The sequence below is a fragment of the Notolabrus celidotus genome, chromosome 20 (assembly GCF_009762535.1).
Source record: "Notolabrus celidotus isolate fNotCel1 chromosome 20, fNotCel1.pri, whole genome shotgun sequence".
Lineage (NCBI taxonomy): Eukaryota > Metazoa > Chordata > Actinopteri > Labriformes > Labridae > Notolabrus > Notolabrus celidotus.
The window spans coordinates 17371647-17503019 of NC_048291.1; the positions used below are offsets into that span (position 1 = coordinate 17371647).

Sequence of the window (131373 nt, forward strand, 5' to 3'; positions counted from 1 at the left end):
ATTGAAACTCCTATACACACTGAATTTATGCCATTCCTGTAAAATGAAAAGACAAAGGTCAGTCCCCAGGAAAGTCAACTATTTGTAGTATTTATGTAAAATGATGCTGATTATTAAGCCTACCATAAGGACAACAGCCAAAATGTATTTTTTATTATATATTTATTTCTAGAATAATGGCGAGTTGAGAGGTTAAACACATAAGTAAGTTGTGATAACTATTCAACTCAACTTCTTTATATAGCACCTTTCATACATAAAAACATGTTGCCCAAAGTGCTTCACAGAGTAACAGACAGTTAGAAAACAACAGCAATGGTAAAATTAAAGAAGGCATTATTAAAAAAAAATAAAAGAAATACTTACAAAAGAATAGAAAATCAACACAGTAAAATTAATAAAATAAGTAAGGGTGGAAATAAAAGTTAAAAATAAGCTAGGGTTAACAAGATCAGATGAACACAATAAATACATAAGATAAATAAATACATGTTAAAACAATGGTTTAGATAATAATGATAAAAATAATAATAAAGAATAAAATAATAATAAATAATAATAAAATAATAATAAATAATAATAATAATAATGCAGTCCAGGGCTAATATAAACTACTCCAAATTAAAAGCTAGATTAAAAAGATAAGTCTTAAGTTTACTTTTAAAAACACCCAGAGAGCTCGCTGTTCTGATGTTCAGAGGCAAAGAGTTCTACAGCCTAGGGGCATAAAAACAGAAAAATCTCTGGCTCGTGCCTGTGTGAGGCACACAAGGAACATTTAAAAGCACTACTTAGACAGCATCAAGCAGGCCTTTTTGACTTTTCTGGATCAAACTTTCAAGAAGGAAAAATGGTGGTTGTATACAGATAATCTCTTTACTCAGATAATCACTTTTACGGAGTAACTTAAAGTTAGCAGTGCTCATGTCTTGGATTACATAACTTTAAAGTGCTCTAAGAATCATCTCCCTTTTTGAGCTATGTCTATGTTATAGAAAGTTTTTGTGTTTGATCTAAAACTAAAGTGAGCAGAGATGCAACTTTCAGTTTCATTTCACAGAGCAGCTCTTGTCCTCTCACGGTAAATCACAACTCATAAACTTCCCCTACCTACTTTGCACAGTGACTCATTTATGAAGTCATCACTAAGTTTTTATGGGTCACTGATAAACTCGTTTAGAAATGGGTGTGGATGCTTATTGCTTTAAGTCATCTTAAGCTCAATTTAAGCTTGTATACAAGTTTAAGTTAAATGTTGTAACAGCTCCTTTTTCTGCACAAAGGAAATGTTAAAAAGACATGTTGTCCCAGTGGCTGATGGACTTATCTGCTAAGCTTATTTAGACAGGGATTCTCTGAATTCTTTTAATTTGAATGTATGATCATTTTTTTCTTCCATTGCAGTTTAATGATGCGATAACTATATGGGTTGCCGGTCATCAGTTATAACCAAAAGTGTAACTACAAAAGATACAATGTCCTTCCCTTTTTGTCTTGTGAGTTCCTGTCTGCAATTAAAACCCACCTAGTTTAAATTAACTTGCTTGTTGCACAGCTAGTTACTTAGGAAATCAATCATGTACACCAAAGATTTGGAGATAGTATATTTTTTTATTTCTCTATTAAAAAAATTGTCTGTTACACTCACAGTCTGAGCTGCATTTATTGTGACCATTATTTCTAATTTCTTATTTCTTCTTAAAATAAGCTAACGTAGCTTTTATTACTCACCTTAAACTGAATATTTCCGCTGATGGTGAAGTAAAACAAGATGAACATAACCACAAAAACCAGGGAAGTACCTGATTGAGTTGTCCGGCCTTGTCAGTGTCAAGACATTTATACTGGAATTGCTTACACTCTATCCCTATTTCCAACCCAAACTTGGTTAAGGGAGATGGCTGTCTAACATGAGTCTGGTTCTGCTCAAGATTTCTGCCTGTAAAAAGGAGTTTGTCCTTGCCGCTGTAACTAGCTAAATACTGCAAAGTGCTCTGCTCCTGGTGGATTAAGATGAGATTAGTCATCTTACATGTCATCTTCATCTTAATGTTGTGTCTTTGTTAATAACGTAACATAGTGTATGGTCTAGACCAGGGGTCAGCAACCTTTAACCCTCAAAGAGCCAATTGGACCTGGTTTCCACAATAAAGAAAACACCGGGAGCTGCAAATCCTTTTTGACATCTAAATAGAAGATAACAGTGCATATATTGTTTTTCTACCTTTATGCTATGTACAAAAAACGATAGTGTGCTGCTTATGAAATCAATTAAGGGAAAATTAAATTTCATTTTTGTATGCAAAGAAAAAAATGTATCATATTAAACTCTGGGGGGAAAAAAAACATGCTGGGAAGGTTTATGTCATAAAAAGCCAAACTTAAATTATCCATATGCAAAACAAAAATCCTGTGTGCTGTCGTCCTTCGTGTACCAGAGCATGTAACAGAGTGTTGACCTAAATTGAATTTTTCATTTTTAAAAGCGCACTATTTCACTGAACAATATAAAATACATATTTGCAAAGTATAAGTGCCGATGTGTGAGACCCACCAGCGGGAATTTTGAACATTGTGATGCATATTTTGAGCGACAAAAAATTTAAAAGATAAAGCTGCTTTTTATTTTAATGTTATAAGTTCACAATAATCTTCAAATTTAGAATTAAATGAAAAAAGAAATTACGAATAAATTATAGAATACACTTAAATTGATTACTCATCATTTATTTTCCAAAGCCACAGGGAGGCACAGCATAAGGATAAAAGAGCCGCATGCGGCTCCAGAGCCGCAGGTTGCTGACCCTTGGTCTAGACTTGCTCTGTTTGTAAGAGCACCTTGAGATACCGTTTGTTGTGATTTGACGCTTTACAAATAAAGATTGATTAGATGACTGGTGCATAGTCAAAGATTGTTTTCAGACAAAAAATGATCAATTCTGAATATCAACATGCTAACAAACCAAGGTTGATAGCTTAATGCTAGCTAACCTTTCACCCGTGATCCTCATAACCAAATTCAGTCACCTCTCGCTCTAAAAACCAAGATGGTATTTGCCAACTTATTTCTTTTATACAATGGTCGGCAGACCAATGGGAGAATCTGTTTACAACTGGACATTACTTCAAATGTCATGTCTTGCCACTGTATTTGGTTATCGACAAGGATTAATAATGCTCGTTTCTGTTCCAGAGTCATAGAGGAGGAACTGAAAGATGTGCCCTCGGAAGAAGTCCCGCCTCTCACCCCACTAGCTGCAAGTGGGAAGACTGTGCAGGAGCAGAAGATGGTCACCCAGCTGGGCAAAATGATCCGCATCATTGGCGACAAGGTCAAAGATGACAAGGATTTCCAAGAGTGAGTCTCTCTGCTGTTCGATCTCAAAGATTGTATAATGTGTGGTCTAAGGGCCCATGAGTTTTTTTAGAAATTTCATTTTCATCAAGCTCTTTTGTGTTTCTGTTGCAGTGCGATAGATGGGGTGGCATTTTGCTCCGGCTCCAAGTGGGAGAGATTTAAGGAAGTGGGGGACAAAGTGTTCCAACATGGTATCACTTGGGAAAGGATTGCAGTGCTCTTTTATGTTGCAGGGAAGCTCGCTGTCAAGGTGGGTTGTTGGGATGTGTATTTAACTCCTTTGTGTATAAATCTTTGTTTATGTTGTTCATCTGTATGTTTGTGTGCCCATCAGATGGTTGAGGCTCATCTCCCTCAGTCGGTGAGAGAGATCCTTAGATGGACCGTGGATTTTTTCAGAAACAATCTGCTGGGGTGGATCCGGGAACATGGAGGATGGGTATGTTGGGCTTCCATTTCATTCATCTTTTCTTTTTCACAATGACTTGCTTCTCAGCTAGGAGCACATAACTTTAGTGCAACTGTAACACAATAAAGGGCTGTTTCGATCAAAGTTATGTTACTCAACTTTTGGGGAGAGAAATAGTGTTCTAAAGTATGTAAATTGCAATTTGACAACATAACTGTTGAGCTCGAGTTAAGCCTGGTACTTCTGCGTCCACCCTACCCAGCATGGTCTCTCTGATAGTCGGGTTGTCTTTTTCCGGCCCGCTACGTTCTCCGTTTACTTTTTCACAGCGATTCAAAACGGGTTATGATAATTCACAGCTGATACAAGTTGCTGTTTATCACACAGCAATGATTACGGGGAAGAATAGAGAGGACACGTCAGAGGAAATAAAATACACGGCCGATATGCGATCGATGTGCAGGGATCCCGGAAGAGCTGTAAATGCAGGAAATACAATGCCTCCAAGTGAACCAATCACAGGGCTTGCGGACAAAGTGTAGTTACATTTTGGAAGAGGTGTGCGATGGCTACATGCGTTTTCCTCTGCGTAGGTATATGAGCTACAGCATAGTATCAATCAGGCTTTAGCTAAAGAGCTAATTTACATCCGTGGTCCCTGGGCTGGAAAATCTGAGAACACACAATACAAACAATCTAGAAAGACAATATTCAAACAACTAAAAACAATACAAGACTTCACAACAGTATGTCACAGTAACATATATCTATAAGACTGATGTATATAAAGGTTAAATCAATGATCACATGACTGGTTTGACTTGAGCCATAAGAACAGGCTGGTAACACATGGTAGCCAATGGGGAATGATTGTGAATGTTTTCAGTTTGAGCTTGGGGTGGAGGGGACTGTTATAATATATGAGCCATTTTGAATTAGGAAAAAAGTCTCTGTTGAATGTTGGTTTTATCTTTTTATTCATCAAAAGATTCATACAATAGAAGTACTGTTTTTAAAAAAAACACAACCGTGATCCTTATGTGTGAAAAATGTTAACCCCATCCAAAACGGACCCATCTAATACCTACTCAAACCTTCTAGACCTTTCTTATTATTTTATTCAATCAATCAATCAATCAATCAATCAATCAATCAATCAATCAATCAATCTTTATTTGTACAGCGCCAAATCACAACAAACGTTTTCTCGAGGCTTTTACAAACAGAGCAGGTCTAGACCATACTCTGTTAAATTATTAACAAAGACCCAACATCAAGACAGTTTATGATCCAGTCCCCTCTTACTAACAGAACTCCATCTTATCTTAATCCACCATGAGCATTACACCACACAGTATTTAGCTAGTTACAGCTGCAAGGAAAAACTTCCTTTTAACAGGCAGAAACCTCGAGCAGAATCAGACTCATGTTAGACAGCCATCTGCCTTGACCGAGTTGAGGTTGGAAAGAGGGAGAGAGGAGAATATAAGAGAGTAGTAGTAGTAGTAGTAGTAGTAGTAGTAGTAGTAGTAGTAGTAGTAGTAGTAGTAGTAGTAGTAGTAGCAGCTGTTGCCACTGGAGTCCAGAACATGCGTTAAAGTTTATTGAATGTTTCTGAAAAAAAAGAAAAGTAATTTCCATTGGGAAGCATAAAAATATTCAACAAAGAGCAGTAATATTTTAAAATACTTTTTTCCTGTAGGTAAAGATGATATAATTCATATTAAAAGTACATTATTTTATTGTTGGCAAACAAGGAAGTTGGACTCACATTTATTCAATTGCTACAATGATTTATTATCAATTACGTAACATTGACATTCATCTAATTATTATCATGCTGAATAAAGCTGATTGAATGAGCTTCATAAAGAAAGAGGTATAACAATTCAAATCATTAGCAAGGTGCATTGACAGGATAGGAAACAAGAACAGATAGCAAAATGTAGCAGAAGAAGAGACATGTAGCTAGCTGTTTCTACTGCACAATTTGACAATACCTTTCTCTCCACAGATAAACAGTTTCTCAGAGTTGGCAGTTGTGTCCATGCAAAGTGTGTCATCCATGAGCTCCAACAGCTGCGGTCTGGTCGTGATCTTTACTGCGGGACTGGTTATTGGAAGTCTCATCACATGGAAACTGACTAGACAGCTCTGAGGCAGACAAAAACTAACATACTCCAGATTTGGGTCACCATTGTGCCATATACATATAGATAGTATTTGACCTGACTGTAAAATGTTTACCAGAGAAGGCCTGAGTCACGACAGGATTGCGTGAATTTTGTACCCGTTAAACCTGTACAAGTGAGACAAAAAAAAATTCTTCTAACTCAGAAGTGCACAAAGGGTTTAATGCTACACAAACTGAGCCGCACAACAAATATAGAAGGAATAGGCATTTCAAGCAAAAATATTGTTAAAGAGAAAAAGTAAAAGTTCCTCCCAGAATTCTTGGTGATGTAGCAGTCTCTGAACTTTCTCCAGTTCTGAATCTCACACAACTGCACCCATTTTACCAGCAACTGGTACTTAACCAGATCCATGTCCGGTCCGTCTCCAATCCACTGTGGTCTGGCTCTGTGCTCTCTGGTCCGTCAACACCCACCGTTTCAGAACGCAGCATGGAGCAAGACCGCCGGACAGCCGGAGTCATGTTACAAAGGTTTTCCTGCATTAATGAATATCCAACTCCTCTCCTCGTCCATGCTGTCTTTTCTGGGACCCCCTCTAAAACAAGATGGCACATCTCAAGGGGTTTATCCCAATAAATACAATTTCTTACAATTGGCCCCTGAAAACCTCTGACCTGATGACTCCAAGCCTGGCTTCGCTAATCATGACAGGACATGGATCCGGTGGAATTTGGTGGTTAAGCTTTCTTATGTTACTTATTGAATTATTTTTTTTATTTAATGGCAAAAAGCGAAGAGCTTTCAGAGGCCCTAAAAACACTCTCAGGCAGTTGTAAAGCATTACAATCAGAGGCTAGTAAAAATAAACAGAAACAATACATTTTAAAGATGAGATAATAGTAACATGGCCTCTTCGATTTTTGAATATTCAACGATTATTCAAATACACAAAAATCATGACTCCTCCCTAGTTCTGTGCTCACAGCCAGAGAAAGTTACATTTTTACTGTCTGCCGAAAGTTAGTGCAGTAATATTTATAAGGGATGTCGCATTCAAACTTTCTATTGATCAAGACAACAACTCTACTTCTGAACGCTCTAAAAGTTTACGTATCTTGTAGTCCAAAGTCATAAAGTCTGTATATATTACATTGACATCACTATTGTCATAATAGTGAGGGGGGAAACGTGTGCAAATGGACTGGAATTTCAGCTGTGTTTTGCTGCCTCACTCCAGGAAGGAAGATTTGTCACGAACGGTTTCATCATTTATGCCAAATCTTGTCCTATGTCATGTCATGTCTTTCCTGTCATGAATTGTGTATTGGCTCATCATCTGTGTTTGGACAGATTTGAGGTCTGTCAGGATGGTACTGCGTAGCTCTGTGCAGCAGAATGTGGAGATGCGTATTATTCATCTCTGCGTTCAGAGGCATCATAAAGGCAAACTGCACAGAGCTGCAAAACTTTAAGGCATGTTTGGGCATGAATACTGTTTGTGCACTATGCTTTGTGAATTGGTCTGTGAGATGGTGCAGAGTGGGGACAAATGAAGCGCAATTCTTGGTGCTGTTAGTGTTGCAATCCACTCTGTCTGAATTAGCCCCACAGTTTTTTATTCATAATTGTCATGTGATGACACATCTATTTTTTCATACAGATTACATTTTGCCATTAGATGGTCTCATTTTAAAATGTGTCGAAGATAACCTTATATTTTCTTCTTTTCTACAATAGCCCAAACAGTCTTCTTTATGCAAACTCTTACACCCATTTTTAAAGGGATATTTTTAGAGATTAACAACAACAAATGTTCCATGGATTGATTATGCTTGAGGAACCCATTAACTTGCCTACCTGAAGAAATTACTTGAATAATATTTAATGTTATCTTCCAGAATGGGATTTTCCAGATTTTAATTAAGATTATTAAATGATTTAAAACAAATTAATGGCCAAAGTGCCTAAATATTTTTTTCCTGTTAAAGTTATGAAGCCCTTTTTGGTAATGTAACACGGAATTATTTTAACTTGTGGCCACATCAAGGGCATGATCATGTTTTTTAGTGCTTACTGGTCATTTTAAGAGCATTTTTCTCAAAATGAAGTCAAATTTTAGGTACGAATGCCAGGCCCCACAGAATTATAATTTCAAAATGGATACCAAATTTCAATTTCGATATCCAAAAGTTAAAGTATCATCCCGTCATTATTTTCTGTATGCCTGGCCCCAGTACTCTCGAACACAGTTACAATATCATAGTGTGTTAAAAAGTTTACTGTCTACTCTGTACCTTACAAACAAAGGACAGTTTTCCCAGTGCATGGGATAAACTCTGGTTCCATGTGTGATTTATGTTTACATTTTTCTATAAATAACATGATTGTCATTGCAACATGTCATTTGGAATGGTTATAAGTAAAATATGCACATAATTGGTATGTTTTACCTAACATTTGGTGAATCCAGTTTTTCCTGTTTTTTTTCTGCTCATTTTAAAAGTTATTTTTTATTTTTCCTTAAAAATGGTAAAATGGTGAAATTGATTAAAGTAACCTAATTTGGTTCAATCTGAATCTGCATTGTAAATGTGAATTTCCAATAAATGTTAAAGCTGTAATCAAAGGAATATTAAAGCCATGTTATTTTAAATGTGCATTTGTCTTTTTGTCTGTTAGATTGCATTATTATAATGTGTTTTCTTTTTTATATAGATATAGATATACAGTGCTGCTTGAAAGTTTGTGAACCCTCCAGACATGGTCACTGTTTCTGTAAAAAACATTAAAATAACCTTATTACAAATACATCCAAATCCCAATTTTTAAAGCACACCTTCCAAATAATGTACACACTCGAAAAAAAAAAAATTCACCAATAATTTCATGTCAACTTCCTCATTTGAGGTATATTCACCTTATTTCAGTTGTATTATAGCAGCACTTCGCTAGGTTTAAGACCCTCTTGTACTTGAAATAACATTACAAAGTTTAATTTTGAGATAACATGTCTTCTTATAGTTAGCTGGATATACTAATATTCAGTCATGCTGTTTTTTAGGATAAGCCAGCTATGCTCAAAAGTAGGTATTTCATTGTGTGCATGTAGTTTGAGGATGTATATTTTTATCGGATTTAGAAGAAACAGTGCCTGAAAACTGTAACCCAGCCTTAAAAACAAATTTTCTTTCTTTCTTTCTTTTATCAATGGAGCTGTTTTCTGATAGATTCTCCAATAAAATGCATTTGCTTAAGTCAAGTAAAGTGTTTGTCTTAAATCAAGATTGTCCATCTTCTAAAAATAAGATCTCAGCTTGACAAAAGTATGAATGTAAAATAAACCTTGTTTCTTCTAAATTACAACTCAAAACAGGATAATTTCAAGATAGTTTGACTTAACAAGAAATTTAAGATGCATTGTCTTAAAAAAAGTCCCTCTATCTTGCTCAAATGTTACTTGTTAAGTACATTTATCTTAAATCAAGTAGGATAGGACATTTTGACTGAAAATTTGAAAATTTCATTTGGTAAGATTTTGGGTTTTTGCAGTGAACCATGAATTCTGCTCTCTACTGGAGAGTTGCAGTAGTCTAACCTAGAGGTAACAAATACATGGACAAGTTTTTCTGTGTCGCTCTGAGATAGGATGTGTCTAATTTTAGAAATATTGTGCAAGTGAAAATCATCTGACCTTGAGATTTGCTGAATTTGGGAGTTGAAGGATAAATCTTGATAAAATAGGACTCCTAGATTCCTAGTGTGACGTGAGGTACTGGGCTTGTATGTGAATCGACAACGCCACCCGGGGGAATTTCACCCCTGGGAAATATTAACTATTAATTTAACTTGTACTCTATTTATTTTAAGACATGGTTCTTTTTGTTAAAATACACAATATAATACACAACCGAATCAAAGCAACGCAATTATAAGGTAACTAAACTAACTCAAGTAAATCCAAACAAATCAATCAAGAAAACAAACAAAACAATGAAAAGAAACACTCATGCAAATCAAAATACTGAATCAAATAACGGAATGTAATATAACCAAATGAAAATAATCACACTCGTGCAAATCAAGAGAAGTAAACAAAATACCCACAAACAACAGATTAACACAAAAGACCTAAATTAAGGAAAGGGAAAATTAATGACTCAAAACCAATATAAAGAAACAAACAACCAAACCCATCATAAAGCAATGCACTATTAGAAATAATAAAAGAGACCTGCACGCAGCCGTTTGATGACCGGGCTGCAGAGTCCGCAGAGCACTGAGACGCCCCTGCTGCTGACGCGCAAATGCGTCTCCGGCAGATCGAGGAGTGACAGCGCAAACAATATCCTCACGTGCAGGAGGAGTAACAGTTCATCCAAAGGATCAGAGTCACTACGTCCCCTCTGTCTGATCCTTAATCTGTCAGGAAGTTGTAGTCAGAAACAGACAGCGCCAGCTGAATCCAAGGTTGGAGGAAGAGCCGAGTGAGGGCCTGCTGCTCCAATTAACTGAATTAAACAAAAACCAAGTGTGAAAAATTTGCAAAATATAAGAAATCAGGAAGGGGGCAAATACTTTTTCACAGCACTGTATATGTATTTATTTATACAGTGGGTACGGAAAGTATTCAGACCCCTTCCCTTGTTCTACATTTTGTTACGTTACAGCCTTATTCCAAAATTGATTGAATTCATTTTTTTCCCTCAACATTCTCCACAAAATACCCCATAATGACAAGGTAAAAAAAATGTGTATAAATGTTTGCAAATTAATTAAAAATAAAACACTCAAATATCGCATGTGCATAAGTATTCAGACCTTTTGCTTTGAAACTCAAAATTGAGCTCAGGTGCATCCTGTTTCCTCTGACCATCCTTGAAATGTTTCTACAACTTGATTGGAGTCCACCTGTGGTAAATTCAATTGATTGGACTTGATTTGGAAAGGCACACACCTGTCTATATAAGATCATACAGTTGACAGTGCATGTCAGAGCACAAACCAAGCCATAAAGTCAAATGAATTGTCTGTAGACCTCTGAGACAGGATTATATCAAGGCACAGATCTGGAGAAAGGCACAGACAAAATTTCTGCTGCATTGAAGGTCCCAAAGAGCACAGTGGTGTCTATCATATGTAAATGAAAGAAGTTGAAATCCCCAGGACTCTCCCTAGAGCTGGCCGCCTGGCCAAAAAGAACGATTGGGGGAGAAGGGCCTTGTTCAGGGAGGTGACCAAGAACCCAACGGTCACTCTGACAGAGTTCCAGCGTTCCTCTGTGGAGATGGGAGAACCTTCCAGAAGGCCAACCATCTCTGCAGCACTCCACAGATCAGGTCTTTACGGTAGAGTGGCCAGACGGAAGCCCCTCCTCAGCACAAAGCAATGAAAGCCCGCTTGGACTATTAGACCATGAGAAACAACATTCTCTGGTCTGATAAAACCAAAATTGAACTCTTTGGCTTGAATGTCAAGTGTCATGTCTGGAGGAAACCAGGCACTGCTCATCATCTGGACAATACCGTCCCTACAGTGATCCATGGGGGTGGCAGCATCATGCTGTAGGGATGTTTTTCAGCGGCAGGAACTGGGAGACTAGTCAAGCTTGAGGGAAAGATGAACGCAGCAAAGTACAGAGAGAAAACCTGCTCCAGAGCACTCTGGACCTCAAACTGCAGAAAAGGTTCACCTTCCAACAGGACACCAATCCTCAGCACACAGCCAAGATAACAAAGGAGTGGCTTCAGGACAAGTCTCTGAATGTCCTTGAGTGGCCCAGCCAGAGTCCGGACTAAAACCAGATTGAACATCTCCGGAAAGACCTGAAAATAGCTGTGCACCGAGGTCCCCATCCAACCTCATCAAGCTTGAGAGGATGTGCAAAGAAGAATGGGAGAAACTCCCTAAATCCAGGTGTGTTAAGCTTGTAGCATCATACCTGAGAAGACTGGAGGCTCTAACCCTTCCAAAGGTGCTTCAACATAGTATTTGTTACGGATTGTCACCAGGACTGGACCCAAAAGCAGAACTCAGGCAAAGATGGATAGTGAAAATACAAGTGTTTTATTTGGAGTTCACCCTGATGTAATGGCACCGTGAGTACAGAGCGGAGCAGTCCCTCTCTTCGGCGTACTCACACAGAGGGTAACTGGAGCTCAGGCAAAGGCAGGCAGGTTCAGCAGCAGACAGGGAAGTGACCAGCACGAGAGAGGGAAGCATGCACAGCAATCTCTGAAGCAAGATGGAAACACACAAGGACGTTAGCTAAACACACACAAAGACAAGCAAACATAAATGCTTGAGGAGCCACGGACTCAGAATACTACTGAAAACTGAAGTACGATCTGGCAATGAGTAGGAGGAAATCCAGAGGCTTTATAGTAGAGGGTTGATTAGTGAATGGCTTCACCTGGTGCTGCCTGTTGATTGGAAACCCTGCCCAGAAGAAACAAACAAGGGGAAGAGACACAGGAGGAGGAGTTATCTAGACTCAAATTTAATTCTTTATGAACACCAGTATGGTTTTAGGAAAAAACACTCCACTTATATGGCCCTGCTTCACCTCACTAACCAAATAACCTCTGTTCTTGATAATCACAAATATGCTTGCAGTATTTTTTTAGACTTTTCAAAGGCATTTGATTCAGTCAATCATCATATTTTATTGCAAAAGTTGTTTAAATATGGTTTTCATGATATAACGTATAAATGGTTAGACAGTTATCTTTCCAATAGAAGCCAGTTTGTTTGTGTTGAGGGTTCCTACTCTGACAAAGCCAGACTACCATGTGGTGTCCCACAAGGGTCCATTTTGGGACCTTTATCATTTTTAATCTATATAAATGATTTGTTCAATGCCAATGTTGTTTCACCAATAATGTTTGCAGATGACACAACTCTAGTTCTCTCCAACACACATTTTAATTTGTTGATGAGGGATGCTAATATTGGTTTATCTGCCTATATAAACTGGTTCAGGTTAAATAAAATATCTTTGAATATTAAAAAATCTAATTTTATAATTGTTACTGGTAAAAAAAAATACTCTAAGAATTTGTCTAAAATTCATATTGACTCTGTTGAGATGCCTCAGGTATCAGCTACTAGATTCCTTGGAGTTTTTGTTGATGAGAATCTGAGTTGGAAAGAACAAATCGATTGGGTTAGCAGAAAAACTAATAAATCTCTAGGTATTATAAGAAGGATTAGTCATCTTGTTACCACAAACTGTCTCCTTACTCTTTAGTACAGCCTAATTTATCCATATTTTTCATATTGTAATATAGTTTGGGGTAGTACTTTTCCTACGACTCTCCATAAAATTTTGCTCCTTCAGAAACGTTTTGTTAGAATGGCAACTCGATCGTTGCCGCAGTCTCATCTGCTCCTTTTTTTCAGAAACTCCAGCTTCTTAATATCTATAACATCAATATCTCTCAAATATGTGTTTTTTGTATAAAATACAACATCAAGGGAATATCCCTGATCACTTCAAGTCTTACTTCAAATTAAATTCACAGGTCCACTCTTATTCAACTCGTCAAAGTTTATTTCTTCATCCTCCTAAATGTTTTACTTGTAGAGGTCAATTCTCGATACGTTTCAGGGGCAGCAAATTCTGGAATATTTATTCCAATGTAGCGAAAAACTGTTTATCTTTAAAATGTTATAAACGATGTTTGAAAAAACTTTTAACTACTGTTACTTAATATACTCATCATGCTCAACCAAATACTCATAGAGTAGGTGTCCGTGCACATCATATTCTGATTTTGTACTTTTGAATTCTGTTGATGTAATAACTGTAATTATATTTATTGTTAATTTTGTATATTCTTATGTTGTTTTATTTTTAGTATCAACTATTGTCTTTATATGTGTCAATTTAGTATTTTTTAATTCATTTTTGATATTAGAACACTATTTGGGTAGAGGCTTCAAATAAGCTCTCTGAGTTTTCTGCCTCTCCCTGCACATTATATTATTTATCTTTACTATTTTTTGTATGTATTTTCTTTTAATTGTGCAAATAAATAAACATAAACATTAACATTAACATAAACAGGGAAATGACAAAACACACACACAAAGAGGCAGAGGGGAGGGCTGCCATGATGAGGATCGTGACAGTATTGAGTAAAGGGTCTGAATACTTATGTACATATGATATTTGAGTGTTTTATTTTTAATTCATTTGCAAACATTTCTACAAATCATTTTTCACTTTGTCATTATGGAGTATTGTGTGGAGAATGTTGAGGGAAAAAATTGATTTAATCAATTTTGGAATAAGGTTGTAACAAAACAAAGTGTAGAAAAAGTGAAGGGGTCTAAATACTTTCCGCACCCACTGTATATATGTATGTATGCATGTATGTATGTATATATTATAAAACATGCCACATTATTACTCATGACTGAACCAGCCACTGATGTAATATATCGTTGTTTTTTCCTGTTTTCTACCACAATACAATCACAATACTGGAAACAAAATGCACAAAAGATTCTTGCTGTACCAGACCAGGATTTCCAGGAATTGCAGGGCACAAAGAGGAGGAGACTGAGGTATGTTATGTATTCATATTACTCTTATTTATCCAATCATTAAAATGCATTTTTTTTTGTTTGTTTTTTACTTAAACGTATCTTTATCTTTCTTAATATTACATGATTAAATACAACTTTTTTTCACTTTAAAATCAGCACTAATTGCGTATCCCCTGGCCATTACTTCTGTGTATACAGTGGCTTTTATGTTTGGGACAAAAATCCATATTATTATTATTACTTTGGTAAGCCATGAGGGCACAAGCTCCCAGTAACAAGTAACATTCTTACTTTACTTGTCTTGTTTAAAATTAATTTCATAACAAATGGCCCTGACTTGGCCAAGCTACATTCATAAACAAAAATGTTTGCTTTTGTTGTTTAGTTGTTTTCAACCTTTCTAATCATTCGAACAACAAGTTGGACTATCATTACAAACCTTTGAAGTACCAGTACCTATCTATTATGCCTTTTCTGTTAACAGCCGGAAAGATGAAGACGCTGTAGGCATTGGAGAGGTCACTGAAAAAATGGAAGAGCTCATACTGGCATCATAAAGCCTACCCAATGTCACTGCAGCAATCAGAGAGCTCACCAATGTGACTGCCACTCAAAGAGTCACCCTGACTCGTTCCCAGCTACAGACCATCGAGCAAGGCTTCAGCTGTGTTGTTTGTTTGAGTACGTATGCAATGGATAATTAAATAATTATCACACACATGTAAAATAATTCTGAGTCTATTTTACTTGGTGTGTGCCAGAATTGAGATTATCAAATACATGCTCCAACATCCTCTAATCAAGGTCATTTTTGTCTCATATACTACCATTAATTGCATGTACTAATGGGGACCCTTGTGTAACAGGCAATAGTATTATGTAAAAACAGACATTTTTAAAAGCATTACAGTTGAGTAAAAAGAAAACACTGTCACCTAGTACACTTCAAACGTTTTAATGGGGACACTATTAAAGAGACTGACAAGTTTTTCTCATTTTGTATTTTACAGTTCATTGAGGAATCAGTCTTCATGTAGTGTTGCAAAAGCATCATTGGCTGCAAGACATGTGTGGAACAGTGGCAGGAGACCTCTGACTACTGTGCAAAATGTAGGGGGAACTTCAGACACAGCAATGTATCTGAGGTTAATGGTCTGTCTGAGACATTGTCTGTTCTGAAATCTCTTTTGGAAGAGTAGTAACATTTTGCACTTTCATACTCACAGAAAGCCATGGTGTATTTGAGTTTATTTTGTTGACTGAAAATATGAGTTAGAGCTGTTGTTCAGAGTTGATTTAGCATAAAGAAGGAAGTTGAAAAATTTGACCACAGTTCTTATTGACATCACTATTTCATTGACCTTAACATTTGCATTAACCTTTTTTCTTTACCAAACACATACTGTCACCAGTTACCTGTTCCTGTTACTAATTTCCATTCTGTAAGTGCAAATGGAGCAAATGGCATTTAACACATTGGGCTGAGTTGTAGTTATGAGATGGAGCAAGGCCTCTTTGTATGGAGCAAAGTCATTGTTCACTGCTCTGGAGAGCAAGTCTGATATGTCTGAATATTTCTCTGCAAACTGATTCTCAACTCCAAGTTTGTTCTGTACGGCTGAAAATGGATCAACTCCAAAAGTAGAATATGTGGTTAGTTCGGATCCCAGTTGTTGGCTGTACACATCTGCTGCTTCAACTGAATGAGGCAGCAGCTCCTGTGGGATTTTTCTGGGACAACCACTGCCAGCCAAGTGGTTTGGTATGCCTTTACCTGGAAAATAAAAAAACATATGGTTGATCATGAAACTTATGAATGCCTGTTGTAATTATTTAAATCTTCACTACACTGGTTTATTTCACCTGGTATTCGGTGAGCGTTCCACGACTCCACCACCCTGGTAAGACCAATCTGACATAACTTCCTGCATCGTCCCGGTGCCAAAGAAAGGACGACCCAGCGCTCTCAATGACTGCAGACCTGTGGCACTCACGTCACATGTGATGAAGACATTCGAGAGACTGGTTCTTCAGCACCTGAGGACACTGCTGACTGCTTTCCTGGACCCGCTGCAGTTCGCATATAGGCCGCACATCGGTGTGGAGGATGCCATCATCTTCCTCACCCACAAGTCTCTCTCCCACCTAGAGAAGCAGGGAAGCACTGTGAGAGTCATGTTTTTTGACTTCTCCAGTGCTTTCAACACCATTCAGCCCTGCCTTCTGAGAGACAAAATGCTGGCCATGCAGCTTCACCCGGACACCACAGACTGGATCGTGAACTACCTCACTGGACGGCCGCAGTACATCAGAGTGGATGGCTGTACCTCTGAGGTGGTCATGAGCAGCACTGGCGCCCCCCAGGGGACTGTTCTGGCGCCATTCCTCTTCACCCTCTACACCTCCGACTTCCGCTTCAACTCCGGTTCCTGCCACCTCCAGAAGTTTTCCGACGACTCCTCCATCGTTGGACGCATCAGTGAAGATGACGAGGAGGAGTACAGAGGACTGATAGAGAGCTTCATCACGTGGTGCGTCAGCAATCATCTGAAGCTCAACATCAGCAAGACTAAGGAGCTGGTGGTGAACTACCGGAGGAACAGGAGGCCCCCAGCCCCAGTCCTCATCCAGGGGGAGGAAGTGGAGAGGGTGGACTCATACAAGTACCTTGGGGTCCAAATAAACAATAAACTGGACTGGTCCACCAACACTGATGCCATCTACAGGAAGGGACAGAGCAGACTATTCTTCCTGAGGAGACTCAGGTCCTTCAGTGTCTGCAGCAGGCTCCTGAAGACCTTCTATCAGTCTGTGGTGGCCAGTGCTCTCTTCTTTGCTGTGGCGTGCTGGGGTGGAGGTATCAAGACGGCCAGCAAGCTCAACAAGCTGGTAAAGAAGGCCCACTCTGTGGTTGGCCTAGAACTGGACAGTCTGGAGTCAGTGGCTGAGAGGAGGTTGATGGACAAACTGCGAGCCATCCTGGACAACCCCTCTCACCCTCTCCATGATGAGCTGTGGCTGATGGGGAGCTCGTTCAGTCAGCTCATCATTCCACCACGGTGCAAGACTAAACACGCTTCAGGCGCTCCTTTGTGTCCACTGCCATCAGACTGTTGAACAGTAATGGAGGCCACAGACTGCACCATGCTGACCACTGACCCCCCCCCCCCACCAATTGCAGAAGGGTTGTCTTCAGGGGACAGTTGACACGATTATTGACCTCAGGCCAGATTTGTTCAACTGTATGATTCTGAAATCAGAAACACAGATTTGTCATTTATTCTGATGGTTGATTTGGGAAAATTGCCACTGTAACTTTATATACTCGGAAGTCATAACTTAGTTAAAAATAAACTGTTCTTGGCCGAGGTTATTGTTATGTTTGATGGCATTTTTACCCACAAAGTTGGAAGACATGAATTGTAAAGAAAATGTATGTAATGTATGCAAGTAGAGAGTGCTGCTGAAGAAAAATCAACAAAAATAATAATATACATGAGCATACATAGAGCGTTGCTAACAGTCATACAAACTATTGAACTGTACCCTTGTGGATGAAGTCTGTAGGTAAGGTCTTCTCCTGATTATGTTACAACAATGTCATTTAGCAGACGCTTTTATCCAAAGCGACGTACATACGAGAACAAGAACACAAGCAAAGATTATGGCGATAGGATGACAGCAGCTCCTGCATTAAGAGAGCCAAATAAAATTCCTTGCCATGATCTACTTGCACCTGATCCCACATTCCAAAGGCAAGTACTGCAGGCCTGATGGATGAAAAAAAAAGTTTTTATAAGTGCATAACTTTTAAATTCCTTTAGTGTCCACAGCAATACATGGGCTATTACCTGAAAACATATTCATAGACGGCTAGGTTGTTTTTAATGAGCATTGTAGAATGAGCAACAACCTTTTTACTGAAGCCATCAATGGCTAAAACATGGGTTGACCCCAAACATAGACAGCTTTTCATTTTGGTCCATATAAACCTTTTGACCCATATAGTCTGCTTGATATGGTGTGGGGTTGAGATTGCGGGCACCCTAAAAGATAGGAAAATTATGAAGTACAAATACAAAAAAACATTACTTTTACTCTGCAATGATTGCAGGCTTTATACATGTAAACCAGTCTATTTGTAAATGTAATTAAATTATATTGTCACTGTCAAATAAATGAGTGAAATAAACAGAAAACAAAACTTAGAGCATTTAATATCAAAACTCTTAGTTTGTTATCTTATATAAGCTATTATACATAATCTGGTTTGATGATGTAAGATATTAAGGCTGAGAGCATAGACTGTAAAAAATATGGACGTAGTATCCGTGAGGTCACCCATCTGTTTCTGAACGCTGTTTTGAAGCCAATCGGCTGCGGCAGCCATATTGCTTCTGTCGAGCCAGTGTGACGTAAAGAGGCGGGCTTTGAGCCTCCTAGCCAACAGCTGCAGTGTTCCCACAGGCAGCTGTGCCTCTGATTGGAGGACTAGTAATCTCAATATCTTCGAAATTGCTGAATTAGAAAAAAATTCACCCCCCTCACGCTGAGAGGACATCGAGAAATTAGCTATTCAGACTACACTCATCTTTTGTACCAGGCTGTAAACATGTTTATTAATGCTGCAAAGATCGTCTTTTTCCCATTCATGTGTTTGTGACTTCCGGTACTTCCGGAGGCAGCCTCAAGCGGATCCTCGATGAACTGCAGCTTTTAACACTTCCGCATTGACTCATATTATTAGACCGGCGGTTGCCGCTTGGCTGAGAGACAGTGACAGACCTGACGTCTTGCTTCATGGTAAGGCTGATGCAAAGTCCTGAGCACTGATCCAATTTGTGTCTCTGCAACATGCACTCCTTTCATGGCGAGATACCCCTTCATCATCCTTCTTCCGTATGTAGGTCCCGTCTAGAAAATAACAAACATGACTTCGACATTCCACAGTCATATCCATGTCATATGTTAATCATGAAATCAGACAATGCAAAGTGCGTGCATGTAGGTGTTCGTATTATGGGGTTTGTCTGTGTTGTTGCCCACACAAACAAACACACACACGCACGCACGCACGCACGCACGCACGCACGCACACACATAAACACAAACGCACACACATAAACACACACAAGCAGGTTTGTACCTCGGTGGCTTTTGCTACCTCTAACTCCAAATGTGCGTCGGGGAGTCCCATCAAACTTCAGCCATTTCCAGCGCAAAATTTCCTCACATTTCTTGCAGAAAAACCTCTTCCACCTCCACTTTGGTGTGATATGCGTGCAGAGATTTCTTTAGATGACAAGCCTTGTTTTGCCATGTCAAAAATCACGTCAGAGTAAGGTTCCAAAGACATTTTAGCCAGAGCTAGGGAAACCACAGGTAGAAGTCATATATTTTTACTTTTTTTGGTGCTCTTGCCAGAAACACAGCAGTGTCATCATATGCGCTCTTACTTTGAAAACGGCAACTTCCAGTCGCACAATATGACGATTTTTGTTTTGTTTTTAGAAAACAAAAAAGAAAATCAACCGTTTTTTAAAGTTTTGTACATGTAACAACATCTCTCATATTCTTCATATGTTTCAGCTATGGGTAGCTTGCAAGATGGGAGCCTTTTCTTATGAAGAAAAACATCCAAGCCTGACAAATGTTACAAAAACATACATGAAGTCTCCCAAAAGCATGTGGCAAATGTTTTATGGTCTGATGAAACCAAGGTTGAACTTTTTGGCCATAATTCCAAAAGGTATGTTTGGCATAAAAACAACACTGCACATCACATAAAGAACACCATTACAGAGAGCTCACGTCCCTCAGAGATCTCCTCTCTCTGATATTATCTGACAGAAGTTTGATCCCTGGATACAAGTTTTGCGCTCTGTGCTCTGTACAGAAGTCTTCATTAAAGGTATAATTACACATAGTGACTTTGCACAGGGTTAGAAACATTGAAAACATGACTGTCACTTTGCTCCGTGTAATATTAGCTTGTTTCATAGCCACTTAACACTCCTCACAGTGGCTTTAAGGATATTTGTCTGAACCCATTACTGTCATGACCTAAACAGACTTTTCATATTGTGGTGTTGATATGATTTATGCTTGATGGACAAGGTAAATGTTCAGAGGAAGTGGTCCTTACTCTAAATGTAGAAATCCACCACTGTGTCAGCATCAAAACTATACTGTAGAGCAGGGGTGGGCAATTAATTTTCCCAAGGGGCCACATGAGAGACAGGAACTGTTTAGAAACTGAACTCAACTCTGCTCAACATAGATTATAGCTTTTTATTAAAAGCAGCACATTTATTGTTTTTTACTAGAAACTCAAAACACTTGAGGTATCATGAAAACAGGCATTGTGAAAATACCAATATTGTAACACTCTTCCATAAATATTTACAGATTTGAAAATGTGCACATATTTACAATATTTTAATCGTAACATCACCTAAAACTAAATACTAAATACAAAAAGTAAACAGTGCTATTGGTATTTGAATTGTGGTCTGATGACTCCAGTTCTTTTATTTTTTTCAGTGAGAGAAATCTAGTCTGTGTTGTGCTTGAACAAGCACACTGAAGTCAGGCTGAATGTCTGAGGTGGATATGCGAAGGACAGCTGACAGGTGATCATCAGTGAGAGAGGATCTGTATCTGGATTTGTTAAAGTTCATCACTGAGAATGTTTGTTCACATATGTAGGTAGATCCAAAGAGAACCAACATCTTCTGAGCATGCCTCCTCATGAGTGGAAAGTTCTCAGCTTTGAGAGAAGAATAGAAATGTAACAGTGAGACAGACTTGAAGCGCTCTGACAGCAGTGAATCAGACTGCAGGTCAATTAGTTCGAGTTGAGCATCACTTGGTGCATTATCCACATTGCAAGTGAAGGGGGAGGAAATCATATGCATTTCACTCTCAATTGTTTTGAAGTCTTCAAATCTTCTTGAAAACTCCCCACGCAGTGTCTCTAACATGGATGAGTAAGTCTGGAGGTGATCTGCAGATGGTGTGGCTTCCCTCAGTGTCGGCAGGTGGGTGAGAATTTTGCACTCCAGTTGGCTTGAAAGAAGCTGCAACTTTCTCATGAAAGCCTTCACCAGGCTGTACATGTCATGTGCAAAGAGACCTTTGCCTTGCAGTTTGGTATTTAGTTCATTCATTAGTGCAGTCACATCAACACTAAATGCAAGATCTGCTATCCAGTCTGCATCTGAGAGCTGTGGGACATCCTTGCCTTTCGTCTCACAAAACTCCTGAATCTCTGCTCTCAGGTCCCATACTCTTTTAAGCACTTTTCCAAGGCTAAGCCACCTAACAGCTGTGTGGTAGCCTATGTCCCCATGTTCAGACTCATGCTCCTCCGACAGTGTAACAAACTGTCTGTGATTAAGTGCTCTTGCCCTGATGAAGTTCACTATTTTAGTTACGTCAGTTACATGGTTAATTTTTAACACTGATTTACACAACACCTCCTGATGTATAATACAATGCAAAAATACCAATTTCTGCCCTGGGTTCAATTCAGTCACTGTCTCTTGCATTCGCTTCAAAAGTCAGACATTTTTCCCCATAAGATTTGGACAGCCATCAGATGTAACACCTGCCAGTTTGTCCCATTTCAGTCCCAGTTCATCTAAGCATGTGAACAGATCACAGTCGTTGTCCCTTTCATTGACCGCATTGCTGCCACCTCCTCTGTAATCTCAAAGTCTTTGATTATCCCGCATACAAAGGCGAGCAACTGGGCTGTGTTCGGTATCTGTCAAGTTCTTAAATTTCTTAGCGTGTTTTGCCTCGTAGTGGCAGTTTAAATTGTAATCCTTAAACACAGAGATCTGTTCTCCACAAACTAAGCACACAACTTTACCTTTGACTTGAAAATAAATAGCTGTCCATGTCTTGTTAAAAACTCTACATTCGGTGTCAATCTTTCTTTTTCTAACGGGAGCGGACATCTTTGAGGACTAGCAGTTCGCCTGCTTAGCCAATCACGGACTGTATGCCTTGCGGCAAACGTTCACACGCTGCCACTTGCGACGCACGGGTCAGGCATGCAGCCGCAAAAAGAGTCGCCTTCAAAATAAAAGCATTTCACCAGCATTGGATGCATGGTGTATGCTTGTGTACTGTACATTTTATTTCTGAATCTGATCACCCATTAACCTCATGCGGCCGGTAAGGGAGAGCCAAAGGGCCGTAAAAATGCCCAGGTCTGCTGTAGAGCAAGGGTTCCCAAACTTTTCAGCCCGCGACCCCCGAAATAAAGGTGCCAAAGACTCGCAACCCCCACTGTCCCTCCAGGTGATTAAATGTTGCTTCATTCTTCATTTAGCTGGTCTGCAGAAAATTAACTTACCTACATGCACATGTGTCTGTGTTAACTGTACTGTTATGAATTTACCTGCTGCTACAGATGCTTTTGTTAATTAACTGTGTATTTATTATTTATTTATTTTTCATTTACAAGGACTATGCATATTAATGAACATTTCTGTAAATATGACAGAGTTAGCCAAAAGGCTAGTTTCTTTAAGTTAAAATAGGCACCCTAAAAAGCACAAGATTAAACAAAAAAGCTGGGAGGAGAAAACTGTTGGCCCTAAATCTAAAAAAAACGAATGACATTTTTTATTTCAAATTTAACTATTATTTCTCTTTATATTTGTTTTAACAATAATGGGATAAATGTTCAATTTTAGATTCCTAAAAAAAAAACATTCTGGAAGAACCCCCCAGGGGATTCTGACCCACACTTGAGGAACCCCTGAGGTAGATCGAGCAGCTATATAAACAAAAAAGACACATGACACAAAAAGGAAATTTTGGCATAGGCTTTTAATATTTTTATTGAGTTTTTGAGGTCTCTTTTTCAACTGAATTATTTTGCTTTTTACCAGTAGTTTTTGTTTTTATTATTATTATTATTCATTTGTTTTTTTTTTAATTTATCCTATCAGTAAAGGAGAAGAGTTGCTCAGGTAAATCAGCATTCACAGTCAAACCTTCATACGTTTTAACAATATAACTGTTTTTTTTTTTATAAGTCTCTTTTTCACAAATGCTGTTGATTTGTTACATTTTCACCTCTTTTGTTCTTTACATGTTTCAAAAATAGAAAAGGTAAATAATAAACATTCCATTGAAATATATTTTATACAGATCTTGATTCTTTTTATTCAATCTTTCTCTCTCCAGTGTAGTGACAATAAAATTATATCCAGCATTAGTCTTTTCAGCACAGATCCAGTTCAGTAATGGAGGGAAGCCTCTCATCTTTCTGTCTCTGTCATCCTTCTTTCTTATCTGCCTCTTTTTGATGGACATAGAGCAACCCATGACTGGTCCTTAACCAATCAATTGATCAAATGACAATAAAATCAATGAGTTTACAGTGATATGAGTATCTTTCATCATCAAACAAGATGATGCATCTTCACTACCAGCATATGTTCTTTTTTTAAGCACATGTTGCAGCATGAAGAAATCAAATGAGATAAGGCACAGAAAACTGAGCACAAGGTGGAAACAAAGAAACAAAAACATTTATGATTTAAGTGAAATTAAATGATCAAAACGTATGATTCAATTACAAGTTGTAAAAGAAGAGTCAAAATTAAAGCAAGAGATTACCCAAAATTTTTAAAGACATGCTCTGAAATGACTTATAAATGGAGACTGCTTGACTTTCCAAACAAGCACTGAACCCATGACACTGCTGCATTAGACTCATGAAACAGCGCATTTGAACTCAAGAGAGTTTACACATCCCACTGCGCTGCACTGCAAGAAGTGTATATTGAAGTTTCTCATGCCCATGTCTGTATCGTAGAAAGAAAAGGCATAAAAGAGTGAATTAATAATTAGTTCTTATGTCCTACCCCTGGCTGAGAAAGGAAGAGTGGATGATGAGAACTTTAGCTTTTTTTTTCGACAGAGGACAGGCTTCCCTTCACATGGCCTTTCACAATCAGCTCAAAAGTCATCATTTTAAAGATTCCCATGCATGCATTTATAATTCATCTCAAAAAATAGGATATAAAACACTGGAACAAGGGATGCAAAAAGAAGCTTCTTCCTCAAAAGAACTGAAGGAGGAGGGGGTGGAAGAAGAGGAGTGGGCGAAGGAGTGGAGGAGAGGTAAGGAACATGGATGGGGGAGATGTTGCCACAAACAAAGCAGACTGGAGTTTTAGAGCAAAGCTTGCTAGCTATGAACTGAACCAAACATTTACCATATTGGACTGAGCATTAAAGTCCATTCTTCACCTTTGTAATGCAAAGTCAAGTGTTTTCACTTGAGGTCTTATTACTTGCTTTACAAGCGAGATTCTATTTAGGAGTTAGGTTAGCTAACTCCTTTAGGTTAGCTAACTTAGGCCTGGAAACACTCACCGAAGTTGGCTGGCATTGATACATTTCATTTAAGATCCACTTAAAGCTTTCCAAAGACTGGAGTTACTGTTGATTTTTTTAAGTTTGTAGCTAGTTTTTCCAGCGAACACAAGCTAAAAGAGCTAAAAATGATAGAATTGGTACACTTTTACTTAAAACATATCTAAACATCGTTATATCTCAGCTAGCTGATTTTCAGACAGTGATGTAGAGGTAGGCGAAAACTAGTCAAGTAGATCTTGCTGAATGTCTACAAATCTATTTAGCTTAACATTTATGATATCAGACTAGCTAGCTAATTTATACAGACAATGCAGGCAAGAAGACCAACCAATCAGATGCCTCAGGATATTTCTATTTGTGTACTGAACTTTAAAACTCCAATCGGCGTTAAAGACAGGTAGGTGGGGGATGGGAGGTGACAGTGGGCAGAGCAGCTTCTCTGCATCTTGTCCTGATATGTAAAGTTTCGTTTGGTTTCCAAGTTCAGTTGCACTATTGGTTAACTCAGCTGTTAAGTCATTTCAAAGGGGCGTGACTTACTTTAGGCTGCGCAGCATGCTTCCTGTCTAAACAGGACAAACACACAGATATATCTACACACACTCACATACACATAACAAAAAAACAGAGTCCCTACAAAAAGCATATACCATCATTGCTTTGTCTCTACTTCACTGCAGTGTAATGATCAGGATTTGTTTTGTCTGTCTGCAACTCTGCAGCCATCACTTGTTCTACTGCCCGGTATTCTCATGTTAAGGTTGGTTTCACAAGCATCACACATTGGGGGTTGGTTGGTTGGTTGGTTGGTTGGGTATTGTGGATTCCATTTGGATTCATGCAAAGATTTTTTTTTCTTTTTGTACATTCCTAGTAACAGACACTTCAGTCTCAACTATAGCTCATATAATCCTGTGATTGCAGCATGTGATGTTTAATGAGGAGTAATGAATTTGGATGGGGAAAGAACAAAGTCTTGCTGGATCATCATCTTCTGTAAGGTCTTAATCAACCAAGATTTACTTTAAGATGTTAAATTTTAACTCCTCTTTGCTTCAAACCACATTTATTTTTTACAATAGCTGCTTGATAAAAGAACAATTATTCACCAGGGCTCTAATGACAATTACTATCACACTGGATGTTAAGTGTTGTAGGAACCCACTTGATGGAGTATACCAGATAATAAAGGTTAGAGTATATTGGATTCAGAGAGGAGATTTGGACAGATTTTAAAAAAAAAAGTGTCTCACATTTTACAGTTAATACATTAGCGGAGTTAACATTATTGTTTGAACTTGTAACTTTAGGTAATCCATCACAGAAAAACTTTTTAGGAAATGTGGATCATTCATATTTCTACAAATCTTATTGGCTCAATAATAAACAGCTTTATTGCTACACTGAGACATTTAATCACATCTATTGTTGGCAAGTTGGGCAGCTGTAGGTGTTCCCTCATTCTGTGTGTACAACCAAGTTGGGTCCGTAACAAAGAGCTTTTTCAGATTTTTCCTGGCCAAATTTGCCCCCTTGGTAACCCACCAATCCCCGTCCAACCACCATCCATTGTATAACATGGCAATGACTCTTGGTGCCAAACTCTTTCAACACAAAAGCATGAATCAATGCATTCTCATTATCCTCACAATCATATTTCAGACACATTGCATGTTTAAAAAAACCCACTAATGTGAAACCTTAACAAAAAGTTAAGTAAAGGGAAGAAATGCTGAAAACAATATACAGTAATTCAGCAAACTCTATGACAGGTAACACAGTTGCATTAGAATGGTATAGCTACAGTACAATGCATGATAGGCAATTATTTTTGACATTTCTGAAGGTGTTCTTGAACCTTTAGGAAGACAAGTGATAAAAAAGTCATGTATCACAAACATGTACCACATTTAAAGAGAATTCCCTGGTAGCAGTTAAGCTTCTTTAAATGTAGAATGATAATTGGAAACAAAAACTCAATTGAGGTGTTAATTAGCTTTGTAGGGATCCAACTCTATCATTAACATGATAAATATGACCAATGAAAAATACTTTAACAACCTTCCTGAAAACACATACTGCAGCATTGTTAAATCCTGACAATCTACCTTGAAATTTATGATACTTTCAATTCCTGAGTTCGGCCCTGTTCCTTGAATGTAGTTTTGGCTGTCTATTTGTTATGACTCTTCAAAATGATGTACAAAAACAAAAAAAGACAAGTTAACTTAAAACAGTCAACTTATACAGGGGTGTTATTTTCTTTACAGGGTGGCCCTTCAAGTTGTCAGATTCAGTTAAAATAGCTGCATATGCTTTTAATGCTACAATTTACAGTCTGATGCACTGAACTACCTTAAATACCCAGCAGACTGCAGTTTGACTTCAAAATATGATGGGTGGAGGAGTCTGGATCCATTTCCAGTCAGACCTTGGCTGAATCCAGATTTCTTGACTGAGTATGTAGTAAGAGGCCCTTCACAATACTTTGCCAGCTTAAAAGGAACTCATTGGACACATTCTTAAGACATCTGAGTGTGCATATAGGACTGCCTCAATCTGCAGTCCAGCAACTACACAGATGACCTTTCATGTGGGCCTCAGAAAGTGCATGAATAATTCAAAAGTAATCAAACATAAGTTTGGGAGATGTTGCCATATAGTCTCACAAACCAAACACCAATGAATGCATAGCAATTGAAAATACATTCTAAAAAAAACGCCCAGATGATATTCACAAGGCATAAAAAGACAAATATGAGACATAATGGTCAATCCCAATCCAAATTTCACAGATTTCTTGATTTTTTTCCCCCCATTACATCTGCCCAGTACCTGCAAAAGTGGCCCTGACACCTTTCAAGGCATTATCATCCCTCTGCTATAATATATTCATATGTAGCTGTTAATAGTTTGTGGATGTTTTTCTTTTCTTTTTCCAACAGCCCAGCATTACATCATTTTCCCTCTGCCATTGGGCCAATACTGTTTGCACATATAGAACAAGATGGCTGCCTCCTCTCCATTGGTACTGAAAATGTATGCCCATGTTCTCTGTCTTCTCAACAAAAAAAATCACTAGCTTGTAGTAGCAGAATAAACCTGGTCTGGTGTAAATGCACCCTGTTTGACTGTGTTGGAATACACCTTCTTTGGATTTATTACCTCCCCAAACAACTATTCATTTTTGATTAAAAGTTGTACCTTTCCCCATCTCTATCAGTTTCTTCTTTTATAAACTGGCAAACAGCATAGTTGTCACATTTTTAAGCTCTGTGTGTAAAATGTAAGGGTAATACAAACTGTTGATATTTCATTCATCTTAGCACAGTTTTGTGGTTTTCAAAATTTTTATATGGTTCAGCTCTGATCCTTGCTTGGCTTAACCTTTTTCAAAAAATGTTTATCGCATAGCAAGTCTTGGATACAACTCACACAAAAGGAAGTTACCTAAGCTGTGTTTTGTAACATCTGGTTGTTATGAATCAACATTCCATTAATAAGGCTCATCAAATTGCTCTCACTCTCATCAGTGTGATTTTAGTATTGCAATTTCTTATTTCAGAACTTCAGTCAGAACATAAACATCCTTCAAATGCAGCAACAATAAGTTCTGACTGAGTGATTTTGTGGCTACATTCCAGCTATTTCAAGTAAGGTAATCAATCAACATGCCCTTTAGAACACAAGTTACAGGGGAAAATTCAAGATATAGACAAAAAACCCACCCAGTTTTCATCCAGGAAACCTAACAGGGATTGTCATTGATTACCAGGTTGTGTGAATGTCTCAAATAGTCAAAGGGCAGATTGGGAAAAGCTACACCATTAAAAGGCTACTGGAGCAAACAGACATGGAGTGCTTTCATGAAGCCTTGAACGTGCTTTTTACATACTGTACATCAGACCATAACATAGGGGAGAACTTTTAGAAATCAAGTTATAAGTAGATACACAGAATGTTTAATTAATGTCTTAAAATATTATAGTTATTGATTCATTTCAGCCAGGTTAAAACTGTATTTGTTTTACTTCTGCTTGTCTTTAAATTATAACGTATTTTTCCTAACCATGGTCTCCCACAGCAAGAATTGATTTAAAGACATTTAACCCTCATTGCTGTAAAGACCTGTTGAAATATAACCCCAAAAAGTAATATTCATCTGACAGAAATCCAAGCTAGTGGAAAAACAGCCATGGATGAAGAGGCAGCTATCCTTTTTTCAGAGGAATCACTCTAATCTTGAATGTGGTGTAGCCACCGATATAAGGGTGAAGAAAAAGTTCCAAGGTCAACAAAGAAAATCAAAAAAAACCTGGACAACTGAGAGTTGACCGCACAGCTTAGTTCAAAAGGATCTTGAAAGTTCTGAATTCAGATTATGACAGAGACATACACAGCTGCCATTGGAGAGAGATACATACAAGGGTTCTGGTAAAAAGGCTTCAAGAGGAAGAAGAGAGAAGAAGAGGAGGAAGAAGCAGAGTATCAGCCAGGTGAGAAGTAGCAGTAGTAGTAGATGAACTTGTAGCAGAATAAATACTTGCAGTAGTTGGGATAAGTCTTCTTGGATTTAGTGGGTTTGGGGATCTTCTAAGGATTCTCAAAGAAAAAAAACAGGGTAGATGTTGCACCCTTTTTTCTTCATTGTTTGGGTTTTGTCATTAAAAAATTTTTTTTAGAACACTATGTTACATATCTTTTATTTATTGCATATAACATAATTTTTTGTTAAATTTTTATGCTGAAAATCTCAATTTCTAGCCCTGTTATTCATGGTGGGGATCAGAATGGCTTGCAGAAGTCATGCAAAATATTCATGCTGGTAAACAATGTCGTAAGAATGCATTTCTAATTTGAAATCATTGCCATTTTTGTCCCTGGTGCAGTTTCTCAAAGATATTCTCCCACTCATGCTGAATTCCAGCTTTCTTTAAAAAGCCTTTTTCTTCTTGCTACACATACCCAGAAGTTAGCGAGTTTGGTGGTCCGTAGAACATCCTCCCCCATCCCTTTTTTCTTTTGGGGAGTATAGAACTTCTCCTCATCCATTATGACCTCTGTGAGAGCAGTTTTTTGCAGGATATGCTTTTTCACACATATAAGCAGACAGTTGGGGGGGGGGGGGGGGGGGGGGAGTAGCTTGAATGATGATGAACACTTTGCATTTGAAATTGCTTGGGGGGGGAAAGTGCGGGTCTTTCTCCCGCTTTCTCATGGACTCCTTCCCTTCTCTCTTCCTTCTCCTTCCAATCATTGTGGCTTTGACTGTCTTTCTTCTGGTTCTAATTGGTTTCATTCATGCCATGCAGTTTGCTAAAGAGGAGGAGCAGCAGCAATGCTGAGATGCAGGAAAGGATAGGCCAAGATACTATAAAGACCCAAGAGAGAAGGTGGGAGTGAGAAAGAGAGAAAGCCATCTTCGTTTTCAACTTTTTTTTTTTTTAGCAGATGTCAGTGCTTTTTTTTTGTTGTCTCTGAGGTGTTTTGTTCAACCTAACAGTTATGCCCATCCGTGTGTCTGTCTTTGAGTTTATTTCCAAAACAGAGTGCATTCATCTGATTGTTTGACTTTTGTCTCCACAGTTGAAATAATCAGTTAAACTTGATGTCCCAAGCCGTCAATTGTCTCCTGGGAGATCCAGATGGTACCGAATAGACAGAGTCATGTCAAACATGTGATATGGCTAATGTGTTCTGATATGTATGAGTAGATTTCAGCCTGCAGTTAGAGGTCCTGTAGCTCAGCAGAGACTACCAGGCTAATCCCGCCTGCATAGCCTTATGGCATCACTGGCTCACACTCTGCTGGAGTCGTAAGACATCACGATGGACCACTCCTCATCTTGCATAGTGCTTTGAGTGCTGAAATAATGGATTATACACTGGAAATCCACGTTGTAAATGCAGCTTCTTCAAAATAATGATAAAAAAAAGCATAACTACTGGGTTATTGCAGACATAGAGGGATTTCTGTCATATGGTTTCCAAATCCAAGTCAGTCATAGGCCCACTGGCTGCTACAATGGGAGCATCCATGCTGTTATTTGCTCTGGAAATCAGCCCACAAGAAGCCTTTTCCTCGCCGAGATCATCAGAGAGGTTGCATATGAATGTGTCACGCAGATGATGAAATGTCCAGGTCAGAGCGTCAGCAACGGTGATAATTTCTATCATATTCTTTCTCTCTCTTTTCTCTCTATCTCCCTCCCGTTTTGTACAGTGAATCCCGTCAGGGGAGATGGAGGAGCAGTGGCTTAAGGTTTATTGTTTCCCTCTTCTTGTAAGGAAAGGGGAGATTAGAAACTAAGCACTGCAAGGGAAAAAGAGAAGAGAGTTTAGTGAGGATCTGAAGTAATGTAATGACTCTTGGCCCTTCAGACACCAGACCATGGCATAAGTAATGAGGTTGTCCAACCTTCATCCTTTAACAGAAGAATACTTTGTATTGGCTTGTTAAAGCTGTGGATTGGGATGACCGGATTGGAATTTCGTAATTATTCAATTGAGCTTCACTTTTCAGAAGTGGTGTAATAACAGTAATAACAGGGTAATAACAGCTAGGTCTGGTGCATATCAAGGCCAATTTAGTTTAATTAAACTGGTGGGTAAAGTACTGTTTTCTTTGACTTCATGTTAACCACATTTGTTTTTTGAGGATATCACTCCAAGATCTGGAGCCCCTAATGCTAAAATATTTTTTCTCTCAATTTGTATGTCTTCTTCATTAAATTCCATTCTAGTATGAAGCATACATAACAATTTCAAGCAGATTAACAGCCACTATGAAGTTAGAACACTTATCAAAAGTAATTGCCTGTGAGAAGCCCTCTAGAATTGAGTTTGTGGGCACTGCCAACGCCATAAAAATAAAAGACATTAATGAACACAGGGCCTAACACATTAGTAACACATTGCCATTCTATATATTTCTGAAGTTTTATTGGTCCAAGTGGCAGAGCTCAGAAAGGATTCTAATTTTAAACTTTGTAGAATCTGGAATGGCTGGTTTTGGCATGGCTTTGTAAGGGTTTTACATGTAATTGAGGAAGGAGCTATTATTATAACAGCACCACAAGGCGCCATCCATGGTAGATTCCATGGTACAAATCGAGCAAAGCTAACATGATTACTTTACCCACCATAACATACAAAATAAAACTTTCATCAAGCTGTTTTGATCTTAGTTTCCACATTTGACCTGAAATGTGTGAAAGTCTCAGGTCCAGTGTGGAACTGCATTATATTTATTTGCCTGTTTCCCAAAAGCATCAGAACATGTAAGATCACTTGTTTGTTTGTGCGCCTCTCACATTTTGAAAATCTTCTTTGTGAGGTGTGAGACAAACAATTTAAATACTATGTGGTATCTTTACTGGGGCTTTAAACCACACAGGTCATGGGATTATCACGCATACAGAAACAGAACCACTGAGAGCGGCTGGCTATCTTTCTGTTATTACTGACCATTTAAGCACACTGAATTTATGATACTATTTTTTTTAATTATTATGTTTTTTGTTTCAATAAATGCAAGTAGCTAGCTTGAAAAGATTTCAACTTCTTCATGGAACTTAAAATTTACTGTTGGTTTCAAATGAGACAAACATTTTTAATCCCACAGATGCTGATGGAAAAGAGGCTGGTTCTAAATGAAAGTGTGAGCCATTGTAGAAACCCTCATTTCTTAATTAATATACTGTATAAATACATTTCTAAGGCCTTATCCAAGAAGTATTTTTTTCTGCAGTTTGGCCTTATATATATATATATATATATATATATATATATATATATATATATATATATATATATATATATATATATATATATGTATGTATGTATAAATATATATATATCCACACATAAACTGAATTTCAGGTCGCTGAACCCAGTTTTAACATTTTCGTGTGGACAGCAAAAACAAAGGTTTTGGGAAACACTGACGTATTTAAACCTGGCAACTATTGTTTATGTGGTTTGCCCATGCCCAAACTTGGCGGGCTACTGGTTTGTTTATGTCTGCTTGGTTAAAACCTTGCTGTTTTTTTATCATTGTACAGCTGCTCTTTGGTGAATAAATACATCACGCTCAATAGTTGCTAATTCATTTTAAAGAGCTCCGTTAACAATTACCCCTCACTCAATTTTCATCAATGGTGTTTGATGTGACCTACTGATAAAACATCCTCACCACCTACTGGCCTGGCTTTTTAACTGTTTGTCTGTTGCCATGCGGACATATGAATATTCTGTGTGGATGGGATTTTATTTATAAACAGAGAGATAAAAAAATCTGTTTAAAAAAAAATCTTTATACGTATAGACGTCGCCTAAAACTTTCAAAACCAGCAGTACAGTTTGTAAGACTTCTACAATGGCAGACTGAGCACTTCATTGTATCAGTAGGCCTTGAATTTTGCTCAGTGTTTGACAGTAAAACTCCACAGAGGCAAGGAAATGATAGGCCAAACACATCACTGAAGCAAAAAAAATAGCACATCACTTTAAACCTCAGCCGGCACAGCTGACATGCAAGGACATCAAGAGCACAAAGCTTTAAGTGGTACACTAACATTTCTGTTAACACACACATGTATACACACACACACACACACACACACACACACACACACACACACACACACACACACACACACACACACAAATACATTCTGCAGAAGTCCTTGGAGGGCTACTCGGTCCCCTGATCTAACAAATCTCTGGGTGTTAATAACAAAGCTGATGAGACCAAGAGACATAAAGGTCACAAATATACTGTAATCAACAGTCAAGGGTTAAACAAAGAACTGCAGCCAACAAGGACATGGCTGAAATCCAGACCAAGAGATGAGAGTGCTACATCTCAGCTGGAACGTCCAGCACATTTACAGACCAGACCTTGGCCAAATATCATCAATTTATACTTTTTTGTTTCATCCCACTTCCCTCAGTCAGGAGGGGTTTTCTGCATTATTCATTTCTTTATTTCTAGAATATTTCACTCTGGTGCTGTTTGTGCTTGCCTAAATGACAAACTACAATTCTTCTGCAACTGTGTGGGATTAAACAAGCAGGAGTGTTGGTGAAGGATGTTTGACCCAGGTGTGGTGCACGCAAAGGAAAGAAAAAAGTAAGAAAACAGAGTGCAACAAAAAAACACGAAACATAAAACAAAATGTCACACAGACACAGAACCACACATAGGTGAGGGAACACAACACAAGGAGCAAAAACGGTGCATAGGGAACAACAGTGAGGTACACATTCTTACATGGAGAAGTGATTTCGCTTCCTTCTTTCCTCCTTCACATCATCACCACACTTTTCTGTCTTCCCCAAACTTCTCCTCCAATTCCTCCCTCTGATGCAGTTCAGTTGACAGTCCACTCAGAACACTCATTTCATACCACATTTCAGTCCCCCCATCCCCAACCCCCAAGCTACAGTCTTTTAATTCAATAAAAGTTCATTCCTGTCTTCCTCCTTGGTGAAATCCAGTGTTTTGCAATTCAGTGAAGGTGCTCCACACTCACTCAATTCCCCCCTTTTTTTCTGTGAGAGTCATCAGGGTGGGGGATGGATGATGTGTTGGGGGTATAAATTTTCACAGAAAGCTGATTATTGGGCAAAGAGTGAAAAGACGGGGACTGCACAAGGAGAAGACAGAAAGCACATTTGGACAAGGAAAACGAAATAGCATTTGGAAGAACAAAGCAATGGTACAAACAGTACAGAAGTAAGGAAAGGCTCTTTTTTTTCTTTCCCTGCCTCTTGCAGACATACAGTACATCTTTGAGGAAACATGGGTGAATTGGACAGATTGAAAAAGAGATACCTGAGTTGTGAATGATGAACAGGAAGATGAAAAGGAAAAAATAAACTTTGGCAACACGTGGCAGAAGCTCAAGAGGCTGCGGTAATTTGGATTAAAAGCTTTTTTTTTTGAAGTGATGCCTTAGACGTGTTAAATTTCACAAAGAAGTCAATGCAACTTCCTAGTTATTATAAACCTATGCTTTGATGTATTTCCAATTTGTGTGGTATAATGCACCACTAAAGCAAAATCATTAATTTAAAGCCAGACAAGAATACTCATCATCAAGGATTCTGCAAAACCTTTGGAAGCATTCATTGACAATGATGTTTGTTTTACTGTCACTTCTTTTCAATGTAAACTTTCATTACATTTTGCTGTCCACAATACAACAAAAGTTAAGCTTAAAGAAAAATATTTTATGGCAACTAACTGCAAACTTTATAAGTACTGTAATTTGGTTATAAACTTAAATAGGATTGTGGTTTTGTTTAATACAAACTTAACTACTGATTGGAGTTGCGACAGGAGGAATTAATGTCAAAGAGGAGCACATCCTGATTCCTTCACCCTGAACCCTGATTTTAAGATTGAGTTGAATCTAGACAGAGCCTTAAACAAGTGTTCTGCATCCCTTAAAATAAGGCTGCAGAACACTACTTTTCTCTTCAGTATGGGAGTAAAGCCACCAAGCTGACTACTCACAGCTGCACGTAGTTATATTTCTTAGAAAGTGCACTTCAGGCCCACTGCTATTCTGCACCTTTGGTTTTCACACACCTTAGATTCAGCACAAAAGTATAAATCAGGCTATATTTTGACCCTTGCAACAAAAAGACACAAACTACTTACAGAGAAAATGAGCTTGGAACATTTTAAACAACACTTTGAAGGTTGGTTGCTTTAGATGCATTATGTTGCATTATGAGTTTGTTTGTAGAATGAATGTCATAATGTCTTAAAATCCACTGAAAGACTGTCTAAAGTTAGCACTAAAAATATCTAAGGCCCAGATACACCATGTGTTAATTTTTTTGACACAGCAGGGTAATGGTAGGCTCTGGCTTTTACTGTGTCTACTTTCATGGTGATTAATGCCTAGTGAAGGTTTGATCGTACTGACATGGTCAGCCAGGTTAAGACGGGTTCAGTTCTGCCAAAGGTCCCCTATCCAGGGTCTTGAAACTCAACCTCTGTCGGAAGTTGCATTGAATGATTGCACTTTCACACTAAGGACTCACCCTTTATCTGAACTTTTAAAAGCAAGAGTAGAGAATAGGATAAAACATGAGGAAATGGAACATGGCATGGACAAAGTTAAGATACAAAGAGATGAAAAAGCAGACGAATGAAATGATGGGTAGGAAAATTTTGGTAAGGAGGTATCTTGGGAGAAGAAGGGTCTCTCTTCTCTCTTGAAGAAGAGGAGTTGAAACAATGATGGAAGCAGCTGGATTTTTTTAAACATTAGTTCACAGTTACTGCTTCTTTTTGCATATATCTGATAAGCGCAGGGCTTTCAGAACAATTCTCTGTGAAAAGAGAAGCAAAACAAAGAAGAAAATATCATAAGCTACGATTGTTATAAGTTTCTCTTATCATAAGTCTCTCAAGATCGATAAGAAAGCAGCTTTACAAGACCTACTAAAACTAAGCCCCTACCCATCCTGCAAAAATAAACTTTCCCAACCCCACCCATCCCCGTTACAGTACCTAACTTGGTCTCTTTTGACCAATAGCATCATAGCATTGTGGCATGCATAATGTCAGCCCATCCCACCTCTTGCATTCACAGAGGTTAAGCTCTTTTGTCCTGCATGCTTTGTTAGTGCATATGTATGCATCTTAAAACACATTCATACACACTCTTAGTAACCTAAATGTTATGTACATATTCGTTAAGCTCAAGACTAAAATCCTATCAAATCTCCTCACATTATTAGTCATATCAGTATCATTATTGCTTGCAATGGAATCCCCATGCAGATTCTTCTAAAACACAAACTTTACATATTTACATTATCACGACACAGGACACCAAGCCAGTGGCTTTAAGGAAAGTGACACAACACTCAAAACAAGTGGACGCGGTGGAGTGAGGAGAGGAAAGGCAGAGGGTGAAATGGTAAGAAACAACAGACAGGTTCAGAAGAGAGACTGGATTTGTGTTAACATCTTTGTGAGTGTGAGTGCGTCTATCTGTTTGTCTACTGGTGTCTATGTGTCTATGTGTGTGTCTTGTGTACATTTGGGATACTAAATAGACACATTTTGGAACCTCAAAATCCTTGACTTGTACGTGAATTGGACTTGTGATGCCCAACTCGATGAATAGGTGCAAAAGAAACCCTGCATGACCATTATTTTTCTCACATGAGGTGAAAGATAAGCTCAACATTGCAGACAAAGAGTGTATTTGCATCCTACTTGAGAGTAAGATGAGGCATCAGTATACATCACAAGCCTGTGCAGTGCAGAGCCAGAGTTTAGAGACAAGTATGATAGCGTAGCATAAAGATTGGACACAAAAGTAAATGGTACATCACCGCCCCTAAATGGTGGAATGAATTGGCCAACTCCATACGATCTGCAGAGTCCCTCTTTACTTTCAAAAGACAGCTAAAGACCCAGCTCTTTAAGAAGCACTATGCACTTAGCTAGACTGTTCTCCACTGTTGTCCCCAGTGGCAGATCATGTCTTCCAGCTACAATTGACTCGCACTGTCCTTCTCTACTCTGGGAATCTGTGTTCAGCTCTTGAGTGACCCAGCACTTGGTACTTTGGTCATTATTGTGGTGATGTCAATTGGCGATGATGATAATGGAAGCTTTTAAATTGTTTGGTTGCTTCATTGTAGATGTTCCTTATTTTGAAAAAAAAATAAAAAAAATCCTTATTTACTTTTGTGCATTGCCTTTACACTGCTTGGCAGTACCTGCACCCAAATTGACTTGAAGCACTTTGTTACTCGTACTGATCTTGTTTCCTCTTGTCTAGATCTTTGCTTGTGTTGTTCTTGTTCTCGTATGTACATCGCCATGGATAAAAGCGTCTGCTAAATGACATTGTAACCTCTAAAATGTATTAATTATGATACTCTCTGGGAGTCGATTGGAAAACGAGCCCACTTCTCACTCAATCATTATTACACCTAATGTATTTATAGACTTGTTCTTCTCTTGCAATGGAGCATGAGGATCATTTTGTGACATTCAGTTCTATCTAGAGTAAAATAGACAACAAAGCAAAGTTTGTTAAAGGGCTTAGGTGCTTTGTGATTGATAAGTTGCAACCATTGCAAACCGGAAAAATCCCTAAAAGACACTGAGGAGTTCTGTTTTGAATTTTATAGAAAACAAATCTTTTAAAACCCTGCTTCTTTTAGATGATATTAGCATCCCATTAACATTATTTGTTTCAAGTTCTGGTAGTCACTGTTCATATATTCATATTCAAAATTGAATTGTAAGAGACGTTTAAAAGTGGAAATTAGCTAATTTCAGAGGTGTTGGTGTAGTACCTCTTTATTTGGGAAGAGTCTGGCAGGCTGCACTCCCTGTTTCCAGGCTTTAGGTATTTGCTATCTGGCTTTAGGTCGAAATACAGGCCCAGACAATACATGATACATAACTGATGCATTTCTCATCTTACTCTCTACAAATAAGTGACTGCGTTTTTTTTTCCCAAGTCCTGATAAATATACATATCTGGTGCTCTCACCTTCCAATTTTACAGAAAGAGTAACAAACAGAATATGCTTTCAGAGCTCTGAAACACTAATCTAAGAAAGGGATATTCAGTTTTTTCCCCAACAACTGCCATATATGTTTGAGGCCCAAGAAACAAACAATACATTATAATCTGACTCTACAGCATTAAGAATATTCTTCTATACTAACACTGTGTTCCCTAAATTGGAAGTCTATCACAAATCAAGGGGAATGACTTCAAGCCTGTTGAAAGCACTGTCTGTGACTTTCACTCTCTGGTGGTGGGTAAAGGAAGGTGAGAGTGGGATAAACAGATACAAAACTTAACCAACAGACAAATCATTATTGTTTAAGTAAAATGACTAGTGCAGCAATGTCAAGCAACATTGCTGCAACAGCAGAAAAAATTAATTTCACAACAGAGAAAACAACATTTGTATTATGAAAATAAATTAGCAAAGTACACTCACTAACCAAAGGATGACATCATTATCATGTGATAACACATTTTGTTAATAGGTAACCAAACTGAAATAATTGTACATTTTTTGAGAAGCAAAAGAAAAATATATTTTTTTCCCAAATTAGATTTGTGCATCGGAGTTCAAAGGTAGATGCAGGTCCAGGTACACACACACATACACACACAAATATCTGGGTGCACACTTGTCATGTGTGCTGCAGATAAATCACATCTGAACAGAAACTAGCAGATCCAAATCCTCTGATGTCCCATTTATCTACATTGCATATTTCTAGCTTTTGTATGCTGTCTGGTGCATGTTCTCTCGCTCTCCTCTTCCCTTTGGGTGTTTGTTGTCCACTCTTCTTCTACCATGGGCTGTCACTCCAGTAGCCGTTCATGGGACCTCCTACTGCACAGCCGCAGCCGAAACAAAGAAGAGATGGACGGACAGAAGAGGAGGGGGATGGTGGGGGAGTTCAAGAGGGGCAAAAAGAAGGGAAAGAAAGAGAAGCCAAAAAGGGAGAGAACTAAAAATATTGCCATTGGCCGCTGAGTCACACTGGATTCAGTGCAAGTAGTAACGCTGTTGTTGGTGGTGGTGATGACGGTGATGATGGTGATGATGGTGGATGAGATTAGACTTGAAGAAAAACCACGCTTTCACACTCAGGCTGAGCTATGGGGTGAACTTTTGAAGATAAATAGAGTCCATTACTCTTAAAGGAAGCAACAACTTAAAGGAAGAGTTCAGCATTTTCACAAAGATATTAGTCTTTCTTAGAATAATGTTTGAAAATGACTGTAAGTCTCCTATTAATGTAATAAGCACAGTGCTGTAGTCAAGGTGTGGTTAGCCTACCTTAGCCTAAGGACTGAAAGTAAAAAAGAGTGCAAGATGTTCTCAATCCCAACTAGTCAAATACACTTGGAGGGCTCCAAATTAAACTTTGCAATAATGACTACACAACATCCATTAAGACTTTCAAAATGGGGTGAACAAATGTTAGGGCACCAAAACTTGTTTTCATTAAAAAAATATCTAAAAGTTTTGGTCAAATGTAGTTGTTTATAATTCATGGAAACATGTAAAATCAGATAACTGAGTTACACAAAAAAATGTAGGTGATGTTTGTCTCTTATATTCAGTAATGTTGCATAACTTGAAAAGGGTTCAACCTCCTACAACTAGTCAAATTGAATAACAGGGTAAAAGCGTGGTGTTCAACTTTTCCCCTCAATCCTGACCATCCTAAATGCAATTTATTTCATTGGGCTAGACGACAGTGCCAAGACTTTTTGCCTCATATTTAGAGCATTGAGCCACTTTCAATTTTTCTGTATTTGGTGAGTTAGGAGAGACAACTAGCTGGTCAGTGTGTAACAATACACTACAAAAATAGCCAATCTCTACAAATTAGCTGTTTCAGTTTTATTTTGGTCAAAACCCTCTTCTTCTAGTCTTCATGTCAAGCTTGGCTAACCTTGCCTGATTCTTGCCTGGCACTTAGCGCACAAGCAAGAGAGTGACATCTATCTTCTCATCTTGCTCTAAAAAGTAAGTCATCTCATTTAAGCCATTCCTTTACTGTAATTTGATGATGGAAAAATGCACAATAAAGGAAATAGGACTTATCATCCCTGTCTTTTAGCTTTGCAGCTCAGCCTTTTGCTGACAGCCATGATGGGAGAGCAGATAAGAAGCAGTATTCATAGACTGATAAGGTGTGGTAAAAGTAAGGAAGTACTCCTTCAGTTTTGATGAGGACATCTAGAGGATTTGGGGGGGAAAGGTCACTATTAGTGTTCACCTATATTACATTTATTTTCTCTTTCATATAGATAATTGTATACATTTATTTAACAGAACCTTTTTCATATAGCAGCTGTGTAAGTTCAGTGACAGCTCAGCCATCACCACTTTTATTAATTAGCTTCCTTCCCCAGAACCCCACAATCTTGTTTGACAGTGATTCCCTGCCTATATAGCTTAGCCACCCTTTGAACCATTAAAGTATACTCTAACTAAAAAATGACAACAATGAGGACCCTATCCTATCTAGCACTTGGGCTTTTTATCTGACCTAAGGTAATTAAACCATTGTAGAATCTATGCAAAAAAAAATCAGCATGTTGGACAGTTCCATTTTCTGGTGATACAATTTGATTAACAACTTCGTAAAAAAATCACGATAATTTTAGTTGTTTTGTCAAAACTCGTAATAAGTGGAAGTGTGACTTCAACTAAGGACCTCAAAATTTCAACTATCCCAACAATTGCAGCTCATTATAAAAAGGCTGATTCCTCATTATATATGTTATGTATAACTTAACACTTATTTCCATTATACTGAATGTTTTAAAGGAACATTTTGAAATTTAAATTTCAAATTATAAGTATTTTGTATCGTATTGGTAATCACAGTTCTTTATTTTCTTAATATTGGACATCATGTAGCAGATTTTTCTAGGAACCACTGTCAAATGTCTTCCATCTCAGACTGACAGAGACTTTATGGCTTTTTTTTTAAATTTATTCTTTTACACTGCTTCTCCAGCTGTCCAGGGTTTGAAAAATACATTTATATCTATCCTCTGCATTTCATGATGTGAATGTTATTCGCATTAGCATTTATTTGAAGTCTGAGGAGAGGAAGGGGGGATGCTACTGTTTTTCAAAAATTCTGATGAAGATATAAGGTAGAATCTTATGGAACTTGTCCTATTAAAGGGATTCGCAGTGAACCGGCTATGTGTATATGTGTGTTGACGCATACGCAGTTTGCACGCATTTAAATTTGTATTAACTTAATATAACACAAAAAACACAACATCTATATACTACTTAGCTCTTTTGAAAGGTGCAAAGGTGCTATGCTTTGGGTTATTTTCTTTTCAGAGATATGACTTTAAGTGTACAAAAATGTCTGCTTTTTTTCTTTTGGAAAGGTTTCATGTATGATATTATTCTGGAGATTCTCCTGTTAAAAACATGCACGCTGCAGCATTATGTTAGTGTCATAATGAAAGTGTGCATTCTGAGTCTTGATATAAGAAAAAGTCTCCTATTTATTGCTACTCTTAAGTGTCTTAAAGCGGGGAAGTGCAAGTGCAGTTGAGATACAGGCAAGAAGTAGCACAGATAAAGCTAGGGGTAATCTAACCCAACTATTATATCAGTCTAAACTAATGTAGACTCTATCCCTGCTAGCATGGCAAGTTTTTAAGTGTGTGTTTGTGTATTTGTAAAATACATTTGCTTAAGCATCTTTCTCAGCTTCATAGGTAAGGTTTGGATATTAAGTGATTTTAAAATAGGAGGCTTTTGTTGTGTCTTTGAATAACGATGGTGTAAGAGCAGCTAGGGTGAATCAGATGTCCATGAGACCCTCCTTTTCTATTTAAGCTTTTTTTTATATTGCATGGTCCCCAGAAAAAAAAGGGAAAAAAAGTATATATATTTTGTTGTTGCTGATGTTGATGTTTGTTGTGTTTCCCTGTCAGCTATGCTACAAGATGGAGGGAATAGGGGAGTGACATCTCCTAAGTCCTGGTGGCTCAAAGGGTTCAAAGGTGGAGTTGGTAATTGGGGTGAGGCGCAATGGGGCTCCTGTCAACCCGGAGATGTTATTGAGGCTGCGCGACTTCTCATAACCCGTGGCTACATGAAGATGACGAGCACAGGTAAGCAAAGGTTAGAGAGGGATTGTGAAGGGTCATTTATAAAAGCATATGAAACAGTCAGAAACAATGGTTTTGCACATGGTAAAAAGTTGGAAAGGAGGAAATGTATGTCAATGAATGGAGATGATATTTCATTTATGTTATGTTATGATAGCATTGCACATCAGAAATAGCAAATAGAAACCATTTGTTACAGTTACAAGCATTTGTAAATGAAACAAAGTTGAAAAAGATAAGTAACTCAAAACAAAACCAGCCCAAAGTAAAATATTTTAGACCAAAGGAGGTAGTCAGAAAAAAACAGACAGACAGATGGACAGACGGAGGGACAAACGGATAGACAGACAGACAAACAGAGACAGGACAAAACAGGAATATTGGTTATGAAAATAAGCTATTAGTTGCCACAGTAATCCCTAGACACCTAGGGATGGCGCTGTTCAGCACTAACATGAACTGTGTAAGGGAGGGAGGATGCACTCGTCCAGTGAATGTACACAAACCCTGTTGATCTGAATATATCCTGCTAGGTTTTTAACTGTACATCCACTGGACTTCCTGCTCTGAGATTCCCAAAAGTAGATCAGAGGTGGTTTGTCAAAGGAGCACCAAGCCACACTTGGTGGTTTAATGATTTTTGGGATACTCAGAGAAGAACTCATATGGATAAATCATCTGGAGCTGAGCACAGTTAAAAAGACATGCTTCCATTTTAACCTTGTAATGAACTATCCATTGAAGACATTTTGGTCTCAGAGTCCAGGTGTTTTACCCAGTAGGGACCACAGGCTGCTGTTAAAAGAGAAACAGTCAGTTCGACTGACAGAAAGACTGACAGACAGACAAACTGACAGAAGACAAAACCCCTCCCAAAAAGTCAGGCTCCGGTATGTGTTTCTCTTCATTCAGAGTATAAAATTTAATTTGAAGAAGTTGAACTTAAGGCTACAGCCATGCTAGCAGCTCTATGAAGCTATATTTTTGGCCATAGCAGCACTTCACACTGTATGCTTTAACCAGCATGCTAACCATGCTGATGCCTAGCCATGACAAATTTCACCAACTGAGTTCAGCACTTGAGCATGCGTGTGTTTGCAAATAAAGCCTAAATGTTGTATTTATTTCTTTGTTTATGCTTCTTCCTTTTCATTGACAGGAAGGTTATTCTTCAAGAATATGGCTACAAAACATTATTCATTATTTTTTCCTGGCTGACGTCATCACGGCAGGGCAGGATAAAAGCCATTTGACAAACTGGAATGTGTTTACCTATATGACTGCTTAACTACCATCCACATAATGTTTTGTAAAAGCCTGATTCCACCCCTGTCTGTCAAGACTGGATTTTGTAGGCCAATCTGATATTGACATTTGAGAATATGTTTAAAATAATGATGTTGCCTTATACTAAATACAGATAATTCACCTTTAGATAAACAAATTATTTATAGTTTCAATATTATTTATTGAGAACAGTTTACCATTGATATAGAATATCTTATTCATTAGAAAAAATAAATTCCCTTTTTTGTTTTGCAGTGCAATTCAGTTGTCATATTTGATTTGGGTTGATAGACCAGCTTTGCATTTCACAAAAACACTGCAGAGAGCATTGTCTGCATTCCAGTTTTTAAAAATCTAACTGTCCTTGAGACTGCTAAGGCAGCACCATTACCCAGACTATGTCCACTCCATAAAAGTGCAATGCTTGACCCAGTATGCAAAGGGCTTGGAAAACAGTTGAGATGGAATGTTATACATCAACCAGCAACAGCAACCTCCAAACTGTGAGATGCCGAAGCAACTTTCAGGGTCAAACTTAGTGTTCAACATTAAATATTATGAAATACAGGTGGGAAGTGATACCCTAGTTTAGGTGTTCTCAATCCTTTCCCTCTATTCTTGCTGCTGCAAACCCAACGCGCACCAAATACTTTTTTACAGATTTACAGATGTTGGGACTAGTGGAAATTCCTAGCCCAGTGTAACCATGGTATCAGTAAATAATGTACACATTTGTTGGACCATAGCAAGAAATGCATGTGGTGCTAGCTTTAGCTGAATTGACCAATGAGAATTTCTGCCTTAGGAGGCATGGATACTGGAAACCACAGTGACAGAATGAGGTCATTATGTTGTAAGAACCTGTCTATTTATTGTACTGTAAATGAGCTTGTGTGTGTGTGCCGATGGCGTGTGTGTATGTGTATGAAATCTGTGTACATGCTGCACATAAACATCCCAGTGTTGTTATTCTAGAATATCACTGTATAATGAATAACCCATAATATATTCAGCACTATGTATGCCTTGCGTGGTATGTGTGCGCATTCTATTCTGCACGTTTACTGTATGACAGCATACCTTCTTCTCAACTTAAATAGATGCGTTTTCAACAACAAGTCCTCTATCTACAGGAAGAAATCAGCAGCATTGCAGCTCTTAGTTGATTAGGACACACAAATACACACAGTCACTCTCTCATACAGACACACAGACACTCTCTGTCTTACACACACATACACACAAACCTACACAGTCACTCTCTCATACAGACACACACATAAGTACACAAACGGAGAGAGAGAGAGAGAGAGAGAGAGAGAGAGAGAGAGAGAGAGAGAGAGAGAGAGAGAGAGAGAGAGAGAGAGAGAGAGAGGGAGAGAGAGAGAGAGGGGGGGGGGGGGGGGGGGGGAGCAGCAGCTTTAGATTAAGATTGATTGGGATCAATAACCCACAGTTTCCAACCTACAGCAGAATTTACAGTGACTTGTACTCCCTGATCTGACCACCATCATCAAAGATCTTATGAATATAATTCAGTGTATCTGCACAGATCTGTCTTGTCAACATTTACAACCGATGTAAGGCAAAAGCCATTTTTTATTAGCATTTAAGTCAGACAACTCTCATTTGTTTTGTGTTTTGTTTGTCTCATTGTTTGTGTTTGGTGTCATAGACTCCTACCTCATCCTCCTCTACATCTTGAAAATCTAAGTGATCAGATAATATTTTAAATCCCCCCTCAGAGCTTGCAGGTGGATGCTGGGGTGGTTGGGCTAAGGTAGGAAGTATATTGATGTATACCTTTTTTTTTTGAATCTGTAGGACTCATACAGTAGAGTACGCACATTTTCTGTAACTGCCTCAAAAGGTTGCTTTCACCAGAAGTTAAATTGGCTCAAGTGGCTATGCATAACCACTGGGAGCAAATGCACATGATCAATGTACATCCACTTGAGTGCTTGTTTTTGCCATTTGTGTTGTTTTATTAATGCTGTCAAACATTATGGATTAGATCCCTTCAGAGATTAATATACTGTTAAGATGTTTATTTTCATAGGCAAGAAACACTGCCACTGACCCCCAAAAATTAGTTCAAATCAGTCAGTTCCGTTGTATTATTTTCTTACTTCTGTATTTTTAATGGTTTGCTCCGATAAAAAAAGCACAGCAACACCCCCCAAAATTAGCTGGCAATGGCAGTAGGGCCTAAGCAACGTTGCTGTTATCTAAGGTAAAGCAACTTGTCTAATTCTAAATTACTTTCATGTCTTTCGAAAGAGTGATAAGGTTAAAGGCTGATTTTGGTTTACATTTTCAATATCATTATGTTGGCATAAGATGTCTGCTCTGAAACTAAAGCTCATTTAATTTAACATAATTTATGGTGAATAATGAGTAAAAGTAAGTATTTCTTAAAGAAAAACCACTATGAAAAGTAATACATTTGTCAGCAAATCCTTATGTGGACAACCTAAATACAATCCTTACTCCCTATACAATTAACATAACAAAAATAGAATGGAATATAAAGGGGTAATGTATTGCGCTCTGATACCAAAATAAATTGCACACAACTTGCCACTGCAATCAACCCTGTCTAAAGTTCTGTTTCACAAACTGTAGTGAGCTAATAATATTCCAGAGCAAACATGCCCATATTTGCAATTCAGTGCAATTTGCTCCTGCTTTGTATCTAACTGTAAAGAGAGGCTTGAAAGCACCTCAACTCTCAGCTTTGAGAGCTGTGCTCTCACGCTGACAGTGAAAATCTGTCTACATTTAGATGTTGACCCAAGAGGGGAGCAGGCAGCTTTTTAAAATGTATTGTGAAGCCTGGACTTAATACATGTGATACCATCTTGGCTGTCTATCATTTAACCTTCCCCTTAGAGGGCCAAAAAGAGAAGATTGTTCATAAAAAATAACCCTCTTATCCCTGTACTGTGTAATGACTCCAAAAGATCTATACATATCTTGAAGAATAGTGCCCATATGTCCCTGGGTTCAGCGCACAGTGGCCCACACCAATTTAAATGCTAATTCTAACAATGATAATGTTAAAATATTATCTACAGTTTCTATTAAAAAAAAGTAGCTATAGGTCACACAAAGTTGGCGCTGTTGTCATGATCACAGGGCAAATCTGAGAGTAACAACTCATTCACTTTCTGGAGACAAATATTGCTTGTGTTATGTGAAAGGAGATTCAGTTTGTGGTGCATTTAATCCTTTGCATGTGCTTTGAGAATTTTTTTATTTCTTAACATGTCATTGAAACATGTTGAGTGGTCGCAAAGGTTGCTAAATCCTTTTGTGATCCTGCCTCGCACGGTATACACTTGAGGTCAAAATTATTAGCCCCCCAGGAATTCTGGAGCATTTTCCTTAAATTCTGCCCAATGTTTGAATCATTGATAAAACTTGATATTAGCAAACATTCACCAGTGTTCTTTAGTAGCTTTGGTACATTTTGGAATGTAAAATACATTTTTAGGATAACTTTATATCAAATATAGTGAAAAATGGGGTGGTCAAAATTATTAGCCCCCCTGTGAATTTTTACTTTTAAAACAAACCTGAGCAGTCAGTTTGTTTCCTAACAACACCTGTTGGTCAATTGGCTTCCTAATAACACCTGAGCATTCAAACAGCATTGAGATTTACTTAAGGGACTCCAAACAGGGCACTTGAACATGTTATTGAGAGAGACTACTCTTACTCACCATGCCAAAGACAATGGAAATCAGTCTTCAGCTCAGAAAGAAGATAATGGAGGCTCATAATAAGGGGGAAGGCTATACTGTCATTTCCAGGCGTTTTACAGTGTCTAGAACAGATGTACATTGCATCATTGCAAAGTACAAGGAGACAAACTCTGTTGGAAACAAACCTGGACGTGGTAGAAAACGCAAGATTTCAAGAACTCTGGAGAGGAAAGTAGTCGAAGATGTCAGCAAGAAGCCACGAACATCTGCCAAGATGATTGTTGCTGACCTGACCTCCATTGGAGTTGATGTTTGAAGGAACACAGTTGTGAGGGATCTTCATCATAGCGGGCTTCAGGACCATCGTCCCAGAAGAACCCCTTTACTCAAAGAGCGGCACATCAGAGCCAGACTGAGCTTTGCCCGAGAACATTTGAAAGGTAAAGATAAGTTTTTGAAGTCAATCCTTTGGTCTTATGGAACTTTTTGGGCATATGGATGTTGTTCATGTTTGGCCAAGAAAGGGAGAGTCCTTCAACCCTTAGAACACGGTCCTCAGAATTAAACATGGTGGAGGGAGCATCGCACTGTGGGGCTGTTTTGCAGCCTCAGGCACAGGGAGCCTTGTTCGGGTGCATGGCATCATAAAAAAAGAAAGTTATGTTGACATTTTGAGGGATAATGTGAAGAACTCTGCTCTTAGTCTAGGCTTTGGTCGGCGCTGGGTCTTCCAGCAAGACAATGATCCAAAACTTACGTCAAAATTGGTCAAACAGTTCTTAAAGGACACCAAAACCAAGGTCCTGGAGTGGCCCGTACAGAGCCCAGATCTAAATCCTGTGAAGAATCTGTGGTGGGTGCTCAAAGTGAATGTCCATGCTCAGAAACCATGTATTTTGGACCAGCTGGAACAATTTGCATTGGAAAAATGGGCTAAAATCCCTCCAGAGACATGTGCCAACCTTGTAAAGAACTATTTGAAGAGGTTGTTGTCAGGTATGGCTCAGAACGGGCGCACTATTGACTACTAATGGCCAGGGGGCTAATAATTTTGGACATACCATTTTTACCTTTTCTTGTTTCAATTCATTGCATCAATAAAATATCCAAATCAAACATAGTGAATATATATATTGTCTTTGTTATTTTGGAAACACATAAACTATAAACACTTGATTTTAATGGTCATTTTCATGGAGAAATCAAGGGTTTTATCTGATTTCACAAGGGGGGCTAATAATTTTGACCTCAACTGTATATCCACCGGGGTCAATTGACCAGTCTTCCATAGTATTCAAGGGAGCCACTAAGCCAGAATATCTAATGTTAAAAAATGACTTTGCCCATCTGAAAATCATCATCCCATTCACTTTGTGTTAATGGAGTGACGCCTGCAAGGTAGTTCATGCATACAAGTTGAGCTGCACTGATTTCACACTTGACATGCATCACAAGCGTGAAATCAAGTTCTCACCTTCACCTGATAAATGCACCCTCCCAGTTTGGAGGTTCATTTAAACAACAATTTCCCAGTCTCTCCCTTTACCCATTTTTGCCCCTGCTACCCTTCATCAAACTTTCAGCCCAGCCATCATACCACCACCATAACCTGCATGCTCAGGCTGGAGGGTTTAAGATATATCCTCAGTACTCCTTAAGTTTCTGCATGTAAAATAAGTTGACGCAGTGATGAGGTCTGAGCCTAGATGGCTAGGAAAAACATACTCTGCTGCAATAAATATGTCAAACCATTACATCATGAATTGTCTGACAGAAATTATGTTTGCCTTTTAATCTGTTTAGGATGAGACTTTGTATTTTGCTTTACATCTAAGTTCGTTTTCCAGACCTAAAGCTTCAGATTTTGAGAATCAAATGTTTGTATATCACCTTAAAGGGTTAAGCCTTACGCTCAACCTGCATATGCCAATACAATTTTCCCTCTGAAAGGATGTTTTTCTAATAAAAAACTTTAACTTTGAAATTCTGGTAGACACTAACATCTTGTTAAAAAGTCCCACACTTCTGCTGGATTCACTGTTTTGTAGAAATCTAAACATTGTCTGCAATTATATATGATTTACAAAGCATCAAGGCATTTTTCAAACAAATGGTTGATATGTAACTATCATTGTGCTGTCCTGTCAGGTGTTAAACATTGTGTTGACACTGCTTTCCAGTCAATATTAATGTTTTTTTATTGCCTGTGACATATCGGTTGATGTTATGATTTGCTGGAAGTTACGCATGTAGATTACCCACTAAAAGAGTCATGCTCCTGGCTAAACAACATTGTGTCCAACATTTGTCTTTGTATGATTTCATTAAGTGTAGCCCACTCTGAGTCATTATTGAACTACCCTCTACTTTTGGCTATTTTGACCATTTTGACCATTTATTAAGTTAGTGTCTCTTAATTAAGCAAATTACGAATGCACTTTAGAAAGCCAATGCCCAATTAAGTAACCAATTGAGCTGAGAGAGGTTGATTGAGTCTATCAACCATATAAAATCTCTGTATTTAAGAATAAAATGTGGATTTCTGATTGAATCTCTACGAAGCCAAAGAAAGAAGCTAAGTGAGTGTTTACAGTGTAGCGGTGAATCTGTTAGCTGTGCTGTGATGGTGGCTTGTTGTACATACCTGCTCTCAGTCAGACTTTAGTTACACAACGAAGGGGGAGAGACTGAGGCGGATAGCCTACGGATGGAATGGATACACCAGTGTTAAAAAATGAAATGTAAAAACAAGAGGGTAGGAAAGGGAAAGGAGGGAAGATCAAAATTGGTGGGAACGGAGGAATAGGTAGCAAGAGGAGGGAAACAGATGGATGGGGAGAGCTAATGCAGTTGGTTGCTATCAGAGTGAATTTGAAGGAATGAGGTAATGACAAAACATGATAATTTAGAAACCTCTATTTCATTTTTTTTTTCTTTTCATGAAGTTTAAATTATGTCAAATGTTTAGAATTAAAAGTGTAAATTTATATTTTATGTTAACTGAATATTATTATTTTTTGGTTTGATGTTCATGTATTTCTGCCATAAACAGTTTGTCAAACTTAATAAAGTAATACAATAAGCATAGCTTTTGCTGGGTTTTCAGCAACCAGTAATATACCTTTTAAAGCATCTCTTTACTCTAGGCATTATGTCATCCCTAGAGTTGCCTTTACCTTTATTCTTAACACTAACCATTATATAGACTGAAGCAGTCTGAGAAGTTATCAAAACAAAACTGCAAATTCATGAAAAATATGCTAGCTGTTCCTCTGTTAGCAGACAAAACTTTCCTTTAGCTAGATAACAAAAGTTGGGCTATGACAAATAAGCTTAATAGTACACACACTGTCCCACCCCAGGTGAAGAAGATCTTTTCATTTAATGATATATCTTTGTACACAAGGTGGGTTTTCATTATACATTTCTTCAAGATAACTGAAAGAGATGGATTGATCTACTTTTGCTCCTCTAGTGAGTTTTAGGAGTAGCAAGACTGCATGGAGTTGAAATGAAATACAGTGTATGTGTTTAATAATTCAACAGTGTGCCCCCTTAGTTTTGTTATATAGATTTTATAAAACAAAAAAGCTCTTTGAAAGACAAAAATGTGATAAAATCAAGCAGTGATACGCTTGCGACCAAATTCCACCAGAATTTGTCCGTCTCCAATTTGTCACGACACCAGAGTTGATAGATTTCTACTCTAGTCAATGTGTTAACTCCCACTGGATTTGCTCCAGACTTCTATTTTTGTCGGAGCACGACGCATAAATCTCAGCAGAGAAGATCTTGCGGGACAGGAAGTCAGGCACCAAAACAAAATCAAAACACCCGGTTAATTTTCAGAATGAAACACTCTGTTATCACCAGATTGTTTTTCACGTAACTACAACAACAAACTGTCATAATAAGCAAAGCCAGGCCTGGAGTCATCAGGTCAGAGGTTTTCAGAGGCCAATAAAGACAACATGGATAAGGAGAGGAGTCGGATATTCATTAATACAGTAATTACCGCGGGAATATCGGACGAGAGAGAGCATGGAGCCGGACCAAAGCAGATCAGAGACGGACCGGACAAGCCCCGGGTTACAATAATTTTCAATTGAAAAATGTTGTGTTGTATTCTTTGGAGTCTTGTTATTACAAACTCAAATGAAAATAATGCTCAACGTCCTTTGTGATTGAGAAGATTTATTTTTAAAATCTAAAATAGACTGATTGATTGTTCACAGTTTTGTGCAAGTTATGCACTGCAGTCACTGTGATGGATTCATGAAATTATACAGGGAAGGAGGAAAGTGAAAATAGAGAGGGAGGTGGGATGACAAGGATGGAGGTGGGAAGGCAGAGGGATAGAAAGGGGATGGGAATGGCTTGGGGTGAGGAAGAGTATAAAGTATTGAATAACAAGGGCAAATATTATTCTATTGTAAATCTGCATGCAAAGGAATATATCAACATGTGTTTCAGGTAACAGCAAAATGGCCATTATCATTAAGGCATAAAAGAGTGATTGCAAAAGCTGACTTTATCAATGTGATCGCACTCACATAAACATCTGAAATTTCATTGTACCACTAGAAACCACATGTGGATTTGAGATTGTCAAGAAATAATATTTGCAATGAATACAGGCACATACATACAGTATAAACATGCAATTTCACCACCACATTGAATATCAGGTTAAAAATTAAACACATACATTCAAACAATATGTATGTATGTGATATGTGTCATTGTTAGGAGAAAGAAGAGAACAGAGAGACAAAGAGGACACACAAAGAAATCACAGGTGAATACCTAAAGAAAAATGTGGAGAGAGATGAACATGCAGAGTAGTTAAAGGAGCAAGATGGAGCAAGCACACAAGACAACAGTAACACAAATGATACAATTATTACGATTCCATATACTCAAACAAACAAATATTTGCTTGCAGTAATGTCTTACTGAAAACCCCCCAGAAAAGTTAAGATATTAGTACAGTGGGTATGTATGTTTGGATGTGTGTTTACAATATAAGTTTAAAGGTACAGTGCACATAAATCGAAATATCTACTCCTACTACAATATAAAAGCGACATTGGCTGTCGAGGAATGGAAGCTCCTGTGCTGCATGATAATAATGATCCTCCATTTGTTTTTACAATTAAAAATGTCAGCACAAAGTCTTTCACGCACAACAACCACTTTCCTCTTCTTTCCCTTACTCTTACAACTGACGCAATTTCAGCTAAATAGAATAACGTATAGTTTGTCCGTTCTGTGCAACTGTAGAAACATGACAGTGCAAGATGGCAGCCTCCATGGAGGGGAATCCGCTCCTAATGTCAATAATAAAGGCTCATAACAAAAACTAAAATATTTAGGTAAGGTAAGTGTACACCCCAAGTTTGATCTGCTCAACGCATAGACTGTATATAAAATAGACAGCGTTGCTCCGCCTCCCCCGGTGTACGGTTTTTGAAGCCAAAAATCCCTGTTCCAATGCGCAGCCATTGTACAGCCAGTCTGCGCTGTAGAGAATTTCTGTGGTTGCCACAGTAATTTCTGTGTTGCCACGATAACAAGCTCCGCCCTACAGCGGAGTGTCACAAGACCCAGAAGTAAAACCCAGTTTTTTAAACTCTAATAACTAAGTAGAAATAAACTTTTCAGAAAAAAGGGGCCTAGAACACAAAACAGTCAAATAATAACTACATATCACCACAGCATATGGATGTGAGAAACATTCGTATGATGTGTATTTATTTTTTAAAGTTTGACTGCAGCCCCATTCAAAGTTTTTGACCTATACTGCAGCCAGCCACCAGGGGGAAGAGTTTTGGTGGAAGCTTCACCTCCAGCCGAGCGAGCTGCACCCCTTGCTAAACTTTGTAAATTTCAACACACTGCACCTTAAAAAAAGTGTTTTAAGCCCCGTTGACTGCTGGTTAATCCATAGTTTAAAGTTTCCTGGAAGCTAAATCTGGTTAAAATCCAAGAGGAGAAGATAGTGCTGTGCTGCTGCTTTATATTTACTCTGTTTTGGTTAAAGTTTGCAGATGTGACTGTAAAATGATTTGGTGACAAGAGGGAAATAAAAAAATTCACATTGATCTTTAGATGATATTCCTCTCTCCTATTTGAAAAAGCCATATATGAAATTTTGATTAACATGCTGCAATAGCAACACCTGCAGAGAGAAGAAAGGCAGTCTGGATAAGCCAGGAAATACTCATTTTTAAATACGAATTAATACAAAGTCAGTTAATTTTACTGAATTATATTGTTAACTATGAATAAAGAAGAAGAGTATTGTATAAATAAATGCTCTGCTTAAGCAAGACCACACACACACAAATGTGTACACGCATACACGGTTTAATATCCACATGGACTGCTCTATAAACATAATCCACATAATCGAACAGTTTACATTTTCTCTGCAACATGATTCCACTCTTGACACCACAGCAGCTAAGCTGTTGTGGACACACCAAGGAAATAAAATAGTGTGGGTGCAATACAGTAGGCCTCAGGGGATTCTGACAACTGATAGTGATTAAACCCTGGCCTTAGGCCATTGATCATTGGTTGGAGAAAAGGAAAGTGAAAGAAAAACAGCTGAGCATATTTGAAGTAGTTTGAAATGTGGTGGAACTCAAGGGAGATGTAGTGAAAGACTGAAAGAGACACGAGAGCTCACTCTGCTATGGTGCAGCATATCTCATTACACCAATGAGCGTCAAAGCAAGACTCAAGAGTCAGTTCATGCCAGTGGTGTCTGTCTGTCAATGAAAAAAATCAATACTATTTCTACAGAGACCAGGAAGGAGGAGAACAGGGAGAAAAAGACAGGAAGAGAAAATTATAGAAGGAAAAAAATATGGGAAGGCAGTCAGAGAGGGCATGAAGTACAAAGCAAGTCAGTGATTAATGCAACATTTCATTCCTTTACTCGACCTCCACCCACTTACTGATTAGGTTTCTCAACCAAAGGGGAGATAGACGTGTGCAGTATCTTACTGCAGAGTGTGTCTGCCGTCTTCGAAAGTAATGCAGTTAGGATGGTGTAATGTGCAGTCTTGGCCTTTGGAGGCACTAGCAGCACTGCACCAACATTCACTTCAGACTTACTGTACCTCTCTGCAGTTTTTTTTTCTTTTCTGAGGGAGAGCAGGCAGTGTTCTCCTCTCTGCATTCTAGCCAGCACCATCCATTTATCCTGTTTTGCACAGAGACAAACCTTGGCAAGAGTCATAGAAACAGAATATTAGTGGGGTTTGTTCATGTAAGCTAAGGACAGTGGTGTGATTAAACCTTTCAGACTAACCATGTCCACAGACAAAAGGGTTTCTACTTGTTTTTAAGACCGTTTCTACTGACAAACAACATAGGTAATATGTAATTCAGCAAATACATTACATCTGATGAGAGTTTATACCAAAAAAATAAGGCTTTTACATTTCTCATCTGAGGTAGTAGATCAACTGAAATTCAGCTTTTGACTATAAAAAAAAAATGCAGCTTTAAGGCACTGCAGCATTTGGCTTCTCTTTGAGCCAAAGGGCTACATCCACTTTTGACCAATGCTAAATTTTTCATACAAACAACCTTTTTTATCATATAATAATTATCTAATGATGTAAAAGCCTCCCAGAAGTAGTTGATGTTGGTTTGCATAGTATTGAGGGAACCTTTAGAGTACAATTGCCAGAAATTGAATAATTCTGATTCTCTGAAAACAAGACTTTTTGTATTTTCAATATCTTGCATTAAGCTCTTTTCTCCTACAGTGTAATTGTTCATATTCCAAAAGTCTGCCACATTTTTCAAATGTCCTTTAATAAAGCAAATACTGGCTTATCTTAATATACATAATTTTAGCAAAAAATATTGGTTATTTCTGGCAACTTGATGGTGCACAAGGGCTATAGTGTTCACAATACCACCCTAATTCCAAAAAAAGTTGGGACAATGTACATTTGGAAAAAATGTAGATGTTTTTTATATTTTTAATAATTTAAACAATAACTGAAAATAGTGCAAAGAAATTTTTTCAAATGCTGATATAAAACTGTAACTGTTTTAAGAAAAAGTATATGCTGATAAATTTGATGCAAGCATCCCTTTTAAAAGAAAATGGAACAGAGACATTAAAAGGGGGGCAGATTCACAAAAGGAATGTGTAGCTTTTGTACAAGCTAATCCAATGCAAATGTATTTGCTCCATTAACCTGTCATACCCCTTTGTATGCATATAAACCTCAAAGCAAATCACACTGGTGCCAACAGCCTTGAGCAGTTCGATTGAGATTTTTGCAATCTGATGAAAGTTGGTGGTAATAACACCTCTGGATGACTTCGGAATAATACATTTGTACATTCAGGGCCTGATCTACTAAGATCCCAAATAACGAGCGCTACTTTGCGTGTGCAAATAATAATTTTGCACGTGCTATTTCTGGGCGTGTTGCGGGTGATCTACTATGACTGCGTGCGCAAATGACGAGTGCAAAGGTGGTGTGGACCGCCCTATTTTACGAGGATTTTGCGTGTGCTATCGGCTGTCCCCATGGAGAGTTTGAGAGAGCAGAGTGGTCTTAAGCGATAAATAAAGTTTGAAGCCATGGAGTTGGAGGTCTTTGTGGAGGAGGGAAATAAACACATTGGTGAACTCCAGCAGAGACATCTAAGCGTTAGAAACACGATTTGGGAGGCCATCTGTGAAAATGTGAATGATGTGAGAAAAAGCAATCAGTGTTTTGATGGAGTTTAGAGAGCGATTTGATGAGGCTAAGTCTGCCACTTTTGCTCAAGAAAAGTTATGCGTTACTTGGATGAAGACAGTCGCCTCACTGTCCCAGGGAGCAACTTTCGGGTGAACGTTTTTAATGCCTGATATCATCATCCAGCAACTGTCCCAAAGATTCACCAGCTTAAATGGAACTGTGAACATGTTTAAGGCAATTCACCCCAACACACTGCTGCAAGCACGAGATGAGGAGCTACGCAGAGCTGCCTGGCGCAGCTCAGTGAGCGCTCATTCTCCAAGTTAAAACTAACTAAAAACCCCTTGATGAGCACAATGGGACAGAATAGACTGAGTGGACATGTCATGTTATCTATTGACAATGACAGATCAAAGAAAATGGACATACAGTGCATCGTGGACAAGTCCACGGAGCTTAAGGCTCGTCCAAACAGTGGTGAGTAGGCCTAGTTCATATTGATTTTTTGTTTGTATGTGAAGATGTGGGCAGCTGTGCCAATTTTACTAAACTTTATAGCTGTTGATACAGTGACCTCATGTGCTCTCATATGAAAAAGTTAAAGTGGGTGTCAGAATGATGCGGTCGCTATCGGTGGTGCTGAACTGCTTTGAATTTGTGTAGTTTTATTATTATTATTTTTGTGTTCTCTTGGTTTGATTGACTAAAACATTTAGTAATGCTTGTAAGCCCATGTTGTAAAGCAATGTTATGATGAGCTTTACAGTGACCGCAGCCATGTGTGCGTAATGCTGTGCCAGTTTGCACCTGCCTTTCAAACGTGCTAAATATAGACGCAAATACGGCGCGCGCTATCTGCTTCAGGTTTGATAGATCACATTGCGTGTGCTAAATGATTACATTTGCATCTCCTCCTCCCAGTATTTTGCACGTTCTGATGATCTACATGTGTTCTGCATATTCATGAAGGCAAACACGCTAAATGTTTTGCGAGTGCTATTTTGCTCATTTGAAAGACGCAATCCTTGGTGCGCCCGGTTAGTACGTCAGCTTTGCGTGCGCTATCAAGTTTGCACGTGTTTTTATACACGCAAACCTTTAGTAGATCGGGCCCTCAGTCCCTTTATAATACTTCGACACTACTTTTATTATAATGATCAGTCTGGGGCTGTCTGTGGCTCAACCCGAGCAAATTCATGCTGGGCCATTTGCTAGCTGCGTTTTGCTAGCTTGCAAAGCATCTGTCATGAGTTGAGCAACCAATGAAGTGGGAAGGAGTTTCCCTCTCCATTTAGCCCACCATATGTGGATAGAATTTAGCCATGTAAGAATAAGACAGCACAGTGCAGCTCTGCGCAGCAGAGAGTAGAGATTCTGACAGCTCGTCTTAATCACAATCATACACCAAAGTGGAGCACTGCACAGAACTTTGAGGGTATTTTGTGAACAAGGCCTTGTGACAGAGCAGATAGCAGGGAGAATTCATACTCTACACACTACACCTTTGGAAGTTTCAGAGAATCTTTAGAAACGTCTGTACAAAAGGGACAGGGCCAAAAACCAGTGCTGGGTGGCCATGATCTCTGGACCTTGGTCAGGTGGCACAGCATTAACAAACATACATGACTCTGTAGTAGAAGTCAAGCATGGGCTCAAAATCATTTCCAAAAAACACTGTCTGGGTACAGAGTTTGTCGCTGCACCAACAAATGCAGGGGAAATCTGTATAGGGATGCACAAGTGGCCATGGCATGTAGCTTACACATCTGGGAGGCCCCATTAATGCTGAACAATACAGGTTTTAAGCAAAACGTTGCCATCCAGACAATGATTTTTCAAGGTAACCTTGTGTATTTCACCAAGACAATGCCAAAACAGATTTTACACACATTACAACAGCATATCAAGGTGTTAAACTGGCCTGCCTGCAGTCCCAAATTGTCATCCATTTAAAACATTTGCCGCATCATGAAACAAAAAATATGAACAATGAGACCCCAAACTGCATCTGAGACCTTTTATCAGGCATGAATGTGACAACAGTGTTGTTAAAAGAAGAGGTGGTGCAACACGTTGGTAATTATTTCCCTGTAACAATTAATTTTTAAACATGTTGCTGACGTCAAATTTTAAAAGATTGATATTTTTGAAAAAAAAATTCCGATTCAACATTTGATATGTTGTCTTCACACTATTAACAATTACATTTAGACTTAAAATCATTAGAAAACCATCAAAAGCTGTTTGTAATAACAATTTAAATGGTTTCCCTACTTTTTGGGGAATATAATACTTTAATACTAATTTTGGTGCAAAATGTGGTATTAATAAATAAAACAACAAAATTAAGTGTTAAACATTAACTCTTGGCTAGGTCAGTGTTAAGTGCCTTAAACCCGCATTACCTCCAATGGCAAGTAGTGAGCAACTGTAAAAAAAATAAAATAAAATGCAGGTTTACAAGAAAATGGATGTACTTATCAACAGATGTATTATTTCAGTTAACATATTCATGAATCAAGTACCCATTGTATGGTTAAAGTCTTCTTCAGTGTAACTTCATGCTATTTTTACCAAAGTTACTACAAAAGACTTATTAACTGAGATTCAGACTGCCCAATCACAAGTGAAAGGGCTTTCTTATACTTCATAATGGTTTAATGTAGTTTCTGTATTTGAGATGTTTTCAAACATCACCTGCAGTTCTTTTTCTTAGGTTGGACTGCTAGTATCAAGTAATTTTCCCAAAACCAACAAATTGGGTTTTCGTTGTATTTTTACTTCCTTTTTGGTTCAGATCATGTCTTCTTTTTGTCATCATTAACGTAACACTAAAAGGTTTTCATTTTTCTTGCTCTTTCTGCCTCACTTGATGCTTGGTGAAATGCAGCCCACAGTATCAATATGAATCAATAATGCAATCAAAACTAAGCCTTGACCCAAAATGCTTGGTTGCACCAAGTCCAAGCATTCCTCTGTTCACTGTTTCTGTAGCAACAGTGAGGAGAAAAGGATGAAGTCAAGCAGTGAGAAAAAATAGAGAGAGAATGTGGAAGGGCAATATAAAGAGTGGGGTTGGGATCAAAGGATTGGAGAGTCAGCATGATTAGGACTGAGAAAAAAATAAAGATAACATACAATCATATAAAAAACAAACGAAGAAATCTAAAACAGATAGATAGATAGATAGATAGATAGATAGATAGATAGATAGATAGATAGATAGATAGATAGATAGATAGATAGATAGATAGAAAGAAAGAAAGAAAGAAAGAAAGAAAGAAAGAAAGAAAGAAAGAAAGAAAGAAAGAAAGAAAGAAAGAAAGAAAGAAAGACATACTGACTAAAGTAAAAAGTGATTAAAGTGAATGGTCAAACAATTTCATGATACAGAACCAAGACCAAGCTACAAGCCAACAGGAATCCCCTGGGCTGGGAAAATGCAAAAGTGAATGTTGGAGAGTTTAACATTGATACAGATTTTTTGCTACAGCCCTTCTCTCTTTCGGCTAGTTCAGTCTCTTTCAACCAGCAGTGGTAGCTTGCATGCGCCCCTGCCCTTGAGCTTGCGCATACAAAGGCATGAGAGCCAGGAAAAAGCAGAAGAAAAAAGAGCGCTACAATGTGATGCTGCCCTTTCTGAATGCCTCTGAAAAGCTCAAGGTTTCGTTCTTTCCACCCATTACAACGACATCCACAGACCTGATGGTGGTTGATTTCGGTTACAGTTGTAACTATAAGATTCTATCCAAGTGCAATCTGTGATTATGCCAGTGTGAGGGGAGGGAGGAAGGAAAGAGGGGTGTCTTATGATTGGGAGAGAGCCGTGGTGGCACGTCTACAGTAAAGCTATGGCCTTGTGTCTATGTTGAAATTCTTGTTATATCTTCTCTTATCCAGTCAAAAATGTATTGAAGTAACTTAAAGGAAACATAGAGCGAACATTTTCCCATGAGCTGGTCATGGAATAGTATTTTGAGTGGATTTGGAGCTTTAGGTGTGAAGAGAGAAAAGCCTGAGAGCCCATCATAGCACAGTTAACGGTGCCACCACTATGCTTATCACCACAGCCCTTCGAAGTAGTTCTCATACTTACCTGGATGTATTTGCATGTTTGTCTTTTTGGGATTAGGGTTTTGTCTTTCTCTCTTTCTCCCTTTCTGTTCATCTAACTTTTGGATCTTGTTTGTCTATGAACTTTAACAATAACATTAGCCATCAAACCTTCGAAGCACTACAGTAGTCAGTGTTCCAGTGCAGCCCGACAGAGAGTCAGACATAGCTCTGCCACAAAAGAAAGGTTCTTTTCACATTGGAATCAGACCTTTTAAAACGTTTTTTAATAACGTATATAAAATTGTTGCCCGAATGAGCTGAGCCTATAATACAATGATTGGAGCCGAGTCTGTTATAAAACACAACAGTTCTCTCTGTGGACTGCATTGTAAAAACTGACCTGAGCTCAGTTCCAGAGGAAAGGACAGAGGACAGAGGAAACCCTCCGACTAACCAATAAGCAACCAGCTCTCACTCTCAGTGGCAGGGCAGTGAGCCAGCCAATGCATAGCAGCCCTTTCCACTCTGGCATTGGTCCCAAAAGAATGTTTCATTGGACCCTTTCTTATTCACGTTTTATCCCTTTGAGAAACTTACTCAATATTTTGGTGCAAAATAACTATTTTTGGAGCCCCAACATTTATCAGAATGATGCACCTTAAAATCAGTATTTCAAAACAATTAGATCATCAAATTATGAAAGGACCAGACACCATCGCCCCAAAAAGCAGTCTGGCATTTGGACCCCCAACAGCAGTGGGGGGCCGTAGGTTGGGGAGGGGTAAGCATTTAATTTGTAGTGCCCCCTATCTGTAAGTACCAGAGTGAGAAGAGACTGGGTGAGAGGAAGAGAAGGAGGAGGAAGAGGAGGAGCAGGAGGAGGGGAAGACAGCTACACACACAAATACAGACACACACAGACAAAGGACGGACATACAGACAGAAACAAAGAAAAGTAGAGAAAAAGACAGACAGACAAACAGACAGATGGACAGTGTGACACAGACAAAAAAAGAGCCAACATACAAACGTATGACCTGACAAACCTGGAGAAAGAGACAGTAAAACAACAAAATAACAACAACAACAACAGCACACATCCAGACATAAACCCGCATTTTAACCGTTAACCTTTCGGCCCATTCTGTTCACCCGTGTTGTTACAATGTGTCAGATACAACGATGGCATTTTTCTCTCTTTTTCACACTATGGGGCTTATAAGCAGTGCTAAACATGCATTTAGTCACACACACTCGTCTCAAACTCTCAGACTCACACGGTGTGTTCATGTAAGTACAGCTACAATGTGTGTGTGTGTGTGTGTGTGTGAATGTGTGTGTGTGTGTGTGTGTGTGTGTGTGTGTTTGTGATTCTAAATACAGATTCTTCTAGCAGGTATTTGGCAGGTATATGTTCCGGACAAGTAAGATATGGTGGGTAACTAAAAGTGTCATATTCTGCAATTCTGACCATTTATAAGAGAGCGACAGATTTTTTTTGCAATAAACAACATTTATCATTCAAATACAATTTATTTGGGGAAAATAATACTCCTTTTGTGTAAACATTTTATGTGATTTAAGCAATTATCAACATCTAGATAAGTGTCCAAAAATAAATATATAAATAAATATTTTAATATACAATATCATATAACCATATAATGTTATAAGATATATTATATTTCATTATATCATATTATAATATATTATCTATATATAAGATCTTTAAATCAATTAATAAACACCATAATAAAGTTATCAAAATTGGGTCACAATTACAATGAATACTGAGCCAAGAGATGGCTATACTGCAACACATCCACCGGAGCTATCCTACTTTTTTATCATATGTCCTTATACCTTACATATGATACATACCTTATTTTAAGTATATGCCTAAATAATTCATTTCTAAAAAGACACTTAGAGTAATGTTATATAGCTTGAAAAGCACCATGAATAAAAACAAATGGCCAACATGCAATCCTGTAAGTTATCTTAACTTAGTATGACCTACATGGTTGTGTGGTTGGAACGAATTCCTTTGAGACACAGATTAAATTGAAGTGTATGGGCAACACACACAAACACCCATGCACGCACAAATCATGCATGCATTTGCCCCCCCCAACACATCCTACACACAGTTATTGTTTTCTGTATGATGCTGGAACCACACTTACAAGCTTTACAACAAGCACCCTGCATGCACCTGAACGCATTCAAAAAGTGTACGTGATTTTATGCATGGTGTGTTTTTTTTTTGTGCTATGAGGCCCCATATCAGGAGACTGTGACTCAGGAGTAACAGCAGATCATCTAATAATTGAGACATTGAAGGTCTATCCCAGACTCCTCCAGTTCAAGTCAGAGTGTTGTGAACCCAAAACTGAATAAACATGTTTGAGAGAATATGAATTCACTGTAAAAGAAAGGGGAGATTATAATGCAGAGGTACCAATGCATGTACAAACCTGTATGTGTAATCTGATCATGTTGAAGTTTTTACAGAAGTCTTATCTTCTAATGATGGCTTTGCTTTCTACTATGAGGGCATATTCTGAGCATTTACTGTTTACTCCATTCACTCCTGTCAAATAAAGCATGTATTTTTCAAATGTTTCTCTTTTTGCTGAATAATGTTCTCACATTTGTATTTTTTAGTAGATTCAGCGCAAGAGGCTAAGATAAAATGATCTAACTAAATCAAGTTCTGCCTGGTACAATGTTATTGAGTCTTGTTTACTACTTCAACTTATTTGGTACTGACTTATATAATTATTTTTATATCTAATCTAATCTAATCTAATCTAACTCTGCCTAATCTAGTAAGATTTAATCTAGTCTGGTCCACCATGGGGGAAGGTAGTCTGTTTTAGCCTTTTTTTATCTTACCCACTCTGGTTAAACCATTTTAAAATCTTATCTTGTTCTATAAGATATATTACGTTGAAAACTCTCACCAGGCTGTTCTAGTATCATCTTATAAGGCTAACTCTGATCTAATATTAACCTTGGGTCATTTTGTTCACTGTGAAAATGTTTAACAGTATTGTTAAACAGTAGTTTAACAGGGGGGGATAGATAGGGTCCCAGTGTGTCAGTTCTCCCAGCAGTCTAAGCCAATAGCAGTGTACAGTAACTGAGAGCTGGTCCAAGCCTAAGCCAGCTCTAACTATAGGCTTTATCATAAAGGAAAATTGGAAAGCTACTCTTAAAAGTAGAGATGGTGTCTGCTTCCCAGACCCTGACTGGTAGATGATTCCAAAGGAGACGAGCCCGATAACTGAAGGCTCTACCTCCCATACTACTTTAAGAGATTTTAGGTATGACAAGCAGGCCTGCATGCTGGAAGTGTGGTGTTCTAAATCAAAAGTTTAGTCCTAAAAGTTTTACCTCTGTGTTTCTAGGATTGGATCTGGCAGGAGGTGGAGTTAACACTGATTCCCTGCTGTAGCAGAGGCCCTTTCGGCCTAAACCACTCCTCTCCCAGGAAGGAAGTCACACTGCTGGAACTTGAGCCATCTGCTGGGGTGTGTATTTTGGAGTGCGTTGGTATGTGTGAGTCAGAGGAAATAGCATGGGGAGAGTGTATAGATGTGTGTGTAGAGTGTTACAGGTGAAAAGACAGGGTGTATATTTGTAAACAAAATAAATTGTTTCAGTGTTAGTGGGTCATAGTGGCAGTTAGCAGGATGGTGGAAAATAAAGTTAAATGGAAAGTAAACAGGACAGTTTTATATATGATAATATGGCATGGAATACATGGAAAGCAAATTGCAGAAGAGGATACAAGCAACATGTAGAAATCAAATTACAAAAAGTGTTTTGAGGGAAGATGGGGAATGAGAAAGGAGAGTAAATAAATTAGAGAATGAAAAAGTAAACCTGAGGCCACAGCGGGACAAAGTGACTCTCATATCATTGTTTTCTTTAGCCAATTTGGAAGTTAGAAGCTGTAAATCCATATACTTCAGGTTTCATTTCAAAACAGGACATCCATAAACATTCTTTTTAACATATGGTAGTGAAAAGTTTAACATTATGCTAGTACACTGTGCGATGTGGCAGGTAATATACTATTATTTCCATATTGATCAATCAAATCCCAAGGAAAGACCAACACTGCCTTTTCATTATAACTGATAGGGTTCCCGAAACCAAAAGAACTGGGTCAACAAGTATCCACATATTTGTGGACCCCAACTCAGTCTGTCTGACGTGAGTCTGATTCTGCTCGAGGTTTCTGCAAGTTTTTCCTTGCCACTGTAACTAGCTTATGTGTATGCCCCGCCCCCTCTCATCAGGTCAGGTCTAGAACAGCCCTGACCTGATGAGACAAGGACTCAACTGGACCTGTGAAGGTGTGCTGTGGTCCTGTGAGGTGGGGCCTCAATGGATAGGACTTGGTTGTCCACGGATGCTTGACTGGATTGAGATCTGGGGAATTTGGGGACCAAGTCAACACAGTTATGCTCCTCCAGATAACCTTCTTCCATTGCTCTGTGGTCCAGTTCTGATACTCCCATGCACATTGTAGGCCCTTCCAGCTGTGGACAGGGATCAGCATGGCACCCTGAAAATATGCAGCTGAAAACGATACAAACTGTAACGCGCTGTGTGTTTTGACATGTATCTCTCAGAACCAGCCATCGCTTTTTCAGCAGTAGCTCTTCTGTTGGACCGGACCATATGTGCCAGCCATCACTCCACACATGCACAGCAGCAAGCCTTGGTTGCTCATGTCCCTGGCACCTGTTCTCCAGTTTTCCTTTCTTTGACCACTTTTGGTAGGCCTCATAATTTGGCCCTTGTCAGAGTCACCAACATGCTTACCTTCACCCATTTTCCCTGCTTCCAACACATCAGCTTCAAGGACAAAAAGTTCACCCCCCACTGACAGGTGCCATTGTAAAGAGATGATCGATGATGTATACTTCACCTGTCATTATGTTATGGCTGATCGGTGTATACCACATTCACAAAGAGACTCATGACTCATGTGACTACACGATGTTGTTGCCAGGCAACTTAATTTAATCAAAATCATTGTAATAAATAATTGAGGCTAAAGGTCTGTCTTTCCATGGGATTTGTTGAAACTAGAAAATAATAAAACAATACCAATATCCTCTGTATCCTAATAACACTGCATTCAAAATGACAAACAGCACTGTAATCACAATCTGAAATGAAACTACATGTACACAGGTTTAAACAAATGATGAACACAACACAATAAAGCACAGACAGAAGACAAATGCTATCCTGCATTAAATTTTGATGACCTTAATAGAGAATGATCTGGATTTTGTAAATAAAGAATCCTTTGACCACAGTTTATAAATAAGTCAGTAATGAATACTTCTTTTTTTCACAGGAGTAAACCCAGTTGCTTTAACATTAGCCCAGATGGCAGTGCTGCTGCAGCAGCAGCCTCTGCAGTACCTCTGCAGCAAAGATGCAGGATAGATGCGTGAAGGAGACCTCCTCTACTACAGCCGTAGTTTGAAGGTGCAAATGAAAAAAAAATCATTCAATTATACATCAATGCCAGTGAGTAGACATTGATATGTTGTTTATGCTGCTGGAGAGAGCTGGACATGTTTAACATTGGTGACATACACTGAGTCGTAGAAATGGAGGGGAGTGAGAAAGAAATGTATTATATAGTGTGTCTGGGGTGCTTCTGAGTCTTACTTAAACTTGTTAGAGTATCCAAAAGTCCTCTTGGGTTCTTTTATTATAGATAAAACACAACACTTCTATATATATATTTTTTTATTGATGTTGTCTTCATGGTGTTCAGTCTTTTAAATCATGCTTTTGCTGTGTCTGTGTGCCTGTTGTAAGAGGGTATCATGAGCACATGTAGAATCCCTTTTTATAAGGTTGAGTATGTTTCTCTTGTCGACCACTGTATGTATGTGTAAAACTGGATATGGTTGTGTTTGGAACATGTAAGTCTGACTGCTTTATGATGTTTTTGCACACAACACACCATGTCAGCACATATCAATCAGGACCATGCATTGAGCGACAGCCCACTGCTGTCACTCAAGTACTGCCCTCCCCCCACTCCTCCTCTTCCTCCTCCTTCAATCCTCCGCCTCCCCCCCTCCACCCTCCTACCTTTCCGAACGTTTCCGTCCGTCGTGCGCTGGAACTCCCCGGTGCTCAGCAGGAAGCAGGCCCGGTCGTGTGGGTAGCGCTCACGGCTGGTGGTGGAGCCGAGACCCCCAGTTGCTGGGCTTCGCTCATCCCCAAGGACCTGGTCAATGGTGGGGCAGTCTTCATTGGCCAAGGCTGCCGCGTTGGCTGCTGCGTCCCCATTCTGCTTGGAGTCTGATGGAGGAAGTCAGAAAGACAGGGGGTGGATTTGGTGTGGCAAGTTACAGGTGAGAGGAAAAAGGTGAAGGAAAAGAGAAAAAGAAAGGAGACAAAAGGTTGTAGGGTATGGAGATGGGAGAAGATGAAGACAGAAGAGGGGGAGGAGAGGAGAAAGGAGACATAAAAACAAAAGACAAGTGTGAGAGGACGTGGCCAGAAAGGGATGAGAAAAGAGAGGATGAAAATAAAGAGAAGATTAGAACAGAAGAAAAAATTGTGAGAAGTTGGAAGAAGATGATCACAGAGAGAGCACAGGAAGAAGGTAGAAAATAAATAATAAAAGACAGAAGAGCAGGTGGGCGAGACATGGGGAGATTTGAGAGAGAGAGTGAAGAGGAGAAGAGGAGGAGATTAATGGTCAGGGGAGAAGAAAAAGGGGCATGGGGGACAAGCAGAGTTGTAGGGGGGGGCATCAGAGTAATAAAAATGGAAAATGGAAAATGGAGATAAGACCAGGAGTAGTGAGGAGCGAGTCAGAAGAGGACAAGGAGAAGGGATTTGGAGATGAGACACAGAAGCCAAAGAACGTGAGATGAAAGAGAAGTAGTGAGAGAAAAATGAGTGGAAAGTAAAAATAAAATCAAAAAGGGTAAGGAGAGGGAAAATGATAGAAGACAGGGAAAGAGAAGTGAGCAGAGAGGGAAGGGGAGGTTGGTGGGGATGGTAGGAGGGGGGGTTAAGCAGCATTAGTGCCTCGTGATAGCTGTCCTGATCACATGACCAACACACTGCAGCAGAGAAAGTGCACACACACACACACACACTCTCTCTCTCTCGCACACACTTCATTTACCAATACACACCATCATTCGGCACTGAATGAGAGGACCTAAACAAAGGAATGGGAGACTGGGGGACTATGTGGTGCACACATACGCACACAAACGCACACATATGCACAAACGGATACTACTGGGCTAAAATAGACCTATCACTTACTATATAACATGGTACTAGCTCATATGTGTTCAAGTACGTGCATGTTTTACAGAAAGACTGAGCAGAAAACAGAGCAAGGTTACAATCTTGTCATTGCTGCAGCACATGCAGCAGAGCATCAAAGCTTAGTGGTGGTCCATGCTTGAATTGGTTGAATAAATAATCTTAAAATTAACATAATTTATGTAATGGTAATGATAATTCTTCTTTTGTTAAGTTCCAAAGAGATATTTCTGCAAATAAGCACAAATTCCTTGTTGAAAAATCTCGAAATTGGCTGCACTTTCTTTTAATGGTAATCTCTATTGTTAATTAAGACAGGTTTCATATTAAGCGCTACATGAAAGGAGGAATTTGGGCACTCTAACAGAAACACTGATCATATGTATGCTCACTATCAAACACTGTGGTGAAAAAGGAAAACATATAACTATAAACCCTTTAAGTCTACTTAAAGCATGCATTGCAGCTCTACCACAAACAGAAAGCTACCACACATCCAATTACAATCAGTCACACAAACGTACACACACACACACTCGCACACATACTCGACTCAGTGCAGATGATTGACATGTCAGCGACAGAGCAGAGACAAGATGAGATGGCCTGAATCAATGTTCAGACAGGCAGAAAATACTGTATATCTATATTGAGCCAATCCAGGATTATCTTAACATGTCAGCCTTGGCAGTACAGCATTTGCCTGTGAGAGCAAAATGATAGAGGGAAAGTAATAAGCTTCCTCATCCCATCGTAAATTTAAATCTTAGCTATCCCCTCAAGAAAGGAGGACATCATCAAGTTATTTACAGCATCAAAACAAATACACACTCCTCACAAGTTCAGAGCTTCAAATTTGTCCTCTGGTCATCAGTCAGATGGCAGAGTAAAAAAAAACTTGGACAGTTTTATATAATAATATTTTTTAAGGTGGCTAAAGTGATTAACTTAAGTTGCTAGAGCTTTAGAAGTTATATGATAGAAAGTCAGAGATGACATGTCTGAACAGCAAATCATTTTTAACCAGTCAAAAACATGTCGAAAACCACGTTCATGTTTAAACATTAGATCAAAGGCCAATAATCACTACAGCTCAAACCATCATTCTATTCCAGCACAGTATCTCAGAACTCCTTATTGAGTTTCATAATGATTCAAGGAAACGTAACTTGGATTATTTGTTTTCATTTTTTTTCAGATTTTCATCTTTATTTATATTCATTAAGTTTCTAGCAATTAATCAGTTATTTGATTAAAATTCAGTCAGCTTGATCACTTGTTTGGATCACTAATCAAACCTATCATTCTTAAGGATGGTTTTAGTATTTAACTGTTGCCAATGGAAAAAAAAAATTCACATTGGGGTCTAATACTGGACTAAAGAGATCCCTTTTTTTTTAAAGGAAATGGTAAATACTGACAGCTACTCAGTCCTCTCCAGCACAAGTTTTAATCCCAATAAAGAGAGAAACCAGAGGGTATCAAAATTGCACTGGATGTTAAGTATCTGTTAAAATGTATTTTTGCCCCTGGAACAATTTGAAAATGTGGTTCTTTCAAGACTGCTTATCCTTTTGGAAAACTGTCCAATGTCTGCTCTCTATCTTCACATCAACACACTGAACCTTATACAACTTTGATATAAATGCTTGACTTCAGCCACTTACCTGCCCTGTTGATCTCAATGATCTCCTCCTGTGCCAGCGGGCAGTCCCCAGTACCCATCATGCTGCCAGATCCCACCATGCCTGGTCCAAGCACATTGCCCATCAGCCTGTGTGGTGAGGCGGTTGCCATGGCCAGGGCATCTGGCTTGCAGTAGTTAGGACTGCCTGGCTGTGGCGCTCTGGGGATGTGCTTGTTCCTCTTCTTAGGGAGCTTCTGTTTGGCCATGGCCAGGGAGTAGTACATGCCAAAGTTGTTGACAATGACGGGCACAGGCATGGCGATGGTTAGCACACCAGCTAAGGCGCAGAGGGCCCCCACCAGCATTCCAGACCATGTCTCAGGGTACATGTCCCCATAGCCCAGTGTTGTCATGGTCACCACAGCCCACCAGAAGCCGATGGGGATGTTCTTGAAGTTTGTGTGGGCTGCCGCCGTTGGATCATCAGGGTCTGCGCCGATGCGCTCAGCGTAATAGATCATGGTAGCAAAGATGAGGACGCCCAGCGCCAGAAAAATGATGAGCAGCAAGAACTCATTGGTGCTGGCCCGCAGAGTGTGGCCAAGAACACGCAAACCGACAAAGTGGCGGGTCAGCTTGAAAATACGCAGGATACGAACAAAGCGCACCACGCGCAGGAAACTCAGCACGTCTTTGGCTGTTTTGGAGGAGAGGCCACTCAGCGCCACCTCCAGGTAAAAGGGCACAATGGCCACAAAGTCTATGATGTTTAGGGCACTGCCGAAGAACTCTGCCTTGTTGGGGCAGAAGATAACACGTGCCATCACCTCAATGGTGAACCAAATGACACAGACGCCTTCCACATATGTCAGCCAGCCATCAGTGACTACCTCATACACGATCTGCATGGGGGAAAAAAATAAGGGAAGGGGAGGCAATTTTTATCAATCCTTTATACATTTATATTATCATTCATCAAATTCTACATGCACAAAGGTGAAATTTGAGTAGTAACTATCATTTATCGTTTATCATTTGGGATTCCTACATCCTAGCCTACTTTATTGTAACAAAGACTTGTCTTCATTCTAGACATCTTTCATGCCCTCTAGTCTTAGTGTTGGCAAAAGCACACCAATCAGTGGGAAACGCAATGGCAGCTATCTCAGCCAAGTCATTCCACAGCCATTTAAAAGGCAAAATTAGTAAATGTGCAAAATGTTATAACTAGTTTACATTTAAAAAAAAAAAGTTCTAAATTATTTTGAAAAAAAGTAACTGGTATTATTGTGATCTGATTCTGGGCATTGTTTATTTAACTCAACCTTGAAGGTGTAACAAATTGGTTCCTGCCCAACTAAGCATCAAGTCCAGACCCAATACCCTTTGGAAATAATATCCAACATTTTTTTTAAAATAGCTCAAAACCACATCTTGTGGTTTCAAAGGCTAAGTGTGATTATAATTATTATTATCAGTGATTTTATTAATATCATGTTATTATTAATGATTTATTATTATTATAACTGATGTTATTAATGCCATTATGATTATTATCATAATTATAACTATTATTACAGTATGATTACAGTATGGTTACCACATATGAGGGTCTACAAATAAGACTATCTTTACTATTTGATTATTGTTATTATCATCTATTATAATATTATTATTATTATTATTATTATTATTATTATTATTATTATTGTTATTGTTATTTATTTTATTAATATAACCAGTTTTATTAAAGCATTATTATTTGTATTACTTTTACTGATGTTATTATTATAATTATCAAGATTATCAATTTGATTGTTATCATTTTCATTATTATAGTATGGTTACCACATGAGGATCTACAAATCAGGCTTTCTTTGGTTCTGCAGATTTTTTAAGCTGTCTCTCCCAAACCTCCAGGGAAAGCAGTACAGGACTGAATGAGTGTCTCTTTAAAGCAGTTCACTGCGTCTTCACTGTACCTCGTCATGTGTCGTGTTTCCGATGGTGACTGTCTCTGTTTTGTTGTAGATGGTGTTGAATGCTTCATGGGTCTCCAAGCAAAAGGTGGAGATAGACAGGAGAATGAAGAAGAGTGACCCAAATGCAACATACTGCAGAGAGAAGCACAGGGGAAAGAAAAGTGTTACAATTTGCAGTACAGAGAATCTCTTTTTACTTAAACATCAGAGAGGAAACTGTTACAGATTAACACAAACATTATTCTTGCCAGTTTAGGTCATTGTCATTGGTATCTTGTTGTTCATGTGGCTGCTGGTGGAGGAGAATGGGGTTTGGGCCATTGCAGTAGAAAGCAGTGGTCATGTCAATGGACTGCAGATAGGGGGCACCAATAAAACACTGAGGAGAGTAGAGGAGTGCTGTTAATTCAGTGCAAATGTCCTGAGTGCTGCATTCTCATTGATAACAGCAGAGTCAGAGGGGTGGTGGGGGCTGATGGATGAATAGTGTGAGAGTAACGAGGATAGAAAGAGGGAAAATGGAGCGTATGCAGAAATAATATAAGCAGGTCCATCAGAAAAGAGCAGTAAGGAGACAAAGTCATTACTGGGAGCTGTGAACATTACATAGGAATCATTCGTAAGCCTTTTTTAAATTTTTCTTCAGAGCACAAATCTCTTTCTTTGCAGAATCTTGGCAATTTCTCTTCCTAAAGAAATATGTCATTGTTCAATTCATTGCAATCACAATTATGACCACACCTCCCTACCCGACATATTACTATATATATCTTATTAACAGGGTCATCTTATATTCTGTAATTGAGGGTAGTAATATATATATATATATATATATATATATATATTACTACCCTCAATTACAGAATATAAGATGACCCTGTTAATAAGATGACCCTGTTAAGAAGATAATGTTAAAACAAAGACATTGAATAAAACAAGGTACATCACTATCTTTCTGAGAAAAAAAGACTCATTGAAGACCAAATATTGTTTTAATGAAGAACATTTTTTGATTGAAAACAATGATAAAACAAGCATAGTAAATGAAATAATTGTGATAGGTTGTTGTTATATATTAAATCATGTTTTTATGCCTTTTAAAAATTAAATTGTCAGCCTATTGGATGGATCACAGGTCTTATGCTGGGTATATCTTTGATCAGTCTGTTACATACTCGCCACCTACGAATATTACAAATCCTGACAACATATTTTGGATGCTTTTTGACAATTGTTTAACATCTTTCTGCACTGATAATAGTTTTAACTAAAAGAGCATCTTAACTTCACCTCAGTTGTCAGGTAACTTGTCCTACTTTACTTTGCTGTGGTCACCATGTCTCTTCATCTTTCAATCCCCTGGTGTTATACCAGTTAGTGATGGCTGTCAGTTATGAGTGGTACACTCACTGTACAGACAAGTGGCTGTTGTTACTAATACTGGCATTTTATGCAAAACCCTAAATATAAAACAACGCTACATTCTTCAGATGTATTTTGATTAAAAAAAGATAGGATCACATTTGTAAATGAAGCGCTCAATCTTTGGTATTTAGATACCATAAAAATATGAATAACGTCTTGGATGATTGACAGGCCATACCACATTTAAATAACATACTTACAATTGCATTCTAAAGGTGCAGTGTGTAGATGGGACTATTTGGTGAAATCTAAATAGTCCCAGCAGTCAGGGGCATTTAAGAACAAGAAGCTCACATGATCCCTGATAAGTATGATCTTCTATTTGCCAAGTTTTTACCATCAAACATGTCAATCAATAAAAAATGATTTTGCACACGACAACCACTCTTTTCGTCTTTTTCTTCTTCCAACCAGTGCATTTTGCACGACCACTGTAGACACATGGCTCTGCACGATGGCAGTCTCGGGAAGTAGACCTACTCAAAGGGTTAAATTAAGTCAACAAAAACAGTTGTGAATGTGATTATACACTAGTTAAAGCATACTTATGAATATTCTATTATATTTCTTAAAGTCTATTCAGCTTATTGCGAAATGCCGCTAATTACTACACACGGCACCTTTAAGACACTCTTTATGTGCTCGTCATCTCTAGACACTTTACTACTTCAATGAGGATGAAGTACAAACCTAAGGAACAAAAATAGCTAATATACTACTAAAAAAAAAAACAGACTAGCATCTAAAAATCTAAAAAAGTAATACAGAGGATTGTCTGAGAAAACACTGATGATGTTTAACCTAAAGCTCCTGGGAGGAACTTTCTGTTTGTGTGGATTTTGGTACTCCCTGTGGACAAAGTAAATACCTCTTATCCCTTTGCTGATGTGGCCTGTACAGTCATGGCCAAAAGTTTTGAGAATGACACAACTATTAATTTTCACAAAGTCTGCTGTTTCAGTTTTTATAATGGCAATTTGCATATACTCCAGAATGTTATGAGGAGTGATCAGCTCAACTGCAATTAATTATAAAGTCCCTCTTTGCCTTGAAAATGAACTTTATCACCAAAAATACATTTCCACTGCATTTCAGCCCTGCCACAAAAGGACCAGCTAACATAATTTCAATGACACACAGGTGTCACACACATTAACACAGGTGTGGGTGTTGATGCGGACAAGGCTGGCGATCAATCTGTCATGATTGAGTGACTGGACACTTTAAAAGGAAGATGGTGCATGACACCATTGTTCCTCATCTGTTAGCCATGGTTACCTGCAAGGAAACACGTGCAGCCATCATTGCATTGCACATAAAGGGCCTAACAGGGAAGTTTATAGCAGCGAGTAAGATTGCACCTCAGTCAACCGTCTATCGAATTATCAAGAACTTCAAGGAGAGAGGTTCAATTGTTGCCAAACAGGCTCCAGGGCGCCCAAGAAAGTCCAGCAAGCGCCAGGACTGTCTCCTGAAGGTGTTACAGCTGCGGGATCGGGCCACCACCAGTGCAGAGCTTGCTCAGGAATGGCAGCAGGCAGGTGTGAGTGCATCTGCACGCACAGTGAGGCGAAGACTTTTGGAGGAAGGCCTGGTGTCAAGGAGGGCAGCAAAGAAGCCACTTCTCTTCAGTAAAAACATCAGGGACAGACTGATATTCTGCAGAAGGTACAGGGACTGGACTGCTGAGGACTGGGGTAAAGTCATTTTCTCTGATGAATCCCCTTTCCGATTGTTTGGGGCATCTGGAGGAAGGCTTGTTCGGAGAAGACGAGGTGAGCGCTACCATCAGTCCTGTCTCTTGCCAACAGTGAAGCATCCTGAGACCATTCATGTGTGGGGTTGCTTTTCGGTCAAGGGAGTGGGCTCTCTCACAATCTTGCCTAAAAACACAGCCATGAATAAAGAATGGTACCAGAACGTCCTCCGAGAGCAACTTCTCCCAACCATCCAAGGGCAGTTTGGTGATGAAGAATGCCTTTTGCAGCATGATGGAGCACCTTGCCATAAAGCAAAAGTCATAACAAAATGGCTCGGGGAACAAAACGTTAAGATTTTGGGCCCTTGGCCAGGAAACTCCCCAGATCTTAATCCCATTGAGAACTTGTGGTCAATCCTCAAGAGGCGGGTGGACAATCAAAAACCCACAAATTCTGACAAACTCCAAGCATTCATTATGCAAGAATGGACTGCCATCAGTCAGGATTTGGTCCAGAAGTTGATTGACAGCATGCCAGGGAGAATTGCAGAGGTCTTGAAAAAGAAGGGTCAACACTGCAAATATTGACTTATTGCATGAATTCTGTGTAATTCTCAATAAATGCTTTTGATGCTTATGAAATGCTTCTAATTGTATTTCATTATACCATAGAAACATCTGACAAAAACACCTAAAAACCCTGAAGCAGCAGACTTTGTGAAAATGTAATATTTGTGTCATTCTCAAAACTTTTGGCCATGACTGTACATGTGTAAGTCGTGTTTAAAAAAAAATGCCAATCTGATACTGCTTTGAAAGGCAACAGTGAAAGTCATCATTCTCTTTGCAAAATACAAAAAATGAAGTTTGTTCATGGTACAGTCAAACATCTGGCCTGTTAGCTTTCTCCCACCCAGTGGTTTCAGGCATTACAAATTATAATTTGGACACCAACAGATATGTTGCCTTTGGTCTTATTTGCTTTTTTAGCTCTCAAAGAGGCAACACTGTAAATTTCAGTCTTTTCTATAGCCAGCTAAAATCTCCTCACATGGGCTTAAAGGCTGCTTTATTTACATTTGAATCCTCAAATATCAGAAAAAATAAACCCTTTGAAATGTGATGGACAACTTTGCAGGTGTAGTTGTGAGAAATGCTTTCTTACTTGCTTTCTTAGAATCAGAGTGTTTTTGTCACTCTCTTTTTCAACTATTAAAAGCTATTGCCTGTTGGAGGTTAGCTTAAAAAGCAGGTCCAGTTCCTACACTTTGTTAAACAGGACTCAGTAAAGAGGGAAATTATAGATTCCAAACTAAAATTGAAAACATATGCCTGACAATAATAATGATAATAATAATAATAATAATAATAATAATAATAATAATAATAATAATAATAAAAATAATAAAATAATAATAATAATGCTAATGATTATATAATAAAAATGATAGTAATAATAATAGTAATAATAATAGTTATAATGATACAAAATATGTTAATAGTTATAATGATAAAACATATAATAATAATAATAATAATAATAATAATAATAATAATAATAATAATAATAATAATAATAATAAAAACAATAATAATAATAATAATAGTTGAACTATGTAAGGTCAGTGATGAAGGTTGTGTGTGCGTGTTAGCCAACTTGCCAGGTGCAGCACATCTTCAGTTGTGTGTTTATGTTTGCATGATGTGTAAATGTGCACAAATATGTATGTGTGTGCGTGTGTGCTAGCCTGTGTGTGTGTGTGCTTGTGTGTATGCATGTGTGTATGTGTGCAGTTTTGTGTCAGGTCAGTGATAAAGACAGACAGATGAAGTTTTCAACTAATCCTCAGGGAGCACATCAAGTCCCACAGCTTATTATCATGTTCTAATTTATCACTGCTATCTAGAGCTGCCCTGGATACAATCCAGACACACACAGAAATGCAAAGGTTCATTTTTGAGTTGAAGTTTTTTTGCCCTTTTGGAGTTTTAGGCAGACAAAGAGGGACAGACAGATTGTTTCATTATTACAACTTGCCTTGGAGAGCTCATTCTTAAACTTAATCTCCACCTTTTCGAAACATTTTTATACATTTACATGTGTACCTGCTAACTCCGGTAATCCACCATGTTGTAAAGCTAAATATACATAGATTCAGAGATAGCAGTTGTTTTTGTTTTTTAGCTACAAATGTACATAGCACAACACAGGAGCAACAGTGTGGTACACTGTAGACTCAACAAACTCAGTCTCAATGTGACTCTTCATTGGTCACAAGTTTTAATTTACCAGAAGCCCAATTATCAGACGAGGAAATTTTCCTTTTTTCCAAACACCACTGTGATTAAGTTGAGAAGAAGATAGCTTATTTGTAGTAGCTCCATTCCTTCAATGATCAGCATTCACAAGGTCTTCACTGGGTGTAGAATCATCCACATGGCTCAGTCACCTTCTCCAAAACAAGCCGATTTACACTGGTAAAAACAATGATTAAAGCAGCTTTAATACAAAAATCAGAGTTTCTCAGACTCACTTCTGAGACTGTGAGCTGATCTGCTGCCACCTTAAGCACACCTTCTGACTAAAATCCTTCATCCTATTAAACGATATAGTGAAAAATATGACAAGGACTTAAACCATCAAGAAGGCAGTGGGCTGGAGCTGTTTTACTGTCAACAGCTGCTGCTTGTGGAGAACTCTGATAAACACAAGTCATCCAAATTACGCATGAAATAATGTAGGAGTTTTGTCTGAGAAAAAAAAGCAAGATAGATTTTTCAAAGGCATGTTGACTCACAACAGTACCATGCAATTCTTTAAGTTCCTTGTGGAGTTTGCAACCACTAATAGTGCTATGGATGATTTTATTTGTCTTGTGCTCACCAAAAAGGATGCTCAGTTTTAAGAACAAAATCAGTTGAGGCTAAGTCATCCATAACCAAGGACAACATGGATGTAATTAAAGGTGACATATCATGCAAAATCGACTTTTTAATGGTTCTCTATCTGAAATATGTGTCCCTGGCATGTCTACAAACCCCCCGGAAATGAAAAAAATCCATTCTGCCCCTGTTCTGATTTCTACACCTTTCTGTAAATGTGTGTGAAACGAGTCGTTACTGTTACGGGTGTGAGGGTGAACCCAAAAGCAGCACACTGGAGCCCGGAGGAAACAGCAGGTAACAGTCTTTACTAACCAGGTCACACAATGTCTGTTGAGAAGCTGGTTTCGCTGTGTGGAGGATCAGGCTGGAAACAGAAGAGGAGCAGGCAAATCTCTTGGTCGGGGACAGAGGGCTGGGGTAGTTACCAGGGCAGAAACGAGGAAGGAAGGTCGGGGACAGGCAGGGTCGAAACCGGGAGATCAGTCCGAGGAAAAGTGCTGGAGAGTCTTGCATTTGCAGAGAGAACTATCTGGCACTGAGTGAGCTGAAACCGGGACTGAAATACTGGCAGCAGGTAATGAGAAACAGGTGATTTGTTTTGGCTTAATGAGGAGAGTGTGGTTCAGGTAAACGAAGGGGAGTGGAAATGTAGTGGGCTGAGAGGCTGAGCAGGTGTGGCAGGTGATAACTGTGACAGTTTCAGACTTCCGTGTTTTTGTTATGTCACAACAATATCCGGTCTGTCACGTAGTCAGAGCTCGGAGCTTGTTCAGCCCATAGACTGTATAAAATACAACTCAACCCTCCCTCCGTTTTTCATTCCCTGCACACATGTGTGCTAACAAGGGGCTTAGGAGGGAGGCATGCTAGTTGTAGGCTGTCTTAATAAACACAGAGGTTGGTTTTACTCCCCACGTCTGCAGATTTGAAGATCTAGTGGATGGTTTTTATTTATCATGGATAAGTGCTAGCGCTAGTTAGCATAGCCACATAGCTACATGTTCGTAACTGTGTACCAAGACACACGTCCACATACTGATAAATAAAACAACAAGAAACACAAAATCTGTGACCAATCCTTCAGAAAGGTCCTGCTGCAGGATCCGTCAGGATCAGATTCTGGATCAGATTTAGAGGGTTGAAGTAACGGGGGTCCGTGAGCAGCCGTGTATATTCAGCCAATATGTAAACATTAGATCAACGTGCTGGAGAGCAGAGGGGATATCCACTTCCTGAGGGGGCGTGGTCAGAGAGAAAACCGACCATTCTGAGCAGGGCTGAAGAAGAGGGTTCTTCAGGCATGCCAAAATCTGATTTCAAAGTGTTTTTTTGAGCATAAACTTTAAAGACATGTTTTGGGGACCTCTTAGGCCAATATATTTTGATGAAAAAAGCGTGATATGTCACCTTTAACACTGATAAAATCTGCAAGAAGATGTGCGGTTGCCACAGAGATAAGTTACAAGACACAAAAATCAAAGTGTAAACTTGTAAATCTACAATATATATCTAAAGTTACAATTAGCCAAAACTGTCAACCTCATAATTGTGCTAGTGCTAAAGGAAAAAGATGGAAACAAAAATCAGTGGGACATATCCCTTGGGAATATTTGTACATCTATGTAAAAGTTCAAAGTATTTACTGGCACTTTTTTTTTAGATATACTAACAAAGTGGAGAACTAATTGCCCAATTCCACCGGAGCTGTGTCCAGCTGCGTCTCTGATCCCTCCGGATCAGATTCGCAAGACTTCTATCTTTGCCAGATGCTGAAGCACGACGCATACATCTCAACAGAGAAAATTGAGCGGGACAGGAAGTCAGGTAACAAAACATAATTAAGACATCTGGTTAATTTTCAGAATAAAAAACACTCTTCTGTTGTCGTCAGATCATTTTTCACTTAACTACAACAACAAACTGTCAAAATGAGCAAAGCCAGGCTTGGAGTCATCAGGTCACAGGATTTCAGAGGCCAATAAAGACAACATACATGGGGAGACGAGTCGAATATTAATTAATGTACTAATTACCGTGGGAAAGCCCCTGTCACATGACTCCAGCTGTCCGGCGGTCAGCAGTGGATCAGAGTGGACATGGATCTGGTGGAAGTCCCAGGTAATGTTGGAACTTCTAGAGCTAAGTTGCTAGTATAGATAATAACACATCAATTTGAAATGTATAATGTCCAACAGACAAATAAAGTGTTGTTACAACAAGTCACTATTCATTAAAGGTGGAGTAGGACATGTTATTTTGATACATTTTTCTCAATCACGAGCAAAAAGCCATGTATACATCGATAGGGAGTAATACACAAAGTGATCTAACACTGAGATGAGAAATCTCAGTTGTCTGTGTCAGCAGCTAGACTGCAATAAGTTTGTCCAATCATTCATTCGCCACCGAGCGCAATGATTGGCTGACCGGCCGGATGACCTGTGACCTGCCGAAAGACACACCTCCTGTTTACAGGAGTGCGCGTGACCTGACCGTCATCAACAGGCTGTTCACTAACGCAGAACATCTGATAAACATGTCAGAGAGAGAGAAACCAACGATTTAGCTCAAGTTCTGCCCTCAAGTTCTGCCGCTAAACAGAGCAAGAAGAGGGAGACTGTGATGGAAAAGGAGACGACTTAAAAACACTGAATGAAGATACAAACACGAGTCAATATTCGGGATGCATTTCTGCGACGGCTGAAGGATTTGAAGGGTCTCTAAAGCGACGCCATGGTTGCTGATTTTCTACTGGACAGGTAATCATGTCATTTCATTTGTCTTTGTGTTCATGGTTTAGTTCATCTATGAGACAGCTAACGATAACTTCGGCTAATGCTAGCGGCCGGCTAACGGCTTGTAGCTCTGTTTATAGAGACCTTTATACAGTCTGTTAGCTGGTAGCTCTGTGTATAGAGACCTGTACACAGTCTGGTAGCTTGTAGCTCTGTGTATAGAGACCTGTACACAGTCTGGTAGCTTGTAGCTCTTTATAGAGACTTGTACACAATCTGGTAGCTTGTAGCTCTGTGTATAGAGACCTGTATACAGTCTGTTAGCTTGTAGCTCTATTTATAGAGACCTGTACACAATCTGGTAGCTTGTAGCTCTTTATAGAGACTTGTATACAGTCTGTTAGCTTGTAGCTCTGTTTATAGAGACCGCACAAAATAAAATCCAAACCATTCTCTTTCACTTCACGTGATCTACATGCTAAATCGCAATCTGAGACCACACCATACAGACTAAAGAGATGAGAGACAAAAAGTTTGGCTGATAAAAAATCCTGTGAATGTTAGCTGCTTCTCTAAAAGCTTGGTTTGGTGAAGGAAAGCATGAATAAAAGTGTTCAACGAGGAATCAAATACACATAATAATTGTATCAATAATCTGTGGGCACAGTCTTCCTCTCCAAAGAGGGAGCGAGCACATTTTGACATCACTTACTCTGAAAATATTAGATAATATTCAAGATATCAATAAGAAATACAGTATATGTACCATATGTGCACAATACACACTGCAGTAGGCACTAAGCACACACTAGTGATAGTGGTTTCAACTCCTTGCATGGCTAGAAGAAATAACTGTTTACATATGGGGCTGAAGGAAGGGTTATTATGATCGAAATCAAATGCACAGTGCTGTAAGATAATGAGAACCTTTGACTAAACTTCTGATTCTTTCTTCTATGTCAGGTATTGCACAATATTTAACAAGAAGTCAAAAAAGTGGAGCCTGTACACAATGAAGGTGGGTAAGGACTACAAGTACATCACAGACCTCCAGAGCACAATCCTGCACAGAAAGCTGTCGGCAACTGGGGGGATGCCAAAGAAGAGAACAAGGAGGCCGGATGATCCACGCCAACATGTTTACCTTCAACAGCCATTATTTTTATTTCTGTAATAAATACATTTTCTAATAAAAGTAAATGTAAAACAACTCTTTGATATTGCAATTATTTGTTTATAATGTTGTTTGTTACTTGATATGGATTTAAATTATTTTGCAATTTGAAGAGAGAAGGCCAGTGTAAATTTAAAGATTTATTTAACAAATGTATACACAGCACACTCAAGTATTTTTTTACATGAAGATAAAATATATACAAAGGAACTAAAGGGTCACCATACAAGTATTGTATGTAATCATGTCATAGTTTAATTCACTTCCAACTGAAACCTTTATACTGTCCATGTGGAAGGGTCACGGATTTTCCAGATACAGCAACAAGGTATTACTCCTCTATGACCTGCACCAAGTGCTCCATGCTGCCAGACAACAACCTGTCTGTGCAGCATGGCGGAACTTTCTGTTGCTGTCCCCAGGATCTGGAGCTCGTCCCCGGTCGTTGCTCTCCCTCTCGCTCGTATGGCTCTGCCTTGCACTCGACCCCGGTCTCGTCCCCGGTCTCGTCCTCTCCGACCTGAGGTGCTTGGCTCAGGATCGTAATCAGCAGTCATCATGAGAGCTCTAACAAGCACAAAAAACAGTCAATATGTTGTAGTTCCAACACGAAAATGAAGACTGTCAACAATGGTGAACGCTAATAAATATATAGGCACTGTAGCCGTCTAGTAACTAAACATCATGACATGCTAAATCAAAATAAACATGGCTAGCCGGAGTTATTAGCCCGGCAGCAACAACTTGCTCTAGCTGTATTTCAGATGATAAAAAACAAACACACATAAAGCTAACATGCAGGCTATGCTGTGCATTCTAACTAATTACATTATTTTTTAATGTGGTAATATAAGCGGTTTACTTACATGGGAGATAGACGTGTTTTTCCTCCGATGAAAATAAAGTCAATCGCTCGCCGCTCCACAGCTAGCTATCGTCATTCTCCAGCTGGAGTCTGCCACAGCGCGTTCATGTGTTTGGAGGCGTGTCCCTCCCCTCTCCCTACAGGCTGCTCTGAAGGAGGGGGGAGGGCTCTGTTCGGCTGTGTGCTTTCAAAATCAGGCTAACTGCTGCGGCTTTCTCAGGATCTCCTACTCCACCTTTAATATTCACGATTAAATCACTTTTTGGTAGAATATTACTGGGTATTGTAATAAACATAACTGCGTTTTGGCACCTCTGTCCTTTTCTTTATCTTCCCTGTCATTTTTTATTTTGTTTTCAAACATCCTGAGTAAAACTAAACAGGTGTTGTCTCTACACAGAAGTTCTTTATATTGTCAGATGACTGTCACTGTCTTTCAATGGGAAACACTGCTGCCCAGAGGTTCCTGGCTGGTGAGTCTGTCTGCATTGCCAACCACGTTGGCAGATGACCAGCCATCATTTGGCATCCTATGGCCGGTAAAATAATGTGATTGTCTGACTAGCTGATATGTGGGTTTTAGTCTTCACTGTTGCAAGCCAAGGGTTGAAAGAAAGTTTTGACTTCCATAAACCTTCTCCAACGCATAAAAATCCCTGTTGGAGAAGGTTCAAAATCAACCATGCCAACCCACAAAACTAAAATAATGCAAACATGTATCTTTTAAATAATGGCCTAAGGCAAAGAGCAATATTGGTAACTTGGTATCTAACCAGCTTTCTTCTGGGCTTAATGTTTTGTAGAATCATGATGCTAGCCTCCTCATTTTACACTCGCTGGAATGACCTGAATACACAGTGAGCTGACTAGAAAAAAAACATCATCATCCCTTAGTAACAAGAAATAAAGATCAGCTGGAGCATTTAATAAATCATTCTATGACGATAATGTGAAAGATATTGAGGAATACTTACAAAACCAATAATCCACTTTTGAGGTTGGAATTATAATTCTCAACATTTACGTGAAACGTTTAAATTTATGCAATTGTGTGGATGAAACATTCGATTCTGATAGTCTCTAGGCTGTTAATTAATTCCTAACACTGTGAACTGCTTGTTCACTGTGCTGAATAATGTGCTGACTATGCATCAGCTTGTATTGAAAAAGGGTTAACCAACAGGGGCAGAGTTAGAGACGTATTTCTTTTAACCTATTTGGATGATGTGAAAACTTTGAAGAATGATGATAGTGACAAGTAAAAGGGAAAACTTTTGTTATCTGAATCCTTCATTGTCCTGTCATCTTATCTTCACAGGATGATGACTGTAATACGCAAGCTGCAACAAGTACACTACCCCTCTGAATCTACTGATCCTGTGGATCACATTAGCTATCCTACATCCCATGGGCTGGTCAGTTAGATACTTTAGCCTTTTAACCTTCAGCAGTGGTGATTATCATCAGCAGAGTTAAAAGTTGTGAGATTTACCTCATTTATTTTTAAAGGTGTGTCAACCGGAAAGCTCAGAGAAGAAGAAATGCTGAGTGAGAACGTAGTAACCATTAATAAACTTGCAGACAACCCGTTCACCTTGTCTAACTTAACTATCAATGAAAATGTTCCATGTAATGTGAATAAACAGGCTAATGTTTGACCATGAGTTGACTGTGAATTGAAATGTTAAGTCTAATGTTGAATCTACTGCTACAGGCAGATCATAATAATTATAATACAAGCAGTGATGAACAGGCCCTGGCACACCTGTCGCGACCGCCTGATGTGCAGCAGGATTTGCATGTGCAACAGCCTAGGCTGAAACTGTGAGCATACTCGTGTAGTTTTAAACACAGAGTACATTGCAGTACTGCCTGTCACCAGTATGTCCGGATCAGATTCGCAAGACTTCTATCTTTGCCGGATGCTGAAGCACGACGCATACATCTCAACAGAGAAAATTGAGCGGGACAGGAAGTCAGGTAACAAAACATAATTAAGACATCTGGTTAATTTTCAGAATAAAAAACACTCTTCTGTTGTCGTCAGATCATTTTTCACTTAACTACAACAACAAACTGTCAAAATGAGCAAAGCCAGGCTTGGAGTCATCAGGTCACAGGATTTCAGAGGCCAATAAAGACAACATACATGGGGAGACGAGTCGAATATTAATTAATGTACTAATTACCGTGGGAAAGCCCCTGTCACATGACTCCAGCTGTCCGGCGGTCAGCAGTGGATCAGAGTGGACATGGATCTGGTGGAAGTCCCAGGTAATGTTGGAACTTCTAGAGCTAAGTTGCCAGTATAGATAATAACACATCAATTTGAAATGTATAATGTCCAACAGACAAATAAAGTGTTGTTACAACAAATCACTATTCATTAATATTCACGATTAAATCACTTTTTGGTAGAATATTACTGGGTATTGTAATAAACATAGCTGCTTTGTGGCACCTCTGTCCTTTTCTTTATCTTCCCTGTATGTGTGGCTGTGACTTTGATGAGGTTATCATCTGAAGGAATGTTGATCATAGATCATGGTAGAAGCAGTTCTGATCACAAGCATTTTAAAAACAGTTAATGAGAGTAAATACTGCTTGTGACCAATAGGGGGCACTATTCCTATGACCGACATATTTATGTAAGTAAGTTCAGCCTGGGACAATGATGGACCATGCTAAATATGGGCCCTAATAATCCATTGCCATGAAACGCTGACTACAGTGGAATCAGAGGGACTACATTTTTAAAAGGTGTATACATAAATCATTCTCAAATCAAGAAAATTATCATTTAATCAATATTTTGTGCCAATGTGTTTGTATCTCAAGTTGGTTGCTGGGTAGTTAAACAAAATAAAATCCTGACAGGGTGAGAAAGGATCCCGACACCAAGCAGGGTTTTGGGGTCTCAATCCTTGACACTAACCATTCATTATCCCTTACATAACAAATAACATTTGAAAGGGATCATTGATAGTGAACATGTTCTTTATTGAAATTATGGACCAAGTAAGGGCAACAGAGTTTAACCAGTTTTGAAATCTGCCATTGTCTACACTATTTGATGCTTAAAACACCTGACAGGACAGCCAAAGACAGACAGGAAATGTGGGGAGAATGTAGTGGGGAATGACGTGCAGCAAAAGACGTAGGCTAGGTGTCAGCCAGCCGCCACTGTAATATAAACTATAGTCTCTGTTTGTGGGGTGCTTTAGCCACTGAGCTGAACCAGCGCCCCAACTCTTTGATGTGCTGCTTTCTCCTTTTCATCACATTTCTGTCTGTCTTTTTATAAATCCTGTTTTCATGTCCTCTCGATGTACTGTAAGAACTTACACGACCTTTTCTCAGAATAACTTTGTGGCTGCAACTACCTCGGAATACTCTGAAGAGAAATCAGGAAAAACATACCAGAGATAACAATTAGATAATAAAAAGGTCACACCATCTATACTGCTAATGTACGCTACTAGAGACACTGGAATTCATCCTGGTCTCTCTCTTCTTCCTCTACCTACTTTGCGTCATTGGTCCCTGCTTTTTCCTTTCTTTTACATTCCCTTGTTCCTGCCAGTCATACAGAATGACCTAAATCTCTTTCCTTATATCCTCCCCTGGCCAATCTCTGCTCTTTCTTTAGCTTTCTCTCTTCCCTCTTCTTCATCAGACTACCTTTTCTTCCTTCTGTCCCTGCTATTTTCTCCTCTATTTCTGTCCGTCTTTTTATATTCTCCTTCATTTGTGTTTTTTGCTTTCTGTCATCTCATGGCTTTATTAGATCTCTCCTTATTCAATTCTTGTTTTTCTTCCCTTCTGGAAACTTTCTATCTTTTGACTCTTAAAGTGTGTAATATGGAAGGAGCCATCGGTGCTGACAAAACCCAGGGAATTTAAACCCTACCCTGCATTCCCCTCTCAGGTAACTTGACCATTAGTTATTTGTTTGATTGTCACAACATCTCACAACAGAATCAAGGTTCACAAGACAGCTATTTTCAGCAAAACAAGCTGCTCTGCAATAAAAGCTGTAAAACTTATCAATTAGCTGGATTTTTTTCAGGAAACAAAAACTTTGAGCGAAGGACAGTAAGTGCTGAACTGAGATTCCTTTGAAGAACAGAGAACAACACATAATGAATATAAACTAAGGCTGTCAAATTATTAACTTTGTGAATCCAGATAAATCACAGAATTTCAAAAGTTAATTGCGATTAATGGCATTTTTAAAAGCATGTTTAATATTCCATTACCCGGATAAGCGGAAGAAGATGGTATGGTATGGTACGGTATGGTATATTCCAATATTTTGCATTCCAAAACACTTTTTAAGCATATATTAACAATGGAAAGCAGCTCTTACCAGTATCTTGATTTGGGAATCAAACGAACGCAGTGATATGTAGTTTATGATCTTGACTTTTTTCTAGGGCTGGGCAATAATTTGTGTAGCTGTTAGTAACCTTAAAAAGGTGTGCACTACTCTAAACACTACTTTATAAACAGAACACAATTTGATATATCTTTGTTGTAAATTTTAAATCAAATTACATAAATTATGTCAAGCTAAGAAAAATAAGAATCTACAAACTAAAACTGGACAAAAATCTCATCAAACACAAAATACCTGTTTCCTGATAGCACTGTCAAAAATGAGGGGTTCAAGAAGCTTATCAGAGAACTAAATCCTAGACACAAGCTAACAAACAGTCTGATTTCTTCAACTTTCACTCAGGACCAAAAAAAACAATAATAACCTTTAAAGTTAAATGCAAATAATCACTTGATATTCATCTTGATGATTATTGATATCGACTGATATTCGAAAATGTTAAATCGTGATAACATCTTTTTCAATATCGCCCAGCTCTACATTTGAGGTCATACTGATGTTTCAGGAAGTAACGTAACATAACTGGTCATTCCTTCTTGCTCCAAATAAACGCCCACATTTGTACAAAGGTACACACACAGACACACAATCACTCTAATCAGTTCTAAAACAGTCACTTTTAACACCCTGTAGAGACTCATGGGACAACTCTCATCCAGACCAGTGAGTGATCAGAACCTTGGACAGCAGCCGAAACAACACATTTATCTACACAAATCTAACAGTCTGTCTCAAACTACCACAGCCTGATTACTTAGATCCATAAAACAGTTTTTAACAAAGGTAGTTTAATGTTGATAGGAATACAAATGCATAGTTTTAACAATTAGAAAAACAACCTTGCCTACATTGTGATGATTTTCAAGAAATGACATCAATATAGAGAGCTTGCTAGAAGAGAAAATACGTCTACGGCTTTACGTCCAACTTTTGGTCAAAAATCGATTCATACCAAAACATTTTGCTGACATAAGCTGACACACCTCAGAAGCTGTCATATTATGCTGTTAAGTTAAGTAAACAAAGACCAGCTAATCACTCAGACACAGGCTTGTTAAAAGCATGGTCTTTTAACAAGCATAAGTCTTCTTCTATTTTGCTTGTGTTCAGCACATTGGAGGGAATAACACTAAAACATCATCCGGTGACTCAGAAGACACTACCCCGTACTTATTACCTAAGTACTTTGCTAATAACATCAATACTTAGACAAAGAACAGTTTGGAGAGGGGAGGAGGGTTAAAAGCGAAGACATAAAGATAATGTGCAAGTAAGCCAAAAAGACTCAAAGAAAGTGAGGGATGATGGAGGAAATGAAGGAAGGTACAATTGGAACTCAGGGATGAAACAAGAAAAAAGTCCTCTCAGCTTGGTACTGAGGATCAAAAGCTCCTAATTAGAGTCATTTAGCCTGGCCAGGGTTGAGATCTGTGCCCAAACTCATCACACTGATCCAACATCGACCTATATATTAGGATAGCTAAACACAGTGTGGGCCAAAAAAGACAGCCGGACACAGAAGCTCATTTTCCCCCTTTTTCAACAAGTTTCTACTCCATAGACAAATACATTTCATTGAAGATCTTGAGTCCTGCATTAATCAAGGTAAAGAAAGTAATGATGTGTTTGAGTTTATCATTATAAAACGAACTAACTGAGCCTTAGACATCCTCAAGTCTGATCATCACAATAGTTGGCAAGCTCGGAGTTTCAGTGGAAAAGTGTCGAGAAATGGTGACTCAAGTTTTTGCCAAGAGTAAGATGAAAACATGCACACCACTCTAATGGCTGCCAGATTTGTTTAATTTGCAAAGAAGTGAAGTGCTAAGTGACTTGTTTTCACAAGAAGGTTGCTAAGTAACAAACAAGAACTACAGGAAGTGGCCATACCCCGTCAATGACATGCAGGTGACGGAAAACACAGCTTTTCTCCATATTGAACCTAAACTACCATGTCTCAATTTTTTTACTACGTCTCTAGAGTAAATGTCAAAGCAATTATAATAACCACTCAAAGTGCTTTACATTACATGTGTACATTGCATCTATTCCTCTTTCCAACCCCAACTCGGTTGAGGCAGATTACTGTCTGACATAAGTCTGGGTCTGCCTGTTAGAAGGAAGTTTTTCCTTGCCACTGTAACTAGCTAAATGCCGTGAGGTGCGATGCTCATGGTGGATTAAGATGAGATAAGATCAAGTCCTGTCAGTAAGAGGTGGATCGTATCCTGTCTTGATGTTGGGTCTTTGCTAATAATTTAACATAGAGTATGGTCTATACCTGCTATGTTTGTAAAAGCGTCTTGGGATAATGTTTGTTGTAATTTGGGGCTATCTAAATAAAGATTGATTGATTAATTGATTGATGTACAATCATCCATTCCCACCACGTTCATACATTGCTGGTCCAGCGCACATCAATATTAATTAATCACATTCACATATCGCTAGCACAGCCAGCGGGGGCAGCTTTGGGGGTTAAGCGTCTTTCTCTCACTTTGGCACTTCGGACAGTGGAAACTGGCATTTAACACCCAACCATCCCTTCTGAGAGGGTTGAGAGATCATAGAAAAACAATTGCCTGAATCAGAAAATATGAAAAATGAAATATAAACACGACTTTAAGCAAAACTGTTTTAAAAAAGGAAACATTACTAAAAACGACAAATGCTAACATCCAAGTTGAAAAGCACAGATTGCAGATTGAGATGAAGGACAGCTTTCAGTATCCTGTCTTTAAAATGATGACCAAGCTTTACTCTTGCACGCGCAAGATTTCAACCACGCCAGACTAGAGGTCAAAACCAACATGAGATGAAAGCTTTGTAGCTGCTGAAAAAGTCTCCATTTTTGGGGGGTTCCAACTTTGGCCTTGCTTCAATCAGACAAAACCTAAACCAAGGAGATCACAAATTGTTGCACCACTGATGGAGGGCACAGACAAATGATGTCATCCTGCTGATACGGGCAGAACACTGTGTTAAGGATGTGCTGAGTATTAGTTTCCCATGTGAACATCACCGAAAAAACAAAGAATTCTTACACAAGCTTATATTTTGTATCATTCCAACTCTTGTTGTGTGACATTTTACATGTTAGTCGACTCTGAGAGTATTTATTCTGTTAAAATTTCAAGGTAGTTCTTAAATGACATCACTTTTTCTCTGCTGTAGCAGTGACGCAGCATTCGGGATGTCCTCTCTAACACTGCAGAAAAGACACACACGTACACACAAACGCACACACCACTTTCCTTGCAAAGGTGACTTCACTACAAATAGCCTGGCTGAAGATTTGCATACTGTTTACTGCCCCAGGGGGAGACTACAGCAGTATGTTGGCTGGGATCCCTCCACGCACACACACCAACAAACACACATACACACTCACAGATTTGAAGTGTGCGTTTCTGCCAAGTCAGTAAAAATCTAACTGGACAGGCTGTGTGGATGTGATAAAAGAACACCATGGCAGTAGAGTTCAGGTGAGAGACAGCCTGTATGTGGTTCTAGATCTGTTTTGTTTCAGACAGGGATACATGGTGCAGTAGTGCGTTATTGTGCCACAGCAGCTGGGATGTCTTACAGTAACCCCTCTGTGGAGTTCCTACTCTCCCCCCCTCTTATTCCAGTTTATCTTCCCCACTTATACTTGTTCAGCTCTTGCTATTTATTCAGTTTGCCTTTGTCCTTGCTGCAGTTCATGGTTTCTTGCATCCCTCAACCTGATGCTGTCTGACTCCTCTCTCAGCCTCTCTCTGTGTTGTTGACAGATGGCGACATGCAGGAGATGTCTAAGTTCAACTTCAACACAAGCAAGCAGAAAGGTCTGGCAGTTAGTGCTGGGCGATATTGAAAAAGATGTATAACAATAACATTTTTCATATCAGTTGATATCGATAATGTTCACGATAAATATCGAATCATTTTAAAGGCAGATTTTTTTCTCCCGAGTGAAAGTTGAAGAAACCAGACGGTTTGTTGGCTTGTATCCGGGACTTAGTAGTCTAGTAAATAGCCAAAATATCTATATAACTAATGAAGTTTAGTGGCCTTTCTTGTCAAGCATGTTTTCACTCTTCTTTGAGCTGGTATAATAATACAGTATATAATAATAATAATAATAATAATAATAATAATAATAATAACAATAATAATAATAATAATAATAATAATAATAATAATAATAATAATAATAATACATTTTATTTAGCAGTTCTGAAGAGGTGAGTTTTGAGCTGGGATTTGAAAGTTTGTAGGTCAATGGAGTTGCGTATCTGTTTGGGGAGGGAGTTCCAGAGGGCGGGGGCAGCAATGGAGTAAGCCCTGTTGTCCCAGGTTTGGTGCTTGGTCCTACAGGGTGGGGAGAGGAGGTTTTCATCAGAGGAGCGGAGAGCATGGGAGGGGTTGTGAGAGTGAAGCAGGTCAGTGAGATAAGAGGGGGCCAGGTGATGGAGGGCTTTGTAGGTCAGGAGGAGGAGTTTGAAGTGAATGTGTTGGGGGACAGGAAGCCAGTAGAGGCTTTGGAGGACAGGGATGATGTGATCACGGGAACGAGAGTGAGTGAGTAGACGGGCAGCTGAGTTTTGGATGTACTGGAGTTTATTGAGGTCTTTGGATGATGAACCGTGTAAGATACTGTTACAGTAGTCGATTCTGGAGGTGATGAAAGCATGGATCAGGGTTTCAGCTGCAGGGAAGGAGAGTAGTGGGCGGAGTCGGACAATGTTTTTCAGGTGAAAGAAGGCAGTTTTGGTGATGTGGGTGATATGTTTTTCAAAGGTGAGGTTGGTGTCAAAAATTATACAGAGGTTTCGAATATGGAGTGATGGAGTCATAGTGGTGTTATCAAATGTGAGGGAGAAGTTTTGGGTGGTTGTGGTGAGGGATTTGGGGCCGATGATGATGATATCTGATTTGTCACAGTTAAGTGGAAGTACGTTTTTTTGCATCCAAGTTTTAATTTCAGTGAGGCAGTTGGTGAGTGTGGTGAGGGTAGCGGAGGTGATGGATTTGGTGGAGATATAAATTTGGACGTCATCGGCGTAGCTGTGGAAATGGAAACGGTGTTTGTGTATGATGTAAGCCGAGGGGGAGCATGCACAGAATGAATAACAGAGGACCAAGCATCGAACCCTGGGGGAAGCCTTGTTACAGGGGGGCAGTGGAGGAGGAGCAGTTGTTGATACAGATGAACTGTTGTCTGTTGGAGAGGTATGATTGTAACCAGGTAGAGGGCGGTGCCAGTTATATTGAGGTGGGATTCCAGGCGGGAGAGGAGGATGGTGTGGTTTATGGAGTCAAAGGCTGCAGTGAGGTTCAGAAGGATAAGGATGTTGAGATGGCCTAGAGTCTGCTGTTAGGAGTAGGTTGTTGGTGATTTTGAGGAGGGCTGTTTCGGTGCTGTGATGGGAGTGGAATCCGGATTGAAATGGTTCAAAAATGTAATTGGAGTTGAGGTGGGCTTTGATTTGGGCAGAGACAACACGTTCCAGAATTTTTGACAGAAAGGGGAGATTGGAGATGGGTGAGATGTCAGGGTCGAGTCCAGGTTTTTCGAAGATGGGGGTGACGATGGCAAGTTTGAATGGTTGAGGCATAGATCCAGAGCTGAGGGATGAATTGATTATATCAGTGATGAGTGGGGAGATGGTCGGAAAACAGGCCTTGATGAGATTGGATGGGATAGGATCAAGGATGCAGGTTGAGGTTTTTATTCCTGGTAGGTGTTTTGACAGTTGCATTTCAGAGAGGAGTGAGAATTGTGACAGAGGCTGAGTCGTGAGAGGAGGGGGGCTGGGTGGGGAGGTTGGGGGGGGGGGGGGGGGGGGGGGGGGGGTTGAGGTGGTCAGATTGGGCTGATTGTGTCAATTTTAGTTTGGAAAAATGAAAGAAAAGAGTTGTATTTGTTGACTGTAAAGGAGGTGGAGGTTTTGTTGGCGGGTCTGAGGGGTCTGTCAATTGTGGAAAAGAGAGTTTTGGGGGTTTTGGAGCCTGAGTGTATGAGGTACCATGGTTTTATCGAACATTTGTTATATTTATATTGAGAAAAATAATATTACGATAATTATCATATCGTTTTATCGCCCAGCCCTACTGGCAATACTGTAAGTACAACTGTAAGCAAATACACTCTTCATCCATAGGTGTTAAACAAACAAAGAAACACAAAAGGCTTAAAAAAGAGTAAAAGAGGCAGGCATCTGCAGTGAAGAGTGAGTTAACACTTCTGTTTCATAGAAATTCCTTTTTATGACACAGCTCCCCACAACAGATCTGTTGTCATTGACATGTCTGACTGCTGCTGTCGACTGTTTGTTTTGTTATTTTGTTGTTTTATGGATAGGCTGCAAAACTGAATTGCCCTTCTGGGATAAATGAAGCAGTTTGAATCTTGAATCTAGATGTAGTTGAACAACATGTCATTCAACCTCACGTTTCAAGAACACTGAGCTGGGTCCCAATCAATAGTTATTTTTGGGATGCAGATAAAAGCAGTTTTTGTTTTTTTCCCAGTTAAGTCATAACTTGAACATTTCATCTCAGATTCTTTGCACACAAGTGTTCTGACATGTGGGTGTCCAAGATCATTGACTCACTTGTGGAACAAGCCACTCACAAGCACTGCAGTTTTTGTCACTCCCTAGTTGGCACCATTTTCCTGCCTCAGGGGCTGCTGCTCGTTATCAAGTAATTGTTGTACCATAGATTTGCCCTACAACTACAACAAACAGCTATGTGCACTATGTTGCCTTTGCAATAAATACGAAACATTGTACCGCAAAGAAATGGGCCCAAACAGGTTTTAAATAAAGTTGATCGACCTCTGTCCTTCCTTTTCTTCTTCTCCCTCCTCTTCCACCCTTTGTCCCTTTTTCCCTCCTGAGAGAGATGAACATAGCTGCCTACTACAGCCAACCAGCCTCAGCCTTGCATAAACCTCCCAAAGCACTCTGATTGTAATTGCCATTCAGCCTTCACCAGACGTATGCGTAAGCAAAGCTGAACTGCACTGAATCAGCAAGAGGGGGGAGTTGGTGGTGGTGGAAAGAAAGAGGATCGATGGGACTCCTTTGGATAAAAAACAAAAGGATGTCTTTTCATTATAAATCAATGGATTAAATCCCATTAATCAAATCACCATAAGTCATAAATACAGCCAGTCAGGCAGGCTTTAGATCCTGTTTCCGTCTGTGTTGCAGTATGCCCAGCTGGTGTATGCTCGCAGAATAACAAGTTAATGCCAAGGAAAAAAAGTGATATTTTCCTAGCTAATTTAATCTACTCAGCAAACCTGTTTGTGCTTGAAAAGATGTACAAAGGAAGGACAGGTGCAGGGAAAGCAGACAAGTTACAAGCTTATGCAATGCCTGGAGCACCTACTGCGCAATAAGACACGGACCGACGAATAGCCAAGGTAGAACAATGACATAGGAAGGCAAGAGGAGGAGGAGGAGGGGTGTAGTCACAAAGCAACAGCGCTCTCGTGCTGAAAGCCACACGTCCATACACTTGCTACAGCACTAAACAGCCTCAGGCCCCACTGCAAAATCCAGCCCAGAGTGTGTACATCAAGATTAAATCCATTTTGCTGTTTAATAAGCCAAAAAAGACTCTGTTGGAGTAGATTTTGTAGACATTTTTAAATAGGAGTAACAAAAAGCTCCTTATCCACACGCAAATAAAAACCCAAACAAGCATAAAAAGAAAAAAATGCTAAAACCCCTAAAGAAACCTGAAAAAGCAATCAGAATGGATCAGCTTTCTTCCCTCTTGCCCCCCCTGCTCTGCGCTAGCCCTGTTGCAGGCTAGATTGCTGCAGTGCTTCACTCTGTGCAGGGTGAGCTCCAATACAGTTAGTAGGAAGGATGCAGCTCTGCCAAATAGTGCCCCAGTCTGCCAAGGCTCAGAGTGAGGGCCAAAAGTAGCTACTGCCAGAAAGTAAATACTGCACCTAGCAGGGGAATACATCAAGCCAGTAGAGGCACTGTACGACACTGTGATGGTCACTAAAAGAGAACTCAACCACCACCACCTCACTACCCACATATTGTGCACTTCCTTAAGCTGCTGAAAACACAAATCAATGGCAGCTATTAATGATGTAGGGTTACTTGTATATAGTGCTCAGAATCTATAAACGATTATGAACCTTTTTAAATTCAAATATTAATCAAGATTTAGGCATAAGTGGTGAATTTTTGGGCATACTTTGCCAGTATAACACATTGTATTCTATTATTTTGGCTGCAGGAGTTTAGTTCCAGCTGAATGAGATTAGTCCCCTAATAACATGGTACTAGCCAATGCCATAGAGCCATAATTTAGCATTACAGTCAAAGCTTTTAATGACAAGAAGCATCACAGCTATCACTGAAGGTGGAAGTTAACTCTTAACTGTGATGTGGAACTAGTCTTTTTCTGTGCCTGCTTGCTGGGTGCAAATGTAAATTTTAAATCTTCCTTTAATCTATTTTTTAATCTCATGTTTGAGCCCAGAAGAAAAAATCTGACAAAATGATTAGCTTTTGATGTTAAAAAGCTTCAAAGGATAAATGGCAGATGGTTTACTAATGGTTTTTTTGAGGTACCAACCAGTTTTTACATAATCCATTGCATCTGATTTGTCATTATTTTTCTATTTTCTGTTAATCAATAATCTGGAAGTCTATTCAGGTAATCCTGATCTGCAAGTGATTCTCAGCTCCAAGGACACTGGTGAACATCTTAAAAACTATCAAAAAATGTATACATTTTAAGTATTTCTTAGAGTCTGCAGTATGGGCAAAATACTATCACTGGCATCTATTGAGTAATTGAGCGGGACGAGGTGCTGCTAGAAGCAGGCACTAGCGTCTGTCTCGACCTTCGTGCCATTTTGAACATTGAACTTTGAACTCTGCAGTGTTCTCCGTTTCTGAATCTCACACCACTATACAGGGAGTGTCGCTATTTAATGAAGCTGGCATTCTTCTTCTGTTGTATAATGCGGTTAGCAAACAGCTCTAAGACAGACACTCTATAGCCACCCTCTGGCTGGAATACTGTATTACAACCAAGCACGGTAAAAAGGATGAAAATAGTACTTTCAAAATGAGATAATATTCACACTAACTCTTCGATTTTTAATATATGAACAAATATTCGAGCATTCAAAAAACCATGTCCCATCCCTAGTCTGAAGCTATGCTAGCAACTCTAAGAGACACTTTTGCACAGACAGAGCTGCTTTAAACTGCATGTGATTACCAGCATGTATAAATACTCACTATAACAGTATATCATGCTAATATTAAAAAGGTTGTATTTTACAGGTTAACAAAGTAACTTGAGAAGTTAGCAAGCTCACATTTGCTAATTAGGTCTGAACACTCACTTCAACTAAAGCTATTAAGTGTGACATTAATTTCCAGGTATTTGGTCATAAACCAAGGTTTTGGACTAATTGAAATATTGACCAGACCATATAACTATGGGAGCAGTAATTGTATCAACTTATTACAGGGCATCCTGTAGGAGAATAATATAAAAATGAGACTTTAAAACGTTGGGTAGTGTTGCTATGGCCAACCCCATGATGTTTCCCCTGCTATATTTCTCCTGGCTGATCATTGGCTTGTTCACTGCTGTCACTGACCATAAAACTAATTGCAGGATTTGGACTCATGGACATGCACAGTAATTTAACCTATTAATAAACACTTTGTTTGCTTGGCTGTTGAAATGTATCAGCATACTTTATCTTTAAACTTAAGTTATTTGTTGTAATTTTCATTCTTGGTTGTATACTTTTGAAAGCTAAGTAACCATTACAATAGCAGATGGAGTAAAGCTGAATGGAACCGCAGTCTGACTGGAAGAAGACTCCCATTGTCAACAAAATGATCAACAACTTGGTCCCACCTCCCGGCCGTTTATTGATATTTTAACTGGCTGGTAAGATAAGGTCGTCAACTGAAGAGAGCACTCTGGTCTTATATTGATCCCCTATTTTTCTACTGGTGTTGGTTTAGTGGGTGTTCTTAGCTGCATTGTGCAAAACAGAAGCAATCAAATGACCAAAAGGGGAAGGGACACAAATGACCTCGTTGCAGATCTCAGCACAGTTATAAAAAATAATGTTTGTGCATAAATGAATGTCGGTGAAATAACATAACAGAGTATCACTAGAGGTGTAAAAGTCTATCCCGTGTCCTTTTGTCTTAAAAATCCAACCCAACCCACTGACCCTGACACACACACACACACACACACCAACACACACACACACACACACACACACACACACACACACACACACACACACACACACACACACACACACACACACACACACTAATTTCCACAGGATACTGCTGTGTCCAAGCAGTCAGTGTTAGTTGGATGGACAATCAATGGATGGAGACCAGCTAACAGCAAACTGTCCCAGTTTGCTGTTAGCTGGTCAGGGACTGATGTGGACAGTCCCTGTCCACAGTCTCTGATGTGGACAGTCCCTGTCCACATCAGAGACGAGTAAATTAGAGGTAGTTATTTTTATTTCCTTTGCACACAATTTAAATTCATTGTAATGTTTCACAGAGAAGTACAAGCAACTTAACATTAGGCAAAGACTACTTGATCAGATTCTGCTTTTTTAATTGGACTCAAAAAATTAAGTAGGGAAGCCACAATTCTCCAAATCCACAATTTGCTTTGACTTTTGGTTAAGGGTCACTGTTGAATTTAAAATTGTAGGTTTTTCAAGCTGTGTTACAGTTATGTTGATGGATACATGTAATTGCACACTTCTTTCCATTATCATTATGACAATGTAAGTACTCTGATTCCAAAGGTATAGTGTGTATAAATGGAAATATTTAGCAATATCTTGTGGTCAGATTCTCAACTGAAACTCTCCCTTGCTGACCCCTTCATTTGGTGAAGCTCTACAGTGGCCTTCAAGGACAATTCTGGCGATGCATGATAAGTACGTTAATCATCAAAAACTAAAACACTTTCTTCTTCGTCTTCTTCATCTTCCGATTGGTGCATTTCAGAGGGCCACTCACTAAACACAAAACTGCTACGGCTGTTTTTAGTTTAGTTGCTACTGTAGAAACATGGTGAAGATTGTGGCCAAAGTTTTTATATTCAGGTCATTGTACATTAATTTAAAAATACCTATGAACATTGTGTTCCATTTCTACCAAGTCTGTTTCACTAAATGTCATCAAATACTACACACTGAATCTTAAAGAACGTATGTCATTATTAATTTAATTACTCGGGGACCAAACATACATTAATCACTACTGTAAACTTGCCAAGGTTGGCCATAAGGCTTGTTTGAAGGGTAGTACAAATATAAAATCAAACAAGGTATTTTAAAATACCATAATATAAAGCATTTCTGTTCTGTTTAGCTATTTTGCCCATTGAATGTAGCATTTACCAGTTCAGACATGTGGGATATGCCCATATTAAAAAGGTCTTGGTGCAGTCTTTAGACATGTTTATCCAACTGCATATATTTATTTATATTAGAGACACATGGCCTGTATGGATGTAAAATCAATCTATAATTGTTCTGCAAACATTCAAGCTGGTATCTAAATAGCATGTGTAGTCGTGAGTGATAGAAATACTGGTGAAATCTTCATTTCATTGGCTATGTAAACCAATTACCTTTTCATTGTAGATCTGCCACAGTGCCATAATGAACCTCTGTCGCCAGTGTATCTTTGTACTTTTCTGCACCAGCATGATACTGGTGTCCCAGTGTGTGATTGTGTTACAGAGTTGTGGAGGCACAAGAAGCATGATGTCTAAACACACAGCAGGAGCTTCGCATCTATACACACTCAGTCAAGCACACACTGCGATGTTACGCTAGCTTGCCAGCTTTGCCATTTTACAAGCAAGCAAGTAAATGACAGTTTAAATGAAAAACACTGGTGATTGCCTGTGATGTTACCTTTTAGCATACACACTGAAACTGATGTGCGAAATACTTGCAACATATATATCCATAAAACTGTTACCCAAAAAAATCTAGCAGATATTTTTTTATGCTCCAGAGACACACAAAGATAGAGTAAGGGGGGAAAAAATCAGAGTGAGACAATTATGGAGGGAAAGGCGGATGTTTTGGTTTTACCCTGTGGTAAAGATGAATTCCTTACAATTGGGCAGAGATGTCAGTTGTCAGCCACAGCGTCAAAAAAGCAACATTTTCTGGGGTTTCTGGACAACAACAGCTTTTTGTACAAATGAATAGGAAGGAAATGGATTGCACTGTCTTTTTGTTCTCATTTTTTCTGGTACACTTGGCCTTTGTACCAGCACAACTGCTTTGTACACTGATGTAAAAAAATGCCTCAAGGTACATTAAATAGCAGGCATCCAGTCTTCGACTTAGTCTTGTAGCTTGCTTCCTTTTTTTTCATTCTTCCCTTTCTTTCATTCTTTCTCTTTTCTTTCTCCCTTTCTTTTTTCTTTTTTTTAAACTCCATAATGTTTTATGTTGTACACAAAAACAACATATTGTAGTAGAATCAGAAATAGGGTGGGAAAGGTGTGTCTTTGTGTGTGTGCGCGCGTGTTTTTGTGCGTGTGTGTGTGTGTATGTGTTTGCGTGTGTGTGTGTGTGTGTGAGTGTGTGTGTTTGTGTGTGCGCGCGTGCGTGTGTGGGTGTGTGTGGGTGTGTGTGTGTGTGTGTGTCCCTTGAGTAATATAAGAAAAGCACAAGACCTTAGAGATGGCAAGAATGAGAGCAAGAAAATGGAATACGATGTCATGCAGCGGGATGAGGGAAAGAAAGTTTTGATATGTCCAGAGTCCAAAATTAACCATATCTACCGTTAGCAACATATTTATATTATCATTAGAAATGCAAAAGATACAGTGACACTGAAAAGCTGAACCCAAACCAGTAAGTAATTAACGACATTTACTCAATCTTTAATATCATATGAAGGATGCATGTTATAAATATAGTGTCTTTGCAGTGATTGAGGCAAGGCTTAGCAATGAAGTTACACAAAAAACGAATCCTTAGCTGACACAACGAGTTATTCCCCAATAACATTAGCTCCATTAGCTTGCATCAGCTTTAATTGCTTTTCTCTTTTTATTGCTCATATTTGTTTTATCTCGTTTATTTTCTTCGATTGCTTTTTATTGCTTCTACCCTCTCTTCTCTGTTTCTTCTCTGCTGCGTTTTAATGGTTTTACAGTTTTTTCCCTCACTTTATAATAATTGTCTTGCCATGTTGTTAGTTTTTTCTCTTTCCTACTGAATTTCATTCGTCAAATGTTTGTCAAAGAACTGTGTTAACTCTTATTCTAAGAGGTGCTATATCAATGAAGTTGTATGTTCTATTTCTAGAAATTTAGCAGTCTTTAACCTACTGAATGTCAAGTAGACCACGGAGCAAAGAAAATGTTAATTACTTGCAGTACAGCTAAATCCGCTGCAGCCCTGCCCTAGCAGAATAAAGAAAGTGTGACCATGCCAATGTTTGACAGCAAAATGATATTAAAGGATTGCAGTTCAATTATTAATAATCAAATTCCATATGTGAACACAACAGCAGTGTGCAGTTGTTGCAAAATAATGCTGTCAAAAAACTGTATTCATAAGCAAAAAAAAAAAAACATCCAGAATTTTTCTGGTTGGGCTGCATGTGTCAATGCAAACAGCAACATTTTTAACCCCAACTATACCTGGGATTTTCCCTGCTGCCTCCTTGTAAAATATCAACGTATAGTCAGGGTGAGAGGATGTGCTCATAGTGCCATATTACCCGTCTAGAATGCTACGCGCCCAACATGCAGGCCTGCTTGACGTACCTAAAGTCTCTAAAAGTAGTATGGGAGGTAGAACCTTCAGTTATCAGGCCCCTCTCCTTTGGAATCATCTACCAGACAGGGTCCGGGAGCCAGACAACCTCTCTACTTTTAAGATTAAGCTTCAAACTTTTCTTTTTGATAAAGCTTATAGTTAGAGCTGCCTCAGGCTTTGACCAAGTCTTAGTTATGCTGCTATAGGCTTAGACTGCCAGAGTAACTGCTAACTGACACACTGGGATCCTATCTGGCTGTTTCTGTCACACCAAAATTCTTAAGCCTGGTTTATACTTCTGCATTGAATCTAATCCGTAGCATAGATTGGTTGGTTTGTGTAGCCCAGTACCTTTGGAGAAGTCTACGAAGCTTAAAGTGAACCGCCGCAAAAATGTAACTACAGGACAATGACCACAAGCCCTGTGATTGGGTAACATCGTCATTTTCTGCATTTACAACATTTCCAGTACCACTACCTACACTGAATCAGCAGCTGTACACCACATCTCCTTACTTCTTTGCAATAACTGCAGTATGATCAACTGCTGCTCAACGTTTATGAGCTCCAACATAATTTGCTTGGATTCAGTCGCCATGGTTTCATGTGCACAGCAAGAAGAGAATGTGAAACTGCTGATATGACAAGCATAGAAATTACACTGTCAACTAACGCTTAGACGGATTATTGCAGGGCAAAGCATACACTCGAATGTACTGTACAGGTATGTAGAGCTCATGTAGTGTTCAGTAGAGTCAAGAAAACCAGGTTTCTTGTCTCCTCTGTCTCTGGTACAGACCTTTACCCAAAAAGCTCATTGAAGAGAGAGAGGTATAAGTCCTTAGCTTGTATGGTTCTCCTGTTCTCTGTAATCGCAGTAATGCTTCATGGTGCAAATCACATTCGTCCTTGGAGGAAGGTTCTTCTGTTTTGCTGCATCCTCTTCTTCCCCCGGATCCACTAGCTTCTCATCTTCTGTTCTTCTGATTTAGAGTACTGGAGTTTCAATTACAAGTTCACAAATTCAACTAAAATCAGCCGAATCACAAAAGAAACAGGAAGTTATTTCAAGCAGATATTTTCTGACCAGAGAGTGGCAAAAATGTATAAGGGTTTCTATATACTGTAAATATAGTAACATCTTCTGAGCTTAAGACAGTTTCTCAGTAATATGCAAACAGAGAATCCCAATAAGTTTCATCAGCCTGGTCTTAGGCAGTGAACAGGCCAAAATGGGCTGAGGTGAGGTGACTGAGTTTGTTTTGTTTGGACATAAAAATATCCTAGTCAGTACATTTAGAATGATTTTCCTGCTGCAATGTCCCAAAAAAGGGCAACCAGTACTGCACTTTCATCCAATATAGATATGAACAACCTCAAACACCCTGAAGCTAAAAAGTCAGCACTTCAACAGTCAGAGTCAATCTTTCATTTTGACCTCTGTAGGACAACAGCATGCAAGTAGTTCTGTGAGGCTGCACTACACAGTTTGTATTGTTTTAACACATATGATCTGTATCATTTGTCACTTACATGCCGGTGCACACGTGTTTAAAAAAATACCTTGAAGGTATTCATGACCAATATGGTGATTTGGCTTTGAACTTATGGAACAGAGCTGTTAATTTTCTAGAAAACCTATTCCATTCATACGAGTTGGCAACCCATTGTTGTAAATGCGTTTGACCTTCAAGACTGTCTGCTTCTGTTCTGTAGTCTCATTTCCTGAGTTTTTCCACTCACATTATAAGAAATTCTGATTGATTTTAAAGCTCCTATGAGAAGTTTTTGAGTGGTTATGAAACAGATCCATATTGATGCCGATGTCCCTTTATGACCTGCAAAAGCAATCTAGACCATCAGCGAAACGATTGAAAATTTCCATATACTTGTTTTTTATGGATGAACTTGCTGTGAGGGGGTAGGTGTCAGACCAGACGATTGACAGCGTGCTTAAAAAACAGCATTATTGTACATTTTAAAGTAAAATATTCACAGTAAGTAATCCATTGCACTGTTCGTCAGAAAAAAATCTACCTTTGCAAGTACAGGACAATATTAGGAAAGTTACAAGATGTTTGCCCATAGGGGGTGACAAAAGCTGAAAGTTCCTCACAGGAGCTTTAAATGATGTATTGTGTCTAAAAAAAGAGTGAGAGGAGAGCAGCTACACACACACACACACACACACAGTAATAATGGAGAGTGACACAGATCAGCTTTTTGTTTAATTAAAAAAAAAAAATCAGAGCAGCACAATCGCTAGTTTAACAGCACTAGCTTAACATCGGTAACATAGCAAAGCATGTCATTGAGTTTACACACAACAGGACTTTTTAGCACACCTAAACATTATGTATTCGAAAAAAATCACATCAGTAAGCGCAATGAAAAGAAGCTTGCAAGCTAATGTTAGCATTTAGCTCAAAGCTCGGCTCCTATAAGTGCAGTCTTCAATATTACCTAGCATAGCTGACACTTTGAATTGTTTTGTTAAATTGAACATAAACTACTTCACAATCAGAACTGCCTGGGTCAGCACCAATCACCAGTACACACCATCACCGTGAGAATTCAGAGAGGCTGAGCACAATCTGATTATGCGGGTGTTGCAAAGAAGTGGTCAGCTATCTATTTCATCCTGATCATCAAATAACACAGAGATTTGTAGACACTGACGGACGCTAACACCTGCAGCATTTTATCTGCATATTACTGAGGGGGATACATGAAAGCAGATTAATTTATACAGTGCTAAATGGAACACCTCAGACTATGGGGGAATAATAAGAGAGGAATAAATCAGTGACATGTACATTTGATGATGGGAGTGAAGCAACACAGAGAAGCAAAAAGACAATAAATTGTAGCCAGTTATCTTAGTTTCTCCTGAAAAATGATCTCCTCTACCTCCCTCTCTCTCATTTGTTACTCATCCTCCAGATTCTTCTTCTCCCTTTCTTTCTGTCTTCTTGCATTTCAAAACCAAGATATATAAGCATGAAACACATAAAGATCTAGAATCTTAAGTGTTTCAGTCACTTCCTAAACAGTATGCTGCAGCATTGCACTGCTTTCATCATGAGATTCTCTTACCTGCACCACAATGTGAAAATACTACTCACGCAAAAACAATCAATTAGGTGTGTGTACCGCAAGAGAATTGTACTTAACAAACACACAGGAAAGCTCTACAGAAATCATTGTAATATTGATGCAGGGCCTGTAGAGTGACTGAGAAGTACATGTCATGAATGTTTGTGTGCGTGCATGCGCATGAATGCTTGAGTGCCTGCCTGCATGCGTGCTTGAGTGAGTGCATGCATGTGCGTGCAGGAGAATAGAGAGAAACAGCAAATTCAGCAGCAATGTTAAGAGTGGAGGTACAAATGGCTAAAATCGACCTTCTTCCTCTCTTTCCCAGTCATGTGACTTTTTTTTCTCTTCTGTTAGGGTGGAAAGGAGCTAGATAGTGGCTAAAGAAAGAGAAAGTTAGCAAACAGTAAAGTGAAAAAAAACGTACTCTTTTCTTTTAGAGCCTTTAAATGTGATGTGTCCACTCCTATTTATAGGTGTTTTATAATAAAAGATAAAGAATAAGTCGACTAACTATGTTTCCATAGAGTCTGATTCAATAACAGATATCTACTGCTGGATCATTTTTTTTCAACTGTACATGTAGCTAAACCTGTTTTTTTTTTAAGGAATAGTTGTCATTTTGTCAACAATGAGATGAGAGGATAATGAGGCTGACATTTTTGATGAAGCCATATTTAATTGGCAGCAACTAAGCTTGTCATAGCACAAAGATCCACTACGGAAACAGCTGGACTAGTTCAGTCCAAGGCTAAAAGAAACATTAACACATTTTAAAGCTCACTAATTACAAAGAAAAAAGGAAGAGCCACACACCAGGAAGCTACCGGTGTAGGGTTTATTTAGTTCTATGTGATCTTCCTCAGAATTGCCATAACATTGGAGCGTTGCCATCATAAGTACCTAGGAAGCATACACATGACCCAACAAAGCTGAAATCCATAAATGTCAAATTAGGTGTCATCAAAAACATCTAAACATTTATCATTGCGCTCTCTCCTCTTATTCTCCTCTATCCCTCTTTCCAACCCCAACTTAGTCGAAGCAGATGGCTGTCGAACATGTCTAGTTCTGCTTAAAAATACATTTTTCCCTGCGAGGTGCAATGCTCATGGTGGATTAAGATGAGATAAGAATGAGTCCTATCAGTAAAATAATTCCCTAAAAGCCAGCAAGTTTTGAAAGTGGCATTATAATGTGGTTTTTTTTTTTTTTTGCTTGAACTTTGATCATTGAATGTCTACACAAACTAAAAATGGCCTGTTTGACCTATACCTTGAAAATGTAGTTATTGCAACGCATACAGTTGTCTTTTTACACACCCACAGTACACAGAGCAATATTAGCATTCACATCAAGTTGTGATGACTGTAATCATAACATTCAATAGCTTTAACTCTATTTGGGTCTTCATTAACTCACAGGAACGATATTTAGCTTTCTGAAAACCATAATGCTGCAAGAATCCAGGCTGATGAGAGCCTTAAGACTAGATGAAAACAGTAAAACTGCAGGCGGTGGAACCAAAACAATGAGTAAAAAGAATCTATTAAGGTCAATTGAGCTCAGTTGGTCATAACTCTCTGTGGGTCTTTTTTTCCGAAAGCAAACTAGTTCACAGTCATATGATCCACTAAAACTCAATTTTATTTTTGTATTCACTTTTGACAAAATTATTCAGAAACAATTTTATGAAATGTATTCCCTAAAGTCATAGTTTTCTTTCAATTGCCTGCTGCTATAACCCCCCAAAAGCTCCAACACAGAGCGTTATTGCGTGTGAGACTGCACCAGGGGGCTCATCTCCATGAGTGTGCATTAGAGGCGCTGTAACACTTCCATCCCCACCAGGGGGATGAGGTGTATGAGTTGAAATGACAGAGTGAAATAGGGCTATATTTAGAGGGCAAGAAAGGAGCAGAGGGGGAGGGATGGAAGGGAGAAGGGGATCCTCTAATGGGTTTTTGGCTACCTGAGGATAAAGATTCAGAAAGAAGCATTGCTGTCTCACTTTGCTGTTGGTGCATTCAAGGGTTATACGTCAATGTAGCAAGGGTAAAAGCTTTATTTTTATGTCAGATCTCATATAGCACTGCTGCTTCACCTCAATCCCCTCTGAGGAGGAATTGTTTGCAAAATTGTAAGACTCCATTAATTAATTTCCCTTTACATTGCTTCTCTTGGCACAAATTAAGAATACTTGAACTACTCTATAAAAAGTAGGGCTAAATAATTATTTTTGTCCTTCCCAATGTCAATTCCAACTGGCCCTGTTCCAATTTGTTTTAAACATTTACAAAATGCCTTCATCATGCTTTAATGAAACTTAAAGAATAACTGTGAATTGAAGTGGCAACTGTCCTCTTGATAATCTTGTGATGCAATGTGTACAGCCGGAGGACTCGGGTTGGGTGTTAAAATGATACGTTGGTTGGTCAAATGACTATGGAAGGTTTCCTCGGGTCAATATGTCCCCTGAGTAAGCTCTTCAAATGTCATGTTTGTCATGAATAAATGAACTCATGCTGACCACAGAGTGTGTGAGTGTGTATGTGTGAGTCAGTTGAAACATAGGAACACTTTTGCCTGAGATTCATGGGAAGTTTCCGATCATGCCTGTTTTACTCTTACAACCTGCTGTGGTGGTCAAGTCCGCCCTGGCTGCAAAGCAGGGGTTTCCCACAATATGTTGTTCCCAGTTATGTTTAACTGATGGAGATGTGTGTGGTCAAGAACCTGGTACCATGTTTCTGCCAATCGATATAGTACCACAAAAAGTAGATAATGATACTTGGGTAATTAAGTGACAATAAGGTTAAAGCGGAGAACAACATCCCAATGAGATGTATCTAAAAGAAGATCTATCGGATATTTTAAAAAAAACATTACTATGAACACAAATACAGGTAATACTTAGTAACCTTTATTACTTAATTAATAAGTAATAAATGAAACAGATGCCAACCAAGCAGCAACCTCTGGTCTTAAATGTGAAGCCCACGCAGAAGTGCTAAAAACTGAAACCACATAGACAACCATTCAAAAAAGACAATCTTTGCAGCAATAATAAACATGTTCACAGCCTGGTTCAAAAACCAGTTTAGGTCTGAGTAGCTAATTTCCCTATCGGCACACACTTTTTTTTCGAAGATATTAAACTTACGAGTTTTGCCCAAAAAAGGACATGGCTGACTTGAGTTACAGCTGTTAGCAAAAAGGCTAAAGGCCCGACTATTTACCTCACACTAGCTCGGACGAAGTTTGGTTGTGTGCTGTATTTCCAACATGGCACCCGCCAGCGACTTGGCATCAAAACAGCACTCAGGAACAGATGGGTGATGTCACGGATACAACGTCCATTTTTTATACTATGATGCCAACTTTCAGTACTTTCAGTGTAAGCCAGCACTTTTGAAAATGACTTCCAGTCAAGAGTGCTGTTATTACATCTGCAATGGAAAAGTTGTGATTTCTTGGGTCCACTACATCACGCGAAGAAGCACCCATTCTTTTGTTTCAAGTAGCAGTAGGTCTCAGTTCCACAGTAGACACACAGACGCTTCACTCCAACTTATATTAGCGGACTGAGCTAGAAAAATTTGATTTTTCTTTCTGTGATGTAATTATGATTTTTTTAAACTTACAAATAAGTTTTCTCAAACGTAACTTCCTCATAAAAATATATTAAAATGTTTGTTTGTTGAACAGAGGTGGAATCAACAATCACTGATGGATCCAAGATAGTTGGAAAGTTGGATTTTCAGTTTTCCTGCATTCACTATGGCCTGCTGAAACTAGATTGGTAAACTCTGAAATATACTGCAAGTGAAAAGTAGACCATTTCCCTTGCTGAAAATTCAGACCCTGTGTACAAATTCTACATTTTTATGGAGAACCTGTGAATAGAGATAACAACAATGGTAGCCTGATGTCCTCCTACATGTCATTCAGAAGCCTCAGAGCCCTATCGCCATTGGTTTTGAATTTAGATCTTGAAATCTCTTAGAGGGCCCCAGCGGAGGATAACAGGCTACACTGAGGGCTCATATGGGATTAAACAACCATTGATGTTTCTAAGAGCTTGTCTCTTTCGCCTTTAAAATTATAACTCAAATCTAAAACTGGATTTTGAAATGCTCAGGTACACTATTTATGATGCTGAGAGGGAGATTTTGAGTATAACTTTAATAGTAAAGATTTGAACTCTAACTTTTGAGTTGTACTAACACTGAGTGAGTTATGCATTTGTGTCTGTGTGAATGTACTTGTGTGTAAGGGCTGCTTCCCTTGCAAAGGTACCTTATATATGTAACACACAATGAGATACCACGATATTCAAAAGGATTTTTCATATTAGTTGTGGTTTCACAATTTATTCAATTAATGACCCTTAACACTTCCCCATCAGAATGGTGCATACATAAACTGTTTGTATTAAGAGAATTTGCCCCGGGCCTGCAAAGTTAACTCAGTGCTACCTTGCCATACCCTGCGTTCTTTCAAATGGACAGCAGAGAAGGAGTCCAATAAATTACAGCTTGTCCAACCAATTGCCGCACATACAGTTAAGCCTATAGGGCAAAGCAAGCTCCACTTCATCCCAGTGATGAGTGACTTGATTAGTTAGGTAGGATGATGACAGTGCTGAAACCTTCAGTACTGCAACTTTCAGCAAGCTGCATTTCATTTCCAAGAGGATCTGCAAACCTCAGAGTAAAAGTCCCAGCTGCACACTACTTAAGCACTTCAACACTGGACCACATCTGTTTTCAACGACTGGATCACCATCTCCAAAATGCCAACAGTTGCCAGCGATACAAGCTCTCCCAAATACAATTGTGTTTCTGAAGTTGATGCAGCATTATTTTATCCCCAGAACTACTTCTATTTTAGTGCCACCGTACTTTGTGCTGGCGACCAACATTAGCCACTTTAGTGCTGGATAGCCCCACAGAGGAACAAACGAGCACATGTAAAACTTGTTCTTTTTCATAAGACAGCTCTGTTGGCTGAAAAGTACACCCTGTATCAGCACTCTCAGCAGTGGACAGCTCTGTGGCTCAGCACACTGACAGGATTCATGCACTGTGAGCACTCTTGCCATCAGGCATTCATCCAGGATCCTGTGACACCTATTAAACACAACTACCCAGAATTACACATGCATAAAAGTGGGTATTTTGAGGAATTTTAATGTGTTACTATATTAAGATGGTGAGAATGGGTTATGGTAGCATGGTACATGGCAGTAGCTCCAAAACATGCTCACAATGAATGAGTGCATTTGTCGTGTCCAACATGCTCATCATCTTACTCAACTGTACTTGCATACAAACATTTATGTAGAGCAGGGCACATCAATTTTATCGATTCATTCATATTTGTGGTAAAGGACCATTTTAAAAATGAAAATCTAGATGTTCTCTTGAACTTACTCTGCCGCTCCCCTCAGGCTCCCAAAGTTCAAACCCTCCCCCTGACTTTACTTTATACAGAGACACACACAGCTACATGGCTTGTTCCCAAAAAGACACTGGGTCACAGACTTATCAGTCGTTTGGAACTGTTTCGGTTTTGCGACATCACACCTTGGACAAGCAATTGACTGCTGCAAAGTTTGCTTAAAGGCTGTTGAAGCTACAGGCAGCATCACGACCAATTTATTTCAACATCTTAAACAGAGACATGTAGCCAAGTGGGAGAAATGTGTCTCACAATGAGAGACAGCCCACGAACAGCCCACAAACCTTTAAAGCAGCCAACATTAGTAGAACCATTTCCCCATTACATCACATATGACAAGAAAGGGACAGAGTCGAAAGCTATTACTGATGCAGTCAGTCTGCATACTACTAAAAATACTGTTCTTCTGCGAGTAGTGTGTTTCTTTAAGAAGGAAAAGAAAAAACAATTAAAATCGCAAATAAGGTTTGGTTTCCTTTTTTTAGCCATATTGTTAAGCCCTACGTCTTATAACAGGAAACACAAATTACAGCTAAGGCTGATTTATCTAGACTAAATCATAATGGCATCACACCATCAACAGCCACTGAAAAGCATTGTTACCACAATAGTTCGATTAAGAGATTCCTTTACTTGATAAGAGATTCCTTTACTCGTCCCACAACAGAGAAATTCAAGATTACCTTCTGGTCAAGCTTTTAATCACAGATAATAATCATCAAATCAATGTTGTTGATGTTAATATTATTTAAATAGCTAGCCAGGCTCAATACTCAACAGGCAACAAAGGTTAACCTATTCAAGTCCTAACTAAACCTTTCTGGAGTCCCTGAGCTCCATTATCTCGTAGATTCCTCTGAGCTGCTGTAGACGTCTTCCTGCTGTGGACGATCTGGACTCCAGCTGATCCGGACATGCTGGACTCCAGCGGCAACAGCTTCTACGACTCGTCTCATCACTATCACTTCTCTCTCTTACTCCCCTCTATCTGTCTTTCCAGACCCAACTCGGTCGAGGCATGATGGCTGTCTAACATGAGTCTGGTTCTGCCTGAGGTTTCTGCCTGTTAAAAGGAAGTTTTTCCTCACCACTGTAACTAGCTAAATACTGCGATGTGCAATGCTCATGATGGATTAAGGTGGGGTCAGACTGAGTCTTACCCTGTCTTGAAGTTGGGTCTCTGTTCATAATTTGACATAGAGTGGTCTAGACCTCCTATGTTTGCAAAAGCGTCTTGAGATAACATTTGTTGTGATTTGGCGCTATACAAATAAAGATTGATTGATTGATTGATTGATTGATTGATTGATTGATTGATTGATTGATTGATTGATTGATTGATTGATTGATTGATTGACTAAACAGTCGCTGAATGTAGAACCTTTTTCCTTACCAATTATGGAAACCTGAACCTTTGGTACCTTCACTGTTCACTGTTTGTTACCACATATTTCCATACACAACTTGACTGCACAATTTTAATATTTCCTGTTTGCTACTCTCCAGTAAACTATTAAAAATATAAATAAGGCTTTTCTTCTTAGAAGTTATCATAAGCAGGATTTGTTCAGTGTTTAGTCAGATAAATATGGGATCATTCACCAGGCAATAGCTCCAATGTGTTTAGTTTCTCAGGTTTACAGAAAGTGAGACTGAACAGAATGTTTAATTTCAGCATCTCAGGGAAGCAGACAACAGAGCTAATGTTGGGGGTTACTGTTGTGGTTGGTGGCAGGTCCATTCTGCTGTAGAGCATTAAGCACCTGCTCAGGCAAGGCAAATTACAGTGTGTATGAGAGTGTGTGCATCCAGGAACGTGTGTGTGAATGATATGTTGCTTTAAGTTGTTGATTTTTGCTAACAAGGACCCTATGCAGAGCATATGCTACGAGCAGCTACCACAAGTCTAGCTGTGTCCCAGAACCTCAACCACTACTTCATCCCAGATTGAAGGGATCTGTTATCTTTTCTTGATTTCTGTATGTGTGTTCACACCAAATCAAATCAAATGTTTGGATGGAGGCAAAATCACATTCACACGACTTCACATTCACAGCATGAATCCATCAACTCTCCAGAAAGCTTGAAGTTTTACCAGAAAACATGTTTCCGAACATTTGGAGAATGGAGCTGTGAGAGACGGCTGGCTTGTCGGTAAGAATGTAGTCTTCTATACAAATCCTTCTTTCCTTGCGCCATAATTGCAGCGCAGGCCGACCAGATGCACAGGTCTGTGTCCTTATATGGTGGTTATTTGCTATTCATGGGCGGGGATTTATGCTAATTGATGATCACCGGGAGCTTTTTGAATTGCGAAGTGTATGTGGTTTCCGGTATTACCAGAGCCAGCTTCAAGTGGACACTTGAGAAACTGCAGTTTCTAACACTTCCGCATTGGCTTCAATTCTCACGGCCGGAGGTTGCCACTTTGTCAGAACTGAGCTTTAAGCTCAACATGTGAATAAAATTCATCACAAGGGTATAAGCATGAAGATACTCATTGGCATGCTTTTAAGATTTGATGGGTCCTTCCAACAGTAGTGATTAATCAAGGCTCCTCTGAGATTTGAAGGAGAAGGCTGGTAATATTTTATATTTTCATTTCAAATATTCTCAAAAGGAGATAAAACTAACAACAGATGTATTCTTTGTATCCAGAGCTTGATATATCTTATTCCTCTGTGTCAAAGAGCTCCATTTTAAAAACAGTCTTCAGTAGTGGGCTTGGGGCTGAGAGTCACAGGCAAGGTAGAATTGTTTTGTTCTCTTTGGATTTGAAATTTAAAAAATAAAAACAAGGTATAACCCTGTCATGTGCACACAAAAAAAACTGCATATGATGAAGCTATTTAAAAATACTGTGAGCATTTAAATGATTCTCCATGCTGTGATCTTGGCAGCTCCTTGTGGCTTTCTTGAAGCCCTATCTCTCCATTCAGTGTTAACAAGCCACTGAGGAGGTAAGGGTGTTTAAACCAGCTAGAAAGGTAGAGGGAGATCAGCTGCACTTCCACACACATACACGCACACTCTCTCTCACACACGTCACAGAAGATCATTCTGCAGTAATCTGCTGCATGTGTGAGTGTATTAGGCTGTGCAGGGCTAGGGGCTTACTGCACATGCTGCTTTATATGCTCAATTAGCTTTTTTGAACAAGTGTGTACCTCTGCATCAAGCCTGTGCATGTCTGTGCGTTTATGTGTGTAGATACTGTATGTGTTCATTGACCCTTTCAAGCAGAAAGGACAGTAGAGATCACTCAGAGGTTAAACGCTTTGTTTCTTGACATGTCATCAAATAAAGTATGGTGTCCCTCTTTTCCTGTCTCAACCCTCTCTTCTTACATTCACACCTCTCACTCCCTCCCTTCCTTGGTTTCTCTCTCCTGCAATGAGCGCCACATAGAGAAGAAAGCTCTGTCGCAGCATTATCCTGAAAAGCACAGAGGGGGAAGGGGGACCCTGGTGGATATATTGCCTATAGCGCAACAAAATCACTACAGTGGGAGGGGGAGAGTCAGAGCAGTGCTAGAGGTTTCAAACAGGGGAGAACATGTTGAAAAATGTCAAGATATAAAAAAAAAGGTGGTTTTGATAACAGCTACCGTGTGTGTGTCTGAAAATCACCATTTGATTGTCATTTTTTTTGCTGAGGGTGCATTAAGATCTTGAAGTGATGTTACCATCTTGCTACCCAAGGTCACAAGCAGTGTACCTGCTCCATAAATAACATTGGCTAAGTCATGGTTTTTGGGTGAATTGGTCAATAAATGGGGCCAGTTTCCACCCACTGACCAGCTGTCTCACCTAAGCTCTTAAAGGAACAGTTCAGAATTTTGGAAGTGTATTTTGCTCTTCTTTTTTTCAACAGTCAAGGTGAAGATATGATCACCAATCTCATTCAGTTTTTTTTCAGGCAGTGTTTTTTATCACAACCCTGATTTGCGCATAATGCCCTCATCATAGTTCAAGTACAAAATGTTTTTATTTAGATTTATTTTAAGAACTCAAACTGTTCAAAAAGTGAATCATGTTAGTACTATTTTTTAAGTTAATTAAATGTGCATTTTTACCACCACTCAGAGCGACACACACTAAAAGGTTTCCCGCTACTTTAACCATTACTTTTAGATAAACATCTTAAAGCTAGGGTTGGTAGTCACGGAAAACTAGCATGAATTTGAATGAAGCATTTCCTCAGGACTCAGTCTAACCCCTCCCCCCTCCCCTCGGAGCTCCTCCAAAACCAGCCCCCCCGGCTCACATGCACGAGAGCTGCTGATTTGCAACCATATGATCGTTACTGATTCAAAACCGGTTCTCAGGACATCGTTTGTGTTTCGCACTACGTCAACTCATGTCTGACTCAGCGGTAAGAAAACACCAAAACATCATTATAGTGAAAGTTAAAAACACAAACAAACATGAAATGTATGCGCATGAGGCGGGCAGAACGGCAGGACGGGATTTGATTGGTTTCATCATTTGGCTCCTGATGGCAGGGATTGGTTAGTGTTTTCCCAGGTTTACTCCAGCGGTAGATAGCAGCTTTTTTCACTCTTTTTTAAGAACACATTATGTATTGATTGCCATCTTGACATAAGTTAATTTTAACCAGTATAACAAAAAGTGTATCTAAATCTAACTACCAACCCCAGCTTTAACTATTCATTAATACTTTGGATAACTGTCCCATCTATTTCCAGACATCTTTAAAATAACTATTAACATTTTCTTTAATAGAACATCCCTGAGTGCTCAGGATAAAATATGTATCATTATCCATGGCAACTGTAGCATAGCTCTGGCACTGCAATCTGGCAGAGCATGAAGCTGACTTTTTTTCAGCTAAATTAATCAAATGACATAAGCTGACCATTCACTAAGCATACATACAGTGGAGTGTATCTTTTCACTAGCAGTCCCTGCAGTGCACATACAGTGTGGGCTGTGCGACAGAGGCAAAACAAGACATCTATCTTATTTTGGGTTGGTTTCTCCCGATCATGATGGGACATTTCAACATAATTTTACACCTGGTGTAGCAACTTCCAATGATTGTATTGTTAGCAGATTGTTACTAAAGTACCCTTATTAATGGACTGCACTGAAGCAGTCACAATACTAGCAAAGTTAAAAGATGGTAATAGCCACAAGTTAAAGCTAAGTATGATAGCCTGTTGTCTTTATATACAAGCCTCACCCTTTGCGGTACACATAGAAGAATTTCCTTCAATTGCAACATTTTACAAAGAGCGAGACATCAGTAAAGCTATATGCTACAAAGACGTAGAGGAGTAAAAATCATAAACTTAGATAACTCTACCTCACAACCAAGCCTCTCAAAATAAGGTCAAAATAACATGTGTGTGGCCGTACAGTAAGTGTGAGTTTGTGTAGGTGTGTGTGTTTGCCACTGTGTTGGTATTTTTTTCTTTCCTTGAGGGACGAGGAAATGTCATCACACCCCATTGTGTGAAAAAATGGAGAGAGATAGAAGTAGGGAGAGAGAGAGATAGAGTAGGGGGAATGTGTGTTAGACGGTTTTGCTTACAAAGGAGCACCATTCAGCTGAGACGTCCACCTGAATGAGGCGAGCTGAGACGCACTGCCTGATCAATAAACGGATACGAGCATCCCAGTCTGCCAAGCTCAGCAGAAAACAGAAAGAGGGGCAGCGGGAATAAAAAGACGACGGGATGCAGAAAGTGACCCCCATCCTGTTCTTCCCATTCCACCTTGCCTCTGACTCTGATTTTATTCACCACCCCCTCACCAAAAACACCTCCCATGCCACCCCCCATCTCCCTCCCTCCTCCTCTGCAGCAGACTAAAGCGCAGTCAGCTACTACGGGGACTGCAGTGTTACGCTATAGCACAAGCAGAGAGCTGGAGAGAACCAGAGGAGGGGGTGAAGTAGAGGAGGCTAGGAAGGAAAGGACGGGGAGGGGGTTGGGGGGCTGAATAGTGATAATAAGCAATCCAGCACTCAGCTCTGAAATCGGGGTAATAAAGCAGCACAAGCTGTCAGTGGTGATGACGAGGAGGAAAGGAATGGAGGGAGGAATGTGTAGACTAGAGTAGATAAGAGGACGACAGGAGGGAGAAGAAAGACAGGGAGAAATTGAAAATCTTGCCGTTGTTGCAAAGATGTTGCATATACTAAATGGAGGAACGAATTAAATGAACCAATGGTCGAGTCATTCATCGCCCATCGCTTTTTTTACATCTTCCTTTTCCGTCTGATTCAGCTGAGACGTTGGCAAGGACGAGCAGCTTCGCCCTCAACGCTCTCCAGTGAGCTAATCAGCTAAAACCGAGCCGGTCGCCTGACCTCGGCCAACCTGAGTGCTGCTGCTGCGCTGGCTGCCCCCACCACACTTTCCAACCTATCTTTATGTCAACGTGCTGGCACAGAAAGTATTGACTGCAACACTTTCAATTCAAAGTCACCTCAGCTGTCAAACTGATTCTTCTCCATCCCCCATCACAATGCAACCCCGGTGAAATCTGCCCTTCTTTTACTGCCCCCCCCCCCCCCTCCCTCGGTCAGGTCTTCGGTCTTCGGTCTTCTTCTCATAATGCAGTATGCACAAACTTCATCCTTACTTGATGGTAGATATTTCCCTTCCATTGTAACCTGAACACCTGCTGTTTTCCTTTTTTCAGCACTACACATTTACATGACAAGTACATGCACAAACACATACTCAAGTTATCTAGATTGCTGAGAACCTCTAAAGGAAGCAGGCAGTTAATTCTAACCTATGCGTGATCTCCCTCTCTCTCTTCCCTCCTTTTCCTTGCCTTATAAAAATGGGATTCTTTAAGGTAAGAGACATTTTTGATGCTAAAGCAAAATAGGTAAAGGCTTCTTGATAATGCACAAAAATTGTTTTCATTTCACTTTTGAGGTGTGACAAAGCTGCACTGAGCAGCTACAGTGAGGTATTGCTACACATTCAGCTGCATTTTCCAGTCATCAGTGCAGCTGCAAAGCTGCAAGTCCTGGACCACAATCTTGACGTTGGCGATTCTGCAAGATGCCAGATTGTGTCACATGCCAACTTTTTTGACAGTCTGACTATTCAATACCTATTTTTGAAAACCAAGCTGATGTCAGACACATTGAGTTTCAAGTAGCTCTAATGCAGATGCATCTTTGGCAATATTAGAAGATATAACCATTCTGGTCAACAAACATGTGGGAGGTAAGGTGACATACAACATAGTAGAAAGATCAATGTAGCCTGGATGGATGGATGGATGGTTTGATGGAAGGATGCAAGTCTTTCTTCCAGGAGACAAGGGTTCGAGTTTGATGAGTAATCAAAAGTTAGTATTTATTTATGCATTTATTTTCTTACTTACTATGACCAGTTAAACTAAACTGAGGATTTTTGGTACCTAAACCAAACAACAAAAGGCTGCCGCAGATTAGGTACATGTTAAAACTGAAGGCAGAGGGGAAGATACCAACAACCACTAAGGCAGACAACTCAGTCTTTCAGAGTCAATAAGCCGTGTCCTCGAATATAGCAGAATCTACAAAAAAAACACACCAAACTCACAATGATCCAGGTCAGCGCTGGCTCTGCAAATGGACATAGATTTTTGGAGATAATTAAGCAGAGGATGGGGAAAGTATACGCAGTTCAGAGATGGTGGACTGACCACACAATTGGGAGGAGAGTGGAGAGGTGGAGAGGGCAAAGAGTCAAACACTGAGTTCACTGGTAGGAATGATATTAAGATTGTAAAGCAAAGAAGAATAGCACTGACAGACTCTCTTTTCCAAATAAAGATAATCATGAGAATCATGAAAAAAGAAAGTAAAAATTTAAACTGGCTTTGTTCAGATTGCTCACCAATCCAAGTGGATATGACCTGCCCAGGAAGTCTAGATCTCTAGTTGTTGTTCTCTTACTCTTCCAAAATGCTTATTTGATTGAATGCCTTTTAGCCAATCACAGGGTTCCACATCATCTAAAATGGAATATGGTAAAACCTTACAGAAAGGGAGAACACATTTTTACCAATGATACAATTAGCACGTGTAACTGGTTTATTATGTTCAAGAGTATTTCCTGCTTATTACAGTTAATGATCTATAAGTACATTTATTGTAGAAATCAACCATTATGACTTTTTGTTGGGTTTGGGTATAGGTGACTCATTTGCAGCTAAGCTCTGGAGCTCCTTCACTAGCTCACATTAGCTTTCTATTTCCCTGATATCTATTGTTCTCTCTTGGGAATCCAAGATGGGAATCCAAGAAAATCAACAAATTTAGTAATAGCCATAGGCCCCTGAAGGCAACTCAAGTTGAGGTAGGGCAATGTGATATTAGGTTATCGATCCCTGTTTAATCAAAATGATTGTAACAGCCACATTGCTTTCTCAAATTATCTGTGCCTTTCATTGCATCTATTTTAAAGCCTATGTCAGCACCATTGACAGAGATAGGTCTAGTTATCATTAGTTTAAATGCAACAGAAAACTAAGAAATGCAATAAATTACAGGCTTATTAGTAGTAGGTTTGGTAACAGAAAAGTTTGTCGCTAAACAACCAGATTTATTAAAGATTCAGTCGAAACCTCAAGGCTAGATCAAGCTTGTCGCTTCAAGTCTCTCAAAATGTCTGATTATATGTTGCACTTATATTCATGGACATCCTTCTTCCAGCTCTTTTTACACTTTTCTCAAGCAGTTTGCCAAAATATCTTTAGAATATACCTTTGAAAATCATGAATGAACAAATTCACCCCCTTTTGGCTTGTGTCTCACAAAAACGGTCACAGATACATCACAACAAATGGCCATAATTACACTCAAAATGTGCTTCGCAGTACAAAAATACTGAAACCAGAAACTGTTATGTGCTTTATTTTTTTTCTGATTCTAAATCAAAGTATGTAGCTGCCCTAGTTTACAATACCTAATCAGTCTCCAGACTAAATATAGTCCTCCTCTTATCAAGAGGCTGGGGAAAAAATCATAGTTGGGCAAATCTTTGAGTTGTTGGATGGCCATGGGAAGGAAATCCAAGCTCTCCCTCATAAGATGAACGCACTAAATTCCAATCCACTACCCTGTCCCTCTCAGTTTTTTCTCCACTTTTCCACATAAAGGGCAAACCATGTTGACAGATTCAAATAAAACTGTCCTTTAGGCTACAGGGTTGTTCAAAGACAAGATCTGCGTACTTAAGGTTTTAGCTGTTTTTGTACCCTTAAAGGCCTTCCTCTAAAAAGCTTTTCTTCGTCGTGTTGCATTCAGAATACTGCACCAAGGTCTTTACGCTGAGAGATCCTCTTTTTTCGTCATTCTTTTTTTCCTATCCACAATACATTCACGCTTTTACTGTAAAGCAATACAAAATTCATCAGCCAGATCAAAATCAGCTATAATTGTTTTATAAGCAGAAGCTTTGAATGAAACTTGATTCATGACTGTTGTGCTTGGGTCTAAATTAATATGTTGTGTGTTCTACAGCAAAGTCAAACAAAACCTGTCAAATTAATATGAACCAGTTCTGAAGCAAACAAACATACACTCTAGTACAAACACAAAAGTATGCATGCTCACCTGCTAGCACATACAAGAGAGTGTAAACAGTGATGCATTCATGTGCATATGCTTAGTTACAAAGAGAAAAACATACAAAAATTCAGCAACGTGATTAAAAGAGTGTGCAGTGCCTTCTGCATGCGGAACTGGATTTTTTTCATTCATCCTTAACATATTAGATAGAAGAGACAGTCGGATAGTCCTGCCTTACAGCAAGACTGTCCACCTGCATTTCACTGCATTAGTCGATAAGTCATACATTTGATTATTGGAAAGTTTAACAATTGACAACAATTTTAGACTGATAAGAGATAAATTGATTCTGATTGTGCACAATTCCTGATTAAATCATGATAACGCTGTTCAGTATTTTGCAAAAGAGACAATGTTGTATTAACATTCAGACCATTAAGAAAGAGAGAGAGAAAGGGGGGCTAAAAAAGGCAAAAGCCCTGGCTTTTCCCTATCAGTGAGAGGGATTTAAGGAAAGAAGCAATGGCAAGGTAAGTTAAGGGAATGAGGGAAACGTGGTAAGCAGAAGAGCACAGGGCTGTGCATTATGTAATTCAGAGAAGGATGAGAGAAGAAAAACGGTGGAAGAAAAACTAGCAACATATTTACACATTAACATCTATCTATCTATCTATCTATCTATCTATCTATCTATCTATCTATCTATCTATCTATCTATCCATCCATCCATCCATCCATCCATCCATCCAACCAACCAACCAACCATCCAACCACCCATCCATCCATCCATCCATGCGGTGAATTTTGGCACCCCCTACATTTTAAAAACACTTTACGGGTAACTTTACGCACGGCAATGCGTATAGTGGCCAAAACAGTGCCAGAACGGAGTGTGCGCGCGCTATAGAATGAAAGACAGCAAGAACCCAAGAATAAAGGGACGCTGGCTAAAAAGAGAAAGAAAGAAAGAAAGAAAGAAAGAAAGAAAGAAAGAAAGAAAGAAAGAAAGACGTGGTGTTGAAAGAATTGCTTCTTAATTGCTTAGACACTCACCCGTGCGTATTTGGAGGAGTAGGGGTCCTCGAACAGCGCCCACATATTAGGCTGCCACACCGACCACCACGTCGCCCTGCGGCCATCCTCTTGCATGCACAGCCGTTTCAGGTCACCATCAGCCCCTCCGGTGAGTGCCGGGTCATCTTCGGGGGCGTCCGGCTCGGGGGTCTCGAAACTGTCCAGGGCTTCCTCGGCGTCGCGATGCTGCCGGTAGTTCATCCAGCAGCACGCCTCCACGTCCGTCTCATCGATGCCCCAGAAGGCAAGCTCCTCCTCAAAGAGGGGCCCGCAAACATCATTGGGACAGTGGAGCTTACCGGTGCGGTAGTAGTTAAGGATGAAGGCGAAGGTGGCCGGGTGGCGGTCGAAAAAGAACTCGTCGGACTTGGGGTCGTAGTCAAAGTTGCTGTAAGCGTCGGGCTCGGTTAGCCAAGACAAGCGCGTCCCCGGCAGCGTCTTTAGTGTGCTCCGGTAGGTCTCGTGTCGGATCCCACCGCAGTTGATCACGATCTTCTCGCTATCTGACGCCGAGCAAGTCATGGCTGCGCTGGAGCATGCTTCGGTCGGTGCGCCCGACTGCTGCTGCTGCTGCTGCTGCTGCTACTGTCCGTCCCCATCCACCGCCGGTCCAAGCTCTGTATGGCTACAGTTATACCGTCCCGGCAAGGAGGCACAGGACCAACTGATGAGGAGGAGGAGGAGGAGGAGAGAGGAAGGAGGAGTCTGTGTATGTATGTGTGAGAGAGAAGGAGATAGAGTATATATGCAACTGTGTGTGTGTGTGTGTGTGTGTGTGTGTGTGTGTGTGTGTGTGTGTGTGTGTGTGTGTGTGTGTATTGTGTGTGTGTGTGTGTGTGTGTGTGTGTGTGTGTGTGTGTGTGTGTGTGTGTGGATGGATTTTGTGGGATGCGGATTTTATTAATCGATTGATTTTTTTTTTCGTTGAATGACTGAATACCTTATTTACTTCGGCCTACCTATTGAATTAACATTTTCAGATAACTCGATGGTGTTAAGGTGTAAAAACTGCCTTTCTGCTGAGCGCATCAATGAGAATCCCGCTGTATTTGGCTCTCTGCTTCTTGGTTGAATTTGCTGCATTCTTGGCTTAAACTGCAGAAAGATTTATGAAACCGAGAAGGAAAGGGAAAAAGCAGATACTGAATGTCTCTGTAATTTCATTAAAAATGCGAAGACACTGATAAAATCAAACAACATGACTCAAAATAATGAACATCTGTAACGGAGCCTGTAAAACCTCTCCTTGTCTTTCTGCCAGATGTAGAACCTGATGACAGAGATTTGCTCTCAATCAGATGCAACTGCATTAGTGCAGTCTAACAGTGATGTTGGGACTTTGTCATATAGCCTACAGGAGGGGGATCAATATAAATGCTAATGCTAAGCTGGAAGAACACTGATGCAGTGGTCCCAAAACTGCTGTTGGATCTATGCTGGTTGCTTCATTCAGTGAAGCAACCAGCATAGATCCAACAGCATAGATCACCACTGATCAACATAGATCCAGCATCATAGATCACCACTGATAAGCATAGATTCACCAGATAGATTAAAAAAATATATATATATACATATATATATATATATATATATATATATATATATATATATATATATATATATATATATATATATATATATATATTAATATGGCAAGCCGTTCAGGAAATGAATATATATGGAATGAAGTCTGAATATATGGATTGAAAGTCTGAATATATTGAATGAAACTTGATATATATGGAATGAAACTCGATATATATGGAATGAAGTCTGAATATATTGAATGAAACTTGATATATATGGAATGAAACTTGATATATATGGAATGAAGTCTGAATATATGGAATGAAACTTGATATATATGGAATGAAACTTGATATATATGGAATGAAGTCTGAATATATTGAATGAAACTTGATATATATGGAATGAAACTTGATATATATGGAATGAAGTCTGAATATATGGAATGAAACTTGATATATATGGAATGAAGTCTGAATATATTGAATGAAACTCGATATATATGGAATGAAGTCTGAATATATTGAATGAAACTCGATATATATGGAATGAAGTCTGAATATATTGAATGAAACTTGATATATATGGAATGAAACTCGATATATATGGAATGAAGTCTGAATATATTGAATGAAACTCGATATATATGGAATGAAACTCGATATATATGGAATGAAGTCTGAATATATTGAATGAAACTTGATATATATGGAATGAAACTCGATATATATGGAATGAAACTCGGAATATATGGAATGAAAAATCACGTCATGTATGGCCTGCGCCATCTTGTCTTTCTGGGATGTGATCATAGGGGTGTGATTTTGTTTTCCGGTTAGACGTAGCTTTTAGTAATGCAACCATGAGGGAGGCACGAGATGTTTTCACTGCAATTTTAATTAATGAAGGGGTTATCAACCCCTTGGGTAATGCATGTGCTGTTAAGTCAATCCGTATAGGAAAAAGGAACCCACCCCTCCTCTCTATTAAGTTGGTTTCATCTAAAAGTGATGATCGGACCGTCTGCACAGAGAGACGAGAGGAACACGAAGCAGTGGGCTGCAGAAGCATTTAGGAGGGTAGTAAACAAGTGAAAATACGAAAATATTAAATATCACAGGTTGTACACACTTCTACAAAGGCTAAAGATATTGCCCCTTCTTTATTCAGGTGGTTCAGTCCTCTAGTTCGCTAGCTAACTTTTGTTATGACTTGTGATAATGTAGCATCCTGTTCAATGTTAACAGGTGGAGCTCATACCTGTGTGCATCATCTGACAGTGAGTGAGTGTAATGAAAAAGTACGACCAAATTACCACAGGTTACAGAGGTAGAGGAAAATGTGTCCCCTCAGAAACACTAAAAAGAAGTGCAAAAGGTTATTTTCAGAGAGACATTAATAAAAGATGAGTCTCTTTGATGACAATAAAACAATACGATTATAAGTGGTGTTCAGAGTAATTATTTAAGCTTTCATTCAATATATTCAGACTTCATTCCATATATATCAAGTTTCCTTCCATATATTCAGACTTCATTCCATATATATCGAGTTTCATTCAATATATTCAGACTTTCATTCCATATATATCAAGTTTCATTCCATATATTCAGACTTTCATTCCATATATATCAAGTTTCATTCCATATATTCAGACTTTCATTTCATATATATCGAGTTTCATTCCATATATATCGAGTTTCATTCAATATATTCAGACTTTCATTCCATATATAGCGAGTTTCATTCCATATATTCAGACTTTCATTCCATATATTCAGAGTTTCATTCCATATATATCGAGTTTCATTCCATATATTCAGACTTTCATTCCATATATTCAGACTTTCATTCCATATATATCGAGTTTCATTCCATATATTCAGACTTTCATTCAATATATTATTTCCTGAACGGCTTGCCATATATATATATATATATATATATATATATATATATATATATATATATATATATATTTAACCTTTATTTAACCAGGTAGGTCATTAAGAACAAATTCTTATTTACAGTGACGACCTGGCAAAAGGCACAGCCTTTTGAGAGGTAAAGGGTAAGTGGTAACAGTAATGATAAAAACAAACACAAGGGTAAAAAACATAAAAGACACAACAATAACAACAAAAGTACATACATTTGTAATAATAAACTAAGTAAAGAAATTACCTAATAATATGAATATTTTAGACTTCCAACATGACTTAAGCTAACATTAGACCTGATGCTGTTGGAATTGAACATCTGACAGTTGTGTCAGTGGTATCACATTTGGCCTATTCATTTTAATACCTCCAGTTCAAACATATTTGTAATTGTTTTCCTGGTTAAGCTGTTGCTACCTATTCACATTTTCAATCCTAACTGCAATTTGATAATATTCAGCCGCTAAACTGCCATGAATAAATTCAGTGCCAAAGCTATAAGTTATACTAGGAGTATGATGCAACAACATTACAATAAATAATACCACAGTTGAACTAGGCCCTAAAGTAAAGAAACGTTATGAGTATTTTTTTTACACAGTGATTTGTGTTTGGTGGTTTTCTCATTATTGAGTACTTAAGCCTGGTTTATACTTCTGCGTTAACTTTACACACGTGCGGTCGTGAGTGCTACATACTTGTGCGTCAATGTGTCCGCATCGTCCTGCACTACTCAGCCTTGTGAACATTGTGGTCTCTGTGATAGTCAGGTTGCCTGTTTCCGGTCCTACCCCTCTGCTTACTTTTTCACAGCGATTCTGAGCAAATTATATACAGTTTTAGCTGATACATGTTACCGTTGATCTTACAACAATTGTTACAGGGAAGAAAAGAGAGAAGACATCATAGGAAATGAAATGTACGGCGATTCTGGAAGTGTTGTGAAATGCAGGAAATACGATGACGCCCAGCGAACCAATCACAGGGCTTTATGGTCCCAATGTTTCGACGCGTAGTAGCATTTGGGAGTAGGTGCATGACGGGCTGTGTGCATAGACTTCTGTGTTGGAAAATAGCTATGCACTTCTACGGCATAGGCTACGGCATCAATTCGATGTATAAGTAAACTAGGCTTTTCACTTAATGTGCACATGCTAAGTAAGATTTTCTCTCTCTGCCTCCTTAAAAGGATTAACATCACTTTACCATGGCGATAGCTGCCTTCAGTTTGAATAACTGTGAATCTAAACTTAGATTAATTTCATTCCTTAGTTATTGATTACAAATCAACATGAACAACCAATGGTAATCTAGGTTTTACCAACTGGTTTATGAGATTTTACCATGGCTGCTGAACAGTAGGCAATTGTTGCATTGTGATCATGGTCAGAGTGTTACAACTGGACCCTTTGTGGTGGCAATTTTAAAACAGACTTTTGTCATTATGCCGAGTCAAACAGTCCTAGCATATAGCAATAGGTTTTTTTTAACAGCATGTTTATATTTCTGATATTGAAAATCCCAAGTGTATTTCAAGGAATCTGTGAGTTTCACTTCACCATTCATGTCGCTTCATGTCACACATTCGTCAACTGTTGCACATTCTTGGTGTACTATTTTTTACTTTTAATTATTCTCTTTGTCAAAACACTTTGGAGGACAAAACAAATAGCTACAAAGTATTAAGAAATGCATGTACACACATATTTGAGATAAACACACAGTCGACAGTAGATGAGAGAGAGGGAATCAATGTTCTGCAGGAAGTGCTAAGAAACCGGTTAGCAGTACTTAGAAGGGCAGAACATCTAAGAAGAAAGAGAAAGGAGAAGAAAAGAGTCAGGACCGCGTTTTATAGGGACCCTTTTAAGTTTTTTAGAGGATTGCTTAGTCAAGAAAAGGGAGGGCAACTCAAAGCTTTGAAGCAAGAGGTAGAAGAACACTTACTCAGACAAAGACTCACTCAGACCCAGGGAAGTTAAGAATTTCATCAATTTCAAATCATTTAAAAGTATTATAAATCAATAACAAGCTTTGACATTTTAAACGTCAGAGTGCAGACTGCCAATTATATAAGACAAAGAAAAAAAAGGCCTCAACAATGTCACTGTTCGCTCATTCCTCTCATTATATTTGATCTAAGTTGCATCATATCACCTACAGCTCTCTTAGCTAAGACAATGTGTGCATCTTAAGTTTGGATGTGTTGTGCATATTCTCATTGTATATTCTGTGGGAGTGTGCAGTTCGACAAGAATTTCTAACAAGTTTGTGTCCTTAGTCTAGAAACTCACTTGTTCATTAAATTTTGAAGCAAATTCTGTGCCTGTAACACAAAATCATTGAGGCAGGTGAGGTACAAAGAACATCACAAATGTCATGTGGAGTAAACAACTCATATGTTCCACTAATGTAACATCATTTTTTTATGAAACAAGGATTCTTTTTTGTTAACCTACCAATGTTTTGGTGCCGACATTGTAATATTCTGTGTTTTTTTTGCATCAAAACTACTTTTTGAGGTTTTGGACAACAAAATAATGTGGTCATGTTTAGGAAAAGACAGCAGTTTAGGCCAAACTATGGTCCTGTTGACATCAGCCAGGAGGACATACCATTACTGCCTCTTCAGGATTTCCTCCATAAACTAGCGATTTCTGCTTACAAAAAATGTAATTCAAGTTGAAAAAGTTTAGGTTTGTTGGAGGTAAATTTTATATCTTGGTCGAGGCAGATGGCTGTCTAACATGAGTCTGGTTCTGCCGGACTTCAGCAGCAACAGCAGCTTCTACTAGTACTTCTACTACTACTACTACTACTGCTACTACTACTTCTACTACTACTACTACTACTGCTACTACTACTGCTACTACTACTACTACTACTACTGCTACTACTACTGCTACTACTACTACTACTGCTGCTACTACTACTACTGCTTCTGCTACTGCTACTACTACTACTACTACTACTACTACTGCTACTACTACTGCTACTGCTACTGCTACTACTACTACTACTGCTGCTACTACTACTACTACTACTGTTACTGCTACTGCTACTACTGCTACTGCTACTGCTACTACTACTACTACTACTGCTACTGCTACTGCTACTGCTACTACTACTACTGCTACTACTACTACTACTACTACTACTACTATCTGTTTCATAACTATCATCGCTCTCCCTCTTATACTCCTCTATCCCTCTTTCCAACCCCAACTCGGTCGAGGCAGATGGCTGTCTAACATGAGAGTGGTTCTGCTCGAGGTTTCTGTCTGTTTTTCTGTCCGCTGTAACTAGCTAAATACTGCAACGTGCAATGCTCATGGTGGATTACGATGAGATAAGATTGAGTTCTCAGTTAGATGGGACTGGATCGTTTCCTGTCTTGATTTTGGGTCTTTGTTAATAATTTGACATAGAGTATGGTCTAGATCTGCTATGTTTGTAAAAGCGTCTTGTGAAAACTTTTGTTGTGATTTGGCACTATACAATTAAAGATCGGAGATTGATGACTGTTTTAATCAAGATGCGATTGTTTCAGATACTGGCAAAATCTAGATTTTTTACTGGATTAAAGCTCTAGGGTAATTTCGGTCAGGAAGACTATACCCTGCATGCTTTTTCATTGTTCATGTCACTTAATTTCTTATGCTCACCTCTCCACACATGCTAACTTATCTCTTGTGGTCATCAGCTTTTTTCATCACCTGGTCAAATCTATCCAATAGCACTGCAACACACCCTCATTGTTAGTCTATCATTGTGCTGCTGCCCATTTTGAATATGGTTCTCTCTTCCTTCGTTAATTCATTTGATGCACGTAACCCTCCACCTTCCCACCACCGCCCAGATTTAGCAGCCTCATCAGCCTTAAACAACATTGTCAGCAATCTCACCATCGCTGCCCAGTCCTTGCAGTCCTTCAGCATCATCAGTCCTATACAACTTCATCAACCATCTCATGATTACCTCCAAGTCTTCGCAGTTTCGATCAGCTCCTTGATGTAATCAACCTCAGTCATCTTCACCTCCACCAGTCTCTTAACTCCATGGGGGGATAGGTTTTGCTGCAGCTCAGGGCAGACTCCCTTCGATCACTCCGTCTCCCTGTAGAGTTCAAGCGCCAAAGAAACTGAAAAACTCAAAGAAATTTGGGCACTTGTAAAATAAATATCATCTTTACTTCATTAACTTGTCTCTCCTGATTTAAATTGTATTATGTGCCATGCTACAATAAAAGTATTAGCATTGGTTACATGGTCATCAAGGTGGGAGGTTCAAAGGAAAAATAAAAAATATAGGTTTGAAATTCAACCTGACTGACAAAAAATGGTGAATACTTAAACATGCACCCAATATATGTAGATTTGCAAGAGTATTCCAGCAACTGTGCATGTTTTTTTGTATATGCATTGTTGAGATGCCTGACCACAAAGCTTAAAAAGAAGGTACATGAAATCAAATGTACTTAAAGCAACAAAATCGGTTGGATAGTGCCTTTTTGTTGGTAAATTATTGATGTGATTCTGTGTCAGCTTTTTTTATGTCATAGGTAATAAAACTTCCATCATCAAGTAAACCTGCATGTTGGAGGATCTCAAAAGAGTTGAAATATTCTGAGTTTTAGCACCCAAACACTCTGTTTTAGATTTGGATTTGTGTCTTTTATGGAAAATAAGTCTCCTCTAATCTGTCCTCTTTCCTTCTATCACTTGCTCTCTTTGTCTCTCATTTCACTCTCTCTCTAGTCCCCCTCTCTATTTCTTTAAATCATGACCGTGCTATATCCCTTCAATCTTTTCTCTCTCTTTCTCTCTCTCTCTCTCTCTCTCTCTCTCTCTCTCTCTCTCTCTCTCTCTCTCTCTCTCTCTCTCTCTCTCTCTCTCTCTCTCTCTCTCTCTCTCTCTCTCTCTCTCTGACACACTCACCTCACTCATTCACTCTCTGTGTCTGTCTCTCTCTGCTGCATCACTCCCTCTCTCCACACTGTTTTTCAATCTACTAAAACACTTGGCTCAATTAGAGCAGAGCGGGAGGGATATGATAGAGTGTTTCACGCCCACCGCCTCTTCCCTCTCTCTTTCTGCGTTCCCTTCCAAGATAGTCCCTCCACCAGCAGCGAGAGAAGGAGAGAGAGAGTCCAGAAGCAGTGATATTTGCTGAGCTCCACAAAATGGGGAAAAAAAGACTGCAGCCCATCAGATCATTAGTGCTCTCCCATTTACTCTCTTCTCACACGTGGTATTCTCTCTATTTCTCTCTCCACCTCTCCTTATCAACTCTACTGCATGTCTTTTCTCTCGCCCTCCCTCCCTCTCCAACTCTCTCTCCCCTCTCTCCCTCTCTCTCTCTCTAACTAGTGCAGAGCTAATGTGCTGAGAACAGTCTGCAGCACTGTGCTCTGCTGTATAGGGTGCACTACGACGTCACTGGAACCCGCACACACACACATACACACTGTAAGGCGTGATGCTTTGGAATACCCTCAACCACCACATACATAAACTAGGTTACAGCTCATCATGGCATTGAGACCTCCTCAGCCAATCCATCCCTGTCTCCTAGATATGTGTAGTAGGAGGAGTCACTATTAACTACGACTAACAAGTCATAGCTGTAACATGCAGGCTTTAGCTTGCTCCCTGAGGATTGGAGGAAAAATGTAACAGTAATGGTTACTCCCCCTTTCTAACTTTCAAAGCACGCTTTGAAAGGTTCATATTGCTGACTGGATTTTTATATTAGCAGAAATGTTATTCATTTACAGCAAGAAAATCCCAATAATTATGCAGAGGTTTATGTTTATTTTTAAACGTCCATTTTTAAAATACAGTATGCTCTGCATTGTGCAACTCAATGTATTCTCATGTGATGATTCCTATGATGTCATACAAAAAATATAAGAGAAATGGATGGATGTGTATATTTGTTATACTATTGATGGAAAAAAAAATCCTTTTCAAGTGTATTTGTTTCCTTAATAAACCTCCCTTACCCTCAGTATTATCAAATTTACAATTTTACTTCATTATTATAATTTTTTGTAACAGAATATAACCATTGGGCCGGTCATGGGTGTGTCGACTCCTTGCTGACAAACTATAGTAAAATGTACTCTTCTTCACCTCCATAAAGAACATACGCCCACTTTCATAAACACAGACCTATGCACAAATCCTGACGGAGATGGACAATGCATTAGCACATGTAAACACACACACCCATACGCTCACTCAGTTAATTAAGTTAACATGCTGACTAAGGAGCTACGGAGCTCTTTGCAGTATGAGAGTGATAGAGAAAGGGACACATTCACACAAAGTACACGTACACATAGTGCACACATGGACAGGATGACACAAAGTCAACCTGTAGAGATCTGTGTTTGTTTTGACATTGCACCAGTACAGCACATGTTTGTGTGCGGGTGTGTGTGTGACAAACCCTTGACTTTTCATTACCTTCAAAAAAAAAAAAAAAAAGAGAGACAAAAGAAGTACTTGACTTCAGGAATGGTTGTGACAATATTGGTAGAAAACTGAGAAAAAAAACAGCCATCTGAGATGCAAATGCCAGATGGCCGTGACCCCTTCATTCACTGTCAACTGTGAGTCCATTCCAAATATAAATGTCATACCACTTCCAACTCCCAGCAAGCACAGGCACTAGCCTGCCCAACTCTACTGTCACTGGCCAGCACATCTGTGCTCTGATTAGCTAGGTTAAATACTTCCATCTAAGAATGCCACAGATTGGAGCCTGTGTCAGCACTGACCTAATATTTTAAAACTAAACCTGTATCATTTCCTAAGCTTATAACAAAGTTGTTTTGGTGCTTCAGACTATCTCATATCTGTAAAATAATCATATTGGCTGAGTTTTGGCATCAAAACAATATTTTAAAGGGATATTTCAGTTTATTTAAAGTGAGGTTGTATGAGTTTTGTATCCCTAGTAATTGTTTGAGCCACAACAGATGCCGCTCAGTATGACCCCTGTCATGAGAAACTCCAGAGAGAAACTGCACGCAAGCTAGGCTAAAGATTTCTGCAGACAACGCCAATTCTGCCATGTAATTAAGATAACTTTGAAAGACTCCAATCTGAGTACTCATCTTGGTTTAGGTGTACGCTCTACCGGGGATTTTTTCAGCACTTCACTTTGCCAACAGAAAGCCCATTTGTTTTTGCACTATTTGTGGACGCAACACAGACGTGCTCTTCTGCCTACATCACTGATATATAACATTTTTGAACATTTTTGTATTCCATTTTTGCATTATGTGAAGCAGGGAACGCCAAAGACCACCCGTCGGACACAGTGATGTCTGGAGAGTTATATCAGCTCAGTCTTCCCCTTCAGAAGCCAACAGTGTATTTTGATAGTGTAAACATGTCATGCAGATGATGGGTTGTGTCACTATGCAATAAAAAAAAAACGATGTGCGTCAAACACTTACTTCCGTTGTGGCTAGTACAATTACTAGTGACATAAAATTTATACAACCCCACAAAAAAAAATTAAATATCCCTTTAAGTTTTGGAAAAGATCACAATTTAGGTTTAAATGATAGGAAGAGGTTGACCTCCTGTACTCCTAGCTAAAAAAGCTTCCCAGCTGAAAGCTGTGACAGCAAACTTTGAGCCCGCTATTTACAGCAAATCACAGCCCAACAGAACTGACCAATCATAGAATAGTAGGAAGGGATAAGGTGAGGTTTAAGATTATATGAATTTGAATGTTTCTTTCATCATGCCACCCATGCCGATGTTCCTTAACAATGTATTAAGCATAGTTTTATATACTGTGTGGGATTACGTATGCATTTTTTATTGGATTAATTCTAAAACCACTTGTTCATTTTCTCACTTTAAAATTATTTTACATTATATCATATTAGAAATTTAAGTTTTGCAACACTTGCTTTAGTGATACTGTGTTACATGACAAGCCTTATTTAAACTACAAGGCAGCTGGGGCTGGTGGGGGATCAGGAAAAAGAGAAGGGATGATAGGAGAAAGAGACAGTGATAAATTGGTTTGTGTGCTGACTTAGCAAAATAAAAGACAGGAGAAAAGTGTGTATACAAGGGATCTGGGTATAAGATGGGAACAGTGCACTAAGCAAAAAGCATACAAATACGTTAGTTGGAAACCCTACAGCCAAAGCTGTGGGGAGAAAGAGGGAGAGGGAGAGAGAGAGAGAGAGAGAGAGAGAGAGAGAGAAAGAGAGAGAAAAGATTGAAGGGATATAGCACGGTCATGATTTAAAATGCAGAAAGAGTAAGAGTTTCTTTGAAAAGAAAATCCTGACCTTTGACTTTATGTTCCTATTTTTGCTGTGTTTGGGGTTGATTTAAGAACCCCAATCTTGAAGTCTTGCATTGTTTTGTTTTCCAACTTTTTGAATAAACTTGCAAAACTGTAAGCTTAGAAGCTGATCATTGGCTTTATCCTTAATAGCA

The 131373-nt window shown here is 39.0% G+C and overlaps 2 protein-coding genes and 1 long non-coding RNA gene across 3 annotated transcripts in view; 2 read left to right on the plus strand and 1 right to left on the minus strand.

The window, feature by feature from the left end:
* The window catches only part of LOC117832786 (apoptosis regulator BAX-like), a 9135-nt gene extending 580 nt beyond the window's left edge, over positions 1-8555 (plus strand). Inside the window, exons 3-6 of the mRNA XM_034712060.1 lie at positions 3194-3358; positions 3470-3608; positions 3693-3797; positions 5782-8555. Coding sequence (XP_034567951.1) covers positions 3194-3358; positions 3470-3608; positions 3693-3797; positions 5782-5925 — 553 coding nt within the window. The 3' untranslated portion in view covers positions 5926-8555. The remainder of the gene's footprint in view (positions 1-3193; positions 3359-3469; positions 3609-3692; positions 3798-5781) is intronic.
* A 5784-nt stretch (positions 8556-14339) lies between these two features.
* LOC117832667 lies at positions 14340-16261 on the plus strand. The gene is made up of 3 exons (XR_004635228.1): positions 14340-14470; positions 14937-15133; positions 15463-16261. It is a non-coding gene; the product is annotated as an uncharacterized LOC117832667 (long non-coding RNA).
* A 26095-nt stretch (positions 16262-42356) lies between these two features.
* On the minus strand, positions 42357-119966 carry LOC117831879 (potassium voltage-gated channel subfamily C member 1-like). The gene is made up of 5 exons (XM_034710769.1): positions 119409-119966; positions 71243-71374; positions 69301-70162; positions 66434-66646; positions 42357-42508 (listed from the first exon to the last, which is right to left on the minus strand). The coding sequence occupies exons 1-5, from the start codon at positions 119949-119951 to the stop codon at positions 42357-42359; spliced, it is 1902 nt and encodes a 633-aa protein (XP_034566660.1). The 5' UTR covers positions 119952-119966.
* Between the last annotated feature and the right edge of the window lie 11407 nt (positions 119967-131373).

Excerpts from the sequence above, each read along its gene's own strand:
- LOC117831879 (XM_034710769.1), bottom strand. The coding sequence starts at position 119,951 with ATGACTTGCTCGGCGTCAGATAGCGAGAAGATCGTGATCAACTGCGGT. Across the intron at positions 71,375-119,408 it reads ACTCCTCCAAATACGCACGG|TATGTTGCATTTGGGTCACT; the intron begins GTGAGTGTCTAA and ends TTCTCTCTGCAG. Across the intron at positions 70,163-71,242 it reads GAAACACGACACATGACGAG|ATCGTGTATGAGGTAGTCAC; the intron begins GTACAGTGAAGA and ends TCCCCCATGCAG.